The 104,130-nt window shown below is 38.5% G+C and overlaps 3 protein-coding genes and 2 long non-coding RNA genes across 7 annotated transcripts; 3 read left to right on the plus strand and 2 right to left on the minus strand.

Annotated features, from left to right (window-relative positions):
• The first annotated feature begins 295 nt into the window (after nt 1-295).
• LOC117302096 lies at nt 296-7,747 on the plus strand. Its single transcript, XR_004520380.1, has 4 exons — nt 296-380; nt 1,640-1,751; nt 5,573-5,734; nt 7,567-7,747. It is a non-coding gene; the product is annotated as an uncharacterized LOC117302096 (long non-coding RNA).
• Nucleotides 7,748-8,733: 986 nt separating this feature from the next.
• LOC117302501 lies at nt 8,734-13,331 on the minus strand. Its single transcript, XR_004520441.1, has 4 exons — nt 13,022-13,331; nt 11,988-12,171; nt 10,889-10,963; nt 8,734-9,321 (listed from the first exon to the last, which is right to left on the minus strand). It is a non-coding gene; the product is annotated as an uncharacterized LOC117302501 (long non-coding RNA).
• Nucleotides 13,332-18,538: 5,207 nt separating this feature from the next.
• On the minus strand, nt 18,539-78,042 carry LOC117302521 (calmodulin-binding transcription activator 2-like). Of its 3 annotated transcripts, none has more exons than XM_033786490.1 (25): nt 78,012-78,042; nt 65,179-65,288; nt 42,404-42,471; nt 40,954-41,089; nt 39,480-39,551; nt 38,814-39,009; nt 35,537-35,580; nt 35,027-35,153; nt 33,119-34,552; nt 32,447-32,625; nt 31,129-31,284; nt 30,673-30,778; nt 29,832-29,923; nt 29,472-29,674; nt 28,704-28,779; nt 27,839-28,459; nt 27,045-27,500; nt 26,001-26,176; nt 25,083-25,258; nt 24,498-24,562; nt 24,264-24,338; nt 23,514-23,707; nt 23,002-23,082; nt 22,247-22,270; nt 18,539-19,636 (listed from the first exon to the last, which is right to left on the minus strand). In XM_033786490.1, exons 1-25 carry the CDS (start codon nt 78,031-78,033, stop codon nt 19,576-19,578), a joined length of 4,950 nt encoding a protein of 1,649 aa, XP_033642381.1. In that variant the 5' UTR covers nt 78,034-78,042; the 3' UTR covers nt 18,539-19,575. The 3 variants fall into 3 exon arrangements, with proteins under 3 accessions (XP_033642381.1, XP_033642382.1, XP_033642383.1); XM_033786492.1 differs by having other exon boundaries at nt 19,611-19,636; nt 22,247-22,303; XM_033786491.1 differs by lacking the exon at nt 22,247-22,270.
• Nucleotides 78,043-78,642: 600 nt separating this feature from the next.
• On the plus strand, nt 78,643-83,123 carry LOC117302523 (uncharacterized protein C1orf50 homolog). The gene is made up of 4 exons (XM_033786495.1): nt 78,643-78,816; nt 79,596-79,711; nt 80,377-80,595; nt 81,515-83,123. Exons 1-4 carry the CDS (start codon nt 78,789-78,791, stop codon nt 81,722-81,724), a joined length of 573 nt encoding a protein of 190 aa, XP_033642386.1. The 5' UTR covers nt 78,643-78,788; the 3' UTR covers nt 81,725-83,123.
• A 533-nt stretch (nt 83,124-83,656) lies between these two features.
• On the plus strand, nt 83,657-89,011 carry LOC117302522 (tumor necrosis factor receptor superfamily member 16-like). Its single transcript, XM_033786493.1, has 6 exons — nt 83,657-83,796; nt 84,822-84,934; nt 86,325-86,433; nt 87,123-87,270; nt 88,300-88,356; nt 88,826-89,011. The coding sequence occupies exons 1-6, from the start codon at nt 83,677-83,679 to the stop codon at nt 88,942-88,944; spliced, it is 666 nt and encodes a 221-aa protein (XP_033642384.1). The 5' UTR covers nt 83,657-83,676; the 3' UTR covers nt 88,945-89,011.
• The last annotated feature ends 15,119 nt before the right edge of the window (nt 89,012-104,130 follow it).

Below are 104,130 nucleotides of genomic sequence, written 5' to 3' on the forward strand. Positions count from 1 at the left end.
TGTAAACATTTTCGAACAATTAAAACGCAGTGTAGCCTAGCCCAAGTAAATATTTTAGGAATTGCTCTTGCTTTGCCAAGATGAAGGATCATCTTTAAAAACCTATAAATTGTGAACAAATACGACCGAAAAAATTTACCGAAAAGTTCATTAAAAAGATTGTCCTTGATGATACAAAAAATGGGGTCGGGGGTTTTGAACGGTCAGGCGGGGACGATTAACAATTTTGTTTTTGTATGTGGCCGTGACTTGACATTGCGCTTTTGCGCATGAGCAGTTAGAAGGAGTTGTGTTGTGTAAACAGGAAAGATGTGCACTGTCAAAATGTCGTCTGCTAGATGCGTGTGTTCAAACTCAAAATGCTTTCACTGCAAACGCCGGTAAGTACGAATATTCATGTTCAGTTTGTTCATGATTATGTCAAGAAATAGTGATTGGTTAATTGGCTGGCATCAATAACTTTATAGGGCAATTTTGGGCAACCAAAGTTATCGGTTGTTGTGTAACGTGAAATGTCTAAAAAGTGCCCAGTGTTCGTACGTACATCCGTATGTCCCGTACCGTTGACTTTGTACACTCGGCCCATTGCTATGCTTGCAATACACGGTCATCAATCACTACTACTGACACTACCCTTTCAGTCCTGCTAGGGCAAGCAGTTGGGTGCAAAAGCATCACGAATGTTGACAGTATCACAATTTGTGTAGCTTAAATCCTAAATTAAAAGATGTTTTGTGGGCTTGCAGCGTGGCAGGTCCACATTCTTTTCTTGTGATAAATTTGGGAAGGTCCCTCGATCACCCCATCACTGTTGCTGTGGCCCATGTGTGATACTGATACCTAGCCAAGGACCCTGTTTTAGTGTTCAGCCAAAGAGCTATTTGGTTTGACCATCGAGAAATAAAGGGCCAGTCACACTGCAGCGATAACGAAAACGATAACACCACACAAAGAGAACGCATTCTATTGGTTGAATTGCTCCGCGCAGAATACGTCCATGCTAATTGAATCAATCAAGGGCATGCATTTTTAACAGGATCGATTGTCTTTTGTTATCACTGCAGTGTGACTTGCCCTTAAGAACCCTCCATGGTTGGTTTGACTCACTGCGTGAGAGTTGGTGTTCTCTCCGCTAGTCTAGGCCTATGCTGTGAGAGTTTTTCCTCTCTCTGGAAAACTCAAACACTTGCGATGTCTGGCTGCACTCTGTGTTCATAATGGGTCAATGTGGCTGGCTGTCAAAAAAAGTCACCCTTGCATTTACCTTGCTGCATCCGATCATCCCAACTCAGCTGACCAAGGCTAAAAGACCAAACTAAAAGCTTACATAAACTTCAGGAAATCACACAGAATTCTACACAAAGGACACAAAAGCCAAGACCTCCGTTGCCTTTGGTCTTTAACTTGGTGCCTCTTTGTTATAGACTTTAAGATTTTCTAATGGAAGTGCAGTCTGTGAAATGAAATTAAAATAGCCTTGCCCCTTTAAGCGGTATTTAAATATCATCTTTCTGTTGGTTACCGCCCTTCCCCCCTCCCCAGCCCCTAGAAAACAGAATTACCACTTGGGAAAGAAAACAAAGGCAAACTCTGTATTGAAGGGTATTTTATTTTCTCTGCTTCCTTTTTTTCACTCCAGATGGATCGCATTGCCCTGGACTGTTCAAGTCATGGTGATGAACTTATCAAATTCAAGGACTAGCAGTCTCACCATTCATCAATTATGAACTTCGTCGCTTGAAATTATAATGGTGAGTTCTCAAATTGTATACTCTACTCTCATCACCAATTGTCTGAATTTAGAAATCGATCATCTAATTTGTCCCTAACCAGCCCCTATTCCTAACATGCCCTGGCCCCTCTATTCTGCCAATCTCAAGCCACGCCCCTGACATAGCAATCCCCTCTTGTCCTTTTGGACCCTTCCCCAGTGTGTTTACCTCTTCTAGTACCCCCAAACCATCCACTTTTCTGCCATTCTGTTGACCCTTCCCCATTTCATTACCTTCCTAGTGTCCAGTATGCACCCATCCCAAGATCCCCAATAGTTGTTTGCTATTTTGTACCCCCCCCCCAAATATGGTACCCTATCAAGTCAAATCTGTAATTTTATCCCATAATGCACCCCTTTTTATTTGCCATCTCAACCTGTCCCAAACATGTTACCCCTTCTACTTAAAAAGCACCAATCCCAAATCCCCCCACCATGCCATTGTAACCCCACCCCAAATGTCTTACCCATTCTCTACTTCAGGCCTACAAACTAAAAAAAACAGTTTCTCTTTCTTGTCTGGGCTTTTTACAAGAAAGAAGGAGGATGCCCCTTTTTAAATCAAAGTTAAAATTTTCAAAGAAAGACTTATAATTTTTTAGGTGAAAATAATCAAACATGATGAAACTTTATAAAATAAATCTTTAAAACATTATTGAAGCAGCAGTGAAAAAAAATAAAGTGTTGGGTATTTAAGGCGATCTAAAGTATCAAACCGAAATATGCACCCCACTTTTCTACCGTTCAGAATCTGCCCACCACATGTTACCCCTTCTACTTCAATGTGTATATATCTTAAGCCCACATACTTTAAAAAAAGTTTCTCGTTTTGTCTTTCTAGAAGAAAGAAGGAGGCCACTTTTTTAATCTAAGATAGCATTTTTTTCACCCAACTGGCATCTATGTCAAAACCCTGCACGTCATTACTCATTAAAAACTGCTAATGTTAAAAAACAGATGTTTTCTGATGAAACTTTATTTAAAATATCACTAAAAACATTGATGAAGCAGAAGTGCCAAAAAAGTGGTTTAGTTTTTAATCCAAAATATGCACCCCACGTTTCTGCCTTCAGGATCCGCCCCCATGATGTTACCCCTTCTACTTCAATGTGTATCTTAGGCCTACATAATAAAAAAAACAGTTTCTCAGTTTCTCAGGCCACTTTTTTAATCCAAGATAGCATTTTGTTTCACGAAACTGGCATCTAGGTCAACTTCCTATCTATAATTCACACTCATTAAACAACTGCTACAAAAATTAAGAATGTTAAAAAATATGTTTTTGGATGAAACTTTATTTAAAAAAAAACAAAACATGAAAAACAATATTGAAGCAGCGGGACCAAAAAAAGTGGTATAGTTTTTACTTCAAATCTGTATAAATCCTATGCACCCCATTCTTCTGCCATTTAGGACCTGCCCCCAATATGTTAACCCCTTTTACTTCAAATCTGTATCAATCCTATGCACCCCACTCTTCTGCCATTCAGGACCCACCCACAACATGTTACCCCTTTTACTTCAAATCTGTATAAATCCTATGCACCCCACTCTTCTGCCATTTAGGACCCACCCCCAATATGTTACCCCTTCTACTTCAAATCTGTATTAATCCTATGCACCCCACTTGTCTGCCATTCAGGACCCACCCCAACATGTGTTTGAGTGGCACGGTTGGATTGTGCGTAAAGCGCTCGCCTCTCACGAAGGTGACCCCGGTTCGATTCCCGGCCAGGGCCATATGTGAGTAGAGTATTTAGTTGGTTCTCTGCTGTGCCGAGAGGGTTTTCCAGACTATCCGGTTTTCCTCCCTCAGGAAAAATCAAACACTTTCGATCTTGGCTTTGCTCTGTAACATGTGGTCATAATGGGTTGATGTGGTTGGCAGCTAAATGCGTCCTTGCATGCCTGCTACTCGAACACGTTGTAGAAGCGTCCTTCACAATTCAGCTCTTAGCTGCGAGTAAGGATGATTAGCCCCCCCCCACCCCTTCTACTTCAAATCTGTATCAATCCAACATGCACCCCTTGTCTGCCATTCAGGACCCACCCCCAACATTTTACCCCTTCTACTTCAAATCTGTATCAATACAATATGCACCCCCTTGTCTGCCAACAGGACCCGCCCCAAACATTTTACCCCCAAGCTTCTACTTCAAATCTGTATCAATCCAATTTGCACCCCCTTGTCTGCCATTCAGGACCCGCCCCCAACATATTACCCCTTCTACTTCAAATCTGTACCAATCCTATGCACCCCACTTGTCTGACATTCAGGACCCGCCCCCAACATAATACCCTTTCTACTTCAAATCTGTATCAATCCAATATGCCCCCCCCTTGTCTGCCAACAGACCCACCCCCAACATTTAACCCCCAAGCTTCTACTTCAAATCTGTATCAATCCAATATGCACCCCACTTGTCTGCCATTGAAGACCCGCCCCCACCTTTTTACCCTTTTTACTTTAAATCTGTATCAATCCTATGCACCCCACTTGTCTGACATTCAGGACCCACCCCCAACATATTACCCCTTCTACTTCAAATCTGTATCAATCCTATGCACCCACCCCAACATGTTATACCCCTTCTATTTAAAATCTGTCACCAACCCACATGTACCCCGGTCTGCCATTCAGGACCAACCCCCACCATGTTACCCCTTCTTCACTTCAAATCTGCATCAACCCAAAACATGCACCCCCTTGTCGGCTATTGACCCACCCCCAATATGTTACGCCTTCAAAACTGTAGGCCTTTTAACCAGAAATGTAAAAAGTATGTCTTTAAACAAAGAATTATATTCCGCACTGCTTATAAATAAGAAATAGATTGTAGCTCGTCTGACTTTCTTAAAGGGAATACCAAAAAACACTGCATCTTATCTAACGGTCATTGAACTACATATTATAAGATTTTATAGTTAAACACTTTTAGAAAATGAAAGTTTATGGCAGGCATAAACCCCACCTTCCAGCAAACAATTTGTATGTTTGTGAAAATGTTGATAATCATGAACCAGGCACCTTAGTTTACAGGGTACATTGCCAAAACTGATCTAATTGTCACCCACAAAATGATAAAACCATAAACAACGTTCTATTTAGCCTAACAGGGTACAATGATTTGCCTATGATCACATTGCCTGGGGTATACAGTACTAGAGTGGGGGGGAGGGGGCTGGGATCGACTTCAAATCTGTTTCCACTTTTGTTCTTGACCCGTCCCGAATATGATTTCCTCTTGTATCTCAACCCGTCGCCAATTACCTTGACTTTAGTGTATTATGCTATTTTAAAACCACCAAATGGTATCCCTTGGCTGATGGCAGTGGATGAGGCCACTAGAGAGTGGTTGCTTCACAGTATTTTGGATACATAAAAGGTTTTGTTCTTGATGAGGCGAGAAGAGATGCACACCAATTGTCTGTCAGTCTACCCCCATTCCCTTATGATCACCCCTTAAGATGTACAACACTTCTACCAATCTGGATCCACCGCCATTCATCAGCCCCTACTACGAACTGAATTACTTGTATACAATATAATAATAATAATACAAAGCATTTATATAGCGCTCTACGGAGAACAGAGCGCTTTACATGAGACTAGGACAAAAAGAAAAACAAACGAACTAGGATTGGTTGGGGAAACAGAAATGTCTTGAGGAGGCTTTTGAACACAGGCAAAGAGACCCGCATGGAGCTCATTCCATAGGCGAAGGCGAGGGGCAGCAACTGTATTCCTCTTGACATGTTATTCATGCATTCATTTTGTCCTTTGAATATTTTTGTTTATAGAACACTCAAGATGATGACAAGCATTGGTATAAAAGATGCGCCCGCCTGACTGAAGAGAGCCTGTGAGATGCTGCCTCGTCATGACTTCAAATACGTCATCTTCTCAGCGTCTCAAGCTAATTCAGTTCACCTTTGTGATTCATTCAATACTAAGATGTTAAGGTACGTCTCATGTAGTGAGTTTTAATTATTGTAAAAAGATCTGTTTACACGGACTCTTATATAAAACCCATCAGACATCAGTCTTTACTGGTTACAACTTGATACAAAGTTGATATTTATTTCAAAAGCTATGAATTTAATTCAAAGCAAAGTGTGGTGCAGTAAACAGATCTTTACCATGTAAAGTCCTATGGCTGTTTAGGTGATTGCTGAATATTGTCATGTACATTTTATAACTCCTTTAATTCATCAGGCCTGATACTTTGCGGAGAAACATTACGCAGCAATTGCCTCCATGTACACGGTCTTGGTCATTGCCTTGGCGCTCAAAATGTTCCGGTACTTATTTAAATTTCCCTCATACTGCGTTTTACTGAGCAAAAGCTGCCTTGCCCTTACAAGAATGAAGCATCAGGCCTGAATCATGGTTAATGAAATGCAGAAATCACCAGGGCAACACTTTTTAACACTGAATACAAAGCAATGAAATGAAAACTCATGCAACCTCGTGGTAGTATGCATGTATGGTATGGGTATATGTACAGTTTTAAACACAATTTTTACACAGGTCAGACTGAGTTAAAACAGGTTTTAAATACTTAGTTTGGTTGTATATGGGGTAAATATGATGTATTTGTATCATGCGTGATGATATTTATCTGCAAAACATTGTACGAACCGAGCAGGGCCTTAAGTTTTAACCATAATCATAATGTATGGAAACTTAGAGTGAACATCTGCATTTCCACAAAGTTAGATGCTTTAGTACGTAAAGTACTGTATTGTATCTTTCCACCATTTTATCTTAAAAAGTAGATTCTGCAAAGCCACGAGAACCCAAAAATACAGAGTTATCTAATTTTTTTAGATTTCTTTAATGTATTTAACTTGGAAATTTGGCAATGGAGATGGTCGTTCTAAGCTTCCATACAATTTTTAGCAACAGTTTTGAAGTCTGGCTCCTTGTCTCTTAGTGCTTTTCATCACTATTCTGAATGTAGGTACCAGACTAATTTCTTCACACACTTGTTTAATATAGCTTATGTTATCAAGATTCTTGTGTATGAAAAGGCCCTTTTTAACAAGCTTATCAAATAAAACAGCTTCTGAATTCAAAGTTGAGTGGAGCATACTATCTGTTACACTTAAAAATAAGAAGTTAGAAGTTACGAACGCTTGTTCTGTGCATTTAAATTGATGTAAATAAGAGTTATAGCATAGTACAATTTACGCTAAGTGCCGTCTTAGAGTTATAATAAGCAATTATTTATTAAAAAAGACACTTTCCTGTGAAAATTTTTGTTGCCAGAATTCTTATACCATGTAGAATGTTAATAGGGCACTCTGGAGTGTATTCCGTACTGTTTTAAGGGTGTTTTGGAGGTTTCCGAATGTCAAGTTTTGAAATTTTCAGTTATTTTTAGTGTTTTGGGCAAAAAAAAAAAAATTTCGAATAAAAATTAACGAGCATGCGTTTCAGGCGATTTTAAGAAAATGAATTACCAAAAAAAAAAAATTAATGGTGATTTTTTGAAGTTTTTACAATTTTGGATTTTCTTTGAAGGAAAAAAAAAAAAATTAACGAGCGCACGTTTCAGGCGATTTTAAGAAAATCATTCACCGTTAATTTTAATTTTTTTACTTTTTTTTATTAAAAAATTAATAAAATTTAATTAAAAAAAAAATCTCGCCTCCACTTTCCTTCCTACCCGGTCCACCTCTCCCCCCTCTCTCTCTCTCCGGGTCCACGCCTCCCCCTGGTGTATCTCCGCCATGTTGCCTCCTCGTCGCGGTCCGGGGTCCGTGGGCGTTCCTCTGGTGTCTCCATGTAGGTGGTGTCCTGGCCGGGGCTCGAACCCGCACAGATGTCTCCAGTGTAGTCCTCCGAAGCCGTCTCCCTATCCGCTAGGCTATGGCGTCTTCCGGGTTGGAAAAAAATTTTTTGAGGTGGTAAACATTAGAACGAAATGTGACGTACACATGTATTATACGCGTATACACAGTAGCGATTAGTCTCTGGATCAGTCGTCGAGAGAGCGCCCTCTTGTGGCAATATTAATTAATATGTAATTAATAGTGCCGCAAATAATTAATATTGTCACAAGAGGGCGCTCTCTCAAGAATAATGTTCTTGAATCAAGACTAACAATCAATAGCCTACTCGGCCACATGGAAACATAAACTTGTTGTCTGTTTTATTTTTTAATATAAAATTTAATACGTTTTTATTTTATTTTTTATTTTATTTAATAAGCTAAGATTGCCTAATGTGCACATGTTTGTTTCGTTTTGTGAAGTCAAATAAATCTTTTGAACAAATAAATACAGGTTTGGCAACAAAATAATGACAATCAGACAAAAAAACATGTTTAGATTCATAGTGTACCATTTTAATTATTTCGATAATTACAATACAGTTTAAAATGCTATAACATGAATTATCGTTAATCATTAATTTTTAATTAAATCTAGAATATCTATAATCAGCTCATATCTATAATCAGCTTTTTACCATTAAATTATTGACATAAATAATACTACTCTGATGTGGAAATAATTGTGCCAACATTAATGACATGGATCATGAATAAGTAGGCCAACACTGAAACTAAAAATGCTTATTGGTAGGTGGTGACCATTTCAAAGTCCTACAAAAAATGTCATTTGATAATTGCAAGTTTGACATGGATAACTAAATACATGTAGGTAAAACTTGTCTTCTCAAACAGTTGAGCCCATTATTTTGTTTAAATTATCTATTAAGGTTAGAAAAGTCATTCCTGGATATTTGTGATTATCGTTCTTAAATGCACTGGACATTATTGGTAATGACTCAAAATAATTGTTAGCATAAAAACTTACGAACGAGCAATGGCGTAAGGAAGTTTTTGAGAAAGAGGTTATTTCTCACCCAAATACTAAAAAACTTCAGGCCTGAAGCCTTTTATTATAAGCCCATAAACGTAGTGCATGCATCAAGGGTGTTTTTTTCTTTCATTAACTTCGTGCAGCTTTGATAACCAATTGAGTAAAAATTTTCACAGGTTTGTTATTTAATGCATATTTTGGGAAATACCAAGGTTTTCTCCAAGAGTAAATGGCCAAATGTGTCCAGTGCCTTGGAGGCAACTTGGAGGCAACCATGCACAAGGAACACTTTGGCAGCATGAATATACATTTTTCTTGTAAATCACAATCCCCTAGGAAACAATAGTCCTGAACTGAAATGCGAATGAATTTTCTTTTTAAAGATTGCCTGGAACTGGTTGCCTGTAAATTCCCCAGTGTGACACAGCCTTTAATCCCAAATATTGCTTTTTTTTTTCCGACTAAGATTTTCTTTACTACAAAATTTGCACAAATCAGAGTTACACAATCTTATTGTCCATGTAGGAATCAGGCGTTACTGTCCATAAAGGAATCTGACAATGCTGTCCATGTAGGAATCAGATGTTGATGTCCATGTAAGAAACCCCATGTTGCTGTCCATGTAGGAATCAAAACGTAGCTGCCCGATGTAGGAATCACAAGCAGATGTCAACGTTGGAATCAAACATCACAGTCCATTTAAGAATTGGATGTCTGACCTGCACACAAAAATGAAAACCACAAAAATACTGTCAATAATATGTCATGAATGATTATGTAGAAAGCACACTGTATTTAATCCCATAGAGCTATGCTATGTAGTAAACTTTCCTGGGCCCAATTTCATGGCGCTGCTTACTGCCAGTTCTGTGCTTCACCATAATTTGCTTACAGGGCAAGCCCCAAATTTCTGTGCTAGCTGTGTAAGCAAAGATTGTCTAGTAATGTGGAGTCAAAATTCCCTACTTACTAGAATTATCTGCTTCCCTATCCGCCAATGTTTTGCTTATGGTAAGCAGAGCCATGAACATGGCCCTGTTTTGAATTAAACCTTTTGTACAACTTTATTCGCCATCAATAACTGCTAAACTGTGCCGCCAAAAACTTTTTTTAAAAATTGTTTCTAAAAAATCTGTGACAAGTTTCTTATAACCAAGTATGTACATACAAGTATGTCAAACTGTGCAATAAATGATATGCCACCAGAAATATTCCATTTCTCAATAATAAATCTTTTACATTTTAAACTAAAGCAAGCAAATTTGGCATTTGACCAAAATATTTATTTCCAATAAATATTGAGCTGTGTTTTGTCATACCCATTAACTGCTTTAATGTTTATATGTGTGTACAAAATCACGAGAGAAAAAAAAATTGTTTCTCTAAGAATTGTTCAAACTGTTCAAATTGTTCCAGAAGAAACTTGGGAAATTTGTGTTTCTCAGATGGAATCACTGTTCAAAAAACTATGCGAAAATTATGCAAAGAATTTTTTAAACTACACATCAATCTCTTAAAATGTTAGGGTAAGTGTTGAACAAATGTGGGTTTTGATTAGATTTGGAAATCGGGTCAAAGGCAGTGGACACTATTGGTAATTGTCAAAGACCAGTCTTCCCAATTGGTGTATCTCAACATATGCATAAAATAACAAACCTGTGAAAATTTGAGCATAATTGGTCGTCGAAGTTGTGAGATAAAAATGAAAAAGAAAAACGCCTTGTCACACGAAGTCGTGTGCTTTCAGATGCTTGATTTCGAGACCCCAAATTCTAAATCTGGGGTCTCAAAATTAAATTCACAGAAAATTACTTCTTTCTCGAAAACTACGTCACTTCAGAGGGAGCCAATTCTTACCATGTTTTATACCATCAACCTCTCCCTATTACTCGTTACCAAGTGAGGTTTTATGCTAAAAAAATAATTGTTTTGAGTAATTACCTATGGTGTCCACTGCCTTTAAGGTTAGAAATTGGAATTTTGAAATAACATGTATCACAACAAAACATTTGTATCCAGGGGAAAAAATAATTTGAAAAAGTTTACCCCTGATAAAATTTATGTTCATCGACCCTTGGTATAAATAGTTGGGGAAAAGTCAGAAAATTTTAGGTGATTGGTTTCAGCATTAAAAAAAGTAAAAATTGGATGAGAAAGATGTGTGCCTCAAGTGAAGATACAGCTGTCATAGAACAGGGTCCTGACTTAAGGAAGGTTGTCCCAGACAAACTCACAGCCAAGCATTGATGATCAGGATTAGTGTACTGGCATATCATGTTTACTCACCATGTTTAAGATGTAATGAAGATGTTCACACTGTAGCATGACCCTTGATTGACCTTCCCCACGAACAACAGCACACTAGTAAAAACATAAGTCATAAATTGTATTCAAAAGAGATAAAATTGTAGAAGAAACCAGCAGAGGAAAAACAATCATTAAGTGGAAGCCAGCAAACATTTTTATTTGATTTGTATAAAGTTAGATTTGAAGATTGTTTTGGGAAAAAAACCTAAGAACTTCACATAGGTTTGATAAGCAAAAGCAAAAAAAAGTAAAAGGCCTTTTCAACTTGACTGGAAACAAATTGTGTTTATCAAAATACCTTTACCAGATATTACGTTTCTTGAAACACCTTAAAGAAAATTATGTTTCTCTAAACACCTTAACACAAATTATGTCTTTCAAAACACCATTTTTAACAATGTTTCTAACAATGCCTTAAAAAACGAAAATTCTGAAAAAAACTTAAAAGTTTATTATTTTCCTTAGATTACCACAAAAAAATATCCTGTTTATCAAAACACATTTAAACAATTTTTAACAAAAATTGAAAAAAGTACTTCAATAACAAACAGAAAAACTGTAAAAAAAGAATTGTTTGTGTTCCTTTCAAAGTAATTGTTGAAATTTGTGGGGGTGGGGGGGGGGAATGCAACAAAACAAATAGAAATTATGTTTCCCAAACACCTTAACAAAACTATGTTTTTGTCAAGATAGCCTACCTTCTAAGAAAAAGTTTCTCAAAATACCTTTAAAAAAATATTGTTCTCGAAACACCTTTAAACAATTTTGAACAAAAGCTGAACAAAGTACATGTAAAAAAAGGTCTGGTGAAAAGGATACACTTTTTGTTCCTTTCAAAATATTTTTTTGTAGTTTATGGGGAAAAAAACATGGATTAAAAATATCTATTGTATACACTTCATTGAAAAAAAAACATTTTGCACAAAATACCTTTAGCAGAAAATTGTGGTTCTCAACAAAACACCTTAACAAAAATTATGTTTCTCAAAACATATGACAAAAAAATGTTGTTTCTCAAAATACCTTTAGAAAAAAGTTTCTCAAACCACCTTAAAAATATTTATGTTTCTCCAAATACCTTTAAATGTCACAACTCAGAGATGAAACTAAGCATCCATGTTGAAGCGGTGCTCGTTGACTGGTAGGCAGTTCTCCTAGTGTCATTCCATCTTAGATGATGCACTCAGCACACAAAGTTGACCGGCATGAGCTGGAGCGCCCTCGCAAGTCCAGTTCTTGAGGTAAGGTGGGGATAGTTTGATCTGCAACACAGGAAATAATACAGTGAAAAAGTAAATAAATTAGTAAAACACTACAGTCAATAAAGAGCTCACATTTTGTGCTCACCATTTATGTCATTGTTACAGCTTGCCAGACTCCATCTGAGTCCAAAGTACTCAATACTAGACAAACTTTAAACACTTTGTCCAAGACCCGAGTACTGAACTTTAGAGCATAGTGCACAGAGCGCTATGTTATTCAACGAACCTTTACAACTAACAGTAAGATACAATTAAAACTTTTCATCGACCTGGAGCTTCATAGACCTATAGAACCCCTTGCATAGCCCAGCCCTTACTAATTAGGACGCCAACAGCCCATAACTTTCCCCTCACTGCTGAGATCAATGGAGAGCTATCATTGGCTGAGTGAGCGTCATGTGCAGTGCATTCATTGTTTAGTAATGAAGACGGCGGCCAATGCAAGAGGTCTGCTTATGTCATTGGACTAGAGCGCCCTCTATAGAGGTCAATAGATTGTTGCTCATCATGACATCTTGGACCGTCCTATTCCTAGTGTTGTACGCTATGCATACTTTGTAGCTGTTTTTGTGTTTGTTTCCAATATCTGTCATCATATTTACATCAAGCTCTACTTCTAGTACTAATATAACTTTCTAAAAAAGACATGGTGATGATGTGAATGTCAATCAATCTGTTTACTAAAAATGCGGAGTTTTATTTGATGAATTAAAAACAACAAAATTAATGTACAATTGCTGATTTTGGTTAACTGTTTCTATAGACCTATAGACTAAAACAGCTACCTTGGTACCATAGACATTACACGAAAGACCGTACAAATGATGGATGTTTATGAGCACTTACTTACTGTACAAGAACTGGCGAAGCCAAACGTAGAAACGATGAAGCTGCCGCCGGCCAGCACGTCCTGTCAACGGCATGCATTGCTGCTCTGAGTAGGAGCAAGTGCCCGGTGTCCACATCAGTTTCCACTTCCTTCTAACAGCCCACAACCAGTCACCACAGAACTAAGGCATGATTCTAAGCATTAGGTGGATACTCAAGACTTTGATGAACAGCCACGTTAAATAACAAGTCCTTCAATCATGTTAAATACAGACATTTTGTTGAATTACTCATCTGTCATCACTGCCAAACGTAAACATCACTCCTTTCAGCAAGACACATGACGTCATAACTCACTACAATTGAACTAAAGAGGGCGCACTCTATACAAACAGAAAGTTATTTATTTTTGTTGATGCGGCGTGAGTAATGGAAGTGCGGGGATTCCCCATCATCATCAATCTGGCCCTGTTCACTCGTGTGGTGCGGGTAGTGTATGCGGGGCACTCTGACCCCCCCCCCCCCCCCGAAAAAATAAAATTGCATCAGAAAAAATAACATGCAAAAGCCTTCGAGAAAGACTTTTTCTGCAATCGGTCCATTTTGTTGGATTCCATCGGTCCATTTGGTTGTTATTGTTAAGTTGTTTGTAACAGCTAATAATCTATTTTCTTGAAATAATAACCTGACACATCCCTCAAGCTATTTATGTATTCTTTAGAGTGTTGATAAATTAAATTGGGATATGATTAATTATTAAGGCCTATGGGTATGGTATTCAGTTATGAAAGCAAATTTCAAACAAAATCTTTAAAAAAACCGATGCTTCACATACAAATGTGGTAAATTTAAAGATCCACGTAAAAAAAAAAAATCAGTCACAACTTGCTGCCTAAAAGAATTTCCCTTTTTTGCTCCATGATTGGCTAGTTGTTTAGATAATAACATGTACATTGCGTACATGCTCAGGGCTTCAGATGAGAGGACAAAACCTGAAGCCAAATCCAAAGCAGTGGTTTCGGAAAGGGCCTACCACTGTTTTCTGATGGCGGGAAACACCCAAGTCTTAGTGCCTCAAGTAATGTGCAAGTTGCTCAGAATAATAAGTCGCAGCAAGAAACTCAAAACATTTTACAGTGCGCCCTCATAAGCTCAGTTTTGGAGAGTACCCTTGCAAAAAGTGATCAGTTAGTATGGATTACTTTTGAACAATTCAAATAATATTTTCCCTAAAACTTTCTGAGAAGGGTCTTGAAATAATACAACAAAACAGAATTTGCATTTTGTTTTTTCCCTGTAATTTTAATCATCACTTTTAACAAAGATAAAATCACAGTATTGCAAAATGAATGTTACAGAGAACCCTGTACAGAATTAACAATATAATGGCGATTTATTCAAATACAATAATTTCCAAAAGTATTACCATTAACAAATAATCAAATTAGTTAACAAATAATATCAAAGGATTTTTTTCTCCTGAAATCTGTTCAATTGGGCTAATCTTTAAATAAATATCTGTAATAATAAATGATAAATTGGTAACTACAGATTCCACTTTGTGCTTGTAATATGTTTGGTGCAAATAAAAGGAGTTTGTTTTCTTCAATAATAATGAATGCATTACAAACTTTGTCAAAATTGTGTGGAAATTGAAACATTTTGAAACAAAAAACAATTTAAGCGGATTTGAATATCTCTTCATTTGTCTGTTCTTGCCAAGGGAACTTTTGAGAAAACTGACAAATCTATAGTAAGATTCTCACAAATACAGGCAATATATCCGTCTACAAATAATTTCAGAAAACATTGTGTATGAATGTGACCCAGCTGTTAAGTTGCCATGGTGATATGACATCACCACTGGTACTCAGGTTGGGTACCAATTCACTAGTGTCCCTCTTATCTGAATTAGTGGCTGTGTCTTCATCACCATGGTAACATGTGTAGAAGCAATGGAGGCACATAGCAACAGCCTTAGCAACAGCCACTGTCTGCGTTGGTGACTGCGGCTACAGCTGTGGCTGTTGCTATGGGCATCTTATGCTTCAAAGCAAGTTAACCTGAAGATCAAAACCAATAGCCAAAGCTTCAACCTCTAATTTGGACATGGCCAAACTCTAGAATAAAATGTGATTTTATGTTCAGTTTTCATTCCCAGTTTCATCAAGCTGTTAAATAATGCTCACTGAAATAACTTTTGAGCAGTTTTAAGCAGGAAACCAGGTACAAGCAATTTAAACAACCTGGCATGTTGAAAGGTAATGTGATTCTGCTAAGCAACTTTGTCTAGTGCTTAGCAATTTATGCATTTTAACAAATTTTGACACTTATAAAAACTCGATCTGAAAGAATCTGTAGACTCATTCTTAAAACAGAAACTAAGATCGGTCTTTCTTTCAAGCTAAACCTCCATAAATAAATTTGATGACAATTTGATAAAAAATAAGAAAATAACTCCCTATACAGTCAATTTCAAACTGATATTGCACAATATTAAGTATCAAAAAATCAAATCAAACTATTAACACACACATTTTACTTTAAGAATAAGTTATTCTTAATGAACAACGATAATATTTTGCAATATCTATCAAATAATAACATAACTACTATGGTCTGACCCCTGCTGGGCATAAAACAGTGTCCCATTTTGTTTATATAAAAAAAATGTAAAAGTATAAGCTTAACCAAGCAAAAGTAGTGACAAGAATTTTAATGTTGTGCGCTTGGACAATTAAAAAGTAAAAAAAATAAACATTAATAAATCTATTTCCATAGATTTAAGGAAATCACATTAAGTTCAATTTTATCATAACAAAAAAAGAACACAATTTATTTTACATTTAAAGACACCGGACACTATTGGTAAATGTCAAAGACCAGTCTTCACACTTGCTGTATCCCAACATATGCATAAAATTACAAACCTGTGAAAGTTTGAGCTCAATTGGTCGTTGAAGTTGCGAGATAATAATGGAACAAAAAAATAATCTTGTCACACAAAGTTCTGTGCTTTCAGATGCTTGATTTTAAGACCTCTAACAATAATTCTGAGGTCCTGAAATCAAATTGGTGGAAAATTACTTCTTTCTTGAAAACTACATTACTTCACAATGTTTTATACTATCAACAGCTCCCCATTACTTCTTACCAAGTAAGGTTTTATGCTAAACATTTTTAGTAATTACAGGTACCAATAGTGTCCACTTCCTTTAAATGTTGATAACCAAATTATCTTACGAACAATTTACTTTTAAGGAGGTAACTGATCCACGCAGACAGAAACACATAAGGAGTAAATGTTGTTTCCAAATTCAAACTGTCCAAATAACTATAAAATACAGGGAGTATTAATTAATGAATTAAGATGTCAAATTTCATTGAAAAACTATTATCAGTACTTAGATTTAAGTGTTGAAAAATTACAAACAATTTGTAAATGTATAATTAAAATGTATAAATAACACATTTTGAGTGGAAAATCAGACCAAACAATTAGGGTGTTGATTTTATTTTTTTTTAACTGGGTCTAGACATAAATAAGCAGTGGTACCAGCTACATATGTTACATGTGATATGGTGTTTTAGCTGGTAACCCTTTTATGGTAAGCATAAATGTTTTGTGCTTATTTTAGCTACTTTTGAGCTTAAGCAGCTCTCATAAAGCTATTAAGCAGAAAATACTACTTTGCAAACTTCATTGCTAAGCACAAAATGAGTGAGGCATCAGTTGAAGCAATGTTAACTTTATGGAATTTCGGCTGGTAACCAGTTTCTTTAGAGCAAGATTTTTATGTGCTTAGCAATTTTGTGTGTGCTTAAAGCCTTTATGAAAATTGACCTATTCGGCACAAGTACCACATTCAAATTTCCCACCCTTTAAAGAAAGTGCTACAAACTCAAACATGGTATGGTACTACATTATGGCTCGTCTATTATTTTGGCACTCGCTTAAACTAGAAATATCTGTGATAAATATCCGTAGATGAATATAAAAACAGTCCCAATGACTTCTCTAGGCTATAATCAACTGTCAATCTATGCAGCACAGTAGTGTCAATATTTAAAAATGTGATAATATCAATGGAATTTCAGATTTTGTCAGAATCAATCTTTAATAAAATTATTCTAAATTTTGTATATTCTTGTGTCTAATTCAAAAGATTAAAGGTGACAATTTCAAAAAGAAGCAAAGTGGGTGAAAAATTAAAAGGGCACCTCCCCATAAAGCCATAAAACATTCCTGTAATTAAACAAAACTTATCTGTAAATCCATCAATAGTTAATTTTCTAGTGAGGCTTCATGAGACTGGTCCCGGTAATATTATGAATACATTAATCTAACATTTGAGGGGAGACGGGGAACCAAACACTCAAAGCAACCAATGGCATGTGAAAGAGTAAAATGCAGGTTTGGAATCCCGTGGGGGCCACTGCCTTTGTTGGCCAGGGCTTGGCCTTGGTGCCCCTTCAATAGTATACTTTGCAAAGTGGAAATGGCCTTGCCCTCTCAAAGATGTAATTCCAGGCCTGAAAGTGGATCACCAGCATCAGTTACTGCTAGATCAGTTACTGCTTCTAGGACACCAGTCACAGCCAAAGAAACTGAATCTGGACTTTGCTTATAAAGCGTGGCAAGCGACCCTTTTCATATGACATCACAAAGTGAAACAGTGCCCTCGCCGAGGTCATAGAAAGACCTCTAACGTGCTGTGCGCATGATGTGGTTACACACCTATGTTCCAACATCCCTACAAATACACATTCCAAATCCGAACCTTAACCCTTACCCAAGACTGACATAGACCCTTTGTACAAGGGGGTTATCTAAACATAGGGGTGTTTAAACAAGAGTGTTTGAACATAGGGGTATCTGAACATACATGTAGGGGTGTTTGAACAAATAGTTGTCCGAACATAAAGGTTTTCGAACTTAAGGGTTTTGGAACATAGGGGTGTTGGAAAATGATGCGTTCATGTATCCATTGTTTGGATACAGCAATGGTGGTCAACGCAAAGGGACTATACACGCCTACAGAGTGCCAGAAGAAAATGTTGGAAGTTCTCAAGGAGAAAAAATGACCAACTAAAACTACACAAGAAGTCCATTGGTGCAAACTAAACTACCAAAGATCAAGGATAAATAGAGAAAACTCACTCCAACAATCAACATTTAAATGGATTATAGACATGATCAATTGTGAAAACTTCAAAAACAACAACAGCTGAAACTACTTCAACACAATTAGGCTTAAGAGCTACTCAACAAACACCCTTAGTAAACATTGACGAGGAATCAACCCCAAGCAATGGCACTAGGCTCTAGAAAGTTTGTCTTAGCTCGAGTGCTTCGAGGCTCTATGACCCTTGACCCCCTACTGAGAAGCTATAAAACCCTTAATCAGATCAACAGTTTTTAAGGAGTGAGAGTTTAACTCCTAAGCCTTGTCTGAAGAGTGAAAGAAATATCTCTTCTCAAAATTTTAAAAACAAATAATAATATAAAAAAAAAAAAAAAAAAAAAAAAAAATTATTTGTAGCGTGATATAGTCTCATTTAGTCCGATATCCATCACTCAAACTTTGGCATGGAATTGAACATTGATTTGGCTGGAAACACTTCCAAAATAAAAATGCTAGAATAATGCTCCTGTTTTGGTTTTAAACGTGGGTGCCTTTCAGATTCCAACATGGTAATGATTGCAAAGTAGTCAGTGAACTAGACCATTTATAGTTCTAAGGCCATGTCTGAACTAGTGGCTGTGGCTTGATCGTCAAGCCAACATGCATTGGAGCATAGGAGGACCATAGAAACACCCTTAGCAACAGCCACAGCCGTAGCCAAGATTCCGACAAACTTGAGTGAGGGTCTATAGCTTGTCCGTAGAGTTTAATCCCAACAATTAGGAAAATCTTCAAAAACACTTTGATAAGAAACCAGCTCATCATTTCAACACGTCAATCAATCAGGTTATCAATATATTGTTTTGATCAAGTAAATATTGAATTCAGTTGACCAATAAATTAATAATCAATCAACAATAGATCAATCAACAAGCAGTATTTCTGATTCCGGTTCAATAAGCACTTGATCAACACTGTGATTATCCCTGGTAAGTATTTAAAACAGTTTACTTAATCAATAACCAATCGATCAACTCAATTGATCAACTCATTAAATCGATCAATCATTTCATTTAAACCTTTGCATTATGAAAGAACTGAAGTATTATATATACATTATGTACAAATATACTACAAGTTAAAGGCTAATTGTTCATTCTAATAAACTTTGGTGATAACCTGAAAAATGTAAAATAATTTGAATACAATTTCATGTGAAATTCTTTAACTATCCATTTTCGAACATACCTTTTCAACTACCAAAATCCAACTCAAGAGGGTGCTGTTTCTATAGGGCTCCCTCTGTAGTCTGAAGGTTGAAAATTTTAAATGTTTCTAAAAATAGAAAAAACTGTACAGGTTTTCATACCCGTTCAAGGTGCACAATAAGTTGAGCTCTCTTGCTGTACCACATGATCGATCACATGACCGATCATGTGATCTGTCAACGTCAATCTTTCTTGCAAGAGAAGCGCTTCACATCGGCTCGAGTCTGGCGTAAAGAACGGAGTCTGAAAAATAAAAATAACAAAACAACCATTAATTTTCAAAATTTGTAGCCTCATGCATACAAACTACCACTAGGGGGGAAGCTAGTCATTGTGAGGTCTTTGTTGTTTAGCTAGAAAGCCATTTGCAAAATTTGGAATGATGTCTGGACCCAATTTCATAGCGCTGCTAAACGGTAAGCAAATTTGCGTGCTTACTGTAGCAGAAAAATTTGCTGAAGCCCTTAGTGTATTTCACAGGTTAGCAGAAAAATATTGCGTGTTTACCATGGATTTGCATTGTGACGTCATTTATTTTCGTGCGGTAAGCACCGGTAAGCATGCCTGTTCGTGTGCTTACGGTTAGCAGCGCTATGAAATGGAAATCGCAAAAGTAAACACAAAATCAGCCGCTAAGCAGCGCTATGAAATTGGGCCCTGGTAACTCTGACTTGATTGATCGCAAATGAACACTCAAATTGAATTCCCCGGACTAAAGACAGCGTTACTCAACAAATGGTTCAGTGCAAGCTTTTGTGTAGCAACTTCTAGTTGTATTCAGTTTGTGGTAACAACTTGTGAATATATCTACTTAGCTGTGTAGATTTGTTCTTTGAGAACTTGCCTTGCTATTTATTCTATTGCCGAGAAGTACATTTGAAATTTGGGGGATAACTTAGTTCTGCTAGGCCAGAGCTGCCAATATTTGCATCTTGCAATCATGGAGATTTTGTGCAACAATCTGGGAGATACATATTTAGAATTAAATTCAACATAATAGGGACAAGGTTTCCATTGTCAGGGAGACTTTCAAGAGTCTTCAACATAATAGGGACATGGTTTCCATTGTCAGGGAAACTTTCAAATTTCTTCATCAGAATATGGAAAGAATTGTTTGTTTTCAGGGAACTTCCTTGAGAGTCAGGGAGATTTGGCAGCTCTGCTAGGGTCACTGAGTGAAGGGAAATAGCAGATTTGGACCCTGAGAATAGTTTCAGAATCTACCAATCTAACATGGTGCAAACTAGGCCTGGGTGACTAGTATACAAATATTGACTGCTTCGAGTGCTATGGTTAAAACTACAACTCCCGATACACAGATGCACAACTGATTGGGTTCGAGGTGGGTAAAAATACGTCTGGGTACTGCACGCCGTGTGATAGTCGTCGGACTACCACACGACAAACGACGCACTATCACACGCCCCCTGTTTCTAGTAAAACTAAGACATATCAAGTGACGCGCTACTAACCAATGAAAAGGCAGAATATTTGTTACAGGTGTTTTAATGAAAGTTACTACTCATCTAGTTGCGCCTCAAATAGTTGTGATTCCGACACTAGTTGCACAAGTCGCCCAGTGCAAACCCAACTCATCAAAGACAATTTCTAACACATACACTCCCAATAAACACCCATTCAACTACTACATTAAAGACACTGGACACCATTAGAAATTATCAAAGACCAGTCTTCTCACTTGGTGTATCTCAACATATGCATAAAATAACAAACCTGTGAAAATTTGAGCTCATTTGGTCGCCGAAGTTGCGAGATAATAATGGAAGAAAAAACACCCTTGTCACACAAAGTTGTGTGCTTTCAGATGTTTGATTTTGGGACCTCAAAATCTAAATCTGAGGTCTCGAAATCAAATTAGTAAAAAAACACTTTTTTAATTAGTTTTCTTGAAACTACGTTAGTTCAGAGGGAGCCATTTCTCACAATTTGTTATACTATCAAATGCTCTCCATTGCTCGTTACCAAGTAAGTTTTTATGCTAAAAATTATTTTGAGTAATTACCAATAGTGTCCAGTGCCTTTAATCAGTCAACACTGTACAAGACAGTTATAACAACAAAATGTCAGAACACTTAAACTAATCACTACAACGCTATGTACAGAGACGGGTAGGGTGTTTGGTATTTTAGTTGGTTAGGGTGGAGATAAGTCTGGTATTTCATTCAGTTCTTATGTACATAATAATAATAATAACAAATTGCTTAGCATGAAATTTCTTCCTTGATAAAAACAGGATTACCAACCAAATTTCCATGTGTTGCATATTGCTTGTTACTAGTATTCAGTTGCTGTTTGCTTATCCTAAAAATCAGGTGGAAATTTGGTTGGTAATCCTGTTTTTATCAAGGCAAAAAATTCACGCTATGAAAATTTTTGTGCTTAGCAGGTCTATCAAATTGGGCCCAGATGGACAGTCTTTTTTGCTATTTCTAAAAGTTTATTTGGTTTTAAAACTGCCGCTAAAGCGTAATTATTCTGTATTAGTTGTAAAGAGGAAAAGTTTGGATTTAAAAAAGGAAAGGAAAACTACAGGGTTGGTAAGTTTCACAGAGGTAGGTTTTAAACATTGAAATGGATGAGGAAAAGGGTTTTCCAGCAATCAGATATTGACACACAAAAAACAACTTTAGAGAGATAATTAAACTGAATCAAAATGGTTGCCATTATGCAAGCACGTAACAGGCTACATTATTTCGTTTCATTTTAAGACTGTATCCAAATGGAGTGGCATCACCACATATTTCAAATTGGTTTGTTAAAACAGCTCTTTAAATGAATACATTATCACCACATCAACAACTGAATGTTAAAGACACCCCTCTGGTTACTTACCCAGATGGAATATTCCAGAAATGCCTTGATGTGATTGGTTAAATGTTAGAGGTCACACTGTTAGTAGGGGTAGTTTTTATTACAAATGCAACCAATAAAATGTAATTCACCATCCTAAAACCAGCTTTCCTCCAACTGGGCAACTGGGTATCTGGGCCCAATCTCATAAAGCTGTTAAGCAGAAAATACTGCTTAGCAAATTTCATTTCTAAGCAAAAATTTAGGGTGATGCACCAGTTGCAACAACGTAAACTCAATGAAATTTTGGCTTGTAGGCAGGTCTCTGTTAAGCAATAATTTCCTGTGCTTAGCAAGTTTTTATGCTTAGAGGCTTTATGAAATTGGGCCCTTGTCGCAAAGATAAATAATGTTAAATTCTGTAGTTTCTGTCCCGTTTTAGGATGGTGTAAGAAAGGTGCAAATAATGATAATGATTAAACTCAGTAGGCGTGAAAGAACATTCCAACAATTCTGATGTATGCAAAGAACTCATTACTTGTCAGTTGAGCGGCACTTGGCTGCTTGGTACGACATACAAAATACAAGTGAAACCAAAACAAATACATCAACTCAAGGTTTAATTTCATATTTTCTAAAATTACTCTAACAAAACATTGACCAGTGTTTGTAGTTAAAGTAAAAAAGTGTGAACTGTGATGGTAGTTTTATAGGTCAGTTACAAGAGGTGAACAATAAATAATCCAATATTCAAACTATTTCTGTAATTCTGATCGAGATTTAAAGACTGAATTTACCTGTTTTGACATCTTCGGATGAAACGTTGAATCTTACGAGCCGCATCCTGCTGAAGCTTTTGACGAGCTAAGCGTTTATCCCTGAAAACAAATCAATATTGATCTTAAATAACAAAACACTAGCAAAATAGAATTAGCTGTTGCAAACTGCTAACCAACCAAAAGGACCTATGTTACACATGCAAAAATACGTTAAGGGCTTGACAGTTCGACCCTAGCAGAGTCTTTCTCGAAGGCTAGCAGAAAAAGACTTTGCTAGGGTAAAAAAATCAGACCGTTAACTATTTTTTTGCAATAATTATAATTAATTTGTATATACTGCACTCATGGAACATTGATATTTGATTGATTGAACACGAATCCTACTCACACAGCATTGGTTTAGGTTTTAGCATAACAACTTAGGACAACTCAGGACATGACCTTTGACCCAGGCACAGGTCAAATCTTGTGACCTTTTCACGGCAGATGTGGCAATTTCGGTACAAACCAAATCACACATCCAATCATACCTGAATCTTTGTTGAATCAAAATTGCAGCATCCCGACTTTTACGGAACTGTTCCTGAGCCCGGTACCCACGGTAATGGCTCTGAATGACAATCGCAGCACGACGACTACGCTGGAATTGACGATAGTGATTGTAACTACGGAAACGGCTCTGAATGATCTTGGCAGCCTCTGACATCTTGCTGTACATAATATACTGCGAGAAAAAAAAGTACACATTTTAGCACAAACCTTCGCAAACCAGGGTTCAATTTCACGGCTCAGCTTCCTGTAAGCAAACAATCAACATTTACGGAAGCAGGGAAATCCTTTCTTACGTCAAGCCTATCACTCATGTTAACAGGGAATTCTTTGCTAATGAGTGTGCGAACTCCAAGTTACTAGGCATTCTTTGCTTACACAGCTAGCGCAGAAATTTGGAGCTTGCACAGTTAGCAGAGAGTGGTGATCGTAAACGCAAAATTCAGCAGTAAGAAAAGCCATGAAATAGACCGATTAAGCTCCGCCCCACTGCGTATTGACCAATCACAACGCAACAAAGGTCCGACAAATAAGGTCCGACATGCATGCGCATATTTTGGCGCGCGCGACAGAGTTGTTCAGAAAGGCATTGGAGAGGCTCACATGTTCTTGCTCACACGTGCGTCGTGGGCGGAGCCTAATGGATCGGTCTATTTGGCTCAGGCTAAGACTATGATGGTTGACCGCGGCACAATGACTGCTGATAAAGTCAATTTTATTTCATCACTGACCTGTTTATATCTTCTGTAATAGTTCTGGATAATCACAGCTGCCTCCAACTCTTGTTGTTTCTGCTGTTGACGACCCTGTAGTATAAACAATGTAGAACAGGTTACAGGAATGCCTCAATTATTATTCTGCTCCGGTCTAAACAAAATTGTTTGCCCCATTTCCCCTCTTGAGTAACAAAACTGTATTTCTTTAGGGTGGATTGTTTGAGCGCCCTCATTGGTGACCTTTCTTACCTTGTATTGTCTGAATGCATTCTGGATGACCAGCGCTGCTTGATATAACTGCATCTGCTCCTCATCTGAAACAAACACGTGAAAAAAAAACCGAGGATTACAAATAAAGTACTACTTACAGACACACTGTTGTTGATAGCTATTGCTTATTACATTGTTCTGACACTGTTGGTTAAAACTCAAAAGTAAGCTACCAGCCTTAAATGAACCCAGTAATTTTTGCTCAACAAATATTGGGAGTTGTCTAGTGGTGTCATAACAGGTACATACAATGTACATACAATGTTCCAAGAAAAGTGCATATGGTCAGAATGACCTCCACAATGCAGGCCCTCAAAATGACCCATGGCCTGTGCTTTTGCTTTGGTGCCCTCTGTAAGGTTCCAAAAGAAACCAACATTTTCCTCATAGAAGTGCCCTTGCCAGAGGAAGTCTGCTGTACCCCAAGGGTAAAGTCCTGCAATGGAATTTAACAGTTATGTCCGCTGCAACTTATTGTCCCAAGGTCTCTCAACATTTCCTTTGTAGCAACTCTAGGACTGAAACAGGTCAAAAACAAGAGGAAATATTAAACTTTGATTTTACCTGAGAGAGTGAGAAGCGAGAATGCTCCGATCATACCAAGACTGCTACTCGCTCCTTGAAGAAACTCGCACCAATCAGCCGTAGAACTCTCCTCCTCAAAACTCAGATTACTCGGGCTGGGCAGGCATGAGTCTGTACTGTAAGTACTACCAGCTGAGCTCTCATCATGACCAGATCTGAGAATTAAACTCATGAGAGTTAACCTCCGATAACACTCAAATAACACCCACTGGAGAAAAATTTACACTTTTGAAAACCAACTTTGTCATTTTACCAACAAATCGCTTAGGTTGTTTCAGAATTAACATCTGTGACTGGATCACCCTGGTAATAAGCTGCCCTTAGTAACACACTAAACAACAGCCACGGCTTCAGCCGGAACTGCCAATTCTGACAGCCTTACACTGTACTGTTTCAGAATTTGTGGGTGCGTTCGTTTAGCTTCCCTGGGTCGACCGCGGTCTGCCCCCGGTGCGTTCGAATAGCTTTGACGTCATTCCCGGGGCTCACCCGGGTCAGCCCCCAGTGCCCTGCTTGTGGAGTGGGTTACTTGGGGGTGACCCGAGGTGCATGACGTCAGCAAGAGAGGGCGAGTGTGATCATTCGAGTAGCTCTTGTCAGGGGCTCACCCGAGTGAGCACCGCGGGGTCGACCCAGGGAAGCTACTCGAACGCACCCAGTGATTCAGGCTGTGTCCGAAACAGCGACTTCGGCTACATTTACGGCTAGATCAGTGCGTCTACCTATTCTATAACACTGGCAGACGTGCTGATCTAGACGCGCTGATCGAACACATTCTAAGATGTGACTCCAAGAAAATGTTAACAAGAGGAAATTTTGTACCATGCCACTTTGCTGATGAAACTTCCCAAAGCATGTACAGATTGTACCCCCTCTGATATTTATAACACTCTTTACCTATGGGAGTCTTGGTCACCAGACATATCCATTCCGTAGCCTGACCCACATAATCCCATAGAGGGCGCCATTGTGCTGTAGTCGTCATGATGATCTCTATTCTGAGGTAATCTTCCATCTTTTATACGAGCTGGGAGGGCATTCAGGATCTGCTCAGCTAGGTTCAGGTACTGCTCCTGTGGGCATAAAAAAACACAAATATAAATAAGCAATGATAGCAAATAACCAATGACTATTAATTATCAATAAAAAATAATCAATAATCAATAGTCAATGACTAGCAATCCCAAGTAATCACAAGTCAATAGTCAAATATCACCATTAGTCAATAATAAAAAACAATCAATACTCACAATTAGTCATTAACAAACAGGCCTGTATGCTTTGTTTTTGGAAGGGCAAGGGCACCAAAGCATTTTGCTCCTTGGTAAAGTGCACCCTATGAGGAAATTGTGAGTTCCTACTGGGGCATTTCAAGGGCACGAAGGCATTGACCAGGGGCATGGAGGCTAACGCCTTCAATGCTTCCGTGAAGTATCAGGCCTGAACCAAAATCAATCAATGATCAATATTTACAGCAAAAATTTACGACTGCTGAGAAGCAGTCTTACTTGTAGTCTTAGCAACATCATCCAATAGATGGATTACAGTTTGCGCATAGAGTTATGTATAAAAACTAGAGGTTGCACTGGCCTAAATACGCGGCCGGCATGCGCGCAGGTGGCCATTTTCTTAGTTGACAAAACAGGCATCGCACAGCGTGTGTTTGTCATGTTTGTGCGGCCATTTTGTAAGTTGACAAAACAGCATCGTGTTGCATTCAATAAACACAAACTCTAACGTGTACTTCATATTCAACGCCCTCTAGTTCTTATATATAACTCTTTGAGTACGTGTCATTAACCACCATCTTTGATGTATTAACAAAGGAGAGTGCACGCGTGTATGCACTGTGCATGTATCAAAGATGGCGGTCGATGACGCGTATTGCAATCCATCTATTGTGTTGTGATCAATGTACTGGACAATGCTTAGAAACTTTACCTTCTGGTTTTTCTCTGTAATCCAGCTAATGGTGGCTGCAGCACCTGCTACATCCATACCGAATGGATGGGAGTCTGTCTGCATAGGTGAATCACAACGACCCTGGGTCTGTCCAGGGTTCTGTCCAGGGTTCTGTCCAGGGTTCTGTCCAGGGTTCTGTCCAGGGTTCTGTCCAGGGTTCTGACCAGGGGTATGGCACAAGTGATGTCCCAGCTGGAATGCCTCTCTAGCCAGTGCTGCATTCTGCCCCAGGATGTTTCCGCGAGTCTGTGCAGGGTTGAACGCCAGTGTCTGTCCGGGTTTATGACCTGTGACATCCCCTGGGGTCCGCCCTAGAGTCTGTAAGGGAATGGGGTCTAAATTGAATCCCATCTCTGCTCCTATTCTACGAAGCTCTTCAGCGTGTCTCCTTAAGTCGTCTCGTTCCTGTTCGGAGAGACGACCAACGTCATCATGCTGCAGAAAGCAATCAATACATTTGTTAATAACAAGGTGGCAGATATTGTTACTTTTTCTCTTCATGAAAAATCAACCACCACAAGGGTAACGGGTCACCCAAATGGATGGCTTCAAGGCAAAAAAAAAGCCAATTTAAAGACGGATGTTGGTTCACATTCCTCTTACAATGGAGTAGATTGTAAGATGAAAACAAAATTAGTTAATGAGAACTGCTTACCAACCAAAAAGAACTAAGGTATAAATGCAAAAAAATAGCTACTGGCCTGATGTTTTGACCCTAGTAGAGTCCTTCTTAAAGGCTAATTAATTGCCTAAGAGTGTAAGATCAAACTTACACTTTGGATGTTTTCAATGCCACGCAGCAACTGCTGAACATCCAGCATCGGTGAACCCTTACTGGGGTCATGACCTCTGGATGACCTCCTCATCTTAGCCTCCGTTGTTGACTCAACGTCCATCGAATCACCAAACGCACCGAAGAGGCCACTGGTTGATTTACGACTCGGTCCGAAGAGAGGTTGACTACCGACTGACACCCTTGGGCTGTGAGCTTTGAATGTGCTCGGACTAAGGAACCCTTGAGAGATTGGACTTACAGAGAGTTGCGACATACACCCGGAGGATGGCGACGGGGAATCGTAGGGCGAGGCAAATTCCGTTGGTGAATGCGCCGTGGCGGACGATGACGGCGTTGCTGTTGACGGCGACGATAACATAAACGCTGGCACTTGATCGGATCGCTTTGGGATATCAATCGGCTGGGTGCCGAAGAGTGGGAATAACCCTGGCCCGTCAAACTCAAGATGCTGTAGACATTCAGCGAGGGCGGTGTGGCCGCGAGACTTAGCCATGTCGATAGGGAGACGACCGAGGGAATCACAGACATGTAGAGCTTGGGGGCTCCAGACAAAGAGTAGCATCGCTGTTTCTTTATGACCCAATGCTGCCGCCCACATCTGAGGAAACACAAAATATACACCCATTAATAAATAAGAAAATATGCTGTTGCAAACTGCTAACCAACAATAAAGGACAAATAGTATAAATGTGAAAAAAAATTCATGGCCTGCCGTTTCAATCCTAGCAATGGGCTTTGGAGCAATTTACTTTGTTTGCATCAATAAATTTAAGACATTAAATGTTTAAGGGTTAGTGATGATTTGGTTGAGGGTTTTTAGGAATGCTTAGAATGTAACTCACCAGAGGTGTACATGAGAAATGATCGATGTTCAGCGGATCTACTTCCATCTCAAGAATGAGACTGTGCTTCTCTTTCCTACAAATAAATAAACAAATAAATAAATAAATAAATAAATGGGCAAATAAATAATGAGCAAACCAATAAAGAAAAGCTGTTTCTGACAATTAGTTAAAGGGGAGCATAGACGTCTCTCAAACACTCAGGTTTGTTTAATTTGGTGGTTTTCTTTCCCTTTCACCTCTGTGGACCCCCGTTCGAATACCGCCTCAGATTAGAGCCTTGTATGTGGATTTAGTTTTCAATCCCAACCTAATTGCCTGTGGATTCCCTGGATTGAGTTTTCCTCCCACATCTAAAACTGAGCATTTCTTTATCTTCTTTTCTACATAAGTATCTTCAGGATTACAAGTTACAGGACAAGGCTACTGTAAGGGTCACATGTTTTTATATTGACCCCTTGCACGTATGTAACACGCAGCGACTGTGCCACGCTCACCATTCTGGTGGGCAATAGGTCTACGTGAACGCCGCGTCGCCTGAAATGCACACTTCACTGAATAACGCAGTGACATTGCCCACCAAAACAGCGCATCCAAGATTATTCTGATGATGACGTAAGGTGAATTGGGTCAATACTAGAAAGATATTATAGTAATATTAGAGTATGAAAATTAAGACAGCTTGTTCTTGAATTTTCAACGAGTTTGAACTTCCTTATGGGACCCTTACTAACGAAAAATAAATTATTTGTTCCAAGTGCACTCTACCTCCATGTGACGAGTGTACTGATGAGCTTACTGAATCCCAAGGCAGCTGCAAGATGAAGTAACGTCATCCCTCTATATGAAACAGACTCCACCCCTAATTGAGAGCTTCCAGGAGCCCATTGGCCCTGCATGAAACGCTGACAAAGCGCCACCACACGATCCTCAAAGGAGAATTGCTGGTCACTTCCAATACTCGTTGAACCCTTAACAGAGAAAAACAAAATCATTTTAAGATCCTAGTTGGCTTAAAAGTCTGCAATTTGTCAATTTTGAAATTGTTCAGAAAGCTGCAAAATTTGTCAATTTTGAAATTTAGCAAAATCTGTAATTTGTTAACTTTGAAATTGTCACCATGGTTACCTGTTTGGAGGCCTGTGATTGGGCATTGGTCAGGACGACTCGTCTCTCAATGTGCTCCAAGCGATCCAAGATGGCAACATGGAACTGGTTCTCTGTAAAAGAAACCAATACAAAATCATCACAAAGACTTGATCTATAAAGGTCAATCGCTATAATGTTAAAACAGGGACTCGAACCAACACCTAAACAGGGCCCAATTTCATAGAGCTGCTTAAAGGCAGTGGACACTACTGGTAATTACTCAAAATAATTATTAGCATAAAACCTTTCTTGGTGACGAGTAATGGGAAGAGGTTGATAGTAACATTGTCAGAAACTGCTCCCTCTAGAAGTGACTATAGTTTTCGAGAAAGAGGTAATTTTCCACGAATTTGATTTCGAGACCTCAGATTTAGAACTTGAGGTCTCGAAATCCATCCTCTGAAAGCACACAACTTCGTGTGACAAGGGCGTTTTTTCCCTTTCATAGTTATCTCGCAACTCCGACGACCAATCAAGCTCAAATTTTCACAGGTTTGTTATTTTATGCATATGTTGAGATACACCAAGTGAGAAGACTGGTCTTTGACAATTACCAATAGTGGCCAGTGTCTTTAAGTACAAGAAACTATGCTCACCAGAGTAAGGTTACCAGCCAAACTACCATGTCACACGTACCATTTGTTACTGGTATCCTATACATTTCTGCTTAGCAGAACATTGTTAAGTAACACTTTCGGCTTAAGCAGCTTAATAAATTCAGAAACACCAGAGATCCAGGTGTGCTTGACCGCTTAGCCATGGCACAACAACGCTTCTGGCAGAAATCTTCGAGAAACTTTAGTTTTCTCTGCGGACTTACCGTCTAGTGAGAGCCATTCATGTTGTCTGTTCGGTCTCTGCTGAGCGCTACGAGCTTTGTATTCAAAGATGGCCGACTTGGAGATGACAACACCATCACACAAAACCTTAAAAAAATACACAAGAAAAAAACTCATAATCAATCTGATGAAATCTGATGAAATAAAAATACGTCAGCTTTGTAAGTCTCCTGAAGACGAGCAGAGTATACTGCTCGAAACGTCAAGACCACACCGGCTCTTTTCAGAGCCACCACTCCTTCAAAAGAGATTTTACTCATGGTTGTACCCGCAAGTTTACTATTCATATTTGTATTTATAGTTACTTTTATTCTGTCAGAGTTGTAGAGTAGAAAATGTTACTTAAAATTAGTCAGTAGATAGGACAATTACTCAAAGTAAAATTTCAAATCCAAACTATGATGGTTGCTTAATTGATGATGATTTCTGGGTCTTACCTGTAGAGCTATAACTCCAGCTTCATGAGCTGGACAGTAGCACCTCAATACACCTGTCTGTACGAGGGATGCAGGAACGCCAAAGTTATCAAACATACATTGGTAACTGGCTGTAGAGGAATGCCATGGACCTGTCACTAGTACCTTCACACCACCCTAGAAAAAACCACAAGGATATGGAGACAAAGAAAAAGCTATAAGGTGTGATTCCAGCCGAGGTGAGAGCCCTTGCAGATAAAAAGCTCTGCAAATAAAACAATATAATCTTAGGAGGTGTGTAGAATTGGCATTTCAACCTTTTGAGTTATAAGTTTTCAGAAGCATCTGTGAACAGTTTTCTAAGCACTAAGAGAAGTGGACCAAAGAAAACAAAAAGCTCCTTTTTCCATCATGCTGACATGGAACAAAAGTAAAATTTGTTTTGTTTTTGCTTTTTCCGGTGTCCAAGTGTTAATCTTGTCATTGTTGTCGAAAGATGTATATAAAACAATAATAACAAATTGCCTTTCTAAAAAAAATTGATTGAAACTATCTTGTCTAACTTAAAAGCTTTACTAGAAAAGTGCAATAAACGAAAAATGGAAAGAACATGTTTTCTGTAGAGTAAGGATAACAATTTCCCTTGATGAAACAATCGTATCCCTAATGCAATTGTTTTGAATTTTTGTTTATGATTCCCACTGCTAGTTACAGCTACATGTACTCTTGAAAGGCAAAGGTCTTGGGTTCCAATCCAACCCGAGCAACAGCACTGTGGATTTTTTCCTGCATGTTTTCGGAATGAACCGAGTGCTCGGTGTAGGGTAAAAACTAAATCATTTCATTTAGTCTTTGGTGCGTTAAAGGCAGTGGACACTATTGGTAATTACTCAAAATAATTATTAGCATAAAACCTTTCTTGGTGACGAGTAATGGGGAGAGGTTGACGGTATAAAACATTGTGAGAAACGGCTCCCTCTGAAGTGCCATAGTTTTCGAGATAGAAGTAATTTTCCACGAATTTGATTTCAAGACCTCAGATTTAGAACTTGAGGTCTTGAAATCAACCATCTAAACGAACACAACTTCGTGTGACAAGGGTGCTTTTTCTTTCATTATTATCTCGCAAGTTCACTGATCGATTGAGCTCAAATTTTCACAAGTTTGTTATTTGATGCTTATGTTTAGATACACCAACTGTGAAGGCTAGTCTTTGACAATTACCAATAGTGTCCACTGCCTTTAATCTGCAGGTCATTGGTTCACACCCCACTCTAGGACTTTGTCTTTGTACAACCCTATATCGTCAATCTTGGCAGATATTGACAGTAGGACTCACCTCGGGGTAGGACCAATCAGGCGAGAACTCAGTGATTGCTTCCAGGCAGTGCTCAGGTAACGATGTACCTTGCTGTAGAGACAGTAAACCGTCCGTATCACCCATTGATCTAGACGTCACTTGACTATCAGTCAATCGTTCTTCTGCTGATCGCTGGTTGTCTGGTACCGGGGTGCTGACTGGAATGTTAAAGGGGGCAAGTGAAGGAATAGTAATTGTGCCACGTGTTTCAGTAAAGAGATTGGAAATACTGTATGAGAAATACAAATCTGAAAGGGTTCCAGAGAGAAAGCACTGCCATCTATAAAAGCGTTGCTTCCAGTCTCACTTCCTTGTAAAGCACAATATTGACAGCACAAATGGAATTTGCACCCCACTCTCTCTCGCTCTCAAAGACAGAAACAGTGCTTTTAGGAGAGTACAACAATGCAATGCAAGATGTAAGAAAATCTTGTTGATACTCACAACTCTGGAACAGATAAATATGTTTCTAAAATACATGGAAGCTGTAAAACATTGCATGGTTCTATCTAAGGATTAGGTCTCATAAGTCAAAAACGTAGTCCCACATCTTGCAGGAAATACTATATGTTAGAGCGCCAGGAGTGTCACTGAGTGATGGACATGTGCACTATATTAGACGCCACAATTATTATTATTATTATTATTTACCTTGTAGTGAGTTATCCAGTGTTATATCTGCCAGTGCGCTATCAAACATCTCAGCGTCAAAATCCAGCTCGATGTCCAAATCATGGATTGAAAACTCGTTACCACTAGGTGGCGCTGTTTGCACTTGGTTAGTCTCATTACCAGTGAATGAGAGCTGAGATTGCGATGTTAGCTGCTGGGTTGGATGCGTCGATAGTTGCGCTTGGGTGTGTTGTGCGCTCGCAGGAATGGCTGTGTTGAGGGATTGTGCGATTGGTCGGAACAACTGGTTCTCATTTTTGTCTGTTGGAGTTGAACTCGTAACAGTTTGGCTGGTACCTGGCTCCACTACAAGAGGTCTGAATAACGGCTGCGAAGCAAACACCGCTGTAGATGCAGGTACGGAAACAGCAGTTGGATGCATATAGTTAACAGTCTGCTTCATTGAGGTCTGTGTAGCAGATGGCTGTTTCATGTTAGAATGATTTGTTAAGGCTTCAGTTTGGAAAGTGTTATTAAGAGGCGTTGCATTGAATTTGAATACAGTACTGGCGATGACCGCATTTGACGCAAGGGTGTATGGAGGGGGCGGGGGAAATTGTGGGGGTGGGGGGAAGTTTGCCGGCAAACTTGGTTGGAAACTGGTGAAGAGATTCGAAGAGTGAGCTTGAAATACTATTCCTGAATTAGACGTTGGAACTGAGTTCGGAATGCCTGAGGTAAAGATGACCGATGTAGGGGTTGAGTTCACGACTCCGGGCACGGGCTGAGGCGCTAAGCGTTCACTCGAACGTTGTCGTTGTAAGTGAGTATCGTAAGATGGCGGTCTGCTTGGTTCGTTTGTCGTTGCGATTGGTTGGACGACGGAGTCCTCACTATGGGTAGGATCAGGTCGTGTAGACGGGGGGATGTAAGGGGGAAGCTGGACCACCTTCTGATGAATCCCAGGCTGATTCTCAAAGCGATTCCGACACGTCTTCAAGTTCGGATCGCTCTCAACCAACGCTTTTAACTTCATTGATTCCTTCTTAGTGATCAGTGGCCGACTATTCATAGGTTGCTCATAGTGCATACAAACACCATCTGTCTGTCTTTGAGGTGACCTCTCTGTCAAATCCACTGACATTTGACCTTTGACATCGCCACCATCAGATATGGTAACTGGTATGCCGTTTCCTTGAGGATAACCAACTACATTTCTCTGGACACCAGCGCTCTCGACTTCATTGGTTAGTTTGAATAAGAGCAGAGGAGCTGAGGTGGTCATGTCCACTTCAGGCAAATGGCTAGCCTGGTTCTGTTCATTTGTTGAGGTACTTGCTTGGTTTGTGCAATGGCTGAATGATTGAGAGTCAGTTACAGGCTGGATTGATGAAGCGTCACTCAGGATTGACATTGGGGATTGGGGAATACTACATACACTGGGTGGACTTGCTACAGTGCTCGATGGTGAACCTACGGAACAGAACAAAAAATGTGCATTTATCAGACATGATATTAAGGTACTTGGAAAAAGTAGGAATATTTTTTCGAGTACAAGGGCTGATTTATGGACACATGGTGTAGGCTTTAACAGACTTTTCAAGCTATTTGTAAATACAGTTTTTTCGTTCCAAGGGAAAAAGCGCTTTGAAACAGCGCTTTGAAACAGCGCTTTGAAACAGCGCTTTGAAACAGCGCTTTGAGACAACACTTTGAAACAGTGTTATAGCCCTTTAAAAATGCATTCAAGTTAAGTTAAATTAAGTTTAAAAAAAATCCAAAACCAAAATTACTGTAGGAAATAATCAATCTTAGCTCTTTGTTAAATCGATTCCTGGAGGGATTTTACAAAGAGTTAAGATTAATCTTGATTTTTTAATAACTCCTAGGACTAGTCCTAAGTTAGAAGAATCTCTGTGAAATCTTGTTTTGGATCTCAGCACTTACCTTTACTTGATGTTCCAGCTCTCTCCGTTAATGAAGTAAACACAATTGATTCTTGTTTCTTAGCTTGGTTCTGTTGCTCTTGTAGATCAAGTAGATATTGCACAACAATGTTAGCAACTTCAGACTCCTATAGCAAGAAAAAGCAACAACTACAGTGTCAAAAACTCAGGTTTGAACTTCTTCCTTTTGGTGACATTTGACAATTTCTTTGACAATTCATGTCTGGAATTTCATCTTTGAGAGGGCAAGGCAATATTCATTTTGAAAAGGGCATTTCCACTGGAAATATCTTAAAATATACTGGAAAGTTTTGAAGGGGCAACAAGGCCAAAACCAAGAACAATAGAGGCCATGAATTTTAAACAAGAAGGGTTTTAGGGTCAAGTTTTGTAGTTAAGTCAAAAGTTAAAACAACATTAATTTTGTGAAGACAAATTAATTATAGACTTAATCAAAAATAAATTCATCAAGTCATCAGAAGAAATTCAAGAAGACAAAACAAAAACTTACTGTTGTGAGCTTGTCACTGTTCAGTTGTACTTGAGTCCCTATAACTGTGGAGGTTTGCAAAAATGAAACATTCGTTTAAATAAAAATATCCATGTTAGTTTAAAGCAGTTGACAACGTTGGTAGTTGTCTGTTCTTGTCTGTACTATACATTGTTACGTGACCCAAGTATATGTTGAAGTATCAAAGCTGTGAAAGTTTAAGCTCAATTTGTCATCAGAGTCACAAGAAAATAAAAATACAATAAAAAACATTGTTTTCAAACATTGGATTTCAAAAGTTCAAGAAAAAAATTAGTTGTTCTTACTAAAACTGTTGTTCTGTAAAAACTACTGCTCATGTCTAAATTGGGATTAAATCTGTAAGCATTTAAATCTGCAATATTACTGACATTATTGTTTATGTAAATCAAAAAGAGTTCATAATTTTAAATATTTATAAATTTCAGCTGTTGGTTCTTGTAATGTACGGTGTGTTTCTTGAACATCAGAGGATCTTGATGATGTAACAAGAAAGACTCTGCTAGGGTCGAAAGAATCAGGCCATCAACTATTTTTTGATGTATCATACCCTTAAAGGCACTGGACACTAATGGTAATTGTCAAAGACCAGTCTTCTCACTTGATGTATCTCAACGAATGCATAAAATAACAAACCTGTGAAAATTTGAAATCAATTATTGAGCGTCGAAGTTGCGAGTTAATAATGGAAAAAAAACAATCTTGTCACACAAAGTTGTGTGCTTTCAGATGCTTGATTCCGAGGTCTTGAAATCCAAAATTCAAATATTTTAGTGGAGAATTACTTCTTTCTTGAAAACTACGTTACTTCAGAGGGAGCCGTTTCTCACAGTGTTTTGTACTATCAACAGCTCTCCATTGCTGGTTAACAAGTAAGTTTTTATGTTAACAATTACTTTAAGTGAATAGTGTCAAGTGCCTTTAAATGAGACCATCCATTCACACTAAACAGACCAATCCTCTCATTACGATTGCAAAATGTTGATGAATTATTGATGATTCAAGTTCTAGGAAGCCGAAAAGCAAATCCAAAAAGCCAATCGCGTTGTCAAATAAACCAAAACAACATAAATCCCAGAGAAAATTGACCGATTACAGGGTAAATCATTCATGAAAGTCTACAGAGAAACCAAAAAATTGCTGAAAAGGTCAACTTGTCAGGTATTGACTTGAAAGGCAACGACTCCGAAAAGGTAATTCAGCAATGACATTTAAAGTTGTTCTTACTAAAAGGTCGTTGCTATGGTAACCTCTACTAAGCTGTCTGATTAACATGACGTTGCCATGACGATTAGAGTAATTAGTTAAGGCCAGGCGCGTTAATAACATAAGAGCATTATTTAAGTACGCAGTTTCAGGCACTGCCCAGGAGTGACTTTCTGGTTACCGCTGTACCATTGTCAAAATAATGCACTTCTGGTACATCAGACGAACAAAAAGGGATAAAAGGTGATTTAAAGGCAGTGGACACTATTGGTAATTACTCAAAATAATTATTAGCGTAAAACCGTTGTTGGTGACTAGTAATGGGGAGAGGTTGATGGTATAAAACATTCTGAAGTGCCATAGTTTTCGAGAAAGAAGTAATTTTCCACGAATTTGATTTTGAGACCTCAAGTTTAGAACTTGAGGTCTCGAAACCAACTGTCTAAATGCACACAACTTCGTGGGACAAGGGTGTTTTTTCTTTCATTATTAGCTCGCAAGTTCGATGACCGATTGAGCTCAAATTTTCACAGGTTTGTTATTTTATGCATATGTTGCGATACACCAACTGTGAAGGCTAGTCTTTGAAAATTACCAATAGTGTCCCCTGCCTTTAAACCGAAACCAAGGAAATTGTTCTGTTGACTGTTACGACTGCGTTTCATGAAAACCTTTAAAAGGCCAACAGAATCCTACAAGATAATTCACACGTGAGTGTCTCGCATATTATTGCCTGTGATATTTTCTTTCTCCTGAAGACAAGCAGATTATGCTGTTCCAAACGTTGAGACCAAACCGGCTCTTTTCAGAGCCTGAACACTCCCTCAAAAGAGAGTGTTTACATGGCTGTACCTGCCAGTTTACTTTTATCTATAGTTCATTCTTGTCTGTGATATTTTGTTCTTTACAAGCTGGACCATTAATGTTGGGACTGGAATTGTTTGACGTCATGCACATGAAGTCCACTTTGCAAACATGCATGTATCCAAAAAATCTTTCTGCGTTAGACCACATCAGATATCCTTTGCAAATATTTATATATACGGGATGTATTGTTACTACAGTTTAGGTGAAGCTGTTACTGTTTGAATAAAAATAATAATAATGATAATATTATTAATTCCCTCTTGGTTGTCCTCCAGCGGCGCAAAGATCAAGAATGTGGAAGTGTCGTGGCCGAGCGGTTAAGAGCGTTCGAATCCCCAGCCGTGACACTGTGTCCTTGAGCAAGACACTTAACCATTGCTTCGTCCTTCGGATGGGACGTAAAGCCGTTGGTCCCATGTGTTGTGTAACGCATGTAAAAGAACCCAGTGCACTTATCGATAAGAGAAGGGGTTCGCCCCGGTGTTCCTGGTTGTGGCTGCTTAATGCGCCGTAGCACCTTGTAAACCCTTATAAGGTGCTAAATAATTGGGTCTCAGAATTCATCACTGCAATAACCTATCTTTCTGAAAGTTTGTATACATACTCAGTGCCTTGAGTACCTTGTTTGGTAGATACGTGCGCTATATAAGACTTCGATATTATTATTAAGAAAACAGTTCATCACTGTAACTATCTGATGTAAGTAACCCCCCCCCTTTTTTTCCACAGGTCCCTCATACCTATTTTTAAAATCATCATACCTTTGATCTTGCTATTCTTATTAATTGACCATTGTTAGTTGCATCATGATGCAACTTGCTCTCTAATCCTACCCTTTCATGTCTCCCTGCATTGTTGTCGAACAATACATTTACCACTTTTATGGTCCAGTAACCCTTCCTTTCATTCGAAACATCCTTTGTCCTCGCCACTTCACTCCTATTGGTTCATTGCCCCCAATATTGTTTCTGAAATAGGAACTTTGATTGGCTGTTATTTTCCCGCTTCTTTCTGGATCCTTTCCTTAATCCCTTTCCCCCTCTCTTTTTCTATAAATGGATATGTATTTGTTTGTACTTGTCTTATGCCTCTGAAGAAGGTCCGGATTGGATCGAAAGCTAAGGCCATCTACCCTATTCATTATATTATTAAGAAAACAGAATATAAAGTGAAGTTTGTGACTTACACATGGGTTTGACTTGTTGTAACAGTTCTTCCTGCTGCCAGATACAGCCTTTAGAGCCCTTAGCATCAAGCTGAGATTGAGGTGTCGGTAGGGACGTTGGTAAAATAGAGCTGACGGACATTGTGTTGTTCATTTTGGAACATTCCTCGCTCAGACTTGGGATGTTTAAATAATGAACGAGGACTATATCTGGGTTCTAGGACAGAAAGATGAAAACAGTTTTGGTATTTAATATAAATTAATTCATCTAAAAATTTCGAGATCTGTTGGTAAAGTAAGTTGAGGTACATATATTTTACAAATCACATTTTAATTATAAAAAAGTGGGGACTTTGAATTTTTTTGGGCAAAACTTATGCTCAGCAAAAATAGGTTACCAACCAAAATAATGTACATTTACCATTGCTTTGAGTGGCACCCCACTTATTTCTTGCTTTTAGCAAAGAATTTTTAAAAGCAGCAGCCGATTTCACGAAACTTTATGCAACTGCGTAAGTCCACTTGCGCAACGTTTATGGAGCAACTTGCGCAAGTGGACTTTAAATGCAGTTGCGTAAAGTTTCGTGAAATCGGCTGGAGAACTTTCTGCTATAAACAGCTTTTTGAAATTGGGCAGAGATTGTAAAATATTTGAGAATTCTCTAAATGATAATTTAGGATTCCTACCTGTAATAACCAGTAACTTCTCCTATGGAATGTTGGTATAAGAGCCGAGTGAACATAACTCCCATATATACACTGTCGAATAAAAAACCAAAAAACCAATTAGATTGTTGTAAATCGCAATATTACAGCATTCATAAGGCATACTCTACTGTAAGATGACTCATAACAAAGAGCGCCCTCTGTAGTTGTCTTAGAAGAGGTCGTTTTGCAATTTATCATAGGATAAAGTGTCTTGTTTCATACTGAACTGTTTTTTATTGTAGCAAGTTAACAGGTTGCATAGAGTCTGGATCTGGAGAAAAACCAAACTAATAAGAGCCAAACGAGAAGAGAAGATGATGAAGAAATTTCTGTTTTGTGGATTATTCCAGGGAAAACCCCACCAGTCAAGTATGGACTGAAAAACCAAATACACACAGTGCCCCCGGTGGGAATTGAATCGGGGTTCCCAGAGGTCGGAAGGTGAGGAAAGATACCAACCTGACCGCCCTGAATCGAGTATGTCATACTGTGTAAATGGTAATGTGTCTTTTGTTGTGAGGCCGGTGAAAGTTTTCGATCTAAAGTCAACTTGTCAAGCAACCACTTCAGAACCACCGTCTTACATTTATTAGTATTATATGTAAATAGATGGACATTTGCATTTGGGATAAAGAATATTAATAAGGGAATCAATGTGTGGTGTAGAGGTTTTGTAGTGGTTTATTAATCCCAATGAGGCCTGGTTCTTGATAATTTACCGAGACGAAGTCGAGGTAAATTATAAAGAACCAGGCCTCGGCGGGTTTAAACCACTAGTTGAAATCCGATTCAACACACGATTCCCATTCTTAAATACCTTTTCGGTCAAAAACATCATCACTTTTTGGCCAAAAAGTTAAATAAATGCAAAAATTATAATTGTTAAATGATTTCTTTCAACACAACACCCCTCCAGCTGTGAAATGGTAGAGCCCTCCACCGCCCTCGCATAAACAACTCCTTATAAGGGAATGCTGTGCGCATCGCGCGTATCGCCTGATGTGGCACAACTGTTTCAGCCGTTGCTCTCGCCCAATAGGAATGAAGAAACTGTCTTATAAGAACAGTTGCAAGGTCGCGTGTCACGCCCACGAATTAACACTTTTTACCGGTCATAAACAAAGGTTTATACACACCCACGTGACGCGCTCTCCACCAATAGGAATGGCGAAACTGTCTGAGATATTTATGAATTGGGTTTTTACATTTACACCAATGTGTGTAAGCACTGTATATTCAGTTGGAAAGACACTGCTCTAGCATTGAAAAGGTCAAGGGTTTGAATCCCATCTGAGTAATATGCCTGTATTTTTCTTTCACAGAGCTCGGGAAAGCTCGAGAGTATACAGTGCTAACACACAAAGTGTATCGGTGAAACCAAAATTAATATTGTAAATATCATCAACATGAAGTGTATATTTCTACCAAGCAGTAACTGCCCATGCTCACTGACCTCGACCCCTTGTATCTTAAGCTTCATATGATCCACCCGTGTTGTTCTCTCGTTTTTGCGTTTCTTCCAGATGTAGCCATCTCTCCGATATCGTACCTTCTTCCGATTGTACAAGATCATCGAGCCACTCTGAGGCCTAAATCAAAATAATAAAATAAAATAATGCCAATATGTACACCGCAAAATTAACAATTTATCACAGGGATGTGATAGGCTGTTGAAAAAAAAACCCTGAAATATGAGCACAAAGCGTGAAAGCTTGCAGGATTGAAGGCTTGCTTACATTCAATTCAATTCAATTTATTTATTTCATCACAGATTACAAGTAAAAAGTGAAAATTGTTTTCCCCGTGTGCACTAAAAAGAATCAAATTTGATACAAAAAAACATTACATTTTAAAAACACAGAATTAATTACAAAAAATTAGTATAAGCAATAAATAAACATACATTTATCTTTGGTTTTGAAAGTCCAACTCTGCAATCTGGGGTGTCCCATATGGTTTTATCTTCTTTATCTTCTTTTTTTTTGAGGAGGGGGGGATAAACAAAACAACCCGGAGAAATCATATCTCTGTTTTATAAAAGGGTTAAACAAAGACAACCTTACTAGAGTGGGATTTGAACCTGCAACCTCCGGACTAACAAGCCGGCGCTCTACCAACTGAGCTAATATTCCTAATGTTAGCAGTCTCCCTACTATGTCAATACATTTTTGTTTTGGGGTACCAGTAATAGCCATCCAACCTGTAACTACCCTAATGTAGTTGTGTGCATAGCACCTCAAACTGAAAAAAAAAACGAAAGATACATTGCATCTTCGAAAATCTTCGTACAAAATTTCAAGTAGGATTTGAAACTTTGCATGGTGGAAATACGTTATGGAAAGGTTTGCGGTAACACCATGTAATGACTATCTCTAAAATGAGTTGGGGTCGTTCTGAAAAGAACTGTTGGTTTCAACTCAACGTTTCGATCAGTATGCTCTGATCGTCTTCTGGAGAAAAGAAGACGATCCAGAAGACGATCTTCTCCAGAAGACGATCAGAGCATACTGATCGAGAATCGTCAAGTTGAAACCAACAGTTCATTTCAGAACAACCCCAACTCATTAACAGATAGTCATTACATGGTGTTACCGCAAACCTTTCCATAAAGAAATTTCAACAGAGAAAAACAAGCAAGAAACCTGACTCACTATTTTATTTTTATATCACACAAGTTAATTTAATTTCCTAAACCCCCCTTTCCCGGGCTTGGTTTTTATCAAGGAGACAATCTTGAATTGCTATTGTTCACCATGAAGGCAGACATTCCCACGTACTTGCCAATATCAAATACCACAACAGAAACCATGCCAACAACACCCTCAGCATTGCGCATAAACAGCGCCCTCGTGGGAGCTGGTATTTAGCGTGGAGTAGGGTGAGCCAGATATACGTGTACATACCTTGTTTTTGTGGAGGTGTTGAGCCATTGTTCGTGACAGTGAAAGCTGATCAGCCACGATGCAATCTCCTGCAGGGACGGATTGAAAGAAGGTTACTAAGTATCATGAAGGTGTTCCTAACACGCGGAAAATACGCACTTTGGTTGGCTATGAGCATTGCAGGATGAATTTATACTTTCAAACAATCTGCAAACTCTGCTACACAGGCAACAATTTTTTTAGAACTTGAGGTCTCGAAATCAACCATCTAATCGCACACAACTTCATGTGACAAGGGTGTTTTTTCTTTCATTATTATCTCGCAACTTCAACGACCAATTGAGCTCAAATTTTTTTACAGGTTTGTTATTTCATGCATATGTTGAGATACACCAAGTGAGAAGACTGGTCTTTGGCAATTACCAATAGTGTCCACTGCCTTTAATGTAGCTTATTATTATAAAGAGCTAGATGTAGCATGAAATTATTGCACTGGTTGATATGACGATCAATGTAGATGGTGTATCGCTCAATACGAGTTCTCATAAAGTGCTAGTCCAAGAATGGATTAATGGAGGCATAAAGCGCACTAAAAAAGAGGCAATATATCTAAAGTGGGTAAGTGGATAAGTTAAACCGACATATCACGGAAGCATCGGAAGCAATTGCCTCCTTGCTCCCGGGTCAATGCCTTCATGCCCATGAATTGCTACAAAAATTTAGAATGACCTCATATAGAGTGCTCTTTACCAAAGAGAAGATGCCTTGGTGCCCATGCCCTTTCTAAAAATCCAAAGAGGAAACATCGGAAGGCGATTGCCTCCTTACTCCCGGGTCAATGCCTTCATGCCCTTGAATTGCTACAAATATTTAGAATGACCTCATATTATAGAATGCTCTTTACCAAAGAGAAAATGCCTTGGTGCCCATGCCCTTTCAAAAATGAAGCATACAGAGTCCTGCATATATTCATGTATTATTTGCAAATATCATGTAGATCCGATACTGTATAATACAATTTCCAATAATAAAAAAAATGTGAATGTGAAAAGTAGAAAACCACCTGTGTACATATCATGTACATATTTATGTAAAATGTCATATTAGAAGTTTTTGTTTTCGTCTGCAACCAGCCCTGACCCTTCATAATATAAATTATAAATAGACACGCTGGATTTCCTTGTGCCACTAAGCACAGCATTCTGCGCTTAAGATAAAGTGTATGATTCTATGGGCCATATGTAAGCTTCGTCTGTAAGCAGTGCTACGAAATTAGGCATTGAATGTTTTATTTCATTTTGTTGGTCAAGGAAACTCCCAAATATGGTGCGTAAAGCGCTCGCCTCTCACAAAGGTGACCCCAGTTCGATTCCCGGCCAGGGCCATGTGTGAGTTGAGTTGTGCGTTAGTTCTCTGCTGTGCCACAAGGGTTTTCCAGACCATCCGGTTTTCCTCCCTCGGAAAAATCAAACACTTTCGATCTTGGCTGTGCTCCATGGTCATAATGGGTTGATGCGGCTGGCAGCCAAGGCGTAGCCGTGTCCTTTGCAATTCAGCTCTTAGAGCCCTGCGAGTAAGGATGATTAGCCTCCCAATTATTATATTATATTCTAAATGCTGCTGCAGGCGTGGTAGTTTTCAGGCAAGAAGACAATGTATTGGCTGTAGGCCTAAGTGCTAATTCTAGACCAATTAAAGTATAGTCACAGTAGTGCATGTACTGTAGCGAATAGATTCTGATCTGGGCGCTGTTTACTAATTGGTCCTCATACATGGAGTGTCTGGCTTATAACCCAAACTGCCATCAACAGAAAAAATGGATCAACAAGAATGACAACATAAACAGTATAAATTTACACGTACTTGCTAGTGCATAATATCACTTATTTAAAAGGTAACTTAAGTAGGTGGCGAGTTGGAATTCCATATGTAGACGTTTTACATTCCCTAGGTAGGCATCAAGAAGGAGTTTCAAGACACTCCTACACATGTATAAGACCCTCTCCAGATTTAAATTCACTCCTTGTCAACACAACAAGTTTCCATGCACACGGTGCCTTCGGGCAAATCCGTAGCCTCACATTACAGCATTTCAATGCGAAACCATGATGAATCTTACACAACGGAAGATGAAGATTATGTGTCTGAGGTAAGAGGAATCAATCCATTTCAGACGTTGGGACGTCAAGACAGCGACTCAAGACAGCGACTCAAGACAGAGCAGAGCGGCTCAAGAAGACGGAAATTTAATGCTAGTTGCCGAATCAGCGTCTTCAAAGGTTGGATTTTTCACCAACATTACGGAGCTCAAATCAAATCCGGTCACAATCATTGATTTCTTGACTCCATTGATTCCAGCAAAGTCTGGACAGTATTCAAACTAATTACGGAAAATTATGATTAAAGGCACTGGAAACCTTTGGTAATTGTCAAAGACCAGTCTTCTCACTTGGTGTATCCCAACATATGCATAAATTAACAGACCTGTGAAAATTTGAACTAAATTGGTCGTCTGTTACGAGAGATGGCGGAAGAAAAAACACCCTTGTCGCACAAGCTGTGTGCTTTCAGCTGTGGTCTCAAAGTCAATTTCAAATATTTTAGTGAGCAATCGCGTACTTCTTTCTCAAAAACTACGTTACAGAGGGAGCCGTTTCTCACAATCTTTTATACTATCAACAGCTCTAAAGTGCTTGTTACCAAGTAAGTTTTTATGCTGACAATTACATTGAGTACTTACATGTACCAATAGTGTCCAGTGCCTTTAACAGTAAGGCAATTACATGTGTAGGTACATTACATTATGTGCTTGGATTGCTAAAGAGCTTTTCCTTTTACAACATGTCCACATGTCAAGTGCAATCAAATTGAAATCCATTGCAAATTTTCATCACTCTTGGAATGAAATGATGAGATTTTCCGAAGGGTTTACACAGTCGATGAAAACCTCCAGAGGATGAGTGGAATCAGTCATTCAAATTCTTTAATTGAGGTCGTTCAGGAAAACTAAAGACTAAGTTATTGTTAATCATAAACCCATGCTCATTGGCATAATGGAATCTATTGCAAGGTAACCAATTTAAATTAAATCTGCTCATATTTAAAATGAGGATTGGTTCATTATCTATGTAATATGAAAGATATGGGGGATTATGTTTTTTAATTGAATCTTTTTTTCCTTGAGCTTACAAGATTTGACCAAGCTGGCTCAAAGCCAACTGAAATGCTTTAGAAATGACATCAGCATGGTGTACGCACAACCTATGTAGATAAAATCTCGATGCAAAAACATTTATTCAGAATACACTAGTGATGTAACTTAAGAAGAGCTCTTGCCAAGTACCACACAATACAATGCGTCATACATCACTCATTACAAACATTACCGTATATATATATTTGGTTTGCAGTAACACCATGTGTGTATCTACTTGCCAGGTAAAGTTTGTTCTTTAGAGAACTGTCGTGCTATATATTCTACTACCGCGAAGTAGACTTGTTGGATTGTTCGGAAGACTTCTCAGTTCTGAAAAGAACTGTCCTGCTTTTTGACTACTACCTGAGCGTAAGATATAGACAATAACTGGCTGGGACTACTACTTTAATAGCGGAGTGAGTTCTTTGGTCTCCAATTATGACGTAACATGGAAAAGTCCAGCATGACAAAATGTTGTCAAGTCACTTAGTACATTTCTACCTCCATGGTACATTGTACCATTAGTGTCAATCTAGACTCTTTCTCAAGTTTCAATTTGTTGTTCAAGTCATGGATACTAGGCCAACATTAATCTATAGTCTCTTCTCAAGTTGCACTGCATGTTGTCAGAGAAACTGGTACAGTACCAGTGTGTACATGTACATCTAGTCTCTTTTCAAGTTGACAAAATGTTGTCAAGTCACTTGGTACCATTAGTGTTAATCTAGTCTCATCTCAAGTTTACAGTTGTTGTTCAAGTCATGCATACTGTGCCAACATTAAAATCTATAGTCTCTTCTCAAGTTGCTGCATGTTGTCATAGTAACTGGTACAGTGCCAGTGTCAATCTAGTCTCCTCTCAAGTTGCTGACCCATCTTTGTCCATGTTGTCACAGAAGGGTCCTGGATTTCCCAGTAGAGGGATCTTATTACGCCGGATAGTATTTCGTTTTAGTAGAGAGTGGGTGGAAAGAAGATACCATTTACGTTGTTCACACTGCACAGCGAGCGGAAACATCGATAGTGTTTTATCAATGTGTTCATTGAAGATAGTGAAATTTGTGTTGTTAGGAATGAGATAAGATTTGATTTATAAATCTTGAAGAGGCGTCAACACAAGGGTTGGGATTGAAAAGTGAAATCTCAATTACCCTCAAGTCAGATGCTTAATTGGGGACATACATACAATAATGTATAGCAAGCATCATACAAAATAGCCCAGATTTTCAAAGCAAGATTATTGAGCCAATGTATTCAAGTGTGAAGTTAATTATTCCTTGGTTTTTCCCTCACTTTTTGAAGTGACAACGATTCCGGCCCTATATTGTTCCCAGCAGCCATTCAATGTTGGCTCTCATGCCCCGTTTGTAACATGTGAGACTGCTTTTCATTTCATATGTCCGGCATTTTTCCCCTACTCCCTTATCCTTACGCACAAAACTTACATCAAGTAAACATCAATGTTAATTTGTAACCCTGTATAATCAGCGCCATGGGGCAGCTTAAGAAGAAAAAGTTGCTGAGCACAAAATAATTATGCTTACCAACAAAAGCTTACCAGCCAAAATAGCATTCCCACGGTACCAGTTGTCACTGGTGTCCTGCTTATTTTTGCTTAGCAGAAAATTTCTAATCAATATTTGCTGCTTTAGCAATTAGCATCTCTGTGTATAACCCTTCCTATATAACCTTGTATTACTCAGGCACTTCTCTTTCTTAGGATGAGGAGAGAGACCTTTAAGATACATCTGCTCTGTGTGAGGTAAATCCGTTTAGCCTTCTTACACCAGTCAAGGCCTGCATGTAAGAATGTCACAAGAAAATCTCTTCCGACATTGTATTAACAAGATTTCATTTTCATATCACAGCTATGGGTTGGACATGATGCAGTTTGCATCTTGAAGTCCCTTGTACATGTACAACTGTAGGGCATGTATACATTATACAGTAGAATGTAGACTTTGGGACAAGTCAGTAAATGTCAATTTTTTTTGTCATTCCCGCGACACTGGCGACATATTCTCGCGAGATTGCTGGCCCCCGCGAGACTACTGCTCTCGTGCTGTGCAGTCAATGGGGGTAGTAGTCGACAGCCAGCAGCTTGGCACGAGAGCAGTGATCTCGCGAGAGCAGTTTTCGATCGCAGAGACCTGAATCATTACACCACCACCACCGACTCAACTTTATAACCTCGACAGACCATTAATGACTTGTACACAAGTCTAAGTAGAACGCTACTATAATGGATTGGGTCCATGAAGTTTGTTTGGTATGGCGGTCGTTCAGTATACATGTAGCGATTATGACACTGAATGATCTACATGTAAGCGAAATCCATGACCAAGGTGTGTCATAGCTGAGCGTTCTGATACACCAGACTCAAGCTCTTGTGTTCTAGGGTTTGAGTCCTAGCTGCTCATAGCACCTGTTCGTCAGAACAGCTATTTGGTTCAGATTATTATTTAAAAAAAACCTTTATTTCTGCCTTAAAACTGTTGACTTAACACAAGAATTTCTGACCAGCATATTGTGCATTTATAAAAAGAGACAGTTTATAAGCAACTCCAATCCAAGACTAATCTGTGTCTATCAAACCACTGAAGAAACCAACCAGAAAAAAACATATTTGATTTAGGACAATCAAAATATCAACATTCCTTCATGACCCCACCCTAAATTCTGTCCTCTCTCTTTTGCTTTGGGGTCGAAATTTGCATAAAATTAGCGCCCTCTCGAGTTTCATTAAATCTGGCAAACTTAAAGCTGCACACTAAATGTCTGCATTTAATGCAAAATACAACAACAAATATGCATCTGGGGGTCTGAATTTGAATCAAATTGGCGCCTGTCTAGTTTATTGCTCCATGATCAGCCACACAACCCAACCTCCAGCAAACTTAAAGGTGCAACCCGCACACGGCAAAATATGAGACAGTGTTAAAAAACACGAATTTGGAAGTCAGTATTCTCGGATCATCTTCAGGAAAAGTATGTGTAGACTGTAACTGATGGAGTTGGGTTGGGGTCAGGCAGAAGAGCTTTAGACTACAGACTTCTTCTGTTTTGTTCTGTTCATGTTGTCTATCAGTGGGACCACTAAGAAGGCGCTCTCTTTCTAAGATGTATTCAGTAAAGCAAGATGCATTACCTAATTTGAATCCACCTGCCCCCAGTAGACACTCAAGGACTTGGTTCAAGTAATCAGCTGGCTTGGTATTGTATATTTAATGTAATACCTTCCACGTACATCTGCCGGTCGCTGATCAAACACACACAAACACACACACACACTAGACTCAAAGGTGTTAGTCCCAGGACAGAAGGACTGGAGGATTCAAGGTCCTTTCTGCTTCAAGTCAATAGAAAGCTTGTTACGATAGCAAGTAATTAATAACAAAATAAAACATTTATAAGAATTGCTTCTGCAAAGGTTCGCTATTTCAATTTACTGTGAAATTGTGTGTGAAGTTACCGTCTGTACTCCAATGGAAATTATTTTGGAAATTGGAAAAGTCATCTGAAGCTTGTTACGATAGAAAATACATGTCATAACAAAATAAAACGTTTATAGTATAGCAAATGTAATGTGCAAGTTCATTGTGTGGGAAAAGTAACCGTCTCTACTCCAACTCTTATAAAACGTTTATAGCAAATGCAATGTTCAAGTTCATTGTGTGGGAAAAGTAACCATCTCTACTCCAACTCTTATAAAACGTTTATAGCAAATGCAATGTGCAAGTTCATTGTGTGGGAAAAGTAACCATCTCTACTCCAACTCTTATAAAACGTTTATAGCAAATGCAATGTGCAAGTTCATTGTGTGGGAAAAGTAACCGTCTCTACTCCAACTCTTATAAAACGTTTATAGGAAATGCAATGTGCAAGTTCATTGTGTGGGAAAAGTAACCGTCTCTACTCCAACTCTTATAAAACGTTTATAGCAAATGCAATGTGCAAGTTCATTGTGTGGGAAAAGTAACCGTCTCTACTCCAACTGTTATAAAACGTTTATAGGAAATGCAATGTGCAAGTTCATTGTGTGGGAAAAGTAACCATCTCTACTCCAACTCTTATAAAACGTTTATAGGAAATGCAATGTGCAAGTTCATTGTGTGGGAAAAGTAACCGTCTCTACTCCAACTCTTATAAAACGTTTATAGGAAATGCAATGTGCAAGTTCATTGTGTGGGAAAAGTAACCGTCTCTACTCCAACTCTTATAAAACGTTTATAGCAAATGCAATGTGCAAGTTCATTGTGTGGGAAAAGTAACCATCTCTACTCCAACTCTTATAAAACGTTTATAGCAAATGCAATGTGCAAGTTCATTGTGTGGGAAAAGTAACCGTCTCTACTCCAACTCTTATAAAACGTTTATAGCAAATGCAATGTGCAAGTTCATTGTGTGGGAAAAGTAACCGTCTCTACTCCAACTCTTATAAAACGTTTATAGCAAATGCAATGTGCAAGTTCATTGTGTGGGAAAAGTAACCGTCTCTACTCCAACTGTTATAAAACGTTTATAGGAAATGCAATGTGCAAGTTCATTGTGTGGGAAAAGTAACTGTCTCTACTCCAACTGTTATAAAACGTTTATAGGAAATGCAATGTGCAAGTTCATTGTGTGGGAAAAGTAACCGTCTCTACTCCAACTGTTATAAAACGTTTATAGGAAATGCAATGTGCAAGTTCATTGTGTGGGAAAAGTAACTGTCTCTACTCCAACTCTTATAAAACGTTTATAGCAAATGCAATGTGCAAGTTCATTGTGTGGGAAAAGTAACCGTCTCTACTCCAACTCTTATAAAACGTTTATAGGAAATGCAATGTGCAAGTTCATTGTGTGGGAAAAGTAACCATCTCTACTCCAACTCTTATAAAACGTTTATAGGAAATGCAATGTGCAAGTTCATTGTGTGGGAAAAGTAACCGTCTCTACTCCAACTCTTATAAGCATTGAGGTATATAGTTGTGAATTATTTGATCAGTTTCAGTTTCTAAAATTCTCAAAGTGTTTATCTAGTCTCTCTGTGTAGGATTTAGTTCTGATAAGATCTTAATCTGCTTAGCTCTGAAAAAACTTGTCCTCATAAAGAACGTGTCCTGATGAAGAACTTGCCCTGCTAAAGAACCTGTCCTGCTTAAGAATTTGTCCTGCTAAAGAACTTGTCCTGCTTATGTTAATTTTTAATTTTAAAAGTAAAACCAGTACAAAACCAAAAACAGTTTGATTATAAGTCCACTTCAAATGTGGTTTTCTAAAAAACACATATTTTTGGCTGAAAGACTAAATCGCCACTTCGTAAAAGTGGCGACAATGTACATGTTATAGATGTTATAATAGATGTTAATTTGCATCGGGGATAAAGAATATTAATTTTGTACATGTTGTACGCTCTCTCAAATAAACAGTAATGCCTCAACTAATGTTCAATCATGAAATCAAATTGACATATTTCTAGTTGATTGATTTGAACAGAATGCCAAATGATTTGATCTACACACTACTTACTACACATGCTGAACACCAAGAGCATTTTGACACTGACCATGGGTCGCCATATTTCTCTCCTTGGTGTTTATAATAAACTACCAAGTGTTTAGAATGACAAGTCACAGAAATTCATGTTGTTCAAATAGAATGACTGAGCGCACATGACAGAGACAAGACAAACAAGGGATATGAAACAAGATATCTATTAATCATTAAAGGCACTGGACACTATTGGTAATTACTCATAATAATTGCTAGCATAAAAAAACTTACTTGGTAACGAGCAATGGAGAGCTGTTGATAATATAAAACATTGTGGGAAACGGCTCCGTCTGAAGTAACGCAGTTTTTGAGAAAGAAGTAATTTCCCCCTCAAATAATAAAATACTTCAGCCGAAGCCTGACATTATGCATCTGAAAGCACACAAAGTAAAGCAACAAGGTTTTTTTCCTGCATTAGTCTCTTGCAAATTAGACGACAAATTGAGTCCAAATGTTCATAGGTTTGTTATTTTAAGCATTTGTTGGGATACACCAAGTGAAAAAACTGGACGTTGACAATTACCAAACGTGTCCAGTGCCTTTAAGGATGTTTTGTTTTATTTTATGTTCAACACCATATGGTTTTGGTTATGTTGCGCTGTCGCTGCTTCTGTAGTATTATTAAAAAGTTTGATCTCACCCGTCGGTGAATTCTTGGCCGATAGCGGAAGTGAGGGTTATCATTTTTCATCAAGCTCATTGAAATAAAGACAGGGTTATCTTTCAGGAATGTGAACATCATCTGGGAACAAGTTAGTAGGATGTCATTGATAAAATACCTTGCCAGGGTTCAACCTTAACACCTTGGCTGCTAAAAATTGCAGTACTACAGTTTAGAAGTTCACTTATAAATCATTACATCATGGGTGTTCTTGAAAACTATCTGAAAACTATCACTGACTTTATACTAGAAGCAGTTTCAGATTACTGATGGAAAGTCGTTGAAGTACGATATCATTTCACTATCTTCAGTTGAGGAGTTCACTTTTGTAACTCTAGAGATTCAAAGGAAATAGTTCAAGTAAAATGGAAATCTGCGGAGGTCTCGCATGTATTACATTGCAGGCCTGATACTTCACGGAGGCAACGAAGGCGAACCCTTGAAATGCTCCAGTAGAAATTTGCAATTTCATCATAGGGTGCCCTTTACCAAGAAAAAACTGCCTTGGTGCCCTTGCCCTTCCAAAAACTGCCTTGGTGCCCTTGCCCTTTCAAAAAATGCCTTGGTGCCCTTGCCCTTTCAAAAAATGCCTTGGTGCCCTTGCCCTTTCAAAAACTAAGCATACAGCCCTGTTACATCGATATTGTTAGGGACTTTTGGTTTCTGTTTCCATTGCTTTGAGATGATTAGCATTGTGCACTGCCTACTTCAATATGTGTATTGTCCTCGACATGCACGCTGTACATATGTAGTTTTAGAAATATTGTAGTTCTGGCAAAATATCAAGACTAAACATTGTGCCCTCTGCACAGCAAATGTTTTTTTTAGTAACAGCTGAGGCATTGTGCATACAAGGGAAACTGTTCATAAGCCTTTTTGAGGTATGGCAGACACAATGCTACAACACTGTAAAGTTGTGGTAAATTTGTGTGTATTGACCATAGAAATAGAACGTTCATGTGTATGTTATTCAGTTAAGTGCGCATTTTAGGCGACGCGGCGTTTACACGTAAACTTAATGACCACCAACATGGTGAGCGTGGCATCAGTCGCGGCGTGCGACGCGTGCGTATCGGGTCCGCCATACCTCAAAAAGGCTTATTGCAGTTTGTTCAAAACAATTCGGTTTTGATAAACTGTACACTTTCACAGTCTTTATTCGAAAAGATCAATGTATCACACACATGTAACTATTTACAATAATTAAATCGGGGACTTTTGGGACACTTGGTGGCAGCAGACTTACCAGGTAAAATCCATCGTTCTCGGTCATGTGCGCATGCTCAGAGCTACATAAACAATGGACAATTACCTGGTAAGTCTGCTGCCACCTAGCGTTCAAAAGTCTCCTATTGGAGAATGATTTAAAACTGAAGATATTTCACCAGAATCGACAGTCATATTTTTGAAGACAATCATATCTCAGTTAAGCCTCAGTATCAGGAAATTTGGTTCCAATATCAAGGTTGCAATTAAAAAGGCTTTCAGATTGAACAATATTAATTTAGTTCCAATCATACTTCCTGGCTTTCACTAGGCCACTATCAGTTTGATACTTCAGGAACCAGCTGTCAAATTATTCAGTAGTATGGAAATCAAACATCCATTACGGAGGATAAAGGGATAAAGATGATTCCATGATGCGAAAAACATGTTTGGGATTTCAGTTCAGTCTCGGTTACTTAGCGTGTCGCCATGGTCGCGGCTGGGCAGTCTAGAGTATTAAGCTCAAATTCGGATGGCCGATTTGTCAGCAGGTGGGTTCGAATCCTGGTTTTGACACTTGTGGCCTTAAAGACACTGGACACCTTTGGTAATTGACAAAGACCAGTCTTCTGACTTGGTGTATCTCTCTCAACATATGCACAAAATAACAAACCTAAGAAAATTTGAAATCAATTGGTCGTCAAAGTTGCGAGATAATAATGAAAGAAAAAACACCCTTGTCAGGCAAAGCTGTGTGCTTTCAGATGCTTGATTTTGGGACCTCAAAATCTAATTTTTATGTCTCGAAATCAAATTTGTGGAAAATTACTTCTTTCTAGGTTATTTTTTATGATGCTTATACACATTATTGTATGTCCCCAATTAAGCATCTGACTTGAGGGTAATTGAGATTTCACTTTTCAATCCCAACCCTTGTGTTGACTCCTATATTTCAAAGTCAAATGAAAATTGGACGGCTCTTTTTCAATCTGGTTAAAATCCAGAATCCAATTACAAACATCTGGGTGGAGGGAAAACATTGTTGAGCGACCTCCCTCTTTGATATAAACACAACCAAAGTTATCTCAAGACCCAAATTGATTTTTACTGTAAAGCCAACAACTCCTCTTAGATGTTTACCCGCCTGTGATTGAAAAGCCGGGGGAATTACAAAAGGAGACGTATCTATAGGCCAACAGAAGGACGATGATATTTGTCGGGGCGGATTATTTACCAATGACTTCAGTTACATCCTTTGCGTGTAGATTAAGAAAGGATTGGATTGAGAATATGATCATAATAATAATAACTTGCCAGACTTCCTGTTTAATTTAAAAGTAAATTTACATAATTATGTGCATTGATAGATACATGTACTGCATACTGGGGTGGATTTCACAAAGGTAGTCCTAACTTAGGACTGGTCCTATCTCTCAGCATTGCCTAGGACTAGTCCTAAGTTAGGACTACCTTTGTGAAATCCACCCCTGTACATGTAGTAAAGTATGATAGAGAATTCAATGCCAAAATCAAAAAATCATATGTTCAAAGTTTAATAAGGTTTCTTAAAAAAACACCCCACAACTTTATTGAAATATTTGGCCACTGTAGAATACCTTTGTTTGTTTGTTTGTTTGTTTGTTTGTTTGTTTGTACAACACAGACACCCATTGCAATTACAGTTTGAAGTTCTTAGATAGAAGTGACTAAGGTACTGGCCTTCCTCCCTGCCCTGTTCACTGCCTTGGCGCCCCTTGAAATGAAATTGCTGAATAAGATATTTGCCTTGCCCCTACATACAAAAGGAAAGTGTCATACCCGAGTTTGTAAACCCAAATACGTTATCAACAAGATAAATAATAACAACTTCCCAGAGAAACTTTCAAGCTGGAAATTCATCTTCAAGCATGTCAAGAGGGCAAGGCTTTTTCATTTTGCAAAGGGAACTTTCATTAGAAAGCTTTTAAACGGGCAACAAGGGTAAGACCAAGGCAACATAGACCAAGGCAAAAAAGACCAGGGCCTTTGTGCAATTCCAGGCATGTAAAAATAACTTTGTATTTTCTTCATGAGAATATTCTTCAGGCAAAGAGAGAGAGAGAGAGAGAGAGAGAGAGAGAGAGAGAGAGAGAGAGAGAGAGAGAGAGAGAGAGAGAGAGAGAGAGAGAGAGAGAGAGAGAGAGAGAGAGAGAGAGAGAGAGAGAGAGAGAGAGAGAGAGAGAGAGAGAGAGAGAGAGAGAGAGAGAGAGAGAGAGAGAGAGAGAGAGAGAGAGAGAGAGAGAGAGAGAGAGAGATCATTTTAAAGGCAGTGGACACTATTGGTAATTACTCAAAATAATTATCATCATAAAACCTTTCTTGATTATGAGTAATGGGGAGAGGTTGATAGTATAAAACATTGTGAGAAACAGCTCCCTCTGAAGTGACGTAGATTTTGATAAAGAAGTAATTATCCACGAATTTGATTTCGAGACCTCAAGTGTAGAATTTGAGGTCTCGAAATCAAGCATCAGCAAGCACACAAATTCGTATGACAATGGTGTTTTTTCTTTCATTATTATCTCGCAACTTCGACAAACGATTGAGCTCAAATTTTCACAGGTTTGTTATTTTATGCATATTATGTTGAGATACACCAACTGTGAAGACTAGTCTTTGACAATTACCAATAGTGTCCACTGCCTTTAAAGAGTTCTCAGACTCAAATTTAACATCTCAAGAATGGTCGAGAAAGAAACAGACATCTTTGAATTCAGAGCACACCCGTCACCTTCTCTGTTTCCGTATCTTCAATTTCAGGAAACGGTACATTGATAAAGTTACTCTGTTGATAAATCTGTCTTGCTCGGCCTACCCCGGCTACCGTCGATTGCAAACGTCACTTTCACACGACCTTATCAATCAAAACAAATCAAGTGTAGCGTTCAAATTTGTGCTGGCCGTTCTAGCAAATACGGAACTTTGGTGCGGGTGCTTAGAGGTCATGTTTCTCTGGATGTTCGTTCTTTCGTCAGCTTACATGTTTTCTTGAAACATGTGAGTGAGGGATGTTTTTTGTTAAATGTGGTGGGGGAAAAAATGTGATATAAATGTCCTTTAGTTGTTTTTCTCCGGTTGGAAGAGTCTGATGGAAGAATTTGATGGAATTGAGTTGAGAAGGTGAACTATCCACATCTGGTAAACATGTGTATTAACTTGAACCTCGCACAGAAAAATGTACAGAAGTACAGGTAGAGTGTAGAGTCTACATATCATTACATAATGTCTCCTCTGTTCCTAGTAAATGTACTACATGTATCTTTTAAAGGGACTGGACACTACATGTAAATTACTAAAAATAATTGTTAGCATAGAAACTTACTAGGTAACGAGCAATGGAGAGCTGTTGGAAGTATTAAACATTGTGAGAAACGGCTCCCTCTGAAGTAACACAGTTTTTGAGAAAGAAGTAATTTATCACTGAAATATTTGAGTTGAATGCAAGAACTTTTTATTACATTGTACATAGTCTGGACACGCAGTATAATTTAGTCTGTATTTTAAATGTAACCTGTACAGTGTACATACATGGCAGATATCCGCTGTTGGGTATCGAATAAATCAATACAAATTAAATAAATAAATATACCTGTACGGATTTCCTAATACACAGCCCTTGTACGCACATTTTGTTCATCTCCAAGAAAAACAAAAACAGCTGTTGCAATTAATCCCTAACATAAACTCCAGTGAGCCAGGAATCAACTTGGGCAGTCACTCCCCAACCAATATCATCCAATCGCACAAATTAAATTGGAAAACCATGTTGCATAGTACGTAAGTACATGTAGCTACTGTTAATAAAAATGTGTGAAGTATAAATTCCACTCAGCCTGACCAAAGCTTGGTTAGGGAAACAGGGGCCTTGTGATCCTGCCGATCTAGCAGGCGTACAATCAAGGCCATGTTGCATCTGTTAGTTGGACATCTCACGCCAGGAGGCAGCGAAGGAGGCATATTGCCCAGGCCACTACGGGAATGAGGTTATTGGAGCAAGAAAAAAGCTGTCAATACATCCGCTGGGTTACCACGGCGAAGTATCAACAAGGTGGAGAGTAAACTATCAGGCTACATCCAGGTCACCGTGGTAATTGCTTCTTAGCAACGGCTACTCAATCAGAAAATCCACATGTATGCTACAGATGAGATATTGATGTGCATCACTTCACAACCATCTTATCTCTTTACAATAAATTTGAGACAATTTCAGTATTATTTTCTTGCACTTATGATTACCCAATTTATACTGTCACACTCGGCAACGTTTAATACCCATGAGTTGGTGTGCTCAGTTGTGTAGCTATGGTAACTCTGGAAGTTAAAATTTTGTTTGGGTTAAAAGTGTCTAAATCCTGCTTTACAAAAAAAAAAAAAAAATTCTCTCAGCATCAAGGATTTTGTTGTCACTCAAACATCAGGTCTCATACTTCATAGAGGCGATGGAGACAATTGCCTTAATGCCCCCTAGTAATGCCCTTTGAAATGTCTAGTTACTTCATTGAGTTGCCCTTTATACCATCTGAAGGAGAATCCTGGTAAAGACTTGGTCTCCCGGGAATGAAGTATCAGACTTACGCTTCTGAGAAACAGACTGGGGACCCTGGGTATGAGTTGCATCTTAAAGGCACCGGACACGTTTGGTCACTGTCAAAGACCAGTAATCTCACTTGGTGTTTCCCAAAATATGCATAAAATAACCAACCTGTGAACATTTGGGCTCAATTGGTCATCCAAACTGCATTGAGAATAATGGAAGAAAAACACCCCTTGCATTACTGTGTCTTCTTTTTAGGATGCATAACAAAAGGCTTCAGCTGTACTGAGACTTTTATTATTCAAGCGAGAAATTACCTCTTTCTCAAAAACTACGTTAGTTCAGAGTGAGCAGTTTCTCACAATGTTTTATCATTTTAAAAACAAACAGCTCTCCCTTTCTCATAACACCAAGTAGGTAAATTTTATATGCTAACAGCTATTTTGAGTAATTACCAATAGTGTCCAGTGCCTTTAAACATGCCGCTTCTTCAGATTCCTCTATCAATTTTGGTGCATTGAACTCTAACCACACCTTTAGCAATATGAGTTAATAATAGATGACAGCCGCCAGTGTGTCTTATTACCCAAGGGACATCTAGTGACTCAAGCATCTGAGCATGGTCTCTACTGTATTGTACCTACTGTTAACAACGCTGCACATCACTTCAAGACCATTCAAGAGTTTCCGGTAAATCATGATGGGTTTTAGGTTTCAGAGAGACTTGGCCTTAATGAGTTTGGCTTTACAGCATCTTACACAATGTCTTAAATAAAAATTGAAGCTATTTTTCTAAAAGCCATTGGACCCTTTCGGTACAGAAAAAAAAAAAAAAAGTTCACAGATTTACAAATAATTTACAGGGTTTACAGAAGGTAATGGTGAAAGACTTCTCTTGAAATATCAGTCTATGAAATGCTGTACTTTTTGAGAAAACGGTAAAACAACGAGAATTACGGATTTGTTATAAACACATGTCATGATACGGCGAAACGCGCGAAAACAGGAGTGGGTTTTCCCGTTATTTTCTCCCGACTCCGATGTCCGATTGAGCCTAAATTTCCACAGGATTGTTATTTTATACATAAGTTGTGATACACGAAGTGTGGGACTTGGACAATACTGTTTACCGAAAGTGTATAATGGCTTTAAGCACGATGTAGAAATCAAACAACAACAGACATTCTTGACAGTTGATCTACTGTATGTTTTAAAAACCCAAGGGAGAGTATGTAGGCCCCTATACAGAAAAAAATTAGTGATCGAAAAATCTTACTTGGTAAAAACAATTACCTTGCTCTATGATAAAAAGCACTGGAAAGCTGATGATAGCATTGTTAGAAACGACACCCTTTGAGAGAAAAGCTCGGTAAAAAACTAAAATGTCACACAAAAATGTGAATCTGAGAAAGGCTTCAGGCATCTGAACACACACAAATTTTATTCAACAAAGGTTTTTAATTCTTAATTTTTCACAATTCGTTGAAACAAGGGTTTTTATTCTTCATTTTTTCTTGCAACTTCAAAACCAATTGAGCCTAAATGCATGATTGGAATACCCTTCTTTGACATTTATCAAAAGTATAGGCTACCCTGCCTATAATTTGGCTTCGCTTTCCAAGAAGAAAGAAAAGGTAATTCCATCAAAGACTACATGGAAGTATCACTGATCAGGGTAAACAGTTAAAGACAGGTAAAATGGAGGCAATCACCACTGAAGCCTCCAGAAAACCAAACTGCTCAACTTTATAGGTATTTCTGCTTCGCAAGTATTGTAGGACATGTAGGATGCGCAAGTATTGTAGGACATGTATGATGCGCAAGTATTGTAGAACATGTAGGATGCGCAAGTATTGTAGGACATGTAGGATGCGCAAGTATTGTAGGACATGTAGGGTGCGCAAGTATTGTAGGACATGTACAATGTAGGATGCGCAAGTATTGTAGGACATGTAGGATGCGCAAGTATTGTAGGACATGTAGGATGTGCAAGTATTGTAGGACATGTAGGATGCGCAAGTATTGTAGGACATGTAGGATGCGTATACTTAGCACTGCAGTGTACAATACTGATAATACTAACAGCTGCTAATACTGAACCGTATAAACCCCTATAAATAGGCCCACTTCTCGCTTCTCTTCAGTCTCCTGATGATGACTAGAGCAAGCTAGTCGAAACATTGAGACCAGCTTAAAGGCAGTGGACACTATTGGTAATTACTCAAAATAATTGTTAGCATAAAACCTTACTTGGTGACGAGTGATGGGGAGAGGTTGATGGTATAAAACAGTGTGAGAAACGGCTCCCTCTGAAGTGACATAGTTTTCGAGAAAGAATTAATTTTCCACGAATTTGATTTAGAGACCTCAGATTTAGAATTTGAGGTCTCAAAATCAACCATCTAAACGCACACAACTTCATGTGACAAGGGTGTTTTTTCTTTCATTATTATCTCGCAACTTCGACAACCAATTGAGCTCAAATTTTCACAGGTTTGTTTATTTTATGCATCTGTTGAGATACACCAAGTGAGAAGACTGGTCTTTGACCGTTACCAATAGTGTCCAGTGTCTGTTAGAACTCACTTCGCAGTACGGCAGTTAATAACGATCATATAAGCCAAAGTAGTAGTCCAAGCCAATTTACTAAGCATGGCAGTTCTGTCCAGAACTGAGAAGTCTCCCAAATAATCTGATAAATCTACTCCGTAGTAGTAGAATATAAATGGCAAGACAGTTCTCTAGCAAAAACTGCACCTGGCAAGTACATATTGAGAATTTTATGAAGTTGGAATTTTTAGTCAAAAATCAGAAAAATGTGCCATGCCGGCATTGCCAAATTTTCACACACATGGTGTTACCGCAAACCAAATGTATACTGTCATACTGTACTGAAGTTATAAAATAATTATTGACATATTTACATAATGGCTGCAATGTACATAATGTTATACAAGATTCCAATGAATTTGACTGCCAAGGTCACGTTTAACATTTCAACAAGAGTGTCTGCCGCTTACAGACAAAGTCAAGTTGGAATAATTTACCCAACTGGAGTCGAGAAGTCTAGATTGAAGTTGTCAACAGACACAGCATTTCGTGTAGGGCTTGAAAATATGAATAAACCAGTCAAACTCTTTGAGAAAGACTCTGCGAGGGTCGAAACTAATTGTTTGCATTTTATACGGTTATACCATCCGTCCTTTTGTTTGCAACAGCTTTTCTCAGAAAATATACTTGACACACAAAACATGACCTTTTTGAAATTCATACACCCAACTCAGAAATAAAATGCTGAGCAATTTGTTTCGAAGTGGAAAGTTTTGCTCGCCGGCGCTCGGCGACGGGTGAGAAATTGGCCCCCTACTGGTGCCATGGTAATGGAGGATGATCTCGACTGATAATTATGGATGGAATTAATGGCATCTTTGGTTGATGTTGCCAACGCGGCTGGCGTAAGACTCGCCGTGTTGCCATCAGGGACGTTAACAGCGTGTTTTCCTTTCATTAGCCCAAGTGGTATTTCGCTAACGAGCGGCAAATGAACTTTGCGATCGGAGCATTATAGATATCCTTGGTGTTAAGGAGGTACTTCAGTTATAAATTATACTTTACAGTAGGATTCAGTGCTCTGGGAATATTGCTGGTTTTAGAGTAGGGACATGCCGATGGCTTTAAATTCATCTCATTTCAAATGCATTTATTCAGACTAAAGGGTTGTCAGTTTCAAATGATAAAAGGCTTGAAGCTTGCTTTTTTGTTTCGAGCATTCATTGACATCTTTTGGAGTCGTTGAAATATGAAGTCCCCCCTGTACCATATGTTCTACACGTCTCTGCATGTTTAGGACGGCCTCAACACTACATTTCTACCGTGACTGCATTTTTAAAGGCAGTGGACACTATTGGTAATTGTCAAAGACTAGCCTTCACAGTTGGTGTATCTCAACATATGCATAAAATAACAAATCTGTGAAAATTTGAGCTCAGTCGGTCATCGAACTTGCAAGATAATAATGAAAGAAAAAACACCCTTGTCATACGAAGTTGTGTGCATTTACATGTAGATGGTTGATTTCGAGACCTCAAATTCTAAACTTGAGGTCTCGAAATCAAATTCATGGAAAATTGCTTCTTTCTTGAAAACTACGTCACTTCAGAGGGAGCTGTTTCTCACATTGTTTTATACTATCAACCTCTCCCCATTACTCGTTACCAAGTGAGGTTTTATGCCGATAATTATTTTGAGTAATTACCAATTGTGTCCACTGCCTTTAACGCTACATTTTTACCGTGACTGCATTTCTAAGTAGTCTCACAGCCAAACTCTAGCCCTAGATACTTCTTTGCCAGGTGTTGTGATCAGGCCTAGGGTGTTTTCTCATCTCGCTGATGGATCCACCAATCCTCATCCCACAGATGGTGTGCCCAAATTAATTTCAACGTCTGTAAAATGTTTGTCAATGTTTAAGTTGTCCTCCTTCGCTGTTTATGTACGGAGGCTTTTCTGCGTGGTTTGTACAGACCTACATTGTGCATGTAGGTCAATTTTGTAACACACATAATTGGATTTGAGTTCTCGGGACTAAATTGCCTGGACTTAAATTAAATGGAGCGCAGTAATACATTAGGGATTTTGTACATCATGCGCTCATGTACAGTTTCATGGCGCATTATACTGATGCCCTTGTTCTATTTTTTTTATAAAAGTACTCTAATGGCATAATTAACTCGTAAGACAAGCCAGAAATGGATTCTTAAACCAACAATGAACTTGTCAATCCACTTGAGGCAATTATTCAGGCAAGCAGTTCCAGGCAGTCGTGAAGAAACAATAATTATTCAGCTTTCTATTTTCACACAATCTACAGTAAGTGAGAATTGCAACACTCTCTTTAGAAAAAAGTGCCACCAAAGTGTTCCGTTTTTGCTCGCAGTGCAGTTGCTCGCTCTTTGCAAACAAATTGATGTGTGTGACAAGGCCATAATATGCAGACACTGTAAGGCCTGTTTGCTGTGTTTTTCGAAGGAGCAAGGGCACCAAGGCATTTTCTCTTTGGTTAACGGGGGAACCCTATGAGGAAATTGTCAATTTCTACTGTAGCAACTCAAGGGCACCAAGGCGATGACCAGGGGGCATGAAGACAATCGCCTTCATCGCCTCCACGATGAATCAGGCCTGCACTATAATCGCCGACTTGGTGAATTGCTCCTGATCGTAGTCCAAAGTGTTACGGCAGTCAAACTTAAAAGGCTTCAACTAGGCCTAGTTTCAACTGATGATAGTGTTGCTTGGGTGATGATGCGTGCTATGCAACGTTCAACTTCTCATTTCACATAATTCATCTCTATAATCTTTAAAATACAAGACTGTGAGATTTTTTAAGGAGACGTCAAATGAACCAGTTAAAACTCAGGTCGATTTTTAAACGAGGTAGTTTGTCATTGATAAAGGGCAATCTAAATCTAACATGTCTAAGTGCGAATAGTAAATTTTTAAGGGGCACAAAGGCAATCGTCAAGGTTATGGAAGCAATTGCCTCTGCAGCTCTGGTCTTGGTGCCCATTTAAAAGTTTCCCAAAGACTTCATGATTCACAATGGAAGTGAACATTGCCTTGCTCTCTCAGAAATGAAATTCCAGGCATGAACATGTATCATCTCAGAATTATGTAACTAATCTTGAACAAGAAACGGCAATCTCATATTGTTTCCTTACACCATGTGATAAGCCCTGTATACTCTGTAGTTTAAGAGTCATGTACATGTAGGGGTAAAACACAGGCTACATGTATCCTAGGGCAGTCTACTAGATTACAATAATATTTCCCTGACGAAAATCTTTAAAGGCAGTGGACACTATTGGTAATTACTCAAAATAATTATTAGCATAAAACCTCACTTGGTAACGATTAATGGGGAGAGGTTGATAGTATAAAACATTGTGAAAAACGGCTCCATCTAAAGTGAAGTAGTTTTTGAGAAAGAAGTAATTTTCCACAAATTTGATTTCGAGACCTCAAGTTTAGAATTTGAGGTCTCGAAATCAAGCATCTGAAAGCACACAAGGGTGTTTTTTCTTTTATAGTTATCTCACAACTCCGATGACCAATTGAGCTCAAATTTTGACAGGTTTATTATTTTGTGCATATGTTGAGATACACTAAGTAAGAAGACTGGATTTTGACAATTACCAATAGTGTCCACTGTCTTTAAATGTTGATAAACCTACAAATTTTCAAATGTACAATGTATGAATGTTTTAAAAGGCAAAATATTTGTACGTGTACAAACAAACAATTAGTGATATCAACCGCATGCATCAAAAACATTCTTTTTAAATGCCTTTCTCTTCAAAAAATATAAGACCACACTAACGCCTTAATAGAAATTGTTGCCTGCATGGCAAAATGTTGTTTTCTTAAATCAAGCGCACCTATTTTGATTAGAATTGGTCTTGTTTGTTTTGGATGTGCTCCATGAACACTCAAGGATTGTGATTCTTATAAGCTTCTGAAGGTTGGACAATTCCAAACCAGCTTGTAAATAAACTGCTTGAATATAATGAACAGAGCAGACATTAAAGACGCATTGTCACCTGATAATTCTTGGATGGAACAGAGAGTCGATTGCCCCCATGCCCCCATGCCCCCCTGGTCATTGCATTGGTGCCCTTAAAATGCTTTCAGTAGAAATTTACAACTTCCTCATCGGCTGCCCTTCAAAAAGAAAATGCCTCTGTGCTGTTGGAATTACACAGAGGCCAATGTTTGCGAATGTCTTTGCCTTGGTGCCCCTTCACTCAAAGTGCCCTTTGTAATATGAAGTACCCTGCCCTTGCCCTCTCCAAAGATAAATTTCCAGGACCTAACTTTCCTTCAATTATCAAAAGCTCTTTGCAATCCTAAGAAAAAATGCATGAAAGGCCAAGACTAGGGCATCAACGATTATGGCCGGATGTGGCCTTCCAGGGTCTAAATACATTTCCTGTTGTAAATATAATTTCTGAGTTTTGAGGTTACCCTCTCTCTTTATAGTCCGCAATCACTGGTTACAGATAAAACAAGAATGCAAGAAAGGGCATCAAGGCCAAGACTAGGGCAACAGAGGCCATGACCCTCCAGAGCCACCCAGGTCTGCATTGGTAGTGAATTTTATGTTATGAATACAAGTTCTGAGACTCGAGAACGCTGTCTCTCTTTAACCAGTAGTTGTCGGCAATCACTGGTTACCATGGTCACAGATAGTTACAAGAATGCAAGGAGGGACACCAAGGCCAATTTCTGAGTAATAGTAGTACTGTAGTCGCCAATCACTGGTTAAAGATGGATACAAGAATGCAAGGAGGGGCATCAAGGCCAACAAGATGTAGGTCTTCATAAACATACATAGGTAGGAAACTTCATGTTGTGAAAACAAACTCTCAGATCTGGGATTACCCTCTCTCAGTAACCAGTAGTATACCACTGGTTACCATGGTGACAGATAGATCCATGAATGTAAGAAGGGGCATCAAGGCCAATTCTTGAGATCTCAGATGGCCGCCTCTCTTTAAAACCAGTAGTCGTCGGCAATCAGGGTTTCCAGATGGATTTAAGAATGCATTAACCTGAATGTAATAACATACCTCATTGGTATTCCATCGATGTCTAAGGCACCGGAGCTCCGTAGCCCATGGGATCTGCCCAAGGATTTCAGGTAAGACGATATTCTGAGTCTGGCCGGGCCAACCTGTAGCTGGAGACAAGAATAACAAAAGAACCCTTGATTATTTAGGGATTCACGTTACATTAGTCCATGTTGAATGCGGCTGGATGAGTTACAGTTGGTAAAGGTTGGATACTTACTCGAGAGATTTAATTGGAAGAGGCAGAAGAATATTAAGACAGGGATGAGATAGGCTGATGAGAAAAACAAACTGAACTCTGACTGAGTGCAAAGCGCGAAAGAATGCTCGGAAACTTGCGAGCATGAAGCCAAATATAACATTTATTTGTGGTTTTAAAAGCTAGGGCTACTCTGCATTCTGGAGCATTATTAGGGTTGTATCAGTTTTTCAGAATTTGATCTTTACGGAATAAAAGGGTGGAGAGAGAGAGAGAGAGCACCCAAAGCTGCCCGCAGTGGGGGGATAAAGGCAAGTGATGCATCAGGCCTGTTTTGGGGACAAGGTTGTCTTGGAGGATTATTTCCTGCCTTTATGTAGACTGGGCCCCTAGACAGGTCCCTGCTGTCAGATCCAGTGATTCCATTGGGTACAATAATACGTGCAGTGACAAGAGCTTTCCATAGATGCCCAAATGGTACACTGCTGTCACGTCCGCAATATAATTTGACTGCGTATCTCTATGTGAAATGAATGAGGTCAAAGGTGAAAGTACACGCCGGTTAGGAGGCAGGTCTCTAGCGTTATTCACGAGCCTCGAAGTGTGACGTCGGATGTTCAGGCTAGCCTTTATGCTGTGGACACAGGTTCCGATTCTTGATCTGGACCTTGCTGTTGTAAGGATTGGGTTTCTCGTTTGGGGTTTTCTTTTCTAATTTCCTACTCATCATGTTATTGGTGCTTGCGCTGCGCTGTTGGATGTAAAAAAAATTATTTATTATTCTGTTCATAGTGTAAAGGCAGTGGACACTATTGGTAAATTTTACTCAAAATAATGATTAGCATAAAACCTTACTTGGTGACAAGTAATGGAGAGCTGAAGTAGTATGTAGTTTTCGAGAAAGAAGTAATTTTCCATGAATTTGATTTCGAGACCTCAGAATTAAAAATTGAGGTCTCTGAAAGCACACAACTTTGTGTCCGACGACCAATTGAGCTCAAATTTTCACAGGTTTGTTATTTTATGCATATGTTGAGATACACCAAGTGAGAAGACTGGTCTATGACAATTACCAAAGGTGTCCAGTGTCTTTAAAAGCTCACTGTCACTATGAAATTCATTGTACACATGTACATGTATGTTGTACGTTAGAAGTCTTGCAACAACAATAGACTTAACTCCACCGTGAGCAGTACAATTATGCAAAGAATAAAAAGCAATAAAATCATCTATTTTTTTGTATAGTCTTATTCCAACTATAGAAAATTATTTTTCTTCGTAATACTATTATAGCAGATTAAAACTACATAACTTTATTAGCCTTAGGAGCTACATTGTACTGGCGTAGACATGTTGCTATTGAAAAATATGTTTTCAATAAATTTATTATAAATTACTTAAGTCATGAAAGTACAGATGATGTGCTGTACTAAATCACCCTGCCATGTTACCTACATTGTTAAGTACTAAATGTATGTGTGTGAAGATTGTACTATCTTAACTAATAGTACATTACTTACAGCATCATTTGCATTGTTTGCTCACCTTCAATTATCAATCTATAATATGACACACTATTTACAGTTTAGAAAGGCTTAAAAAACACACTTAGTAGTGAGCTAACTGGCTTTCCATTTCCCATACTGTGTACACTCTCAATAAAGCCACAATGAAAGACTATTAGAGCATCTATAGACAGTAGAGACAGACAGACCAAGGTAATTTACTAAATTGCAAGGTTTCTGCATGGCTGCTTGTTGCTGAACAATAAACAGCTATGGTTACCAAGTTGATCCCATGGTAACGCTGGGTTCGCTGAGTTATGTGTACCAGGTAAATTTTGTACCATGTGTACTGGGTAATTTTCCCTGATGTTATGTATGGGAGAGTCTGTGTTCTCCCTAGATACAGTGGTGCACTGGCCAAATGCCTGTTTAAACATCTGAGGAAAAGTCAAAATTTAGTCCAGGTGGTCCGCTGGCTAGTTTCTCAGATTCAAAATTTGTAGGTGAAAAGAAAACAATTTTCACGAGTTTATTTTTTCTGAATTCTAAATTTTGTACCACGTGTAACTGGGTAATTTTCCCTGATCCCTGATGTTATGTATGGGAGAGTCTGTGTTCTCCCTAGATACAGTGGTGCCAGTTTAAATATCTGAGGAAAAGTCAAAGTTTAGTCCAGGTGGTCCGCTGGCTAGTTTCTCAGATTCAACATTTTTGGGTGAAAAGAAAACAATTTTCACGAGTTTCTTTTTTTCTGAATTCTAAATACTGTAGGCTTTGTTGGGTCAGATTAAGATATTACATGAAGTTTGGGTACCAGTCTTTGACAATTAGCCCACTGTACACATTTTGTGTAAACGTGCTTAGATTGCCCATTTTCTCTGCTTAGCACAAAAATTGACAAACAGGTAACCAGCTTCATGAAACCGGGTCCAGGATTCAAATTTCAAACAAGTTTTCTTTAAAATTTAATGATGATTACTATATTATGTTATTGACCATGATCAAGCAATAGACAACAAAGCCTATTTATTTACATAAATGTTTGAATAATTAACACATCTGTCTTGTCTCTACAAACAGTTAAATGGTAATTGTATCACCACATGCTCAAAGTATTTTTCATACTTTACATCGCGAAGGTCACAATACAAAAACCATCTGCACACATAACGTAGATGCCGCCGCTGTAAACTACATGTAGCATGCAAACTCTAGGCACCTCAGAAACCCAACTATTAAACAAACAAATAAACAAGTCTGTAACAAAACATCACAAGCAAAAAGGGCAAAAACAAAACAAATTTACATTTCATGGGAGTTGCATTGAACAGTGAGTTGCATGGTATTTTAAAATACCCACATTTGATTTGAAGAAAGGGGAGTACATATTGTACAATGTACACTCCCAGTACCTCAAAACTTGTTCAGCTGATGCTGTTACAAATCTTTTTTTTTTACATTTGTTTTTGGTAATTATGAACAAAATCTGACATGAACAAAATCTGATATGACCCTGGAATGTTCAAAGTCACATTCTGTCATCAAGGTGAAATTGCCCATCAGTAAATAGTGTCAACAATAAAAAATACATTGTAGGGCACATACAGTGTAGTGCAGACCTACAACAATGTTCTGCACAGACCAGGGCCCAATTTCATAGAGCTGCGAAGCACAAAAATTTGCTTAGCATGAAATTTGTGCCATGATCAAAACAGGATTACCAACCAAATTTCCATGTGATTTTCAGGATAAGCAAACAACAGCTAAATACCTGTAACAAGCAATCTGCAACAAATGGAAATTTGGTTGGTAATCCTGTTTTTATCAAGGAAAAAATTTCATGCTAAGCAAATTTTTGTGCTAAGCAGCTCTATGAAATTGGGCCCTGCCTATCCACAAGTTTTGCAATTGCCAGGCATGTTGTATAAGTGGTGCTTAGAAAAAAGTAGTCATATTTTATTGAGCACAATATAAAAGGCTGACCTACATCTGTACATGTACACAAAGGTTTTAATAGACTTTTAAGGCTCCAGGTTCATAAACAGTTTTTTCCCAGATTTTTCAAAGGGCTACAACAATTGGAAAATCTGACTAAAGCTTCAATTGTGCAGGTACTGCATGAATTGAACCTTTTCGTCCAGGAGCGAAAACACTGATCAATGTGTGGACATGCATGGGCAACACAATCAATCACACCTAATATCTGTGTATTTTCACCCGTCGCCATGGTTATGCATATTTCTTCATATAATTTGAATTTAATAGAGTCCAGATTACTGGCTATCTGGGCAGGATCGAAAATCCCTATATTAGGAACATGAACTCAATTTGAATTCAGAATGAGAATAGATTTGTGAACCTTTTAACCGCTCAGATACCTGGACCCGTGCCATTCAAGACGGATTCAACCATTTGGCTGTGTGTATTTGGTTCAGTTGAAGTAATCAAAATAGAAAGGGGATTTGAGAGGCTTCGGAACAATTTCAAAATGTTCATCTCCCTTCATTCATTGATCCTTTATAAATGAAGGATCAAGTTTGAATTAAAGAGGACAAATTTATTATATAGTTTCCTTCCATGTAGATGGAAGCCTTTTCCCTTTTAAAGCATTAATCAATTTAAATACAGGCCCCAGTTCAGTATGCCAACATTTGCATCTTGCAATCAAGGAGATTTTGTACAACAATCAGGGAAAGTAAAAGCATTTCCTTAAAGGCAGTGGACACTATTGGTAATTGTCAAAGACTAGTCTTCACAGTTGGTTAATCTCAACATATGCATAAAATAACAAACCTGTGAAAATTTGAGCTCAATCGGTCATCGAACTTGCAAGATAATAAAACACCCTTGTCACACGAAGTTGTGTGCGTTTAGATGGTTGATTTCGAGACCTCAAGTTCTAAATCTGAGGTCTCGAAATCAAATTCGTGGAAAATTACTTCTTTCTCGAAAACTATGGCACTTCAGAGGGAACCGTTTCTCACAATGATTAATACCATCAACCTCTCCCCATTACTCGTCAGTAAGGACAGTTTTATGCTAATCATTATTTTGAGTATTTACCAATAGTGTCCACTGCCTTTAATCAGGGAGACTTTCAAATTTTCAGGGACCTTTCCGCGGAATCAGGGAGAGTTGAGAGCTTTGCCTCAGTCTAACATAATCAAACAAAACATGAAGTTGGATTCTTACAGAGTTGGGGCAGTATAAGCCTTTTTGAGGTATGGCGGATGTGATAGGAGTGTGCTATTTGGTTTAGATGTAAGTGTATACAGACAAATTTACCCAAACCTTATAGTGTTGTAGCATTGTGTTCGCCATATCTCAAAAAGGCTTATTGGTTCCCTTTAAAAATGATACGCCAAACAATTTGAAGTACAACTCGGCCAAGGAAGGAGGCCAGTTGGGCTTAAGGCAAAACCTGTATCTATTTTATCACTCACTCATCTATCCCTCTACACATAATATTGACTTCATATGATGGACTAGTACATGTAGGTTGTAACTGGGTTAACAGGCAAACCAGGGGACACAAAATTGTATGTATGGACTACGGCTGTGAACATCTAGATTCTTGTTTGGCTGTGAATATTTGCCAATTTATGATGTCAACGTTTCTTTTTAAGTATGAATTGCATTAGGCCTACTCTCTCAATGATGAGCCCATAACTTCTCATTAGGCAAACACTTCTTAAATTAATACACTATGGTGCTTCCGTTGAGGCATTTTGAAGGGCATCGAGGCAAGGACCAAGGGTATGGAGACAATTACTTCTAATGCTTGAATGTGTCAGCCCTAGTTTGCAAACAGTCAACAGTAATCAAGGCCTGTTCGTTTTTGTACGTAAAATTGTAAGGGCACTGGTTGATGTCATGAGGATATCTTGAATTTCTACCTGAATATTTCAAGGGACATCAAGACATTGGCCAGGGCATGCATGGGGCACATGGGGCAATTGCTTACCCAGTGAAATACCAGGCCTGATATTCACACTGTAAATAACATTTAGAGTTTGGGTTCAGACCTGGACAATCTACAGTATGTATGGAGGTCATGCCCTCTCTTGCTCTGGTCTTGGCCGCAGTGCCCCCTTCAAAATATTCTCTTGCAGCCGATTTAGCGAAACTCTACGCAACTGTGTAAGTCCACTTGCGCAACGTTTATGGAGCAACTTGCACCATAAACAATGCGCAAGTGGACTTACGCAGTTGCGTAAAGTTTCGTGAAACCGGCTGCTGGACTTTAAAGATTTCCCCATGGCTGTGCCCTAGTTGCATAATGATGGCCTTGCCCCCTTCAAAAACAAAATGCCAGTCCTGTCCTAATGACATACGTTGTAAATTAAACCGCAACCGCTCAAAGTAGACAGGCAATTAGGCATGGATGGCATGAGAGACCATGGAGGGCCCATTCGATCAATCCTTCAGTGGAGACGATATTACGGGTACTCATCTGTCAATTTGGGTAGCAGAGGAGGTCAAATTCAGATGGGTTTTGATTGGTAATTGGGGCTGATAGACGATCAACATCTTTAATGTATTGATTGACGAGAAAAACTGTTGATGGACACTCCACAGTTAGGAGATCTTTTATCATAAACTACACGTATAAAGATGTCAAATAACATGAACATCATTTTCCAAGTAGTACAGGAATAAAATATAAATAAATGGTAAACTTGCGGATATAACAACCGTGTTTTAAATCTCTTTTGAGGAAGTGTTGGCTCTGAAAAGAGCCGGTTTGGTCTCGATGTTTCAAACAGTATACTCTGCTCGTCTTTTTTCTCTCTTGAAGGCGAGCAATTACTCTTCGAACTGTCCAGATCAAACCGCTCTTTTCAGAGCCAACACTCCCACAAAAGAGGGTTGTACTCGCATGTTTACTATTTATTGCATGCAAGGAATCAAACATATAGGAGGTACAGGTGCATTCTAAACTTGTAGTTCCTGATTAAGAAACTTTGTATAAAGTGAAAGTCAACTTTAGTTCCAGACATTTATCTGGACTAACGTTACATTGTACCTAAACCAAATTTCGACTGGCTCATGGACTACTAAACAACAGTGGTAGTATTCTGCTTCGCATGGCATTGTTTCACTTGCATTTGGTGAGCTGGCGACCGTTACTTTAGAACTCGATACACCATGCATATTTTTCATGTAAAAAATTAGGGATGTAAAACTATGGCTGTAATGGGTACACTGTTCAGATAAGTTGTGCAGTGTTTGTGCTTAAAAGGTCTTGTATAAAAATGTGCATTGAATATCTGGCAACCCTACTGACCGAGGACTAACCTATTGTAGTGCCAAGCTGAAGTTAGCCTACAGTGACATTTTCAATCCTTTGAAAATGTCATGGGCAATCGGCATACATAAGTCTTTATCCACACAAAGATCAAGTACAGTAGGGGGTAACTAGGCAGGGGACCTAGGTAGAAGTTATTAATAGACTTGGTAATACAGTCTACATGCCCATTAGAGACTGTGCTCTTGTATTACTCCAATCAGGTATTATTTACTTCATGTTTTATTTGGGTCTATAATGAAAGGACTCATGAAAGAGAGCACTAATTACTGGATGTTTACCCCGTTAGTAACATCTGACTGGTCCTTCTTTATAGTGTAGGTTTATCTGAAAGGCCACAGGGTACGAGGGATATGTGGCCCTGGGACAATGGGAGCCATGGGCTGCCACAAAACGACAATATTTCAGCACAACCAAAAGTCTATCTTTTAGAGTTACTCAATGAATCATTCATAATGTTATTCAAAATGTGACAATACCAATCACTGTGACAAAACAGGCCTGTCTGCTCCTTCGTCTTTGAAAGGGCAAGGGCACCAAGGCATTTTCTCCTTGGTAAAGGGCAGCCTATGAGGAAATTGTTAATTTCTACTGGGGCACTTAAAGGGCACCAAGGCCATTAATGACCAGGGGGCATGGAGGAGATTGCCTTCAATACCACCTTGAAGTATCAGGCCTGGCAATATGGACATGATGTCATTAGAGGAGGGCGCCCACAGCTAGAGGTCAAAAGAAGGTTGCTCATCCAGTGTGACGCGCATAATATGTAAAGTCTCTGTTTCTTCATTGTTTTTACCTCTAAAGTGCTATTCACATGACAGCAATTTAACTGGGATCCCTTGCTTAATTTTAGCATGGTTGTAAAATGTAGCAATGTTTGACAAGATTTTGCAAGATAACTTAGACAGGTAGAACAAACTGTTGTCCTTTCACACGAAGTACATGTTGTATAATTTTACAACCATGCAACAATTTAGCAAGGGACCCTTGCTAAATTGCTCTCGTATGAAAGGGGCTTAAGATTGCTGCTTGATGACACCAATCTAGACGACTCATCGAAAATAATCGTAGTGTTTTGTGAGATACTGTCCATGTTTGCAAGGTCTTCAACAATGAAAACACGTCTTCCTAAACTACTTAAGATCTTTGCAATTTCCCCTGGTTTTTTTTTAACAAAATCTAAAAAACATGATCATATTACAGGAACTTCACTGGCTACCAATTCGACAACGAATTCAATTAAAAATTCTACTTATTGCATTTAAATCTCAGTTTGGCTTGACTCCGTCTTATATTGCAAATCTCCTTGTACCTTATGCCCCCTCTCGCACTCTTCGTTCTTCTGCTAAGTCCCTTTTAACTATTCCTAGAACTTCCTCATCATATGGCGATCGTTCCTTTTCCGCTTGTGCTCCTAAACTTTGGAACGCTTTACCTAATAACATCAGGCTCTGTAGTTCTCTTCCATTGTTTAAAAACTTGCTTAAAACTCATTTATTTAAATCCTCTTACACTTAGCTCGTTACATGTCTTGACAGTAGATTATTCATTGTATAATTTTGTATTATGTTCTACATTTCTTTTTTGTTGTATGTATTGTTTTTTTGGTTTTTTTTGTTCTGCGCCTCGGAATAGGGTCTTGTACACTAGATAGATGGCATTATATTATGCATTATTATTATTATTACATGTATATTGTGTAAGTAACCATTACCAAGGCCTTGGAGATGATAATTAAGTCATCACACTGATGGGAAATTGCCTTCCCTTTTTCCTTTGAAGCGTACATATTTCCACTTTATCCTATCATTGATGTATGAATGTTCAGCAAGAGACACTTAAATATGTCATGATTCTAGAGATCAATATGTGATGAGTAGGGGAGAAATGACCGAGCCATTCCCTCCAGACACAGATGACACAAGACTCCACTAAAGCTCTATTCACACGACAGCACTTTAACTGGGGTCCCTTGATTAATTTTAGCTTGGATGTAAAATTTTGCAATGTTTGACACTATTTTACAAGGGAACTTGGACAGTAAAAATTTTTTTGTCCTTTTACACAAGGTAAATTTTATAACCATGCTATAATTTAGCAAGGGACCCTTGCTAAATTACTCTTGGGTGTGAAAGGGGCTTTACAAACCCAGCTATCACTCAACCATTAGCCATCACGATACTACAGGATTATATTGGCATTAAAGTGAACAGCGTCGAGCCATCAGCTTTGTTCTCTTTTGAACAGGAGAGACATTTTCCATTCTGAATAAAAGGGCAGCGTAATTAAAAAAAGAGCTCCAAATGTCTTCGATGGAAATAAAATTACAGTGAGCTTGTCTGTAGGGCATTAAACTTTTTATGAAAGAAGAAATTCTAAATGGTTATAAAATTAAAAAGATTGACAATGGGTGGGGAGAGTATATGAACGTCATAAACAAGTTGACAAGTTTGAATTATGTCAATTGTTTATTAAGTTCAGGTAAAAGCTTTTACAGTAATTCTTTTCTTGAAAGCCCCAATGCCGCTGTATTTTATTTGCTTTTAGTTCATTATTGATTTACAGATTCTGCTCAAGAGAAAACATTCTGGTCACTGCGTATTTTATGAAAACAACTATTTTGTTTGTTATCACACATATTAGCGGATTTACTCTGCATGGTGCAAGGTACTGTATAGGTAACCTTGGTAACACTCATGTCATTGGTTTGTCTGATGAACGGCCCTATCAACAATAGCACATTGTGTGTTTTTTCCTCAAAGTATATGAGTTAGCTCATCAATTAGCAAGTACATGTAATGCGTTTAAAATAGTGAAACAGTGGTTGGAACAATGAGAAACAATGTGCAGGGATGTATGCTTCGTTTTTGAAAGGGCAAGGGCACCAAGGTATTTTCTTCTTGGTAAAGGGCACCCTATGATGAAATTGCAAATTTGTACTGGAGCATTTCAAGGGCACCAAGGCAATGACCATGGGACACGGAGGCAATCGCCTTCGTTGCCTCCGTGAAGTATCAGGCCTGAATGTGTGAAACAACCAAACAATGAGTGAGACAATGAGTGTAACAAAAAGTGAAACAAAGGTTGATAAAATGAGTGAAACAATGAGTGAAACAATGAGTGAAACAATGAGTGAAACAATGAGGGAAATGATGAGTGAGACAAAGAGTAAAACAAAAAGTGAAACAAAGGTTGATACAATGGTTGACAAAATGGTTGAAACAATGATAATCAATGTGTGAAACAATGAGGAAAACAACATTGAGTGAAACATCAAGTGAAACCATATGAGGGAAACAATGACTTTGGTACAAAACACCCTATTATGAGGAAATTGTAAATTTTTACTGGAGCATTTCAAGGCACTAAGGCAATGACCAGGGGGCTGGGAGGCAATCGCCTTCGGTTGCTTCTGGAGGTGTCAGGCCTGTCATAAAATCTTTACAAAAATGCATTGCTTCCCAACAAACAAGTTGTTGAAACTGGGCATTTTCACTTCTTTGTTGTTTGTGTTTGTCCTTATATTGCAGTTTCTAATACTTCATGGGAGGATCATGGGCAATTGCCTTGGTGCCCCAACAAACATTCAAATACAACTTCTGTATATGTTCTACAATTGAAGAGACTTTACTGTGCTTACTACAAAGGAAACTCTGACTTTATTCATGTAAGAATGAAACATCAGGCATGATTTACATTGCTGAATAAAGCATCTGCTAGTCAGTTAACAGTAAAGTGTTACTTCTCAAAACAAGTTAAGTCTTTGGGCAAACATAGGATCAGAAGTCCATGCTTGCACTCTACATAATGACAGTAAGTGATGATGCAAACATTGTAAAGACAAATCCTGGTTGTTTACTTTCAGTTTCAGCATGCAGGAAACCCCTCTTTCCTCAATGCATTCAAACATTTCACTCAGACATTTACATACAGGAGTCTCATCTCATCCAAATTTTTTTAAACTGTGGGGCATTCTGGACACAAATTGTGGGGGTTTTGCCTATAAAGAACGCTGAATTGAAACAAGGTCCTTTGAACGTTTGAATGTAATTGGTATTTATCTTTGGTTTTAAAGGGTACTGTGCAATCTAGGGCATTCGTAAAATTGTTATCTTTCATAATTTTTGTTAATTTGATCTCAAGTTTCCCCTCCCCGAATTTGTTTGTGTATTAACTTGACTGTTTTTGTGTAACCCCACTAATTGGCAAAACTGCAACGACACGCAATTTGACGTAATTGGAGTGTACAAAATGTAGTGACCCCAATGGACTGGTAAACATTTTTTTTGTTAACACACATTGTGGTTTAAAGATGCTCTACGTCACATCCACAAACCTTTTATTTGTTTCACACATGAAATGATTCTGATAAAAACACTCTGATGCCCAAACCAAAAACTGTTTGTTGTTGTTATGCTTTAACAAATAAAGCCTAATAAAGGCTTCCAAATTAATAGAATATAAAATTTAAAAAAACCACATTGACTTTAAGGCTACGATTTCTGTTTTCGCCAATTTGTATGGAATTTTCAGAGAATTCCAACTTGAAGAAAGCATGAATTTTTCGAGCACGGGTCAAGAAAGTTGACAAAAACATTTTTGGGTATGTTGTTTTGGTTCAGCAATTAAAAGCTCTGCTGACTGACACAACATCTAGTCGAATTATGCACAATCTCGCCTTTGCCTGAAACAGAATTTACTTTGCCTACATTATAGTCATATATGATATAGAGAACAGGTTAGAGCAAAGAGCTATACATACTGACTAGAGCGCTAACTTGCTCTGCGTTTTGAAGCCACCCTGGGCGCAGACATGTTTGATGTGTTGCGCGACTACGGGTTTTAAGATACTCACACTGCCGCGATTTTTGTTTCAATCGGCATGTGCGCTTACGTACGCAACTGTACGTCGAAAGACAACATGGCGAATGTTTCCGTTCGTTACTAAACTTTTTTTATAGTTAATTAAAAATACAATTTGTTCAACAGTTTGAAAGTGATTTAGATGCATTTGACTCTTTTGCACATACTTAACGGTTGAATTACATGCACGTTTAAATGTTCTGTTAAAAAGTGCATTCAAAAATTGTTGTCGTGAGTTGTCGTGAGGGGACGTGAGTTGTCGGTATTTAGTGCAACCGCCATGACCTCCCCCACCCCCTCCCCTGACCTTCTTCAACTTGTTCAATAGAAATTTACATTTGCCATTTTTTTTGCCTCGACCCTCGTACTAACATAGTCGTATTGTCACATAATCTACACCTAGCACGCTGGTACTCAGCAAAGTCCACTTCTGGATGTATGACTATATGAATATGATTGTAGGGTAGGAGGTTTTCTAACAAAAGCTGCAAAGCCTTAAAACATCAGGGGATAACTTTCCGTATGGCGCCACCACTTTTTCACTCATTTGTACAAAAAGGGATATATCAATCAGGTAAATTAGATACTATATTATTTTATTTCGAATGAAAAAGTGGTGGCGCCATACGGAAACTTTTCCACATCAGGTTTGGTACCACAATACATGTGTAAATATGAAGAGAATTGACTGTGTCGTCTGTTGCGGTCAACCAGGCAGCAGCAACGCGCTCGCATCAGCCCCGTTTACAAATGGTTTTAGGTTCCGTCAAAAACATTGACGACAAGATGAGCAGATGAGTCTAACAAAATCATTCAAGTACATATTTTCCCGACTTCCAAAATTATCTTCTTTCCCAACAAGTATATCTATGTATGAGTACTTCCAATTCGTAGCATCAAACTAAGCACAATTATTTAATTCTCTTTCAAAATTAAAATATCGTAAATTTGTTTTTACCTTGACTAGTTCCTTGCTCCATCTTTTCTGATGTCCATTTTGCTCACTGACATTGCATTGCGCGCGCACCACTTATCAACACATTTTTAATAACACTGGTTGTAATATTTTTGTCAAAAGAGGGCGCTAGTCAGTATTTCAAGCCCAAACTATTTCTCCTTTTTTGGAAATATTATTGACTGGGCTAATAGTGTAGGTTAAAAGCATCTGGAAATTTGCATGTAGAGACTAAACAATGTTTGTTTAATTGCGAGCTGCAGGTAAAATCGGCTAAGACATGACAATAATCGAAGGTGTGGTGTGGTCTAAGACTTTCCTTGAGACACTTTTTTAGGGGGGGGGGCTGGGCCCTATGGGGGGCGGTGTCACTCCTTTTCTAACATGTGGATATATTATTATTATCACTGGATCGAAATTAGGGTGTTTGGTTCTATTTCAGAAACCAGCAATATGACAGTTGTTCCTCGAAAATGTGTTCAAACAATGGTTCAAACAATGCTAGTTTTATCTATAACAAAAAAAAGGCGGCGTGAATGACCACATTTCTGTCAAGTGGGGGCGCTGTTTATATTTCTATGGGCTGTCATCAAAATACATTATGTAATGTTAAGCGGTGCGGTACATACGACGTACACGTCCCATCCTTACGTTACGCAACTTTCGTGATAGTGATTATACAAATATCTATCTTTCAATCTTGTGCCCACCCACCACGTGAATCGCAACTGTTGTTATACCATCATTAAGTAATAACCACAGTCACAGACGATAGGAAACATGAATTTATCAAGAGACGTAACAACTGGTAAGTTTTTAAAAATTCAAGTTTCAACAAACAATTCAATAATAAATAATGTCTCAATGAATGATTGATCACTCATCATTCAATCAATTATGATTATGATATGAATGATTGATTATTGGGATCCGATTATTGTCTTGAATCTCGACCTCTCCTCCTCTTTCATCACATCATCATAAGCCGGAAATCGATATATAAGAACCAAGAGTATACCAAACCCATAGAAATTAGAATGACATTCGTTCCGCTATCGTCTCAAGTGGTGCCTGGAGGCGATAGCAGAACGAAGCTTATAGTTCTTAGCATTATGTCCAAACTTACAGATCCATGCTAAGTCAACCAACAAGGTAAATGTAAACCTGACAACGAAAATTTCCTATAATAAACTTGTATATTGATACCCTTAAATGCCATACCCGGTTCCGCCATTCCCCCCCCCCCCCCCCCCCTCGTCCCCCTGCCCCAACAACAAAGGCACTTCCACTTTTGGAAAATCATGAAGTCTATGTTGATTATATAAAAATTGGATTTTTTTAAAGGGCCACCATGGCCAGGGCCATGGCTTTTTTCAGGTAATTCAAAAAGGCCTGTAGGGAGGATGGAGGGTTACGATATCGCAACTAGAGGTGTGTGTGAAGTGATTGGAATGGGAGATAGATTCCTAAATTCATAGTTGCGATAATGTTACCCTCCTCACAACGGCAGAGGAGGGTTTGGTTACATTATCGCAACTACTAAATTCAGTGCCCGAACATCTTCTCTCTGATGTTTTTTTTTAATAGTTGCTTTAGTGGAGAAGGAAGATCGACCCTTGGGTGTTCAGTTGGTCCACAATGACAGAACTAATGTTGCTGCTGATCCTACTGACTTGGTTGAGTTAGCCAAGGTTGTACAGAAGGTAAAAAAAAACAATAGTTGATTCAAATAATTTTTTAGTGAACAAAATACCTCTTTCTACAAAACTACATTATACGAAGGATGTCATTTTTAGAAATGTTTTATAACATCAACAACAGCTCTACAGTGCCCAAGTAAGATTTGATGTTCATTAAGTTTGAGAGTATTACAAAAGGCGTACCGTCCGTTTACATTGTAAGTCAGAGTCCTGGACTTGTGTCCCGAAACATTATCAGCATTTCTTTGGGTGAAACAAAATGTCACTTAAAATTACTAAGGAAATTGCTTCAAGAGTTCGCAGATTATCATCATCATCGGTCAGCTGCACACAGGCAGACACAAGCTTTTCCCATTCTCTCCCGTCTTGTGTTATTCTCCAAATCTCAAGCTGGGAGAGCAGAAAATTTGGGGAGACTTATCTTCCGCTATCTACACAGGGAACAGTAGGGATGACGACCTTGTTTGTGCCGGCCATGCGATGGGGAGCACAGAGCATAAAATGTTGAGTGGCTCGTTGCTAGGTTTTCGTATGATGTGTCAAACCCATCTGAGTTGTTGTTTTTCGCAGATATTCAAAGTTATTTATTGACTATAAATTAGGAAGGTTTTCTACTCATTTCAACAAAGATTCTCAAACAAGATCTACTTGTTATCCATTCATTCCAGGCCGATGAATTCACACGGGCGAACGCAGGAAACAAACTCTTGACGATTGCTGAGCAGATCCGCTACCTCCAGCAGCAAGCTCGGAAAGTCTTAGAAGATGCTAAACGAGACAACATGTTGCACCATGCAGCGTGTAACATCAAGAAACGACCAGGGCAAACGTACTACCTCTACAAAAGACAATCTGGGCAGAACTACTTCTCAATCCTATCTCCTCAGGTTAGTACGTCAGGCATTCTCTTTTAATCACTCAATTTAGTCGTTTGGTTGCAATGTGGGGTTTTTTCAGGCCTGGAATTTCATCTTTGAACATATGGAAAAGGCAAGGCCGTTAATTTTTTAAATTTTTTTTTGTATGCAAGTCGCCACACACAAGGCCTGAAGGCCACTTCAAGGTGTGGGCTACAATTATTTTATCCTGGGCCGTTGCCACCTACTCTTACATGTAGGGCTGAAACAGGGTTACCCCTTTTATAGTCCATACAGATGTAGGCTTGGGAGTTGTAGTGATCTACCCTAAACCAACTGCAAAGCATGAGCTAACTACTAAGCGCGAGCGTGCGCGCGGTTGGTTTGGAATTAAGAATATTGTGATTTAGAAGATAATTAATAACAAGGTTTGGAATAAAGAAAAGGAATGTAAAAGGAAGAGTTTAGTTTGAGCTAGACTGGAGAACAGGAGGGTTCGAGAAGAGAACTCTTAATAAAATCATTTATCGTGACATCAACTTACTTTCGAGTTCAACTTGTCATTTGTTTGTTCTGTGGCGAACTTTAATTATTCAACGTCAACTTCAAGTTCAAGCCCTCCCGATTAACTTACTACTACTACTCCGCACGTTTGTGAGGAAGAAGGACCCAAACCCAACCAAGAATATTACAGTATCATCAGCAGTCCTCCCCAATTTTACGTAGCAAGTGTCACGACTGGGATTCAAACCCACACTCTGCTGATCAAATACAACAGCCATGACACTTCCATTTGTTGAGATACACCAAGGGAGAAAATTGGTCTTTGACAATTACCAAAGGTGACCAGTGCCTTTAATACAGGTAGTTCCTACCTGATTCACTGTGCATGTGTTGCCTTCCAAATTCCGGATTAACCTGAAATGATTTTTTTCGTCTTATCCTTCAGGATTGGGGTAAGAGTCGTCCTCATGAGTATCTAGGATGCTATCGTCTTGAGTATGACATGTCATGGACTCCTGAGAAAGATATGGAGAGACGAGGACAAGAAATTGCAATTATTGATAAAGTCTTAACGTCTCAGGCTTGCTTGACGCAAAACCCTGATCCAAACTTCAATGGACTGCTGTTTATCGAAGGAAACAATGAAACCAAATGAAAATGTGGACGATAGTATTTTTGTGGCTGGTTTTTGTCCAGCTTGGGTATTTAATGTAATGTCAAATTATTTTATGGAAAAATTGTTAAGGCCAAGTCACACTGAAGCAATAACGAAAACGATACGTAAAGAGAACCTCTTCTATTGGTTGAATGAGTGTGTGCGCATTCTGCGCAGAGCAATTCAACCAATAGAATGCGTTCTCTTTGCGTCATGATCGTTAGCGTTTTCATTATCGCTGTAGACTTGATACTTCATTCATGTCGGGGTATAGGCAGTTCTTCCTTAGTAAAAGTGCACCTGTATGAGGCAAACTTAAATTTCTGCTGGAACATTTGAAGGGGCACCAAGGCGATGGCCAGTGGCATGGATGCAATTGTTTCCATTGCCACCATAAAGTAAGTATCAGGCCTGTAAATTGACTTAAGGTCCTGTTTGTTTTATAAATGACTCAGAGGTGAAACATTATTTTAAAATTAATTTGACGTGTTGGGAACAAAAATGGTTAAAAAAATTGTTTTTGGCATCCAACTCCGATGTGGTCGTCAAAGTTTTTTTTTACGTTAAAATGATATTTGCCATGGTACGATGTTTGGCTGATCAGACCTATAACACGCTATAAGAACTGCTTACCAAAATTACTTTTTTTTCAATTTGATTATTAAGTGCATTCTTTTTTTTAACACTGTGTCATTTGAGAAGTAATTCATATTTTCTTTCTTTGACTCAGAATAATTTTACAGCTATGACCACTAATTTTAACCCACTCTGATTTAAGGACCCAAATAGTGTCACTGTATCGTCATGCAGCCTGTAAACACAAAATTTAACTAAAATCGGAAAGCGATGCATTTTCATGTGGTTGCAGAATAGATCTGAAGAATCTGTATTACATGTAAATGATGAGAATGATAATGAGAGTATTTTATAATGAGATGGAAGGATTTGATTTTTAAACAAATCGGGGCATTTTAGACAGTTTTTTTTTCTCTGAATGCTTACTATCTTTACCATGCTAATAATAAGTAGGTATACAGAGGGAAATAACACTGCTACTTTTAACTAATGGGTTGATAAATTACTTAAATCATCATCTGTAATTTCGTTAAAATGTATTTCATTCAATAAATGTTAATGCATAGGGATAGAATATTCATTTTGAATTTTACCCATAAAACCCACGCGGGTAGTGTGACCCTGCCTTAAAATCGCAAAAGTCATGGGTTCGAATCCCACCCGAGTAAGCCTGTGATTTTTTTCACAGAACTCGGCAAAGTACCGAGTAGACAGTGCTTATATGGGTCAAACCACAATGATTACTTCATTCAGTTTTAAATCTGTAAAAAAAACAAAAAAACTTTTGAATTCTGTGAATTGTAAATAAACTTTGTTGATTATTCCTGCAAATTCCATTTTGTCAAAACGTACATTGATTTGGTTTTGTATTACATAGGACATCAATTAATATTTTTGTAAAACGTTTTTGGGGGTCAAAGGACTCGCCCAATTTTTTTTCTTTCTTTTCCACATGCTATTTGGCTAGGGCTCAAGAGGGAAATTGATTTCTTTTAAAACCTCATTTTGGGTGGGGGGGGGGAGTAGGGGGAGTGAAAACAATTAAATTGTTTACAGCAGGGTTGATACGTGCACATTACAAGTCTTGTTATTATTATTAAACAGGCAGTTGACAACTCAAAAAGGTTACATTGTGGTAAACAAACCCCAATTCCTTTTACCCAGTTCACACTCAATGCAATAACGTCAGGCAGCTAATTTACCCTTAGAGAAAACACACCAAATAGTACCCTTTGTAGTATCCTTGAAGGGTACAATAGGGTGAAGTTCCAAGTTCACCCACAGAGTAACAGTACATAAACCTAGGCAAAGGGGAACTTGCGCTGTGAGTGTGAAACACCAGCAGGGATGCACAGGGGAACTTGAGTTCTTCAATAATGGCGTCACACCCACTTTTTAGTGCAACGTATTTATTGGTTTTTATTGCTACAATGGGACTAACACTACACAATAAAGACATTATTGTTCTTGCTCAGGCCATGGGGTATAATTATACGGTAAGAATTTTGTTTTAAAAACCTATTATTATATTATTAGATCTAGAGTTTGACACGACTCAAAACATGGAGGTAGAAATACACAGTCATGGTACACCGCATGCATGGGCTGTGTGTACTTAGTGTGTGAAATAGTAGTTAAAGGATTGGTAAGAGAAAAACTCTTCTTAGATCACAGATTTACATAAAACTTTGACGGTCTAATGATGATGATAGTGGAAAAATCCCATGCAATATTCATGTTACAAAATGTCATATTATTTGAAGTGAAAAAACCATTCACAAACTAACTTCCCGTTTGGACTTTATCGCCCAATGAGCATTTTATTCTGTTTTTTTTTTTCTTTTTTCTGTCATGTAAAAATGTGTAACCGGTTTTTCAATATTTCCTTTTTTTTTTATATGGCCGATCGATCTCAAACCTCTACAGGTTTGTCAGTTTATGTACGTAGTGGATTACATAAGTGCTTACTCTTCCAGAAACCTTTTCGTTGGCCCAAAACCAATTTATAATGTGCCTCCTTTTTAAGGGCTTTAAGAATGTTCTCCGCATTTAACTTACTAACGCCAGTAAATTGGGGAGGTAGTGCTTTCTGCTCTACCGGTCAGGCTTCGAATTGATGATACCCAAGCCTACATTCGTATGGACGTTTCAGCCCTAGGAGTAGGTGGCAACGGCCTCTGGAAAATATGATTGTAGCCCACATAATATTTGAAGTGGCCTTCAGGCCTTGTGTGTCAGGCGACTTGCATAAAAATAAAAAACAAAATAAAAAAATAAAAACAACGAATATTGTTAAATTTCCGGGAGCGGATCAATACTGTTTTGATAAGAAGGGGTTTCCTAACTTTTCCCCCAAATATCGATAAACACATTAGTCTACGACTCCCAATAATTGTTTTTTTTTTGTTTGGCCGGCTGCTTTATGGCGATGCATAAAGTTAACTGCAGTAACACCAAGTATTAAAAGGGTGCACCATACTTTATCGACCGAAACAAACTTGTTTTTTTTTTGGGGCTTTAGAATTGCACAGCAGACGAGCCATTACATGATAGTAACCCAACTTTAACCTTGAGCAAAATAGTACTTAACTACTGCAGCAAAGGAAAGTACTTCAATTACACCTTTTTGCTTCTGTAAGTATTCTTTTGACTTCTTCTTAAAACACTCTTTGCTGGTTTTTCATCAGACCGAAAGTGTCATTTAAAGACACTGGACAATATTGGTAATTGTCAAAGACCAGTCTTTTCACTTGGTGTATCTCAACATTTTTGTATGCATCAAATTACATGCATCAAAAATGTATGCATCAAATGTGAAAAATTGAGCTCAATCGGTCATCGAAGTTGCGATCTAATGATGACAGAAAAAACACCCTTGTCACACGAAGTTGTGTGTTTTCAGATGCTTGATTTCGAGACCTCAAGTTCTAAATCTGACGTCTCGAAATCAAATTCGTGGAAAATTACTTCTTTCTCGAAAACTACTTCACTTCAGAGGGAGCCGTTTCTCACAATGTTTTATACTATCAACTTCTCCTCATTACTCATTACCAAGTAAGGTTTTATGCCAATAATTATTTTGAGTAATTACCAATAGTGTCCACTGCCTTTAAGTGACTTATACAGAAAATGAATGTCGGAAAAAATGTATATATAAATTAAAAATATTTAAATACTTAAATAAATAAATAAATAAATAAATAAATAAATAAATACATACATTACAAATAAATAAAAACATAAAGCCAATCAGGGTCACAGTGTTACCAATAATACATACAACACAATACAATGGTTTTTTATAAGCGCCATTTCATTTAGACCACAGCACTTTAGACAAACAATAGTGTTGTTGTTTTTTATCGTGGGATGGTCTTTTGAAATAAGACTTAGCTATCCCTATGGGATATTGTGCTTGTTTTAATAAACAGAAACTAAGGAAATAAACAGTAACTAAGGGAAAAGATGTTTTTTAAGTGCTTTCTTTAAAATAGGCAGTGAATTTGAGGTGCGTATGGTGATGGGAAGTTGGTTCTATAAGTAAATAATAAGTTATCAACTAGTTGTGTTATCGATAATCCGTAATAACATTACGTCACGACTTTCAATTGATTTGTGGTGATTCATAAAACAATCACTTTTGTAGAAGCTCATTGCAACGTTTCGAAGTAGATTTATCGGGTTTTCGGGAGTAAGCTTTTGTTGGCATTGATTTTAAGAGTGATTACCAAACGTATACCTTCCCTTTAAACACTGCGTATTAAAAATGACACTCTTCGTTTTGTTGTATTTTTCAAACAATCAAGTTTCGACCAGTCAAACCCAATTATTCTTATAGAATAATGAAGTGGGATGTTTACTTTGTGTTGTCAGAAATTAGCTGTTTGAAGATAATCAGTTCCCATCACTGATTATCTTCAAACAGCATTTTCAGATAACGCTAGTGTTGAACTCGAATACAGTACAGGCATATTATTTGGTTAAACAAATGATCAGTGAGGTTTTTCCGTTTGTTTGGTTTTAGTAACCCGGACAACGGCTGCACAACCTGTCCGAGAGACACCTTCCAGGACAAGAGAAATGTCTGTCCACGGTGTAAACCATGCACTGTATGTGCAGATGATGAGGTGGAGGTATGTATGACATCATTATGGAGGTTTAGCTGCACGTTACGCGAGCAAAAACGTGAACGTGAACGTCAGAAAATAGTGTTGTAAGTACGTGAAGTTGCCATTTCTCACGTCAGGTACGAACGTGCAGACGTCATTACGTGAGCTTGAAATACGCCCAAAGTGGTGACGTCACCTAGAAATGCCGAGGCAATTTTATGACGTTAACGTTCAAAAACGTACAGCTAAACATCGCAAATGCTCGGTACGCGCACGGAAACGCGTATAATGAGGTGCATGCTGGTATAGCTAGAAGTGAAGTGTGATCGCTAGCTAGACCAGCATGCCACTAATTCAACAGTTGCCGCCCGCACAATTTTTTTTACAAGTACATGAACACCCGCACTGAGTCCAAAACTGGCTGGCACAAAGTGTACCTATATAAACACAAGTGTTTTGTGTAAGATATTAAACATGCACTGGGGATAAAGAATATTGTTCGTGGTAAACTCAGTAATTGTCCCAAATAGAGTCTAGCGAACCCCCCCCCCCCCTTAAAAAAAAAAACCAAAAAAACCCCAAACACATACAGAATAAAATAAAACTCTAAACACCCCCCCCCCCGCAAAAAAGGGTTTATTCAATATATTATTTTTTCGTTCAGGGACACCATCTGTATTTGAACTCATAATTGTATGCATGATCTCTATTAGGTGAGCTTCTGTCTTACAGCAACGAACAGAGTTTGTGGAGTGTTATATGACAACAGTACCGTACCTGCTTTGCCTACAACATGGTACGGGGACGAGGAAACTACATCTACCACAGGGTACAAGGATGACGGGTCGACAACAATATCAGGTAAAACGTCTAGCTAACGCACAATAAGAAGTTGCATTGATAATGACGGCCTATGCGATTCAACAAATAAATCTCTCAATTATTTTGTAATCTTTGGGGTTAAAAACGGTTTTATATTAATTATGGTAATTTCAAAGCATATGGAATTACACGGAGGCCAGAAAGACCGTGGCCTCTGTTGCCCTGGGCCCAATTTCATAGAGCTGCTTAGCACAACAATTTGCTAAGCATGAAATTGTTGCCTTCGATAAAAAAGAGGATTACCAACCAAATTTCCACGTGATGTTTCAGGATAAGGAAACAACAGCTGAATACCAGTAACAAGCAATATGCAACAAATTGAAATTTGGTTGGTAATCCTGTTTTTATCAAGAAAGAAATTTCATGCTAAGCAAATGTTTGTGCTTAGCAGCTCTATGAAACTGGGCCCTGGTGTTATCTTTATGCCCCTTAAAGCAATCGCACAACATCGGTAAACAGTATTGTCCAAAGGCCCACACTTCGTGTATCACAACTTCTATATAAAATAACAAACCTGTGAACATTTAGGCTCAATCGGTCATCGGAGTCGGGAGAAAATAACGGGAAAATCCACCCTTGTTTCCGCACGTTTCGCCGTGTCATGACATGTGTTTAAAATAAATCCGTTTTTCTCGATATCGAGAATTGATAATTGTTTTAATGTTTTCTCAAAATGTAAAGTATTTCATGGAATAATATTTCAAGAGAAGTCTTTCACCATTCTGTAAACCCTGTAAGTTATTTGTAAATCTGTGAACTTTAAATTTTTGTTCTGTTCAGAAAGTGTTCAATGGCTTTAAAACTTTCCCTATAAACTTTATTTTTGAACAAGTGGAAGTGTATATCCATGCCCTTTGCAAAATGAAAATGGCTTTGTATAATTCTCATAGATTTAATTCCATGCCTGCAAAAATGGCCCCATTTTGGTTTAGATCAGTTTTTCTTAGACAACAATACGGTACTCTTTTAGTTTAATAATCTTTTCTTTCACACTTTCATGTGTTTCAGGTAGCACTACTGAAGATTCGGGTGTAACAACAACAGAACGACCCTCTGACCCACCAGGTAGTTAAATTATTGGTATTATCATTTTCTTATGATTTGTCCTTGAAATTTCTACATAAAAATAAATAAAAGTTGCAGTTTAAAGACACTGGAAACCTTTGGTAATTGTCAAAGACCATTCTTCTCACTTGGTGTATCTCAACATATGCACAAAAAAAAAAACATGTGAAAATTCGAACTCAATTAATCGTCTAAGTTTCGAGATAGTAATGGAAGAAACAACACCCTTGTCCCACAAAGTTGTGTGCTTTCAGACGCTTGATTTCGGGACCTCAAAATCTAATTCTGAGGTATCGAAATCAAATTCAAATGTTTTAGTTGAACACAACGTTACTTCAGAGGGAGCCGTTTCTCACAATATTTCATGCTATCAACAACTCTCCATTGCTCTTAACAAAGTTTTTATGCTAACAATTATTTTGAGTAATTACCAATCGCGTCCACTGCCTTTTTAAATCATTTTTCTTAGTTGTTTGTGTGCGTGCAGGAGATGTCTCGGATTATTGGGCCCTTATTGTAGCACTAGTTATTCTCGACTTAGCTTACCTTATCAACCTCTGCGTTACAGGATACCTGTACATTAGGTAAGCTTTGTAAACATCGTGTATTCTTGCACTCTATGAAGCAATTTATACTTTTCTTATTGCGAAAATTAAAGTTTTAAAATCAATCGGTGAAGTTCTGACGCGAGTACTAAACTGAAGTTTTGCCTTTAAACAATGGATAAACCACAGCTGCCCAAGAAGAACAGCAGCATGAACAATTGGCAGTAACAGCGCCACCTATTGGTCAACTGATTCTGGTTTGTCATATTTCTTACTGAAATGTGATTTAAATGAATTCAAGGAACGTAAAAATTTGTAAGAAAAAAATTGTGACGATCAGAAATTTAAATAAAACCTACACGGCCTAATGACGATGGTAGTAGAAAACATCCCTTGAAATATTTCTGTCTGAAATGTCCTATTTGATGAGAAATAAATAAAACTAATTTCCTGTTTGAAGTTTATTGCTAAGTGAGCGTTTTATTATTTTTTTTGTTTTGCATCGTTGTCATGCAAAATGTGTATCAGTTTTTCACTGTCCAGATGGCCGATTTCAAACTACATGTTTTATGTATGTGGTGGATTACATAAAGTGCTTACACTGCCAGCAACTTTTTTGTTAGCAAAAACAAATTTTGTAATGTTCCTTTTAGCAACATCAATATGTTATGTTTTATACCCTTGTCATCCTATATCAAAGTGCATCGATAATATCACGTTGTATATCATTGAACAGACGCTGTACTAACGAAAGTCAGCAAAACAGTCCGGGCCATACACCATTAGCAGCAGGTATGAAGCACGAGACCATTGAAATACCCCCATCACACCGAACTCGTTTTCACTACGTCCTGAAAAACGTCTTGGTGCCCGACGATAGTAATGTGCGCGACGCCGGCGAGGAGAGGGAGCGAGCGGGGGTCGCATTATAGTCGAGTGATAGTGTGAATAACAACGTTTTGCAAACTGTATTTTCCCGAACGTTTTAGTGAGAACGAGTTCGGTGTGCTGGGGGTAACCATCACATATCAAAGTATCCGTGTGTTTTGTGTTTGATTCAATTCAGTTTGAACAGGCAGTGCTTTGTATACAACGTGTCTAGAATTGTCATTTGTTAGCACCAACCCAATCACTGTCGTTTTTTAATTAGTTTTGCGTTTTGTGGCTGTGTTATGGACAAATGAACGTTTCGAAACTGTTTTAATTGATTGCTCAGGATATTATTTTGATTATTTCAAAGACAATTGAGATGAGACTTTGAGATGGAAAGTTATATACACATTATTTGGCATACTTGGCAAAATAACAGTCACAAATAAATGTACATTATTTATTATTCGTCACTTTTGATTTATTTGATTTTTGGTGCACTGTGTTATGATCATAAATGTTTTATTTGTTATGTTAAAGACACCGGACACTATTGGTAATTGTCAAAGACCAGTCTTCTCACTTGGTGTATATCAACATATGTATAAAATAACAAACCTATAAAAGTGTAGCTCTTGGTCGTCGAAGTTGGGAGATGATAAATAAAGGAAAAAAAACCTTGTCACACGAAGTTGTGTGCTTTTAGATGCTTGATTTCGAGACCTCAAAATCTAATTCTGAGGTCTCGAGGGAGCCGTTTCTCACAATGTTTTATAATATCAACAGCTCCTCATTACTCGCTACCAAGTAAGGTTTTATGCTAATAATTATATTGAGTAATTACCAATAGTGTCCACTGCCTTTAAAATATAAGTTTTCTTTCGTTTGTGCTTCTTGCACTAGGGAGCAATGGAGCTGGAGGAGAGCCAGGTGAGTCAAATACCTCAACCATCAGTTCAAAACCCATCAAAGTTTAAAACTTAATAAGTTGAGTTTCAACCTCCTCATTGGGTTTAAAGTTCCTCAATGAGTCAAATGTCACCATTGAGTCAAGTCTCATCATTGAGTCATGTCATGAGTCAAATTTCATCTTTGAGTCATGAGTCAAATCTCATTATTGAGTCAAATTTTATCTAGATGAGTTTAAAAACTTCCTTGTTGAGTGAAATGTCATGCCATTGAGTAAAATATCATTGATGAGTAAAATCTCATAATTGAGTCACATCTTATCAAGTTGAGTTTAAACTTTGTCATTGCGTCAATTTCACCATTGAGTCAAATATCACCATTGAGTCATTAGTCCTTCTCATCAATGGATTCAAACATTCATACATTGAGTTCAAACTTTATAAATGAGTTCAAAACTCATCATACAGTAGTTCAATTTATTTACATTCAATAAGCTTAAACCTAATTTTAATTCAGACAAGATGGTAAAAAAAGATGATAATATGAAAGTGTTTTATTTTATTTGTGCCTTCTGCAGCAGGAGAAAGTAGAGCTGGAGGAGATCGAGGTGAGTCAAAACAACTCAACCATCAGTTCAAAACTCATCGATGAGTCAAATCTCATCATTGGGTCACATCTTAAGTTGAGTTTCAACCTCCTCTTTGATTAAAATCTCACCATTGTATGCAAACCTTTAAATTTTGAGTTCGAATGTCATTATTATTAGTTCATCATTCACCATGAATAATTTAAACCTAACACTGAATTTATACATAGTTCACAGTTCAATTTATTTCCACTCAATAATTTAAAATGACAAAATATAACTCTCAAGGAGAACAGGCTTTATGGATTAAGTGGGGGTCTCCTTTGAGCAAGCTTGCTGGATGGAGACAAGACTTTATACGTGTATTGTAGACATAAAACATTTTTTTATATACAATATTGCTTGAATTAAAATTTGTATTTTGATTATTACAGCCGCTGTTAGAACTGGACAACAGTTGTCCTTGATAAATGGTAAGTAAAATTGCACATCTTACCAAAGAGGCCAACACAAACCTTACCACTTAGTACAAACTCCAGGGGTAAAAGACACAAAGATCTATCAAACCAACCCATCAAGTGCTATCAACCAATCATAACGCCGGTCACTTCGGCACCTTGCAAACTCGGCACCTGCAAACTCGGCACATTGCAAACTCGGCACCTTGAAAACTCGGCACCCACAAAATCGGCACCCACAAACTCGGCACATGCACAAATACAAACTCGGCAACCAGTTGAAAATGTTTGATTTAACACTGCGCGATAGGCCTCGCTATTTAATTTGATGTAAAAGTTCAGTTTATTTCATTTAGTTAACCACTTCGAGTGATGTTGCTCGGTGCCGAGTGTGTTAGTAAAAAAAGGCCGGTGCCGGGTTTGTATTATGCCGGCATTCGTTCCGTCATCCATCAAAATCCGAATATCAAGATGTTCAGTGTAACTCATTTTACCGTGTCCGTTCCCAAAGCTCTCTTTTTGTGTGTCACTATTGTAGGTGCTGGCGACGAACACCTTGATAAAGAAACTACAGTTTGATGTTAATCGGACACCGGGAATAGATGCATGCAATGCAAAGATGTTAAACATTACATCACGGGTTTTGTCACCTAAAGATACCCAAGAGAGAATCAGAATTAACACCAAATGTAATTATGTTGGCACAAAATAAGTGTTATTTCAACACCTACAATGTAAACTGTGGTTCGTTCTGGTGACTGTGTTATTATGTGACAACACCTATGGTGTACATTTTAACACAAAGGTTTTTGCCGACCACCCGAGTATGATATGGATGAATCATCTACCCCTATGTTTTCACAACCACAGCAGACGGACAGTGAAGGAAAAGATCACAGATTGCATGATCGTCTGTTGTTTTTTTCTTTCCACCTGGATTTGAAAAATTAGCTGATGTAGGCCTAATCAAAACCTGTTTAATTCTTTATGTTAGTATCAATGTATGTGTCTTCAATCCCGGCCATATCTCGTTGGGCCCCCCTGTCAATGTTGGTTCTCATTGTTGCACGGTCTTCTGCTCTTCTGCATTCCAGTCAACTTTGAGTGGGGGACGGGGGGGGGGGAGAATGTTTGTTGTCAGGGGAAGTGGACAGGGAATGGTTATTGTAAAGTTAGGAATAGGTGGCCTACGCATTTTGGCCGGGATTGTAGCGTCCCCAACAACTCCACAACTCTGTTGTTCTCTATAATGCTTGTCTATATAGTTGTCATCCTGTCATATCTGCGTAGGCCTATACCTATTCTTTTGGCCGGGATTGTAGCGTCCCCAACAACTCCACAACTCTGCTGTTCTCTATAATGCTTGTCTATAGTTGCCATCCTGTCATATGTGCGTAGGCCTATATCTATTCTTCTATCTATGGGCAAAGCCTATATGTGTTTCTTGCCCGCTTTCTGTTTTGTTTAGTATAGTTCTTCGGTTTGCCGTTTTTACATGTGTTGTTTTAGATGATATAGATAATAATAATGAAAGGGGACAGAATAGAGGTTTGTATTTAGAGGTACATTTTCTTTACCGACTTACTTAAGGCAAGCTGCAGTCTCAAGTGCAATTATAATTTTGTTATTACGAGAAGCAATGTATTTCCAATAATAAGCGCACTCTATTGAGATGTAAAGGCTGCAAATTATATGACAAATTTAGGCCGTATCCGAACTGGCTACCTTTTGTACGAAAGAAAAATGTTTATTTTTGTATTTTTTGTACAATTTATAATGATCAATTTATACTGGTATTCTACATTCCTGCATGAAATTGCTTTGGTTTGATTTTAACTGTTAGAATGAAAGATTTTGTTTCTACTGTATATTCAAATATTATATTCTGTTGTTTGAAGTGATAAATAAATCATTGATGAAATCATTATGTGTTTGGTAAAATTTCATTTCAAATTTGAAATGGTGCATTATCACTTAAGGTTTAAAGAATTTACAAAAGTTATACGATGATTATAATTTGAAAGTTTGAAGACCGCAGCAACATTTTCCGAATGGACAATAAGCGACAGCAGACAAACCATGCAGATAAGTTGTCGTGCAAAAATACAAACATACCCACGGCTATGTCATAAACCCCACCGTATTGGTTGCTCCCCACATCTTTTTCAAGATGTAACCAGGAGATTACCCGATTCATTGAATCAACATTACATGCAACTGACGAGGAAGCTTACATGACTTCCGAAAACTAGTTATTGCTACCCAAGGATCTGCAAAAATATCCTAAATCTCGAAAACATTTTCGTTCACATACAGACCAACTTGGTCTTAAAGGGTCACATTTCTTGGTTAAACTATTTCCCATAAACACCATGTTTAAAATAACAACGGTGGAAATAGTACAGCACAGTTACAAAATTTGAATCGTATTAATACAATACATTCAATTCACGACAAGTCAACAGACACAACGTCACTGGATGGGAGAGCACCAACATTTATTATCCTATCCCATTTTCCGAATGGACGATAAGCGACAGCAGACATACCATGCAGATAAGTTGTGGTCTTCGACTCATAGCTTCCCTCCTGCCTACCAAACTCTAAAACTTTTTTTCACACTACAAAAAAATCCCGGGAGTTTCCCAAGAAATAACATTCCCCGAAAATAATTAACCCTGCTAAAGGGGTATAGGGTTAAGGGAGTTAACCCCGGGGTAAAACGTTTTTCCGTGAGACGATCGTGCATATTCCAGGGACTCCCGGGAGTTACCAAAATTTGGATAGTGAGAACGGTTGCTGGGATGGAAACTCCCGGGATTTTCCGGGAGTTTATTTCCCGGGAATTGGCTCTGTAGTGTGAAAAGGGCTTATGAGTTGTTGTGGGTGGTTCTAACAAAGGGCCCAAGTTTCATAGAGGGTAATAGCCAAGCAACCTTTGGGCTTAAAACTGATGAAGCGTGATACACAAACTATTAATATCCAGGTACCCATGTATGAATATTGAAGTATTTCCTTTAATGTGAGCAGTGCGTACAGTAATTTACAACCAATGTGATTTTCAGCTCTATGGATTTCACCCTGACTTTTAAAATACTCTCTCCAATCTGGGAACAGATGGGGCATGGCAACAAGAGGGAACAGTTGGGGTGGGACACCCGGGGGGAAGAGTTGGGGTGGGGCAACCAGATGGAAGAGTTGGGGCGGGGCACCCATAAGGGAACAGTTGGACGTTGGGTACACCCTAAAATCAGATTGGTTGGAATAACCAATATGGCCAAATTCAACCAATGTGGTTGGTTGATAATGTGTCCAACCCAAAACATTGAAAGTTGTTCAACCAATCCGTTTTGGGGTTTACTCAAAGGGTTGGGGCGAAACGCCCATGGGAACAGTTGGGTCGGGGTACCAAGAGGAAACAGTTGGGGGTGGGGAACCAAAAGGGGACAGTGTGGGGGGGGGGGCACCTAGAGGTCACATTTAGGGGCGGGAAACCAAGAGGGAACATTTTGAGACGGCCACCAAGAAAGGACAGTTAGGTCTATTTCTACCGCCATGGTTAGGTGCAGGGCAACAATTGGGGACAATTGGGGCGGGGGACCCAGGGAAACAGTTGGGGCGGAGAACCAACGGAACAGTGGCGGCGGGGCACCCAAAGGGAACAATAGGTACAGGACACCCAGGGGAACAGTGGGGGGGGGGGGGGGGGGGTCCGTCGGGGAGGAAGGGGATTGAGGAAGACTCAATAAATCTACACATCTGTAATTCAAAAGATCATCACAAAGGCTTCAAATTAGGTTATGTATCTAGCACCGATTCATGTATTGACAAGTTCAAAACCTATACCCGCGTAGTGTATAGAGGTTAAAATAACTTGTTTAGACATGCAAATAAATCATTGAAGCGAAGATGTCAACAGTGAACACGAAATGAGTGATATAGTAAACCACTGTGTATTCACTGTTGAATCAAACAGTGAGGTTTGGATCACTCAACTTCAATGCAGCCCGAATTCGTCAATTTCATATGGTTTCCGTTACTCATTCGATGTATTTGATCTTCAGTAAATTAACAATCAACCATGGCTTCAAGGAGTTGGTTGTTGCGTCTGCTCCTGCTGTGTGTTTGGTGCTCTATGGATACATCAGTCATGTCGGCTGATGCACAAACTCTGACACTCACTAAAGCTTCACCAATGGATGATGTAGTGGAGGGTGACACAGTAGTACTAAGATGTGATGCATATAACCTGCAATCCACTCATTACATTGAGTGGACGAGACTGGTCCCGGTATTACCCGTCACAATCGCTATTAATGGAATCAGAGTAGACCCGAGATTTACTCTGAATATAACTTCATCTACATCACAATCTAGGACTGAGATTCTTACTATCAGTGATGTGCTGAAGGGGGATGCAACAGCTTACAGCTGTAAGTTGAGGGATTCTGAAAACATGAACTATTTGATGATACAAAGCATTTATCTTCCAGTGGTTTACTTCCCATCTGCCATGTACCCCATCTGCATCCCTAATGGTCCTTTCACTGTACACGAAGGAGCGACAGTAAACATGAGTTGCACTACTGAGATAGGAAACCCAACGGTACAGATACAGATACTTACGAACAGTACCATATATGAATGGACTTTTATCACAGTTGGTAACGAACAGATTGGGTCTTTAAATCTGAGTGTAAACGCAAATAATCAAGGTTTTTCATACGAATGTAAAATCATATCGACAAGATTCCCAGGTATGGAACGATCATGCACAGTTGGTCCAATCACAACAACGACACAATCATTCACAACTCAGCCAACAACTTTACACAGTGAAACAACAGGAGTTCAAATCCCAGAATCGACAACACCCTTGGAATCCATCATGTGTGGACAGTCAACAGAGATACCATCACGTAAAGACTCCTCACTGAACACCCCATTGCTGGCAGCCTTCATCATCATTCTCATCCTCTTCATTGTCTCTCTCATCCTCAACATCTTCTTCCTCATCAAACATCGACATCTTAAGATCACCAAGGAGAAGGAAACCAATGTAGCCAAAGCTGATCCCTACATGGAGCTGCCATCAACGGAGGACAAGAACAAAGTCTATATGGAACCTAATACGGCTACAACTACCACACAAGATACCTACTACCAACCAGTTGAAGTAGAGACAGACAGCCCAGAGTATGACTACGCTCGACCAGACGATCCCAAGAAGCAAAGAAAGCATCCCCAACCAACACCAAACTTAAAAGCAACTGGCACTCAACACACCTACTACCAACCAGGCAAAGACAGCCATGAGTATGACTACGCTCGGCCAGAGGGCAGCAACAACACCGACTATGAAGCAGTCAGCAAGCCACATAGTTCAGCTGAGAAACCATATCAGAATATGAAAAAATAATTTGGGGAAAGCGTGTGAAAATACTTTGGAGGATGACGAAAGAAGTTCCATGCTGAGTTGAACTCTGGACATTAAAGTCACCTGGAAGTGGTATTTTTTCAAAATAAAGCTTTTGTCACTAATATATGTGTTTTGATGAGTGGAATGTGAATAAACAGTTAACTAAGGTTTTAAAAAATCAGTTCTTATGTTATTTACAAATTTAAGAGTAGACCCGGACCCGAAAGGGCGCTGTTCGTGACGTCAATCGAGGCAGACTTTGCCTGTAATGCGTATTGTTAACACAATTGCAAAGTACATGTACGGACCAAGTCGTGAGGTTTTTTTTTCCGGCAATGCCGACCAGGTGCATTGCTGCTGAATGCAGAAAAACACTTTTTGAAATGTACCAACTCACGACTTGGACGTACATGTACTTTGCACGCGTTTACTATACGCATTGCAGGCAAAGTCTGCCTCGATTGACGTCACAAAAGGGGTAGGCGGAGTCAGCCCCCCAAACAACTTTAAATATTTAAAAAAAATATAAATCGTGACAAACAATTACTAAAATGTTTGTTTTATTGTTCGTAAGCATATACTCTAATGTTTGAAAAAAAAAAATTATATTTCCAGGTGACTTTAACACTTTGGAATTACACTCGTCAATAACCTTCCTGTACGAATTCCTTTGAATCGACAGTTTATTTATTGGACATACATCAGTAATACCAGCATCAATCTAGTTTCAGCAATTTTTATGTACTTTTTTATGCAAGTTCGCCCCAAACAAGGCTAAAGCCACTCAAGATAAAGGGCTTCAAGAAGAAAATGGTTAAAAACGTGATTAATGGACCCTTGTTTGTATATAAAAATGTTAACAACAGCTCCTATAATTTTATGTACCTGGAAAGCATAAAAGGTAATCAAGTACAGAGTACAATCAATGGTTTACGTTTACGTTTTATAGATACATCTTAATCATATTGGTTTTGTCCACGAGGGTGTGGGTTATTAATATCTCTGAATATACCTTCCTCTTATTTCACAGTAAAGTGTGTAGACATTAGTGTATTCATATGTTGTATTCATAATTATGGTGTATTTCCATGGTGTATTAGTGACAACGTGTTAGCTAGCGAGCCGTGCACGCCGTGTTAGCACGGCTAGTTGGGCTGAAAACACGGGCAAAAATTTGATGCATCAGAAACCACCAGAGCTTCCAGGGCCCTTAAGAGGGGGGGGGGGGGGGGGTGAGACAGACTTGGCGCTGCGCGCTCGTGTTGTGTGCTTGGCACACGATGATTCTATTTTTTTGAAGTGATTTTAGGTTGCACTCCCACTTTTTCCGTTTGCACTCCCACTTTCCAAATTCCTGGCTAAGACACTGATTAATGATTCATAATTCAGTTTTCAATGATGTTATAGCAAACAATAATTAGAAGGCATTAAATTGCAAAAGTATAGCTCTGACATACTATGTTGTGACATTAATATGGCCTGTAATTCTACCCGAGTATAGGTCTTAAAAAATTATGTTTCAAATACAAAAAATCTGTTTACAATTCTAACACTGTGATATTCAAGTGTAATGAGTAAATCACTCGATCAAAACCTCGCATCGAACAACCCCTTCAAATAGTGGTGGCCCTTTACGGGGGGGGGGGGGGGGGGTACACCAGATATGCAGAGATGTGTATTCAGAGAGTTGCGACAACTGACAATGAGTATAGGCCATAATCGGTCACAAGACACGCATGTGTACATTCAGGGTACTTGAGCTGCAGTTCACAACACGTTCTGATAAGATTTCAATGTGAACAGGAATGTGTATAAACAAAATGTAGTTTCAACGAATAATACGTGAATTTGGATTGGACTAAAGCGAAATGTTTAAAGCTGCACGGCCAGATTTCTTTAAAGGATTTTGCTCTTAGTAAGGATGCTGTTTCAATGCGAAAAACACAACAAAAACATCGCTTATTAGCGACACTTTTCGTGCAAAAAAATACTTGTTAAATGTAAAATTGTGTGTATATATGGCTAATGGACGTGAGATAGTTTCAGGATTTTGAAAAAAAAAAAAAATTATTTTCAATCCTTAACACTTAGCAATGGCGGAGTTTTTGTGCGATACCTCAAATGAAAGTTTAAAACTTTCTCAAATCTACAAGAATAGCTATTTAAAATGTTAATCACAACTTTGAGGTAAAATAGGCCAAATCTCGGAGCTGGCATCTGAAACAAAAAGAAACTATAATTCGTATCCCTCCTTTATTTCAACTTAGATGAGGCATTATTGTCATAGGAGGTAGAAACGAAAACTAAAATTCAGTCATGAAAAAAATAAATTAATCGCAAATTTAACGACAACGACAACGACCATTTCAATATAGTTCATGTAGTTTCACTGACATGGTTTGAAGTCAGCTATTGCCCATAGCATCGATTTATGTATGGACAAGTTCACATCAGGACATTATTTTCCACCCAAGTGTAAGGTTATCATAATGATTTACATGCGAAAACAACTCATTGAAGCGTGGATGTCAATAGCGAACACGGAAAGAAAGGTGTTTAACACTGAGTGTTCACTTTATAGTGCAGTTTGAACTCGACTGCAGTGCAGTCCGAGTTCGTCAATTTGATCTCATTCGGTGTAGTTCTTCAGTAATTAATAATCAAGCATGGCTTGTTTGATGCGTCTGCTCCTGTTGTGTGTTTGGTGCTGTATGGCTTCATATACAGTCATTACGGCTGGTGCACAAACTCTGACAATCACTAAAGCTTCACCAATGGGTGCTGTAGTGGAGGGTGATACAGTTCAACTAAGATGTAATGCCACTGGCTTGCAATCCGGGTACTTCATTGACTGGATTAGGGTGGTCATGTTATCACATCTGCTTTTCGCTACTAATGGGACCAGTGTAGACCCGAGATTCACTCTGAATGTAACTCCATCTTCATCACAATCTAGGACTGAGATTCTTATTATCAGTGATGTACAGAAGGAGGATGCGTCAACTTACAGCTGTGTATTGAGGGATTCTGAAAGCATGAACTATGTATTAACACAAAGCATTTATCTTTCAGTGCTTTACTTCCCATCTGCCATGTACCCCATCTGCATCCCTAATGGTCCTTTCACTGTTCAAGAAGGAGCGACAGTAAATATGAGCTGCACGTCTGAGATAGGAAACCCATCGGTAATTACAGATACTTACGAACAGTACCATATATGAATGGACTTATATCACAGTTGGTAACGAACAGATTGTGTCTTTAAATCTGAGTGTGAATGCAACTAATCAAGGTTTTTCATACGAATGTAAAATCATATCGACAAGATTCCCAGGTATGGACAGATCATGCACAATAGGTCCAATAACAACAACGACACAATCAATCACAACTCAGCCAACAATTCTACACAGTGAAACAACAGTAGTTCAAATCCCAGAATCAACAACACCCTTGGAAACCATCATCAGTAGACAGTCAACAGAGATACCTCCGTGTAAAGACTGCTCCCTGAACACCCCATTGCTGGCAGCCTTCCTCACCAGTCTCATCCTCTTCATTGTCTCTCTCATCATCAACATCTTCCTCCTCATCAAACATCGACATCTTAAGATCACCAAGGAGAAAGAAACCAATGTAGCCAAAGCTGATCCCTACATGGAGCTGCAACCAACGGAGGACAAGAACAAAGTCTATATGGAACCTACTACGGCTACAACTGCCACACAAGATACCTACTACCAACCAGTTGAAGTAGAGACAGACAGCCATGAGTATGACTACGCTCGGCCAGAGAGCAGCACCAACACCGACTATGAAGCGGTCAGCAAGCCACAGAGTTCAGCTGAGAAACCATATAAGAATATTAACAATTAACTCCTGGAAAATGTGTGAAAATACTTCGGAGGATGACGAAAGAACTGTCATGCTGACTTGAACTACGGACATTAACACTTTGGATAACCATGAACACTCGTCAATAAATTTCTGTACATAGTGCTCGGAATAGACATAGGGTATATGACATACATCATTAATTGAAACATCAATATAGTCCCAGCAATGAACCCTTGTGCGTGTTAAAATGTATATAAAAGCTATGTAATCGTAATGTACATGGAAACATAAAAAATAATCAAACAGTAGGCCAATCAATGTTTTACATTTACGTTTAAAGACACTGGACACTATTGGTAATTGTCAAAGACCAGTCTCCTCACTTGGTGTACCTCAACATATGCATAAAATAACAGACCTGACAAAATTTGAGCTCGATTGGTCGTCGGAGTTGCGAGATAACTATGAAAAAAAACACCCTTGTCACACGAAGTATGTGCTTTCAGATGGTTGATTTCGAGACCTCAATGTCTAAACTTGAGGTCTTGAAATAAAATTCGTGGGAAATAACTTCTTTCTAAAAAACTTCGTCACTTCAGAGGGAGCCGTTTCTCACAATGTTTTATACTGTCAACCTCGCCCCATTACTCGTTACCAAGTGAGGTTTTATGCTGATAATTATTTTGAGTAATTACCAATAGTGCCCACTGTCTTTAATAGACATATCATAATTATATATTTTCTCGAGGGCGTGGGGTATAAATATCCGTGACCCCCTAATTTCACAGTTATTGGTGTAGACATTAAATGATTTATAATTCAGTTTTCAGTTTTTACACTAAAACATAATTAGAGGGCATTAAAAGGCGAGAGTGTAGCTCTGACATACTGTTTCGTGATATTCATTTCTTCATGTGATATGTCTTGTAATATCACCTGTATACACAGGTCTTGAATGATTACGTTTCACATGAAGAGAAAACATGGTTAATATTCTAACACTGAGTAAATCACCCGATCAAAACCTCGCATTGAACAATCCCTTCACATAATGATGGTGCTTTACGTGGAGGGGGGAAGGGAGCAGCAGGGCTGTGTATTGAGAGACTTGCGACAACTTACAATGAAAAGGTCATTTTCGGTCACAAAAACCGCATGTGTACAATCAGGGTGTCAGACTCTTAACTGAACTTTAAAGGCAGTGGACACTTTTGGTAATTACTTAAAATAATTATTAGCACACAACCTCACATGGTAACGAGTAATGGGGAGAGGTTGATAGTATTAAACATTATGATTAATGGCTCCCCTCTGAAGTGACGTAGTTTTCGAGAAAGAACTAATTTTTCACGAATTCACGAGATCTCATATTTAGAATTTGAGGTCTCGGGGTGACACAGGTGTATTTCCCCCAACTAGGTTTCCATCGCCCCCAATCAATTCCCCCATAACACATACACACCTAGTAGCTTTGTATAAGCATGGCGGTATAGAAGTGTAAGTAGAGTGCAGTTTGTTCTCTGTCCAAAACAGACCATATTCATCGATATCAACGTCAGACAAAACACTTTCCACGCTGCCATTGGTCATTGTCTTCACAAGTCTTGGGTGAAAAAAAACCCGCTTCGATACATTTTAGAAATCGAATCTGAACATCTTTTCCCCTCATTCGTCACTCAGCCAATCAAATTGTTCTGGCGCCATCACCGGCAGGAAACGCATTAAAAAATATATATATAAATTTATACATAGAATGGGGTTTCATATATACAATGTACTGCACGTCTATGGAAAATCTCCAGAGTCAAAGTTCAATCTGAAAGTTCAAAACCGACGAAGCGTGATGTATATTTAACACATAGTATTGAAATCCAGGTATATATAGACTCAATAAATTGAAGTATTTCCTTCAATAATTCAATGTGAGCACTGAGCAGTGTGTAAGGTCTATGTACCCTAATTTTGACACCAATGTGATTTCATCCTGACTTTTAGAATACTCTCCAACATGGATTTAACATCTTGGTTCAATCGTTCGCTCATCGTGGTTTTCATTTTGTGTTCTCTGGATACAACTAAACTCTTTGGAGTCGATTCACAACGTGTACAAGTACAACGAGTTCCAGATGGGGTTGCTATTGGTGAAGGTGACGAAGTGAAGCTACAATGTAATGCCAGTGAACTTGCACCAAGTCATTTCATAGAATGGGTTCGAATCTACATGGACGAAGGAGTGATAATAGCAAGGAATGGGACAAGTCTAGACCAGAGATATGAACTTACATCACGGAGACAAATGTCTACATCAATTGATGAGAGTCTTATCATCAAAAACATCAGTAAAATAGATACATTATTCACTTGTCGTATTTTTGTCCCTGAAAGCGAAATGATGGACAGCAGTGTTCTGTTGTTATCACATAACATAAGTTTGCACATAGCTTTTTACTTCCCATCTACCATGTATCCCATCTGCATCCCTGATGGACCTTTCTCTGTACAAGAAGGAGCGACAGTAAACATGAGCTGCACTACTGAGATAGGAAACCCATCAGTACGGATTGAGATTCTTACGAACAGTACCATATATGAATGGACTTATAACACAGTTGGTAACGAACAGATTGGGTCTTTGAATCTGAGTGTAAATGCAACTAATCAAGGTTTTTCATATGAATGTAAAATCACATCGACAACAACGACACAATCAATCACAACTCAGCCAACAATTCTACACAGTGAAACAACAGTAGTTCAAATCCCAGAATCAACAACACCCTTGGAAACCATCATCAGTAGACAGTCAACAGAGATACCTCCGTGTAAAGACTGCTCCCTGAACACCCCATTGCTGGCAGCCTTCCTCACCAGTCTCATCCTCTTCATTGTCTCTCTCATCATCAACATCTTCCTCCTCATCAAACATCGACATCTTAAGATCACCAAGGCGAAGGAAACCAATGTAGCCAAAGCTGATCCCTACATGGAGCTGCAACCAACGGAGGACAATAACAAAGTCTATATGGAACCTACTACGGCTACAACTACCATACAAGATACATACTACCAACCAGTTGAAGTAGAGACAGACAGCCCAGAGGACGACTACGCTCGACCAGAGGGAAGCACCAACACCGACTATGAAGCCGT

This window comes from Asterias rubens, chromosome 18, assembly GCF_902459465.1.
Source record: "Asterias rubens chromosome 18, eAstRub1.3, whole genome shotgun sequence".
In the NCBI taxonomy this organism is placed as follows: Eukaryota; Metazoa; Echinodermata; class Asteroidea; order Forcipulatida; family Asteriidae; genus Asterias; species Asterias rubens.

What these genes read in the sequence shown, in the direction of transcription:
- LOC117302521 (XM_033786490.1), bottom strand. Translation starts at nt 78,033, where the DNA reads ATGGAGCAAGGAACTAGTCAAG. An exon ending in AATCACAGGCCTCCAAACAG is followed by an intron (nt 29,675 to 29,831) that starts GTAACCATGGTG and finishes TTCTCTGTTAAG; the next exon opens with GGTTCAACGAGTATTGGAAG. An exon ending in GCATTGAAAACATCCAAAGT is followed by an intron (nt 27,501 to 27,838) that starts GTAAGTTTGATC and finishes TGCTTTCTGCAG; the next exon opens with CATGATGACGTTGGTCGTCT.
- LOC117302523 (XM_033786495.1), top strand. Translation starts at nt 78,789, where the DNA reads ATGAATTTATCAAGAGACGTAACAACTG. An exon ending in ATCAAGAGACGTAACAACTG is followed by an intron (nt 78,817 to 79,595) that starts GTAAGTTTTTAA and finishes TTTTTTTAATAG; the next exon opens with TTGCTTTAGTGGAGAAGGAA. An exon ending in TCTCAATCCTATCTCCTCAG is followed by an intron (nt 80,596 to 81,514) that starts GTTAGTACGTCA and finishes CTTATCCTTCAG; the next exon opens with GATTGGGGTAAGAGTCGTCC.
- LOC117302522 (XM_033786493.1), top strand. Translation starts at nt 83,677, where the DNA reads ATGGCGTCACACCCACTTTTTAGTGCAACGTATTTATTGGTTTTTATT. An exon ending in AATTACACCTTTTTGCTTCT is followed by an intron (nt 84,935 to 86,324) that starts GTAAGTATTCTT and finishes GTTTGGTTTTAG; the next exon opens with TAACCCGGACAACGGCTGCA. An exon ending in ACGACCCTCTGACCCACCAG is followed by an intron (nt 88,357 to 88,825) that starts GTAGTTAAATTA and finishes CATTTTTCTTAG; the next exon opens with TTGTTTGTGTGCGTGCAGGA.